At 40.4% G+C, this 144,179-nt stretch overlaps 1 protein-coding gene and 1 pseudogene across 3 annotated transcripts; one reads left to right on the forward strand and one right to left on the reverse strand.

Annotated features, from left to right (window-relative positions):
• The first annotated feature begins 17,618 nt into the window (after positions 1 to 17,618).
• SLC12A2 (solute carrier family 12 member 2) lies at positions 17,619 to 80,124 on the forward strand. Of its 2 annotated transcripts, XM_080919900.1 has the most exons (27): positions 17,619 to 18,743; positions 33,163 to 33,282; positions 34,226 to 34,301; positions 35,278 to 35,373; positions 36,520 to 36,659; positions 37,291 to 37,401; positions 38,576 to 38,684; positions 41,214 to 41,341; positions 41,431 to 41,515; positions 42,189 to 42,340; positions 46,168 to 46,275; positions 47,361 to 47,484; positions 48,229 to 48,330; positions 49,480 to 49,635; positions 50,732 to 50,831; positions 54,983 to 55,094; positions 56,863 to 57,003; positions 62,185 to 62,291; positions 66,222 to 66,301; positions 68,101 to 68,226; positions 70,647 to 70,694; positions 71,982 to 72,104; positions 73,403 to 73,514; positions 75,862 to 75,948; positions 76,655 to 76,790; positions 77,267 to 77,334; positions 79,079 to 80,124. In XM_080919900.1, exons 1-27 carry the CDS (start codon positions 18,021 to 18,023, stop codon positions 79,212 to 79,214), a joined length of 3,606 nt encoding a protein of 1,201 aa, XP_080776026.1. In that variant the 5' UTR covers positions 17,619 to 18,020; the 3' UTR covers positions 79,215 to 80,124. The 2 variants fall into 2 exon arrangements, with proteins under 2 accessions (XP_080776026.1, XP_080776027.1); XM_080919901.1 differs by lacking the exon at positions 70,647 to 70,694.
• Positions 80,125 to 110,911: 30,787 nt separating this feature from the next.
• On the reverse strand, positions 110,912 to 111,381 carry LOC308423143 (glutathione S-transferase 3, mitochondrial-like; annotated as a pseudogene). The gene has a single exon. The product of its transcript is annotated as a glutathione S-transferase 3, mitochondrial-like (transcript).
• Between the last annotated feature and the right edge of the window lie 32,798 nt (positions 111,382 to 144,179).

Genomic DNA, 144,179 nt, shown 5'->3' on the forward strand with positions numbered 1-144,179 from the left:
AAATAATATAGATATATTTCCAAATAGAAAATATAGACATCTTTTTGAAAGTTTATAATTTGTTTGTTTGTTTTATTTTAAAGCTGAACAGATATTGTGCTGTTCAGCTTTTTGTCAACAGGACACTAGCTAGAGGTTATCTGGGAAGAGGGAACTTCACTTGAGAAAACGCCTCAGATTGGCCTGTAGACATGCCTGCAGGGCATCTTCTTGATAATGATTGATGTTGGAGGGCCTAAGCAATTCTGGGCAGTGCCACTCCTGGGCAAGTGGACCTTGGTTTTATAAGAAAGCAAACTGAGGAAGTCATGGGGAGCAAGTCAAACAGCAGCATTGCTCCAGGTAACTGCTTGGGTGCCTGGCCTGGCTCCTCTTCCAGATGGACTGTAAAGTTGTAAAAATGAATAAACCCTTTCCTCCCCAACTCAATTTTGATCATGGTGTTTCTCCCAGCAACAGAAAGCAAAGTAGGACAGATAGCATGAAAATAAAGACCACAAAATGAGAATAATCAAAGGCTAAAAATAATTCCCCCTAGGGTTGTCATATAAGGGAATCCCGCACCATTTCTTAATTTATGCATAAATCAAGACTCAAAAGCAGGCAGGGGAGGGTTCCATGTTAGGAGGCATGATGATGATGATAAAAATAATAAAAGGAACGTTTCTGTATGCTCTAGTTAGAAACTGCTTGAGAAGCTAGGGGCAGTAGGCTAACCAGAAGTGGGACTTCCCTTGTGTAGGGGTGGTTCTATATTTGGCTTTCTCATTTTGGTCCTGAGTTTAAAGACAGCAATCATCGACTGAGCCCTGACATGTCTAGGTCGATGACGAACTCCTTTGGGGCCTCTCACTTACCTTACCAGGCTGGCGGCTACAGAGGCTGTGTCACATTGTATTTGCTTGTGGCATCTGTGCCTTGCCCACCTGTATATCTCAAGATACACCAAAGTGATCTTAATGATCACCGAGGGCCAGGATGGCGTATGATCAGCAAAGGCTAAATTCATTCTTCTTCATTCTTAATGTTTACTTGCATAACTTCGTGAGATCCTGAATGGTATAGCCAGAAAATGGTTGTTGATGTTTCTATGGTCAAGACAGCCATATTCTTTTACAGTTAGAGAAACTAAGGCACCAAGATGGTGACCTTTCCAGACACCACCAATAAACAGCAGGCAGACCTGAGTTCCAAGAATACTTGATCCTAGTCCTTGCTGCTCAGTTGGCTATGGTATGGCCTACAAAAACATACTCGTGCCAACAAGGGAAAGAAGGATGCCATTTGGATTGCACAAAAGGTTGAGCAGAAGTCACACCGGGCTACTAAATATCAATGTCTTCCTGCTGGTAAGGCAGAGTGCAGAACTGGCCGCAGCCCTGGGCAAACTGATTTACTTAGTTACATGGAAGTTCTGCATGAGAGACTGTGAGTCAGAGCTTTTGAATTCCCCACAGGGGAGCTTCGGCTTTTGAAAAGAGAACCTTTCTTCTTTAACTCTCAACTCTCTCTCTCTCTCTCTCTCTCTCTCTCTCTCTCTCTCTCTCTCTCTCTCTCTCTCTCGTGTGTGTGTGTGTGTGTGTGTGTGTGTGTGTGTGTGTGTGTGTGTGTGTATGAAGCTCTGGGACCTTGTGAATGCTAGGGATGCAGTCTATGCAGTCTATCATTGGGCTCTGTCTACCCTGAGTACAAGCCCCGTGGATGTGGCCACAGCTGATTGCAGTGTAAGAGAGTGGGAGACTTCAGTGCATCTTCTAGAGAATTCCTTTCAGGGCATCACCCATGTTGCTGGTGAGATGCTGCTTTCAGATCTGGGAGACACTAAAAAAGCCATTCCCTAGGTATTTGGAGAGGTTATAAACAGGCTGACTCTCTTCGTGCGTTCATGCAAGTAGCCTTACTTATTTACCTCGCAGATTAAGTCTCTGAAAGCACTGCATTTGTCTACAGCTTATGGAGTACAGAACAATAGAATAGGGCTATTCTCTCTTAAAAACAACAACAACGAAAAAAACAACAACTTTAATTGGGAATTAAATGGCAGTGTGGTTGTATTTGTTTGTTCTTGAGACAGGGTCTTCTTTGCTTAGCCCAAGCAGATCTGGAACTCAGAATCCTCTTGAACAGCAGCAATGCTGAGCTGAGGATCACAGGTGTGCATATTTTTGTTACCAATCCATAACAGTCAATTTTGCTACTGTTAAGAATCACAATGTAAATAAATACCTGTGTTTTCTGATAGACCCTTGTGAAAGGGTAGTTTGACAACCCACCCACAAAGGGATCTGGACCTACAAGTCAAGAAACACTGGTCTTAACACATCAATACAATATTGACCCAACATTTATTGTCTGGGAAATTCTGTTCTCACACGCTGTAAGAATCTCACAGATGAAAATATGACCTCTTCCTGGGAGAAGTTTTCCAAGCAAACTCAATGTCAATTATTACTGCAAGGGTTATATTATAGAACAGAATAGCAAAGGCTGCCTGAGGCCCGAGTCAGAGCTGTTTGTCCAGCAGCTAATTGACTCTTTAGGAGACATACCCAGGATACCGTTTTACGGAAGGAAACTCGGGAAGACAAAATGGTTTCTGATCATGATCCAGTTCTTAGGTAAGCAGATGTCTATCTGCACAGGATCCATTGTATCGAGTCTCATTAGAAAATCATGGAGTGGGTGTGGATATGGGAAGGGGACACACTGGGTGTGTCTGAGAGGTGTGGCTACAGGGAGGTGGGGTGGGCGGGGTCAATGTAACAAGGTTTTGTTTTGTTTTTTAAGAAAAAGAGAAGCTGTCGTTGTGCCGTTGTTACTAAAAAAAAAAAAGAGGGGAATATGCTTGGGGGAGACACAGTATGGTGTGGGGGATGGGGGTGGCCATGCTGAGGCATTCCTTCCCTCTCTGAGGTACCAGCCACAGGACAGTATAGAATAGAATAGAGTTTATTGGGGCATGGGGAGGGGAGTAGAGGGAGTAGAGACAGAGAGGGGAAGCGGGAGAAGGGAAGGGGAAGGAGGGGAGGGGAGGAGAGGGGAGGAGGCCAGCCGTGAGCACCGGGAGAGAGGTTAGAGGGGTAAGGAGCAGGAACAAGAGGAGAGATCATGAGCAAAAGAGAAAAAGAGTGCGGAGGTAAGGAGGGGCAAAGAGCCCCTTTATAGTGAGTTAGGAACACCTGGCTGTTGCCAGGTAACTGTTGGGGCGGAGCCTAGACGAAATGCCAACAGCTGTAATGACTCAGAGCTCTGGGGAATGCCCCCCCTCCCCCGCATCTGGCCAGGGATCTACCACGGAGGCCAGTAACCTATAGCCTATGGGCCAAATATTGCCCCCAAACTGCTTTGGTCTAGCCCGCAAACTTAGAATGGCTTTTATATTTTAAAGGGACACCACAGCAAAAATCAAAGATGCTCGCACAAGAAGCCCCATGTTATCTTTCTATCTTTCTACAGAAAGGCGTCATGCCTGCTGCCCACGTCTAATCACAACCAATGAGGGTACTGAAAATTTGTCTTGCAAACTAACAAGTTAGACCACTGCAGTGCCTTGGGGCTGGCAGGAGACGGGAGGATCGGGGACAGAAAATAGACTAGTTTGTAGCGATAGGAACCATCTGCTGCGCTTACCTATGGTTCCCAAGGAGTGGGAGGGAGGGAACCAGGTGACTGTGCTTGCACAGTAGGAAAGAAATCCTGAGCTCAGAACTCTGAAGCCTTCATAAAGGGCCATAAACGCACCTGCTCTGAACCAGCAGGGAGCTCTTACCTCAGTCCTCTGGGCTCTTTGCTATACATTTAACAAAAGGTAGTTTGGCTTACCAGTCAGTGTCTCTGTGAGATGTACAGAACCCCACCAGAATATGATATGTAGTTGTCTTCGTTTCTTTTACTGTTGCTGTGATTAAAATGCCATGGCACAAGCAGCTCAAGGGAGAAAGGGTTTACTTCAGTTCACAATTTAAGAGTTACTCTGGGGAAGTCAAGATAGCAGGTGTTTGAGAGCCAGTCACATCACATCCACTGTCATGCATCCGGAGGAGAGAAAGGTGATGTGCTCAGACCACGTTCTCCGTTTCCTGAAGAATGTGATGAAAGGCACTATAAGAAGAGTTTGGTTTTTGAGACAGAAAAGACTTCTTAATGTCTTAGAAGTAATTACCATTTCTAAGTGGGGGACTGTGATATACATCTTTGATTCCACACTCCAAAGATAGAGGCAGGCAGATCTCTGTGAGTTTGAGGACAGCCTGGTCTACATAGAGAAACCTGTCTCTAAATAAATAAATAAATAAATAAATAAACTCATAAATAAATACATAAATACATAAATAGCAAAAAGAAAAGAAAAGGGGGAAAAAGAAAGAAAAGGAAGGAAGAAAGTAATTATCGAATATCTAGAAGCCGGCCAGGAAGCTTTAAGGAAAAGCTAAGCAGTTTCCTTAAAGTATTATAAATAGAAGAGTGCAAATATTAAGATAGCTCTTAAAATTCTCTACTTTTTCAAGTCTGTTACCAGCATCTGGCTGCATATTTAACAAGTTGTTTTGTTGGAAACAGTAAGCGTTGTAAGAGTAGATCATGTGTAGATATAATACAGGGACCAGTTAGCCGACTTCTCTTATGCTGATATGAAAGGATCTCAGCTGAAAGCTCTTACACTGCTAAAGAAACCCTGGAGAGGACAGGCCACTTGGATGCTGACAACTGAGCAAGCCTGATCTTCACTTTTTAGTCCCCAAGCTGACGAAACAAAGTGGCAGAATTGGTCACTAATTGATCTTACTTGGTCATTTGTAAACAGCTTTATGACGGATAGGAAACCAGAACATATTAAAAAACAAGAAGGATTTGCATGGTTCTCTATGACCTCTCAGTGTTAGGATTTAGATTCACCCAGTGTGCCTTGGTGAGTTTACTTGAAGTCATTTTGCTAAGAACTAAGTGAGGCTCACATGCACCTTTTCACAGAGACTGTTCCTATATACTAAAGTTCCAATCCTAAACACACTTCAGTGCTTTGTTTAGATTACATTTCATGTATCATACAAAAACCAAACAAAACAATAAAGGGTTGTTTTGTTTGTTATTTAAGAGAGTCTCAATAGTCTGGCCTCAAACTTGCTCCAATCCTTCTGCCTCTGTCTTCCAAATGCTGGAATCACAGGTTTGTGCTATCACACTCAACACTGATTACTGGTTAAGACAAGTAAGTTTAGAAAATGTCCAGATAAATCTATTTAATGTCATTAATTGCAAGCCAGTGGCTCGTAGTAAAGTCACCCTGTGGCAAGGTGGCTTCAGTAAGATGAGGGCTGTTGCTGTTGGTTGGAAGGGTGTTGGAGAGACGGTATTTTCACCACATAATGTTCTTTTGTAATAAAACTTTTCTAACTATTGGTTTTTTGGGAGACTAAAGGGAGGAGGCAGAAGTAACTTAAATGTTAAATATATTTTTGTTTTGACAATTCAAATTTACAACACCCGAGCATTTGAAGGCTTCCTTTCTAGGGATGCTCTCACAGACTTTGAAAAAGGTAGGGGCTAATTTATAATTCAATTTACAATTACCCAACACATGACAACTCCTAAAATTGGCTTCCAAGCAATTTGAATTTTATATATAACATGAAAAAACTGAAAAGGAATATTAATATATACAAGAAAGTTACAAAACAGAATGCAAAACCATAATTGTCAAAATTGGAAAAATATTTGTCATAAAACTAATTAAAATTAGTTTCTTTAATCTTCCAGTTTTACCAATTGCTAATAGGGAGAAAATAGAACAACATAATGTTCTGAGAAAAAACAAGAAACCTACAGTATAAATGCATTCATAGAGTGTCCAAGGATCACGATACTAAAACTGAGAAAATGGCTATCTTCTGGAAATAAAGGAGAGATATGATCTTGAGGGTGCAAACTTGGGGGCCTTGGGACATCTGAAAAATATGTTTCAAAACTAGATAGTGACTTAAATGGGTGTTTATAATTTTAATCAAAATGCACAAACATGTTCTAAACACCCCTAAACTGGTACACTGCTGTAACCTACACACCAGGGAGGCAAGACAAGATAAACCAGAGTTCAAGGTTATCCTTGGCTGCTCAGTAAAACCCTGTCGTAAAATATAAACAAAACTAAATATAAATAAAAAATAATAAAAGAGGACAGAGAATATGGTTCTGTGGCTGAGTATGTACCTAGCATGTCCAAGGCCTTGGTTCAGTCCCTAACAATACTAAACAGCTCCCTCCTCCAGATAAATCTAAAACAAAGCCCTTCAAAAATACAAAATAAAGTAAAATTTAAAAAAATGCAAAGCAAAACAAACAAACAGAAGCCAATCTACCCACTCAATGAACATCTTATACCATTCAACACTAAATCAAAAGCTTGTAGACTAATATCCTACAACTCCAAAGCATATCTTGCACTGGTATACAGAGTCATGCATAAGCTTGTAGGAAGAATTCCAAGGTTTACACATTAATAATCTGAAAATAAAGCATAGAGAGGCTAAATATGGAACCGTGTCTAAATCACCATAGAGAAGACACAGTCCAGTCCCAAGAATAAGTGTTATATTTAGATTAGAAGATAGAATTTCTAATTCCTCGTTTGGGACTAGATTTTTTTTTAAAATATTCATTCCTAAATTAGATACAGAGCAATCTTTTTCAAGGATATTACATTTCATGATAAATTTATCTCAAAAATTGCCAGGTTCTCATATCAATCTTACTAATATATTCTACAGTGATAATTATGTTGAATGTGAATGGGGACATGTGTTTATAACTATAAAGTGAAAATAGTCAGGTAACATTTCACCACGTGTTGCCCTCACAGACTGTGGGTATGTGTCTGTCAACTGTCAATCTTTCTTCCTTCTCTTTTCCTACCACCAGTACCATAGAGCTAGCCTGTCTAGAAAAGACCTGAGAGTGGAAACCGATGGATATGCCGCTATAAATCTGTAATCCCAGCTTCTTAGGAGACCCAAATTGGAAAAATTATAAGTTCAAAGTCATCAGTGCTGTATGAGAAGTTCGAGGCCAGCCTTGACCCTATGGAGACCCTATGTGAAACTAAAAAATGGACAAACATAGGACTGGGACTTAGCGAAGTGGCAGAGCCCTTCCTCATTAGCATGTCTGGGGTCATAGGCTCAGCCTGGAGAACATAAGGAAAAAGCAAAGGCACAGAGAGGAGGATTAACAGCTTCAGCCATCCACAAACATATGAGAACACACCTGTAAAACTGTGCTCTCATGCAAAGATATAAAGCACTGTATACAATACTCCTGGTAGTAAAGGAGAGGAACAAGGCCTTTAGAATTCTTACCCCTGAAGCACAGGCATGCATGCATGCTCCCACGCACACACTCGAAGGCAATCACACACACAAGCATTTTCCAAGGCTTGGGGGGAAAACCTTATACAATGTTAGCTGTATGCTCTTGCTTTACAGTTATAAGCGTATTTTCAGTTCCATACTTATCATAATTATCATTTTAATGGTAAACATTTAAATATTAAGCAAATGTCCCCTAACCCATTAGAATAGGTTCATACTTACCGACAGGACCCATCATTATGGGGGAGTTCCAGAAAGCTGTGTGCTTTGCTGCCATGTGATTGCCAGGTAAGAAGCTTTTGCTCACACAAAGACCTCAACAACAAAAATAAACAAACTCCTCCTTCTATATAAAGTGCTAAGAGAGAGGTTGGAGGGGGAGGGGAGGGGAAGGGAAGGGGGCGTGGGAGAGAGAGAAAAGGAGAGGGGGGAGGGGATGGGGGAGTGGGGGGAAAGGGAGGGAGAGAGAGAAAAAGAGAGGGAGAGGGAGGGAGGGAGGGAGAGAGAGAGAGAGAGAGAGAGAGAGAGAGAGAGAGAGAGAGAGAGAAAGAAAGAGAGAGAGAGTTCTTTATTCTCCAGTTCCCCCTTTGCCAGGATTGGAAAACAGCAATAAATGAAGGCTTTCCTTTCTAACTCAAGATTCCAGACTCCTGGTGAAAAGGAGAGGCTTGTGGGAACAAGGTAAACATACACCTTTTCTAGGCAATGAAATCTAAACTGAAACTACTATTAGACCAAAACGTGAAAGTCTGAAAACTCAAAATATGTCCCATGGATTGCTATACCATTGGTATATACTAAAATAAAGATCATTATAATAGGGGAAAAAATGAGAACCAATGCATACACATCAATTTTTATGTATTTAATCTCATTTTATTTATATGACTCATTTTATTTATATGATTTTTGACAGCAAAGGATTCTCTAAGCATTCTATTAAAGAGTCACAGAAAAACACCAAAACACTACTGAACTCACTAACTACAGGAGGCTAACCGCATGTTAGTCAGAAACTAACAATGTAAGTCATGAACTAGAAAAAAACAATTTAGTTTAAAGTTGTAGCCACAGTATGTTAATACATACATGTGTGTGTGTGTGTGTGTGTGTGTGTGTGTGTGTGTGTGTGTATGCCTGTGTGCAATGTGCGTGCACGTGCCTGTGTATGTGTGTGTATGTGTGTGTGTACCAGACGGGGGGGGGGGGAGGATGGATGGATGAAGGGAGGGAGAGAGGGAGGGAGGAAGAGGCATAGATGCTGATTTTTGGTTGCATGCCAGCTCTGCTTAATTCAAAACAGGGTATTGCTCCAGGAACGCTAAAGGGAAAGCCAGGTGAGACAAGGTTGACAAGTACTTCCAGAAGGTCATGTGAGGACAACTGTGCAGTCTTCTGAATGCTGTCACCAGAACCAGATGGGCAGTCCCTGGTTGCAAACTAGATGGAGAGGGAAGGACAGAGGGAGGGAGAGAGGTTTCTGGGACTCAGGAGATGTATCTCAAAAGAGAGAGCCAGGCAGGGTTTGCAGAGGGTCAGTCTACACAAAGAAGGATGTTGAGGCTTCTGCCACTCCTATTGGGTGCTCACTGCTGTATTCTTTCAGAACGGTCCCAGGCAGCCAAGGCCTTTGCATTCTCTCTCAGCCAGCCAGTCGCCCACACTGGACCACCCCAGGCTCAGCAGCTCCCTATGCAGGAGTCGGTGAGTGAGGGCAAGCTAACAGTTACAGTGAATTGACTTATTGTCTTATTTTACATCCTACCACCCAGACTTCAAAACATAACAGAAGCAGGTTGGCACATTTTAGTGATGCGCTCTCCATTTGGTTGGGGCAGGGAAGGTTTTAATTTTTGTCCTTCTAAAGCTACACACAGAGGTAGTCATCCACTCTACCGAATAAGTGAGGAACAAAAGCAAATAAACAAGAATAAGAACTAAAAAAGCATCTATAGGTTTGTATCAAAACAGGACGGAAGCCAGACTTTCAGAACATAGCAAATGTACATTCCAGGCATCAGCACGCAATTCAGAAGATACATAAATAACTGCTAAAGGTTGTTCTCTGTTGGAGACATAGTACCTGAGACCATGACTCCCTCTGTTGTGCTGAATGCCTTTGAACTCCGGGGAATCCCACCTCACTTGAGTATCTGGGACTACAGATGTGCAACACCTAGGGATGGGAGGGAGGCTCATAAAGTTCAGAAAGCATATCCTTAGACCATTAGTTCTAAGATTCGAAAACTAAAATATCTCTTGCTGATCAAGCCATCCCAGGACAAGGAGGGGGTCATCTTCAGAAGCTGGAAGGATGGTGGGATGCAGGAGTCAGGCACAACACCAACAGAATAACTTTTCTGAAAATCAGTTTTGCAATGTATGTCAAGTTTTAAAATACACACATCCTGTCATTTTATTTCTAGGGATTTATTTTTAGGGAAAAAAAAAATCAATCAGGGAGAAAATCAAGAAAGCCCAAAGTGGTGTCTGCCTACAGTCAGGATAGTTAGGAGATCCTTCTGAGGCAGAAGGATCACTTGAGCCCAGGAGTTTGAGACCTGCATGGTCAACAGAGGCAGGCATGAAGAAAGGGTCAGGCAGGACATGCACGCAAGACATTAAAAAGGCAACTTGGATTGTTATTGTTTACAAAGGGAAGAAATGTTCAGATAAGACAGATTTAGTGAATTGTGGCAAATCTAAATGTTGCAATGTTATGAAGCCAATAGAGAGTGTGCAGTTGTAAGATACCTAGTCTTACTTTATGTGGAGAACAATCATATCATTAGGAAGTTTTAAAAGCCACACAACATACAAGAAGTTGTTTTTATATCAAAACCAAAAGGTGTTTTTAGGTGACATCACTGCAAGCATTACCTTTCTTTAGTTTTTCTCTATTGCTATTTTACATCTACATTGTGTGCTAAAGTTCATGGGTAGAGAGTTTTCCTACCATGCATGAATTCTAGGGTTCAATTCCTACTACTGCAAAACACAAACTATCACCCTGTATTACTTTGATAAGCTGATAAGTAATAAGTGCCTAATTACTTGGGGTCTTAAATGGAGTGTTTGGTATATAGCCTATACTTGCACATTTTTAGACATGAGTCTTAATAAAGGTGGATTTTTAAAATGAGGGGTATGAGTCACTGTATGTAGCTCAGTGTCTTAGTCCCTGTCCTATTAGGATGAAGAGTCACCATGACCAAGGCAAATCTTATGGAAGAAATCATTTAACTGGGGGCTTGCTTACAGCTCCAGGGACTCAGTCGGTCATCATCATGACAGGAGCACCGCAGTGTGCACCGAACTGGTTTTACAATCCTTCGCTGTCAGCCTTCTGAAGAACTAGGACTGTGTGTACCAACACTTGACACACGGCTCGAGCTGGTTGTTTTTATTGTTCTCTTTGAAACAGGCTCTCATGCCATAGCCATCTGAGTCTGACCTGGAACTATGTAGTCCAGGCTGGCCCAGTATTTGTGGTAATTCTCCTGTCTTTACTACCCAAATGCTCGAATGATATGTGATTCTTTATGGTGAACTTGCAAAGGTTCGACCAATTGAACGAGTTTGTACTCGGGGACACATCGGAAGTTTGTTCAGTATAATTTGAAATTTGTTTCCTTTATTTTGCCTTTTGTTTTCTTTTTTTTTTCCACATAGAAGATTGAACCCAGGGCCTATATGTGCTGGGCAAGCCCTTTTAAGAGTCTACTAAGAGATTTTTTTTTATGTGTGTGTTTGTATGTGTGTGTATGTGCATGTGCATGTGTGTATGTGTGTGTGTATATGTGTGTGTATGTGGCCAAGCTCCTGTGACCACACATGCTAAAGTGCATGTATGTAGGTCAGAGAACAAATTATAGAAGTCAGTTTTCTGTTTCCACTTTATGCAGTCTAAGACTTGGTCAGGTCATCAGGATGGGTGACAACTGTCCCTATGAACTGTGCCATCTCTTGGTCCAAGATAGCTCAATTTTAAATGAAAACATTACTTGAACTATAAAAGCTTATTTTTACCCTCATAGTCATTAGTGGGGTTTGTTGCCTTTTTTAAAAAACTAATATCAAACCTAATTGGGTAATATCAAACCTAATAGTTTTGCCTTACAATAAATAAAACATTAAATTACTTGGAAGATACAGAAGAAAGTGATTAAAAAAAAGTCATATGCTTAGAAACTGGGTTCCATAATGACGCACTAGGAGAAATCATCCAGAAAATAAAACTGAAAATTACTATACTTTTTTGCCATAATCTTTGGTCATGATAAGAAACAAAATATGAATTGTTCCTTATAATAACTTGAGTTGGCTAAAATACTGAAGTGACTTACATATCCAATATTATGGCTAAAAAAAGATTTAGTGTGTTACTAAAGAAAAAAATGCTATCTTTACAACATGTTAAATAGAATTTTTGTTTTAAGAGCAGGTCTTACTACATAGCTGCCCTGAAACTCACCGTGAAAACCAGGCTGGCCTAGAACTCATAGAGATCTGCTTGTCCTGAGTGCTGGAATTAAAGTATGTACCATTGTGCCCAGCTAAAATCTTTTTAGTTTTATTTCTTTTTGGACATTTTATTTATTGATTATTTTATGTATATGGGTGTTTTGCCTGCATACATGTCTGTGTACCTCATCCATGCAGTGCACAGCAGAAACCAGAAGCCTGGAGAAGCAGACAGCCATGAGTTGCCATGTGGGTGCTGGGGACTGAGCCTTGGCCCAGTGGAAAAGTACTCATGTGCTCTTAACTACTGAGCCATCTCTCCAGTTTACCTTTTTTCTTATTTTCTTATTTATTTATTTATTTATTTATTTATTTATTTATTTATTTATTTATTTATTGTCTCTCTAGGTAGCCCTGGCTGCCTTGCAACTCACTGTGTAGAGAGGGCTGGACCTCCAACCCAACAGTAACCTGTCTGCCTCTTCCTCCCAGCATTGGGATTAAAAGCTGTGCCACCACACCCACCTTTTCTTCTCTTTTATAAAGAGCTTACTCACACCCATTTAAGATGCTTTCCAAGGCCGGGAGGTGTAACTCAGTGGTGGAATGCTTGCCTAGCATGTGTCAGGACCTGTGCTTGAGCCCCAGGTTTAAAAAAAAAAGATACCTTCCACATTCATGGCTTTTTGGATTCCAGGCATCTTAAGACATTTATAAGAATACATCCGAATTGTATTTGTGGCCTTTTTTTGAGGTGAAAAGTGGATTAATCATTAAGGAATGCACTGGAAGATTCAACTGTCAAAGATTTTTTTTTTTTCATTAATGGTGAAGGGCATGTGGGTGTGTAGCTTAGCTTGGGAATGTATTGCATTATTCAGTCTGGAAAGCATGGGGGAGGTGTGAAGTTGTTCTGAAGAGGTGTATGCTTTAGAGAAGTCTGGCCTTCTAGGGGCTTTACCTCTGCTGCTTAGTTTTCACAGTGCTTTTACTCAGCAAGCTACCGATGAGCAATCTAGCTATAAAGACTGTGACCTACAACTGTGAGATCCCCTAGGGCAAGAGCCCCACAGCCATGCAGGAAGTAACCAACCACTTTCTGACTGGATTGAAGGCCCACTCCATGAGTCGGAATCCAGGTTGGACACTGCTAGAGTAGCCAAGAATCTGAGACAGGCTAGGCTGTGGGCCTAGGGAAAAGCCCAAAACTATTCTGCCCAAGGAACATAGTGTGTGATGGAAGGACTCCTAATGACGCTGGCTATCCCCATAGATCAGCGCCTGACTCAGCCATCATCAGAGATGCTTCTTCTAGTGGATGGGAGCTGTGCAGAGACCTGCATCTGACAGTGTGCAGAGTGAGAGAGCTTGGGAGACACCTCCATCAAATCCCTCCCCTCGGAGCTCATGGAATCCCTGGAATGGGGAGGCAGAAGGACTGAAGGAGCCTGTGGTTCTGGACCACATGGAGGAAACAGTGCCTTCCAGACACAGCAGGACCGAAACACATAGATAGCTGAGTATGTAAACAGACAGATAGAAAGACAGACGACAGACAGACAGGTAGGAGGTAGCTTTGGGTTATTTATTTAAAAAGGGATAACTTACAAGCGTGGATGTAAGTATTGTACAGTGAAAAAGGACAATGAGGTTTGGATTAATGTTTAGTATGGATTTGGAAATATTTACAATGATTTCAATGAAAGAAGAGCGTGGATGGGACTGAGGTAAGAGAACAAAATAAGGTTTACAACATGAGCAAGCTTCTCCAGGGCCACTGTTTTCTTTTTCCCATGGTAGGATAATCACTTTATTTCTCAAGGGAAACACTGGTTGACTTCATCTGTGTGCTTAATGCTAGTCAGTGAGAACACAAAGCCACAACCAGATAGACTGTCAGTTTGTCTAACTGAACTCACTGGCTCAGGGTCGGCGCGCGTGTGTGTTAATTTTAAAGGTTCCACATGAAGCCAGTTGGAGACTCATGATTGCAACCCTAGTATCTAGGAGGCAGATGCAGGAGAATGGCCACAACTTTGACGACAACCTGTCCTATACAGTGAGTTCTAGGCCTGGTCTCAAAACCATAGAAACGTTCTATGTGGTTTTGGTTTTTTTTTTATAATTCTATAGATATAAAGATCCTAACCAGCATTTATGCCTCCGTTTAGAGTAGCGCAGGGGCCTCCTAAATGTCACCGAAGGTGAGTCTGTTTTCACAGGGCCTTCAGTTGGCACCTGGCCAAGCAGAGGGCCACATGACTGACAGTTACCTAAAGGAGACCTCCTGACAGCTTTTCTGGGTGTTTCACATGCATATTTTGATTGTTTCTCCTGAAAATACATCGACTCCCATTCCCCTAGCTGATGCTATTACTATATATTTAATAAGTTACTATATATTCAATAAGTTCAATATATTCAACTCGCCTTGTCCTGCTTCCAAATGGCTTCAGCTGGTTTTCTTCTCATCTTTTAGGTTCCTTTGTCCTTCTCCCCTCTCTGTCTTTAGTCACTGAGTTTTGAGTTAATTACTCATTTTCCTAACTTAAGTTTTTCACACGCAACATCGGGTTAATGCTGTCCTATTCTTCACAGTACTGTGCAATTAAGACTGTGATGTAAGGAGCTTAGCTCAGTATCGCAGACATAGATCCTTCTAAAGTGGTCCCTACTAACGTTTCCACCCTGGAGTACACTGATGAAGTCTTGAATCCCATTGTTGACTCTCTTCCAACCTGCCAAATAGGCTGGTCACCGCCCTCCTAGATCCCCAGGAATATAGGAAAGAGAGTCTCACTGTCCACTACTCTTTCCCATCTCTTATGCTTGTAACGAGACTTCAAGGTCACTGGGTCATGTTCACTCCAGGAAGGCTTTAGTCCACACTGTGTCCCTCGCTTGAAATGCTCTGTGAGTTAGTTTATCTCTAGGCGTGTTTCAGATGTCTGCTGAAATGTCGCTTCCTTCCCAGTGTGGTGTCTCTATTTTGTATCCTCTCTTGGAACTTCAGGTTGCAATCGTAACCAGGTGATTATTTACTACTACTATATGTCTATTTTTGACGTCTCTAAGCTCCTGTTGTTTATCTCATTCAAACCTTTCCCTCTCACTTCAGGAACTCCACTATTTTCCAACTGCCAAGGCCAAAACCCTTGGGTTTTCACTTTTTATCAGTCTGAAGATGTTACTCTCTCCCTTACTGTGGCCCATCTATCCACCTACCGCTTTCCACTACTAACCACCATGGCCAAAGCCACGCTGTCCATTGGGGGCCTGTTCTAAGTACACCTTCACACATTGTTTTTCCTTTGTCTCTGATACTTCTTTGCCTACAGAAGTTAATTGATCCTCTATGCTGGTGACAAATGTGCTGTTTGGTGATACTGAGGGATCACTGTAGAACGTAGGTACTCAGACCTGCATGGTTTACACCATACATGGGTTATAACGCTCAGCCTATTTCTCCTAGGCAACGAAAATGCTCCAGGCTTATTAGAATGTTGTGAGTGCATCGGACAGAAAAAAAAAATCACAGTAAAATAGGGATATGCATTTCTTTCAGCTCCATCATGACCTTACATTACAGCTTTCTTGAAATATCACTAAGGTGGGCACACTTTTGTGTTTTGGTTTTAGAGACAGGGTTTTTCTGTGTAGTCATGGCCATCCTGGATCTTCTATAGACCAGTCTGCCCTTGAACTCACAGAGAACTATCTGCCTCTGCCTCTTGAATACAGGGATCAAATGCATGTACCACCAGCCGTCAGCCACTGGGCGTAATTCTACATGGAAGATGCTCTTCCATATAGAAGGATCCTGGAACTCTTCAATGATTTGACAGCTGCTATGGACTGAATTATGTAGCTAAAACACTCATAGTCTAAGTCACCCCCCCCCCATATCATTGAATTAGAAAGAAGGTTTTTCTAGGGTTACTTCAAGGCTAAATGAGCTCATAGGGATAAAGTAGGGGTCAGCTCACCTGTGCCTTTGTGAGGAGCCAAAGCAGCAGAGGGGTGGCTCCCCATGGTAGGCCACACTGGGAAGGCTGTAAGCAGAGCACTCACCTGCTCCTAAGTCCCCTGGATTCAGAGCTCCTGAAATCTAGTCTATACTGTTTTACTGTGGAAGCCTGGACTATCATTCCGCTCAGTTAAAAGCCACAGCAAGAGGCTCAGCACATCTCCCACACCCTCAAACTCGGACTTCATAGACCTTGCTTCTTTCCACCTCTTGAGAAGTTCCAGCCCAAACGCCTTGCGCGCAGTTCTCCTCCAGGCCGGCTCCACTGAGGTGCTTCTGCTTTCTTTTAGAATAGACTGCTTCAACATTTGCTTAATGTACTTTCTCACTCAAAGGTCACCTCACCCATGCCATCTTAAGGAAGATCTACCATTCCCACCTCACACAATCCCACCTGGCCCTTAGCATTTGCTTCGGATAGGCTATGTTTCTCTTTACAGCATCCATTCTTAGGACCCCCAGGAGATGGATTTAGCTACATTCTAAGGTCTCAGGGGAGCTCAGAGCAGGTGTTTCAACATTTGTTAGGTAAATTAACATGGAATCCTAACAGCCTCAGATTAGCTTTAGGCTGAAAGGAACAATACAGAGCTCTTACTAACACAGCAGTTCTGTAGTAGAAAAGCACACAGCTTTAAAGAACACATGCTTTTAATTTTTATTTTTTCTGGCTTCTTCTGGTTTTCCGTTAATATTAGGAAAGTTCAAGGTGAGGGAGGGAGGTGTTAGAAGCCCTGGTTGTATGACCACAGACCTGTTCTTTTCCATCTTCATCTTTAAAATCCAGAAAATACAGCTGATAAAATTATCACGGGTGATCAAGATCACAGGTGACTGGTTGGTTTTTGCCCCCAAGACCTTTTCCTTTCTGCAAATCCAGGCTCTTTGATCTTGCTTACAGTACTCAACAACAACAAAAACGGTGTTTATTCCAAGTATTCTTTAAATACAGAGTAAGCACAGGCATAACAGGCAACGGCCAGAGGAAACTATTGCGGTCACTCACTTTCAAGTACGTCTTTGGAGAGGTTCATAAAGGGGGGGAGGCGGCACTGATGCTAAATTGGAAAACAGGTGTTCCTTTATTTTCAGCAAACACACAAGCTTGCAAGTGCAGGAGTGGCTTTTTGTGTTAAAAGCCTAGGAATTCTTCAGTACCGCAGCGAAATGGGAAACTAGTAATTGTACCGGCTGCTGCTGTCACTGTATTCTGAGAGCTGCGTTTCCTAACACTGAAGTTAAAAATGTCCTCAAACATCGAAATGAGGTTCCCTCCTCACCTTCTAACACCAGCTTTTAAAATAAAGGTGTCACCCCGTGTCTGACACACCCACCGCAGCGCCGCAGGATTTACTCTTTTGGCTATGCAAAAATCTAAAACACGGGCACGCAGCTCTCCCGCTGGGCGCCGGGTCCGGGTGCGCGCCCGCCCCGCCGGGAGCGCGCCTGGCCAGCGCCTCCGGAAGCGCGCGGCGGGCCGCACAGGAAAGCCCCCCGGCATCACCCGCAGCCCGAGCGCCGCGGGCCTGGGTACCACGCGCCCTGAGGGAAACCGCCCACAGGCCCTGCAGCATCTCGCGAGATCTCGCTGGCTCGCCTCAAGTACTGCGAGTTTAGAACTTAAAAAAAAAAAAAAAAAAAAAAAAAAAGCGAGAGGCTTCCACAGAGTCGGTGCAGCCGGGGGAGCATCTGCAGCGGCCGGTGCCAGAGCTGGGGCTGCGGGCGGGCGGGAGGACAGAGGGAGGACGCGGAGCCGGCGGCGGCGGCGGAAGGGGCGGCGGCGCGCAGGTCGGCGCGGAGGCGCGTGCGGCCGCGCCTGCTCGCTGCGGTGCGGAGGCCGGCACTCTCCGGGCTCTGCGCGCCGGGCTCGGGGCGGGCTGAGGGGCGGGCTGAGCGGCCCCGCCTCCCGCGTGCTGCACCGAGCGCCGCGGCCCCGCCGCGCCTTTAAACCGCGGGGCCGGCCGCGCTCGCGGGCACTGGGCGACTGGCGGTGAGCGTGCCGCGGGTGTGTGTGTGTTTGTGTGTGTGTGTGTGTGTGTGTGGCGGCTGCGCTCTGCGACTCACTTCCCCCGGCTACTTAGCGGGAGCGCCGGCCAGGGGACCCGAGCCGCGCTGTACGCAGCGTCCACCCGCCCGCTCCGCAGGTCCCCGAGCGTCGGGCGGCGATGGAGCCCCGGCCCGCGGCGCCCTCGTCTGGTGCCCCGCGGCCCGCCCGGGATGGGGACGTGCCGCTGGTTGCCGCCGGGGTGGACCTGCCCGGCGCGGCCGTGCCCTCCGGTCGAGAGGATGCTACGGCTGGGAGCCAGGCCGGCGCCGGGGTGCGCGGAGAGGGAACCCCGGCCGCGGGCGATGGGCTGGGCAGACCTCTGGGGCCCACCCCCAGCCAGAGCCGCTTCCAGGTGGACCTGGTTTCCGAGAACGCCGGGCGGGCCGCGGCTGCTGCGGCTGCAGCGGCGGCTGCTGCCGGGACGGCGGGCAAGGAGACCCCCGCGGCCGGGAAAGCCGGCAGTGAGAGCGGCGTGGCCAAGGGCAGCGAGGAAGCCAAGGGCCGCTTCCGCGTGAACTTCGTGGACCCGGCTGCCTCCTCGTCGGCCGACGACAGCCTGTCGGATGCGGCTGGGGTCGGTGGCGACGGGCCCAACGTGAGCTTCCAGAACGGCGGGGACACGGTGCTGAGCGAGGGCAGCAGCCTGCACTCGGGTGGTGGCAGTGGACACCACCAACAGTACTACTATGACACCCACACCAACACCTACTACCTGCGCACCTTCGGCCACAACACCATGGACGCGGTGCCCAGGATCGATCACTACCGGCACACGGCCGCGCAGTTGGGCGAGAAGCTGCTCCGGCCCAGCCTGGCAGAGCTCCACGACGAGCTGGAAAAGGTGAGCTCGCCCAGACCTTCCTCCCTCCCCATGCCCTGGCGCGTGCTGGCCCCAGGATGCAGCCGCCGACTCTCCTTTGGTGAGGTGGCAGCGCAAGACCCAAGGAACGACTCGCTGGCATCTCTGGATTCAGCTGTCAAGTGTGGAATTGCAGCGGCATGTAACTTAATCCTTCAAAAGTTTGCAGCGGGTTAGGCTGGTTATGCGATACAGCAGAGGCAGCACTTAGCGGCCTCTCCCAATCAGTTATATACCTTGTGTACACTGTCTTTCACCCAGTTCCATCTCGCTGAGTTACACATGTTAGGGACCAGAGAAGGGAGTATGGAAGAAGTTTAGAAAAAGCTCTCTCTTGATACAGGGTGGAGAGAACCTGCTACCCATCTGGGTCCTTTTTAGATTGTAGCGTATGGTTTATGTATATCCATTAGAGGTCCTGAGTGGAAAGGTTGGTGTTTGAAGGGAAGCCTTAATAGCATGTGTTTGTAGTCTATTAATTATTAAAGCTCAATTTTTGCTGTCTTAAATGTGCAGAGGGCTGTAGAAATCGTTTTCTTTTTTTTCGAAGACAGGGTCTCCCTAGGTAGCCCTGGCTGTTCTAGAGCTTGCTGTGTAGACCAGGACTCACAGAGATCCATCAGCTTCTGCTTCCCAGCATTGGGGTGGAGAGTATAGCAATCCCAAATCTTTTTTTTTTTTTTTTTTTTTTTTTGTTTGTAAACTTTTTGCTAAGAGGGATGTTTGGGGGGCTGGGGGTTGTAGAAAGATGTCTCAGAAGAGCACTTGTTGCTCTTGCAGAGAAGCAGGAGGGTTCTGTTCTGAGTGTTCACAAGAGGCTCACAACCATCTACAGGTTTCAGGGCGATTCAGTGCCTTCTGATCTTGACAGGCACCAAGCATGCATGTGGTATACATCCAGGAGGAATGCAGGCAAAACATTCATACACATAAAATACGTCTTTAAAAAGAGTGCTGCATTAAAAAAAAATGAAACAAAACAAATACCAAGAGCAGTGAGTCTTTGAGTCTAGAGAAAAAAGGAAATACAGGAATTTTATTTCTCCCCCATCAAGGATGTCCAGAGAAAGTCTGGGGTCCTTATAAAAGCCCTTTTACTTTGTAAATAGAAAATCGTTTTCATGTACTCTTATTGACTTTACTAATTCTGTTTTTTAATGGCCTCATAAGACTTTTATTTCCTCCGGGTTCAGATAATTATTTGAAGATAACATTGATGCTTTTGAGATCTGATTAATATTTAACTTTTATGAGTTGAATTACTTGACATCTGCCTCAGCAGGTCCATAATGGAATTCTGTGACTTCAGAGTTGGTAACACAGGTCTAAATGATCATTGTGAAAAAGTTTCTGTGATTGGTTTTGACTGACGGTTTGATCTCATACGTTCATGTGTCACGAGACTGTATTTGTCCTTGTGTTTGAAGTAACTGCACAGGTCCTAGCCCTCACAAGCTTGTGGAGTGTGTAAAAGATTGACACTGTTTAGCTTTAGATAATACCACCATTCTATTCATGTATTTTGTCAGAAGCTAAACACCTTCTGAATCATTTATTTCATTCATATGTAGTTTTTCATATCTATTCATTTCTTTTTAGTCTTAAGTTTTTATAGGCCCATACAGTAATAGAGTTGATAAATGACACTGGAGCATTTTTAATATTCAGAATTTTAATACAATATGTTTCAGATTTATTTTAGTAAAGCCAAATTAGCAGTATACGTATAAGCTTTAGAATTGAAATAGAAAGCTGTTGTGTCAAAAACTTCAGAAAGATTTTGTTCTTTTACATTTTGTTAGTAACAGTACACTTCAAATCTTCCAAGGATTTAAGTTTATTTTGTGTGTGGTTTATGGTTTGGGTTGTGGTGGCTTTGTTCAGTTTTGAACATCTGAAAAATAGACATATTATTAGTTATTCCATAGTTGGAAAAAGTCACCTGAGTCCTCAAACTCAGCTTCCTCAGTTTTCCAGGATTATGTATGGTGAAGATTAAGATTAAAGCAAGTATGCAGAGGGAATAATGGGCCATGGCCATGCTGAGTGTGTGGAATATTATTGCTAAATGTGGTTCTTATTTTGGTTTACTTAACCTTGGCTCCTCAGAGTACAAGCCTAACCTCTTAAGATTTCAGTTTTAGATTCTCTTTATTATATTATTAGATGGATGCAGTTCATAAAATGCTCTGTTCAGAGTTCTGGCTGTGCAGGGAGCAGTATCATGAAGCCTTCACCCTTTCCTCTCATAAGTGCTGTTCCTGTAGGTGGGCACCCAGCCTCTACCCAGATTCCACAAAGCAAACAGAAGGTGTTGGTGTTGGGTTACTCATAAGCAAATATTGAAGATAATTGCAGCAAATGGGTCAAATACCTGTCAGGTTAAGTAGTACAAAACCTGCTCAGTGTTGTAGAAGGATGGGCAGTGATGACCTCAGTCTCTGATTGGCGCGCCAGAAGTTGTTCCTTGTCCGTATAGATTGACAGTTTTCTAATACTTTATCCCTTAGTGAAGAATGATGTTTAGAATGTTTTTGATTGTCATGCCACTGTAGTCCAGTGGCTGAGGGCTTTCATAGTCATGAGCTAAATAACAGGTGCACAGAAGAATGGGAAATCAGAGAAGTAAAAGGCAGATGCTCTACAGACTTGTCAGGAAAAGGACTAGTATTGTCTGTTTGTCACTGGCCTTGTCAAGTCTTCCCCCAACACCTGACTGCAGGGGATAAATCTTTGCTGTGTTATGCAGCCATTCCAGGAGGAAGGCTGGTGGCTTTCCATAGAAGCTGTTGGCTGGGGAAGGGGTGACTTGTAGGAACTGCGGGATGATGGGTGACACAGTGAGTAGCAAGCCAGATACCAGGCCTGCCTACACAGACACACAGCAAATCATAGTTATTAACATAACAAACAAATGCAGTGAAAGGAAGCATCAGGATGTGATGGACCCCAGGCTTTGGGAAGTGATAAATGTGGTGTTGTGGCAGAGACCTGAAAGATAAGTTGCTGGTGAATCAACATTCCAGAACAAAGACTGTATTTATAAAGGTAGTGAGGACAGTGCTCTGTTCAATGGCCAGTTTACCGTACTGTAAATGTAGTGGGAAGCTGTTCAGTGGCTCCGTGTGACAGAGAATGTGATCTATTTTATTTGAGCATCTTTGCTGCTGGCCAGAGAGTGGCTTCTAAGATGTGGCTGGAAATGCAGTCTTAAACTGTTGGTCTGATTTAGACACTATAATGATTTCTGCAAAACGGATTAGATAGATGTGAGAGAGGCTGACTCCCAGGATTTAGACGTGAGTAACCGAATACTGGGATTCTCTTACCTGACTTGGAAAAAGATTGAAAGTGGAATGGATTTGGTAGCTGTAGTCTTTGTAAGACACGTAGGAGTCATGGAGCATGTCAGAAAGTGTGTGTGTGTGTGTGTGTGTGTGTGTGTGTGTGTGTGTGTGTGTGTATGAGAGAGAGAGAGAGGGTGGGGGCCTGAATTGAATGCAGTACCTTAGTCATGAGTGGAAGACTGTTGTTAAAGGAACAGAAAGCGTGGTCCAGGATTTGGGCTGGAGACCATCTAAAGTGCTGGGAACTTCTATAGCCTGGAAAGCAGTGTCCGAGAAGGGCAGAAAAAAAGTCTTAAAGAAGGCAGACACTCTGTGGCACATGCCTGTAGCCCTGGGAGGCTGAAGTAGGAGCACCTTTTGGTACAAAACTAGTCATATAAGTTTAGATGGTTCCAGGCCAGACTGAGTTATATAGTGAAACTCTCTCAAAAGGGTAGAAACTCTTAAAAATTGATGTTTGGAGTTGATTTTTTTTAAAAAAGAAATTGCTATGCCAGCTCTTCCCCTCTCCCCCAATCAAAGTAGCAATTTCTCCTAAAAGAAGAAATAGAGAGTACCAGAAAAGTAAGTATCAAAGACTTTAACACTTGTGGTTGACTGAGCATCACTATCAGATGGAAAGTGGTGGACAGTCTGCTGCTGGACTTGAAGCATCACCATCACCATTGATGACAGTATTTGGTAACTACAGTTAGAACCACTGTGCTGAAAGATTTCCAAGTTTGCAGGTGTGTGTCAACTGTAGGTGTGTTGTTCAGCAGAAACATTTTCCCTTGACTGACCTACAGTTAGGCTCACAGATCAAGCTGTGGGCTGACTGACCACTGAGCCCCAGCTCTGGGATTACACACATGGGATAGCATACCCAGCTTTTTTACTTTACTAAACCATCTCTTCACCCCACCTCTCGAGGTGATATGTCTCATAATATCTCCTTTGCAGTTGTTCTGAGACCATGACTTAGAATCCTTTAGAAGATGTTATGGTACCAAATCATTGAATGCCTCCTCTTTTTGCCTTTCTCATTAACAAAAGGGGAGGGGAGTAAAGGAGGCAACAGTATTGTATCATTGAGGTTTTTTTTTTTCTCATTTAATTTCTAAGAAATCAATTTTTATACACGTTACTAGTACTAAGATGACCTCATAGAAACTAAACTAAAAATGGTTTACTAACCATTTTCATTGAAAACCACAGAACTAGAATTCATACTTGTTTTTCTGTGTGATGCTAGAATATTTTTTCCAGGGTCTTTCTCCTTATCACATATTTCTGGCTATCGCTGAGACCTGTTGTAAGATGCTTGTGCTGCTGAAAGGGAGACTTTGCCACCATCACTTCAGCATGTTGACATCCTGAGGATAATGAGGAGGAGGATACTTGAGATGATGCAATTGTTAATTAATGCCTCACTAGAATCAGCTTTTGTCTCATTAATTTTCATACAGAGATTAGGTACTTAGTACAGATCTGTTCACTGACTCTATCGGGGCTGGCAGTTCCTGTCACTTAACAAGCGCTTTAAGTAAAACACTGCACAATTGCCTCTAACACTGAGCTACTTCTGTGCCCTGCTAATAATTATTTCAAGATATCATTTGGTTCCTTGAAAGTCACTCTGGAAGAACAAGAATAGGTCATGACTTGGGTGGTATCTGGGAATAGTTTCCTGATAGGATTCATGTGGCAAAGTCAAACTGCAGTTTTGCTGGGGTCCCAACCTCCTAAGTCCATGTTACTGGCTACTGTAGTCTGGCTTGTTTGTGGTTTCTACATTAGTTTTCCAAGTATATGTATCATCTGACTACCTGGGTAAAAGGAAGATAAATTTGGGGATCTAAAATGAGACAAAGGAAAAGGTTTGTATATACTAGTCACACTTGATCCATATCTCCATATATTTATGTTCATGTCTGTCCTGTGAAATTAGAACCTGAAAGATGTAAGTTGAATTAGTTCTTACATGGTTAGTATTTTCACTTGCAGTGATTTCCCAATGTTGGGAAGTCTATAATACCAGTTGAATTAGTTCCTTGCTGAGTGAAGTGGGGGTAAATTCAGTTATTCATCAAACTCTTACTGAATATCAACAGCAGCACTGTTCTGAGTGTAGCAGTGTAGCAAATACAGGCAGTTAGCGGAAACAGTCACAGGACTTCTAGTTGTAACAGACAATAGGCAATACTACTGTGAAGAAACTAAAGCAGGATGAGAAAATGGCAGCTAGGTGCCACCTTAGAGTAGTTGTGGACTGTTTCAATAAAAGATAGTAGCAAAGAAAAGGGCTTACCCTATGCAAATACCAGGATGGATACTCTAGATTCAGAAGTAGGTGGAATGTGACTGGTGTGATTTAGAGACCAGGGAGGTCAAGACTGAAGGTCAGGTGGAGGGTTGAAGAGAGGTTCAGATCAAGGTGTTTTTAAAGGAAGAATTATGAGTATTTTGCTATAGTGTGGATGAAGTGTGTCTTAGGGTTTTACTGCTACAAACGGACCCTGTGACCAAGGCAACTCTTAAAAAGACAACATTTAATTGGGGTTGGCTTACAGGTTCAGAAGTTCAGTCCATTATCCCCAAGGCAGGAACATGGTAGCATCCAGGCAGACATGGGGCTGGATGAGCTGAGAAAACGATTCAAGGTAACTAGGAGAGTATTAAAGCCCATGTCCACAGTGACACACCTACTTCAATATAGCCACACCTCCTAGTAGTGTCATTCTTTGGGCCGAGCATATACAAACTGTCACAAAGTGCATGGAAAGAGAAATATGGTTCTTTAGAATGAAATTGCTATTTGTGGAGGTAGGCAGGAACTGGGAAGAATGGGGTTAGGTGGGGTCAATGAGATATAATTTTGTAAATCACTTTTACAGTGAGGCAGACCCTAGAAAATTGCAGCTACTAATTAATTAGAATGTGAACAGTTTCACATTGTAGCAGTTTGTAATATTCCCTTCTATAGAATAGATAATTAAAACAAGATCTTACACAGTAACTAAGGTTCTAAGATTTTTACTATGTATGGGGCTAGTGGTACCTGCTCTACTAGGTACATTGAATTCAGTTAAAATACTGGACTCTTAAAACAGAATACCTCTTTAGTGCCTTTGCTATTGTCATATAATGGTAAACCCAATAGTACATTGATGTACTTTTTGTTTTTAACAGTCACACAGCTTTATTTAAGACTAAGACCAGAAAAACTTCTATTATACCTAATGTTTCCTTTCCTTGAGAACATCTTGCAGTAGAACCAAGGTCCCATGACATATAGTTTTTATTTAGGGTATCTTCATTTCATACTTGGTAGTTTTGCAGAGTATTGCCTTGGTGGGCAGGTTCTCTTTTAGCCCTTTGAGTATGCTGCTGTTCGAGTGTCTCTGACTTCCATTGCTGCTAGAATGGGTAACTCCTCCAGGACTGAAGATTTTCTATTTGCTTTTAACTTTCAGCGGTTTGTAGCTACAGGTACTTTCCTTTGTGTCTTGCCTAGGTGTTTGAGTTTATTGCAATTGTAAATTAGTTATTTTATCTATTGCTTTTCTCTTCCGTCATTTCTACTCAGAACTGAAATCCTTCCAGTGACTTTATCATTCTAAATATTGTGCTTTTTTAAAAAAATCTTGTACCAAAGTCTCAAATATTTGAAGTTTAAGATGCAACTTTAATTTCTTTACCAGGTTCTATGTGCGACCTTGCTAGGCTCAGACATCACTGAATAACTGGAACCTCTGTCTACTTCTGCCTCTGCCAACAACTGTTGGGCTCCTGGTACTCTCCTCTACTGTTATTCATTTGGGGGCCAGATCAGATACTTACCCTTACTCTTAATTTCCTTTTTCTAGAAAATCAAGTGCACTTTCTACTTCTCCTTTTGGGGTATGTTCTGTCATTTCAGGTTGATGTGCGTCTCTTTTAACTATGTATGCCACAGACAGGAGAATCTGAAACAGCAAACGCATGCTCTCACTGGAGTGGTACATGGGTCTGTCTCCCTTCTGTTCTGTGCCTTTTTGTTCACTTTTCCTGGGTTCTTTTCCATGCGCAAATAGTTGGGCTATTAGTTGGCAATTCTTGAGCATTAAATGGTCATTTAAATTCTCAACCATTGCACTTAATACGTCTTCTGAAGAAGGATATGGCATCTGTGATTCTGATGAACTGACAATGGGAAAGATGACAGAAGACAGCATCTGTTGCTCTGAGAATCACATGAAGCACCCAGTCTGACAGCTTATGGGTTTGCATTCATATTGCTTTTCCAGTGCTGACTTAGTTCTGATGCTGCTTTTTAAAAGTTGTTTCCTAACTTTTACCCTTCCTTCTAAACAATTAGAGATAAAAGTTACTCATGCCACTGCTTCTTAACAGAAGGTATATGCTTCTTGGGAATTCTGTTTAAGATGTTTTAAGCACCTAGTTGACATTAGCAAGTTGTGTGGGATTTGAAGTGATGCCTGTGTTGTTATTTGTGAAACATTCTTTTCACTCAGTCTTGAAGTTTTGGTAAAGAACATGCAGAGCTAGTTCCAGTGCTGAACTCTTTGACTTGGATCAGCAGTTCTGACTTGGTTCATTGTGAAGTCACATGGTCACACTGTCCACTTTTATCTGTGGCACTTGAGTTTTGAGCTTTGCATTAATGCCACTGGATATTAATAGAGCATTGTTAACCAAAGCAAATTGGATTTGTGTAAAACAATACTCTGTTTTGAAAGCATAGTCTGTATGGGGAGCATTACACTGAATACACCAATCACCGACAGCACGGACAGGAAGTATTGGTAGCTTTGGGATGATATAATTAGCTAGCTCTTGCTAAAACATAAGAACAGTTATTAGAATAAGTAAGTACCCCCTCTTTGACATCAAAATATGCATGTGTATAATGTATTTTAACTGCTAAGTAAGCTGTTTTAAATATAACATTTTGGCATTTTGGCATAGACTAAAGCAGATGCTGTTAAATTGTGTGAAAAATTCTGATGTTTTAAGGATTTTTATCAGTATTTTAACGCCCAAAATATTTTTAGGATATAAATAGCTTTTTGATAAACCTTCATATTTTTGGTGTATTATTTTGGATTTATTTAAAGTAATAATAACCAGTACTTAGAGGCTGTGGGTTCAGGGATAGCCCAGGCTTTTATTGATGAAATCCTGAAACACAACTTAAAATGCCAGCTTTTCCCTCTTAAAATTCCTTATTAGCTGGTATGAGAAATTTTATGTTGCATAAAACTATCAGTTTTTTAAATTTTGTCTTCTCGAACAGTATGTGATAATATATCATCTAACGGGTATTGAAAGTTAAGCTTTTAGGGGGTTGGATTCTGTAGACACTGAGTATCAGGACTGTGATCTTAGCAGAACTGACTTGGGAGCTGCACTTTTCACCATATTGTATTATTTCAGGGTATTATTAGAAAACAGGTTAATCATAAAGCTCAATGTTAATATACTGTATTTTATAGTACAAGAGGCAGGAAAAGTATTGTTTTAGACGTTCTGTTTTAATTCAGTCTGGAAGAGTTGAGGCAAGTACTTGAACTATAAAGTCTGAGTACTGCCTACAAAGAGGACTACAGCATATGATGTTACAAAGGAACCACAAGAACGTTAGAAAGTTATGTGACTGACCCAGTTACGGAGGCAAGATTGAGTCTAGGATTTGGTTTCAGATGGTGCTAGGTCCCTTTAAGAGCTAGGCAGAAGGAGCTTAAGCTTGGGAGAAAGTGGTTTAAAAACAATTCTTAGGTTGAGACTGTGGCATATGCCTTTAATCTCTGCATTCCAGATAAAGATCATGCAGATCTGAGTTCAAGACCAGCCTGGTCTAGGTAGTGAGACCATTCCTCAATTTTCAAAACAAAATCCAACTTTTCAGCTAAAGTCAAATTGCACCTGTTCAGTACTTAATTTGAACTTGCAGTAATTTCTCAATTTGAAGCATAAGAATTGGAGAGGAGGAGTTTCAAAGAAAATTAGTGATAGTGCTGCCTCTGTTGAAAAAAAAATGACTGGAGCTTTCATGGCTTTATAAGTGTCATATGTGTATCATATTTCATGTACATTCCTGCTTGTCTCATTAGGCAGTAAAACGGAAGACTTTGAAAAAAAATACAAAGTCATGGTTTTGTAGATTTGACTAGAGAAGTCTCAAAGTTAGAATTTTCTTTCATTTCTAAAAAGAAAGTATGCTTAATAAAATGTGAGAATTTCCCTTCTGTTAGCTGTCTGACTAATGTTTATCTTTAAACATGTCAGATACTATTTATTTAAAAAATGATGACAAATTCAAAGAATAATTTATTGGAAAAAAACCTTGTATTTTCCTAGCCTTCTTGAAACAGCATGCACACTGGGCCTGGGAACAGGCTTCCATGGGAGAGTTAAGGTGGTATGAAAGCTGTGTCTGACTGGGAGCATTGATGAAAAGGAGACCCAAGCGTGAGGGGTTCATTACAACACAGATACTGAATGACTAGCCAGTTAGACTGAGGTCTACCTATCAAACGTGTGCCATGTTACACATTTTATGTGCCCTCTTGGATGGACTATGTCTGTGTAGATAACAGTTTCTTCTCTGAAAGTGGTCTGGTGCGATCTGTAGTTCTTGTGCCTTATTTTCTATTGGTAAAAGCTTGTGTCTTGCTGTGTTAGCACAGAAGAATCTGGTGTCTACCACAGTAAACTTGGGTTGATTTGGATTGGAGTCTCTGCCAAGGTCCCCTCCCAAAGTTTTGAAGAGCCAGGTTATTATTCCCCAGCCTAGAGACCAGTTCTTGCTACCATTAACTTTGTAGCAGCAATGGGGAGAATAGCCCTCTCCTGCTGCATTTTCAAAGGACTTAATAGTTGGAGGCAGTTGTGGACCTCAGCAGCGGTGGGTGGGATCAGCTGGGAAGGCAGCTCACTTCACTACCTTGGCTTTTCCATCTTGTTTTTCTTCAGCGTACACATTGTAATTTGTGATATCAATTAAAACTCAACGGGGGCTGGAGAGGTAGCTCAGTGGTTAAGAGCACTCACTGCTCTTCCAGAGGGCCTGAGTTCAATTCCCAGCAACCACATGGTGGCTCACAACCATCTGTAATGGGATCTGGTGCTGCCCTCTTCTGGTGTGTCTGAGCACAGCTACAGTGTACTCAACATACATGAAATAAACACCACCAACAATAAACAACTCAGAAAAGGGTCGTTTTGTTTTATGTACGTGTATTCCTCTTTGCTCTTAGATTTTTGTCTCCTTTGGTGACTTATAGTTGCCTGAAGTGAAAGGATATGGTTGCCATTTATGCCCAGAAACTGCAGAGGGTGGACAAATGTCAGCATTGCTTTGAACTCTTGTTGCATGTTGGCACCATTAAGTGGTTGGCCCATTTCCTACTTAAAAGGTATTGATATTTAGATGGCCATAAATTATGCTAAAGACTCTCTTAGTAGGTTCCTGAGCCTTAAAGAGATTTTAGTACAGCGTTCTCTCACTGTTCTTTAAAATGAAAGAAAACCCAAGCATCTTCCTTTCTCCCAGTTTGAAAAAGGTGTATATTCATTATGCCTAAAGATACTTTTTACAAAAAGTAGGATGAAGTTTGCACTAAAGATCAATTTACATTCATAAGCATTGCTCGAGGTCTACTTTAAAGTGTTCCCCTGTTCCTGGGAGCTGTACTCCTCAGTCTTAATGCCTTCCCTGGTGGGTGATAGGGACATATGACAAAAGTCGTTTTGGTAGGTAAGTATGGTGACTCATTTCTATAATCCAGCCTGTAGAGGCTATAGTAGAAAGATGATTGAATGTGAGGCTAGCCTGGACCATATGGCCAGACCCTATCTCAAGAAACCAAAACCATCCCGGTGGCTACACGGTCATCATTCTTTGGTATTAATATTTTTGTCCAGAGTTGACAAAGATTGTCTTATTCTTTTGTGCACTTGAGGAGAAAAATTTTGGACTTTATAACTGGGAAGTCCACAGAAGAGCTTGAAGCATTTAAGAAGAATTCGTCTAAGCATGGTGGTATAGGCCTGTGACTCCTGCCCAGGGGGCTGCAGAGAAGGCCCATTACCCTGTGGGACTTCACTCAAAGTACAATAGAGGTTTTGTGGCATGTCGATTAGTATGCATGCATTAAAGACAGTCCTCCCTATATTGTGTGGTACAGTTCTAATTAAAGTGGTGTTTTTAATTGTAATTAAGGGCAAAAAAAAAAAAACCCCTTGGGCAAATATTTGTCCTTAGGTACAGTTTTATTCATGATTAAAAAGTCTAGTTTCATTGTAGACTGTGTCTAAAATATATAATGATAGTTTAGTGTTAGGAAGAATTAGCTCAATTTGTAGGAACTTTTTGCTATATATTTTGTGAATGCTATGTGGTAAATCTTATACTGTAGATTGTTGTGGTAAATCTTATACTGTAGATTGGGGCATTTTCCGTTATATGTTGGGGAAAAAAAATCTCTAAGTCAAGTTGGTGCCTTAATAAGGAATATTTTCTTTCAGAGCCAGTAGAATCGAAATATACATTGGTAAAACAAAAGACAAGTTGGCATTAGTAGCGGTTTTCTTTCTAAGATGTGTGCATCCAAGAATAAGTCTAAATGTATTTATATCTAAGACATTTTTTAATTCAATTTTGGGGCTAAGAAGATTGCTCCGTGGGTAGCTTTCCATTTGACCTTGAAGACCCGAGTCCCCATACAAACCAGGCATGTTAACAAGTGTCTGGTAACAGTGTTCCTTCCCTGAGATGAGAAGCAGAGACAGAATCCCTGGAGGCTTGTGAGCCAGCTGGTCTGTCCTGTGAAGCAGCAAACATAGAGAGCTTGCGTATGCACCATTGTACTAGCTTTAGTTGTATTTTGGAGATCAGTAACTAAAACTTTTAAAAGGTGTTGGAGGATGATTTGGAAGGTAATTTCTGTTGTTTATGATCACATCATTAGTTTTCTAAAAGTAGTATTTCATACAAGCTAGAAAATACTTGTTTCTTGAATAGTCAATTACAGTATTCACACTATAGAGAGACCAGCATAATTGCTGGACCTTCAGCTTTGATGTGAAATTCTGATAAGCTCCCACAGCAAACATTTTAGGATGCCTGCATATTTACACATTGTTCAAGACACCCACATTGCTGTTTAGCTTTGGGAAAAGTAGCTGTTAGGGATACACATATTCAGTTTTCATATGACAGAGATGGAAAGAGATGCCCTTTTTGTGTATGTTATTGACTTTATATTCTAGAGTGAAAACTGGAAGGAAAAAGAAAGGTTAATAAATTGCCAGGTAGGCCTAGTTTTTGTAGTTTTATTTGAATAATTGAACAGCTGAGGAGGGGGTTGGTGACATTGAGAGTTTTTTTTTTTTCTGTTTGGAGCCAACATTGACTCTCTGCTGTCTGGGAAGCAATGTAAAGCCCAACTGGGATTGTGATTATGCTGAACTATGAATTAAGAGCCACAGTGATGTTGTGATGGTTTAACTTTAGACTGAGTGCCTATGTTCCAAGCTGTTTCCTGAACACTGAGAGGGGAGGTAGAGAATAAGAAACTAAGAGCTACAGAATTAGATATAGAACTCTACCCAAGAAGGAAAAGTGAGGCTGTTCTGTGATTTGTGAGAAGTGTGGGAACTGAAGATGACTTAGAGTAGGTAGGGTCAGTGTGGACAGAGTTCTGAATGGATCTGGGAATCTTGCCAATCTTCTGTATTGGTTGCTGTGGAAGAATTTTATACAGGGCGGTGGATGCACATCCCATTAATTCCATTGCTCAAGGGGACACAGGCAGACAAATCTCTCAGTTTAAGGCCAGCTTGCTCTAGAGCAAGTTCCAGGACAGCCAGGGATACACAGAACAAACAAGCACATACACACAAAAACAAAACAGAAAAACCCCAAACAAGCAAAAAAGGATTTTACATTGTTAATGTTGATATTTCAGATGTGGGAAAGGGTATGACAGCTAGATGATAGAAGTTTGTGGGAAAGAGCCAAGGCCTGACTCTGTTTATCATCCATCCATCTATGCATCTGTCCGAATGTCCGTCTCTCTATCATCTTGGAGTTCTTACTGTATAGCCCAAGATTACTTAGAACTGGGACGGGGTGTCCTTGGAGTATTGGAATTTCAGGACAACCCTGCCATAACCCTTAGCAGCAAGCAGGCAGCAGCCACTGTGTATTCCCAATACCACTAGAATGTAAAAACATTCATTTTGTTATTTTCATTATTAATTCAGACTGGATCATGCTGTGTTGCCTAGGGTGGTATCCAGATTTTGAGTTCAATCATCCAGTCTCTGCTTTCTGAGTGCTAGGATACCACTAGGCCTATTTTAAAACTGGAATCATTAAAGTGGGCTAACTTCATAGAAACACTTAGGTTTCCTTTTACTTTGTTGCTTTGGTCTTTCTTACATTGAAAGCATTGTCTTTATTATATTGAAATGCTTGAGCCAGGCGATTTAGGAAGGGAAGTTTATTTGGCTCACAGTTGTGATTGCTGAAAGCCCAGACAGCATATTATAGGTTTGGCAAGAGCTTCCCCTCGACTGTGTCACCTTATACAGCAGAAGGAGCATGTGCAAATGTGAGCATTACATCATCCACATCCAGGACACATGGTTACAGGGTGGTTCCCTGGTGATGTAGGGACCTTGAACGAGGTCTGTCTATGGTTCCACATCTGTAGGATCACTACCGTGGGCACTGTCAGTCAGTTTGTGGACTGTATGGGAACATAAGGGTTACAAACAACACCAGTTATCGTCATCACTCTTGCTTGGTCATGTTATATATGTTCTTATCAAGTGGTTCAAAATTGCATCTGGTTCTCTTTTAAAATTGTTTATTTTATGTGCACTGGTGTGAGGGTGTCTGATCCCTTGGAACCGGAGTTATAGACATTGTGAGCTGCCATTTGGGTGCTGGGAATTGAACCAGGTCCTTTGGAAGAGCAGACAGTGCTCTAAACCACTGAGCCATTTCTCCAGTTCCCCATTTCTAATTCTTATTCTGCATTCATATTTCTTTCTGTCACCAGGAACCTTTTGAGGATGGCTTTGCGAATGGAGAAGAAAGTACCCCAACCAGAGATGCTGTGGTCACATACACTGCCGAAAGTAAAGGAGTTATAAAGTTTGGCTGGATCAAGGGTGTATTAGTATGTATGCATAGATTTCATTTGATTATTATAGTTCTTCTGTTGATTAGAAAACTTAATTGATACTCTCAAGGATTATTGTTTTCCTGCTTTAACAATTGGCTTGTGAGTACTATGGAAGGCCCAGTTAATACCCGTGTGTTTCTTTTGTTTTTAGGGGAGAATATGTTAATTAATTTTATACATCGTCTGGATAAAAATTGTAAAGACACAAATTTTATTTTTGGTAGAATGGGTCTTATCTATAGCCTGGTTGGTCTAGAATATGCAAAGTACACTGGGCAGGCCTCGAACTTTGAGGTCTGTGTTTTATCTCTGCTTCTTAAGTGCTGAATCAGTTGTAGCAGTACACAAACAGGAACTCAGAATAAAAAATTAGCATATGCCCAAGTTGTGAGAGTATCACACTTAGTTTAAAATTTTCAAGAATGATGTGACCCATTAACATTTGTGTTGGTGTGTATGCACTACTTAACTCTGCCTTAACCGTTTATGACAGCTGCTATGAATACATACACAGAACTTACACATTAAAGGAAGATTGTTGAAGTGCCTGATAGCGTAGGCCATGATCCCAGCAGTTGGAAGCAGAGGCGCGAATATCTAAGTTCAGGCTAATCTGGTCTCTGTAGTGAATTTCAGGACAACCAGGTTACACAGAAAAATCCTGTCTGGAAAATGAAAATCAAAACAAAGAAAGTGTTGAAATCTTAAACAGTTGTGTTTCTGAGACTTCTGTTGAGCACATTTATTTGTAAACATACTTATATTGCACTTATATCAGCTAACAAACAGCTTTAGTAAGCCTCTTTGACAAACTTAATGATATTAGATTTCAAAACTCGAGAGGTTTCAAGTGCATTTTACTTTTTGGCTTGCTTACTATGTATTGCTGTGTCATGTTTAATTGCATTATCTGTGGTGTAACCTCTTTCCCTCCCAGGTACGCTGTATGTTAAACATTTGGGGTGTGATGCTCTTTATCAGATTGTCATGGATCGTGGGTCAAGCTGGCATAGGTGAGTGAAGCTGTACTCCATGGGTCTCTGGTAAAATAACCATGTGCCTTTCCACAGTTGCTGACGAGCTGTGCTGCCCTTAGGTAGTGTCTTAGAGTTTCTATTCCTGCGCAAATATCATGAACAGGAAACAAATTGGGAGGAAGGGTTTATTCAGCTTACACTTCCATATCGCTGTTCATCACCAAAGGAAGTCAGGACTGGAACTCAAGCAGGTCAGGAAGCAGGAGCTGATGCAGAGGCCATGGAGGGATGTTACTTACTGGCTTGCTTCCCCTGGCTTGCTCAGGCTGCTTTCTTATAGAACCCAGGTCTACCAGCCCAGGGATGGCACCACCCACAATGGGCTGGGCCCTCCTCCTTGATCAGTAGTTGGGAAAATGCCTTACAGCTGGATCTCATGGGGGCATTTCCTCAACTGAGGCTCCTTTCTCTGTGATAACTCCAGCTTCTATCAAGTTGACACAAAACCAGCCAGTACAGGTAGATTGCTACCATAACTGATTTCAGTAATTTTGATTTTCTCAAAGTTGAAATTAAAATTAGGTAATTTAAGGCCTGTGCCTTAGTTACTTTCCTATTTCTGTGAAAAAATATCATGACCAAGGCAGCTAATAAAAGAAAGCATTTAGTTGAGGGCTTGCTTAAACTTTCATAGGGTGAGCCTGTGAGTGTGGTGGTGAGGAGCATGGCAGTAGGCATGACACTGGAGCAGTAGCTGCGGTTACATTACATTTTCGCATGCAGAACATAGAGTGAGACTGGTTCCTTCAACAAGCCCACGCCTGCTGACCCTTCTCATACAGTCCAACAGCTAGAAATCAAACATTCAGATACACGAGCCTTTGGGGGCCTTTCTCATTCAAAACGCCAGTCCATAATGTTATTTCAGTATTCAGCCCACTCAGTTCTAGGTAATGACAAATTTAGGAGTATACGGTTTTAATAGTTTTTGTTTTTCTTTTCTCCTTTAAAGGTCTCTCCGTCGTTGTAATAGCAATGGCCACTGTTGTGACGACTATCACAGGATTGTCTACTTCAGCAATAGCCACCAATGGGTTTGTGAGAGGAGGTGAGCCCAGCTGTCACAGGCTTTGCCTGAAAGACATGTTTCTGATCTTCCTTAGTGCCCAGAACCCTTTCCTGTTCTGTAAATCCCATCTGTGTTCTTGAGAGCTTGTTGAGAGCTTGTTCTTTGCAGACTTTGCTGGAGTCCTGTGGGTTCTGCCCTTCAGTACTGTGTCTCAGTCCCATCACTCAGACCTGCATTGGTACATTGCACAGACTAGCCTTTTTCTGTCTTCAGCTGGATACAGACTACAAAAGTAGATGACCACTGTGTAAATTCTTGTTTTTGAACTTATATCTGAATAATATGAATGTTGCTGTTCTGTGGGGATGTGAAGTATATTTTCTTTGTACTTCAGTCAGTCAGAAAATGGTTGAGCTGGGTTTTGGCACATGCTGGATTTGTAAATGGCTCAGGGAAGGTCCAGTTTTGTTAGGACTTAAGATAATATAATAATAGTAACCAGTGTTTGAGATCTGAAGGCTGGGACTGATACCATGGTTTTGACATACATCATCTTGATGAACGCTTCATTGCTGTTTACTTTCATCATTTATATGACTAATGGACCAGAAAGGAAGCAATTATATTCATACTTCAGCAAAATTTAATGTGGAAGATTGAGCTACTTGGTCGAAAATGTCTAAAAGAAAAAAATAATTTTTTTCTGAAATAATTGGAAGCCTCTTCATTTGGGTATTGGTAAAGCCAAAACACTGAAATCGAGGAAAACTTAACATTTTGCTACATGTGACAAAAAGCACTAAATTAGTAAAATCAGTTGATCATTGGTGGTCAGGTTTGTTAATTTTTGTCTTTCAATCCATTGTTTAACTGTGGATCACTGTTATTACCAAGCAAAACATGCCATAGTTGTTTTCTATGAGAGGGAAATTTCTTCTAATTATAGCTTTCCGGTCAATGAAAGCTTTATGTAAGTTAGAGAAGGCAGGTCTATAAGTTCCTTTTTATTAAGGCAGTTTTCACTGAATGCTTCCTGTAAACATAGCATCTTAGATACCAGTCTTCTGTGTATTGCTTTCTGAAATACATTTACCCACTTGGCTGAATCTGCTTTGTGAGTTCCTTGGTATAATTAAAAGAATTATTGACATTAAAACCCTAACTGGTTTTCAATCGTTTTCTTAGGAGGCGCATACTATTTAATCTCCAGAAGTCTAGGGCCAGAATTTGGTGGTGCAATTGGCTTGATCTTTGCTTTTGCCAATGCAGTGGCTGTTGCTATGTACGTTGTTGGATTTGCAGAGACTGTGGTGGAGCTGCTTAAGGTAATTGGACCTGGTCATTCATTTGCCAAATCTTCACAGAGATGATACACACATGCACACATCTAAACCTATGTGAGCTTTAAAAAATGCTGTCTACGTTATTAACTCTTACAAGGAATTTTGCTTATGGAGTAGGAACTGTGGGGTTTTGACCATAGCATGAGGGTTTATTGTTTATCCTTCTTGTATCATAAAAGACAAAGCATGAGTTCATTAATTATATCAAACAAATACATTTCTGTTAGTGCCATTTTATAAAACCTAACAGTACCAGTCGGATTATACTTTTTTTGGCTAGTAATTCCTTTTTTGATCTATTGGTTCCATCTCAGATATACCAGTAATAGTAATTTAATAAGACATTAGATATTAGTTGAACGACAACTAATAATAATTTTTTCCTTTTTTTATTTTATTTCTCTTGATTTTGAGACAGGGTCTTACAATGTGGCTAGCTAGGAACTTGTAGTATGAACCAGGCTAGCCTTGAAATTTCTGTAGCCCTGCCTCTGATTTCCAAGTACTGAGAACACAAACATGCACCATTTTACCTACCTCTGTCCATCACTTTAACAAGCACTGATGCTGTGCTTACATGTAAAGAGCTGTTTGTTGTATTTCTCCTTTGTAGGAACATTCCATTCTTATGATAGATGAAATCAATGATATCCGAATTATTGGAGCCATTACAGTAGTGATTCTCCTGGGCATCTCAGTTGCTGGAATGGAGTGGGAAGCAAAGGTGAGCTATGACAGATATCTGTCAGCATTTAGTTCACACAGCAGTGTTCTAGGAAACCCAAACTGATGTGTTCAGACTAGTGGAAAATTGGCCATTTTATATAGAAGTTTATGATATATAAGTATTGGCATTTAAATTATGTTTGAAGATGACAAATTTTAAATCCTGTTAAGCAATGCTTTCCTCTTTGTATTCTTGTTTTTGAATTGAGCCCAAGCCCCCTTGTGTGATAGGTGTTACACTTTCCAGTCTCCCATTTATCTACAACTGTAAAAATTGACTTTATTGAAAAAGGTTATAATTCCATCCTTCTTGGGCCACAATAAATGTGTAAGAAGTTCTTGCTGGACAAGCAAGACATACCAGCAGATCAAGGTGCTGGCTATGGAAGGAAGCCCTGTGGTCTGAGCTGGATTCCAGGTGGAAGGTGGAGATCTAACTTCCTCCAGTGTCCTCTGAGCTCCTCACATGCTGTGGCACATGTGCTTCCCTTTTCATAATCATCATATTTTAAGTACTGTTTAAAAAATGTTATTTGCTCAGATGACAATATTTACCCAGACTTTGTAAGACACCAAAGTTGGAGAAAAGTTGATGATAGCTTTCAGGCTGTCTCTTTCTGTGCCTTTGTCCCTGAGGTCCCCCCATTGTTATTTCTTTCTGCTTTTTCTTCTATCTTAGAACAGTTGCCAGACAGATACAACATTATGTTTGGACCTGATACGAAACTTGTATTGGCAGCAAACTTATTCTTTACTATCCCAAGATGGTAGTCTGGGCAGGGAGGTAGAGAGGGTTGTATAGAATGAAAGGCCAATGGCTTGAGGGGGGATTTACCCATCTTTAGGACTTGTTTTAGAAATGGGTGGCATAATTCTATCCATAATTGAATATTCTCAGTTTTGCCTGAGGCAGGGTCTCACTAATCTCAGAGCTCGTGATCCTTTGGTCTGCTTATTATCTGACAAGTGGAAGCTTCAGGCCCATGATACTGCATCTAGCTTTACTTCAGTTCTTTAGGAACTGTTATTCATGTAACAGCTTTTATTGAGCACCTACTGAATACTTTTTGTTCTTTAAGACATTTGGCAGAGAGACGAAATGAGACAAATTATCAGGTTAATGGAAGTGAGTGCAGGAGACAAGGTTGTGACTTTGAATGTTTAAACCACAGGCTCAGATCGTCCTTCTGGTGATTCTTCTTCTCGCCATCGCTGACTTTGTCATAGGAACATTTATCTCACTGGAGAGCAAGAAGCCCAAGGGTTTCTTTGGCTATAAATGTAAGTAAAAAGATGGAATACTTTCTTAAGTGCAAATTACAGCATTCTGCTGTTAACTAAATTTAATACATTTTAGGCAATTAACAGTAATTATGTTTGGTCTGGTGATTCACACTAATTAATAATTCAGGTTTTGCCCTCTTTATATAGGCTGTATACAATTAGAGTAAAATCACTTTCATTTTTATGTGTCCTGTTTGAATATTAGCAGCAGCAGCAGGTGGTAGAATGTGAGAAGCCAGGTTTACTAAGGAGCAGGTGCCAGCATGGCTCTGCTGTCATTGTGTGTCCAGTTTTGTTTCTTGTAATGGGAATGTGAAACATGTACCTTTAGGTGATTTTATTGTTGCACACACATCCTAGGGTCGACTTACACTAAAATATCTCTGATGTCATCAGACTGGATAAAGTTATAGAACCTGTGATTTATATATCTGTCATTAACTAAAGTTCTACTTGGCATGTGACTTTTTAAACATGACAGTTTAAAAGCTCTGGGTTGTGAGAGCAAAAGTGGTAAAAATCATGATTTTAATCCCTGAATTCTAAAGCTCCTATCTATTAAGAAAAATGGCAATTAGGAAATGTACCTTTGATCGGATGCACAAATGCACATATGTTTTCCAGTCTTCTCCTAAAAGCTGTTTTTTCAGTCCAGGATCAGTTGCATTAAGTTATTTGCTTTTTTCTTTCCCGTTTAAAACCAAACCAAACCATGACTCATTACGTAGTCTTCAGTCTCATTAAGTTTTTTTTTTTTTTTTGTCTCCTGTAATGATTTAAGTTTTCAAGATTATAGATACTTACTTGTTTATATGTGTGGCGTCATTTCTCCAGATGTTTTATATTAGCTTGGTAAGTGATCTGTTCCCAGCACCCAGAAAAAGGTCCTGGTCTGATCTTCCCCACTGTTGTGTTAATTTTTATCTTTTTGTTAATGTGATGACTAGGAAGCTTTCCTCTTGGGAAGTTGCCATCTAATAAGTGATACATTGAGACAGTGTATTGCCTTGCCTTCATCTGACTTTAACCAACTGGTTTTATTAGTAATCCTTGAGCAGGCTTCTATCAAGCCGCACTGACATTGAACAGCACAGATTGTTTCCTCTCCTTCCTTAGCCACATTCTCCTTTTTGAAAGGCTTTTCTTGTTAGCCATGAGACTGATGCTCTGCTTCAATTCAGTGATTGCTGTATCTATTACTTCTCTTATCCCTCTGTCTGCTGTATGATTACTTCTCTTACCCCTCTGTAAGTTAGTTAGGGTTACTGTTGCTACAGTGAAACACTGTGACCACAAAGCAAGTTGGAGAGGAAAGGGTTTTTGGCTTGACCTTCTATAAGCTGTAAGTGGTGACGGACGCCATGTGGTACTGTGATAGAAGGAAAGATGAAAGTTTCATTTCAGTAGTAGGGTGAGTCTGGATTGAGAGATGGGAGATGGATGGTCAGCAGAGGTGTCGGGAGCTCTGTTACAGGCACATCCAAGATGATCTTCCGGAAACCAGAAAACCATTATGTGATTAGGTCTTAGGGTTACAGTGGCTATAATGAAGCACTATGACCAAATGTAGCTTGGGAGAAAAGGGTTTATTTGGCTCTATATTACTGTTCATCATCCTAGGAGGTCAGAACAGAAACTTAAACAAGGTAGGAACCTGGGGACAGGAGCTGATTCAGAGGCCATAAAGTGATGCTGCTTACTGGCTTGATCAGCCTGCCTTCTTATACAACCCAGATGGCACCACCTACAATGCTCTGGGGCCTCCCCAATCAATCAACAATTAAGAAAATGTCCTGTAAGCTTGAATACGGCTGGACCTTGTGGAGGAGGCAATTTATTAATTAAGGTTCCCTTCTCTCACATAACTGTAATTTTTGTCAAGGTAACACAATAATTATCTACCACACTCTCTCTCATTCCTTTCAGTGCACAGCTGTATTTATCATGGTCCTGGCCTGCCAACTGTATTTTTATTTTGGTGTCTCATAGTTGAAACTAACTTCAGGAGATTGTCATATTTTAATTTTTAATTGTTCTAGTAGACTCCCCCCCCCCCCCCCCCCCCCAGTTTTTAGCTAAAAATATCTGGTTCAGGAAATAGGGAAGGCTGTGTTAAAAATAGGAGGGAGTGGGAGGATAATGGAGAGCAGGACAGGCTGGCTCCAGGTGTCCCCACCTCCCTTCTTGGGAGATGTTTGTGGTTTTGGTTTCTTTGTTTTGTTTGGAGGGGTCATTGGGGTAGTAATCTATACTTGTGATTTTTGTTTGAGTCAGTGACAGCAAGTTTAGAGGTTCTTTAAAATTACTGGTTAGAGGTACCAAAAAAGTAGGATATAGCAAAGATTAGATGACCATTTGATTACCAACTATTCCTTCACACCAGAAAATGGGAGCACTGATAACTGAATTATCATTAAATAAGAACGAGCCATTGTGTGTAGACCATATATACTGATTACTCTTAACCTAAATTATTTTGGTCTTATTTGCTATCTAGTAATTGCCAAAATATTTTATCTTCTGTAGCTGAAATATTTAGTGAGAACTTTGGACCGGATTTTCGAGAAGAAGAGACTTTTTTTTCTGTATTTGCCATCTTTTTTCCTGCTGCAACTGGTATTCTAGCTGGAGCGAATATCTCAGGTGATCTTGCAGTAAGTATTATGAAGTACTGTATTATTACTAAATGCTATGCGTGCATTTATTTTTAGAGATAGAATAAAAATGTCTTCTTGTCTTTTAGGATCCTCAGTCAGCCATACCCAAAGGAACACTCTTAGCCATTTTGATTACTACAGTGGTTTACATAGGAATTGCAGTGTCTGTAGGTAAATAGCCTTTGTTTCTTTATGTGTCTCAGAAATTTTGTCAAGTTTATAGTATAGCATAAGTATTATTGCAGCATTTTCTGCCTTTACTATTCCAGTATTTTTTGTCAAAAAGCCGGAGTTAGTTAATGTTATTACTCTTTCATATTCAATAAAGTTTAAAGAATTAGGAGTCCAGGCAGTCACTTGAATCCTATTCTGCATACATTTATTCATTCTCAAACACAATTATGAGCTCTGAATTTATTAATTTCATGATAAGAGGGTCCTATGTATACTTAGTAAGAAAACTGATTTTACCACCTTTAAAAATTATTTTGTTCAGAAGTAGTGACAGAACTTTATTTTCAAATTTTATAGTACTTTTGCTAACATGGTTGAAAGGTAGAGGGAAACAAGCAGCCAAGTGCTCTGTATTGCATCTAGACATTGAAATGTTTGTACAAGGTTTTCCTGCATTTGTGGAAACACACTTTTTTAAAATAGAAGGTTCAGTTTATTACTTAAATTTTAGTCACTCCAAAACTTCTCTTCATTCATTCAGAGTAAAGATGTATAAATGCAGCGTGTGCTATTATGAATGTGTACCTAGACGTCACTGATTCCTTCATGATTGGATGTATAATTTTCAGAGGAATGAAGATATGACTTATTCTTGTTACTTGTGCTTCAGGTTCTTGTGTTGTCCGGGATGCCACTGGGAATGTTAATGATACCATTACAACAGAGCTCACTAACTGTACTTCTGCAGCCTGCAAGTTAAACTTTGACTTTTCTTATTGTGAAAGCAATCCTTGTTCATATGGGCTAATGAACAACTTTCAGGTGAGCGTTGAGTTAATATTATAAAAACATTCTGTATTTACCTAGGGATTAGACCACCTGGAATCTGGCCATTCAGAATGTCCCTATGCATTAGGGAAGGCAGTTGTTAATTTCTGCCTCTCCTACTAAACCCTGTTGTCATTAACTAGGCAAAAGGGAAAATCACAAAAGAGTAATAATAGTGTATAGTGTGTATACATGTAGCATATGGGCATGCTGTTTCACACTGTTTTAGAAGGCCATGAAACAAGCATCTTTGATAAAAGTCGTTTTGTCTCGTCTGTTTCTGGGTTCTGTCTGCTCTGTTCCCTTGAGCTTTGGGTCTGTTTGTTCATTGGTGTCGTCCTGATTCACATATGCAGTAAGTCTTGAAGTCAGATTAACTTCTTCCCAAATAGTTGTAGCCATTTTAGCTTCTTAGTGATTACTAGTGCCTTTGTTGTTTACGTATAAATGAACTATTAAGACACACTGGTCAGTAGAGCTGGTGTGTGGCTTGTTGGTAGGTGCTTGCCCAGCATCCACAAAGCCCTGGTCTCCGTCCTTAGCACCACACTGCCTGGATGAAGTAGCACATGCCTGTGATCCCAGCGTTGGGAAGTAGAATGAGAGGATCATCAGCTTCATCTCCTTCCTAACTATGTAGCAAGTTTTGAGATCATACCTTTTCCCATAACATACATACATATGTGTACGTATATGTTCACACACAGGTATTAATGCTAATTAATTAGGTATGGTCTATGTAGGCTCATGCTGTACCAAACCACCATTTAACAAGAATATTTAACTGTGAGTAGATGCATAAAAGTTAGTGTTTAAAACATGGGAAGTGTATAAAGATCAGATATTAAATTTGTAGATTGTGCAGATTCTTTGTTTATCATTATTTACCTCTGTTAAGATGTGAGATATAAGGGCTGAGGTAATATCTTACTTGGAGCGCATGGACATAAGTTTGCTTCTCAGAAGCCATGTATGAACTGAGCATAGCTGTACTCCTGTAGTCTCAGAGCCAGGGAATCAGAGACAACCAAGAGCTTGGGGCTGACTGGCAGAAAGCCCAGTTCTTCTGATGTAAATTTAAGGCCAGTTTTGAGATTGTCTCAAGAAAACTGGGCAGTACCTGAGGAAAGACACCCTTTTCCTTTTTCATGAACATACACATACACATAGAAAAAAGATAGTACAAGGGAGTGAAATTTTAGTATGTCAGATTTATGAGTTTTAGAACTTAGCTAGGTAAATAATGTTCTAAGGAGATCAAAACAAACATATACATATATAGATTTAAGAGGGTAATACAAAATAGTAATTGTATAGAATATGGATTTCTATAGATCCTAAGTAAAAAAATAAAAATTTTGTTACCAAAACAACAGATTAGTGTGACTGAATATTTGGAGCTTATATTACTTTTTACAATATGTAAATATTTCATAATAAAACTTTATAAATAAAGTTTCTAAATAAAGTACAGTTTGATGACATTGTATATTCTGTTATATAGTTTCAAGCAATTTTATTTTGTGTTTGATTCAGGTATGTGATACAAATTTGTATTTTTTAGTCATAAAATTTAGAAAAATTATAAAAATAAAAATATTCATGCTAATTTAATGGTTCCCTCCAATTCTGACATTGCTACCATGTATAAAAGATACAAACATTGCCCTCCACCCAGTTACTTAAATGCTAGTCATGTTTCTCTGTGTTTTCTGGAAATAATGATCTCATTACAGACTCATTTGAGTCAAGCTCTGTTTTAATTTAAATAAGTGAAACTTAATAATAATATTGTGGGAAAAACACAAAAGGGTGCTGATGGGGTAATCCTGTATAGATCACGTGTAACTTAGAAAGTGAGCATCGTCAACAGAATATAACTATATAACATACATAACTTACATAACAACATGTATGTAAGTTACATGTTGCCTTAGTGTTCTGGTGCTTTGAAGAGAATTGGTGACCAAGACAACATTTATAAAGGAAAGCATTTAATCAGGGCTTATGTTATCATGTGGTGATACAGGCATACAGACAGGCATGACAGTAGCAAAGGGAGTAGCTGAGAGATTTAATTTCTGATCTTCAGACAGCAGGCAGAGAGAGACAGACACTGGGCCTGGTGTAGGCTTTTGAAACCTCAAAGCCCACACCAGCAAAAACACACTTCCTAATCCTTCCAGACATTTCATCAACTAGGAACTTAGCATGGAAATATGTGAGCCTGTGGGGACCATTCTCACTAAGACCAGCACAGGTAACTGTTAGGAAATCCACACAAGCCCATGTTAAGTTGCTGATTTTCTTATATAAGTGACTAATGCTCAAGGAAGTAGAGGCTTTTAGGGTATCTTGCTGGTTTTAAAATTTGAATTTCATATATTTTATCTTGTTATATTTATTTGATTCCTGTGAAATGTTTGCCGTATGCATTGTGTGATGAACAGAGTGTGAGGTGCTGTCTTTTTTGTTTTTGTTTTTGTTTCTTTTGGTCAGTCAAAGCGCCTCATACCTGATCTCTCACAACCTTCTGTTTATCCTGGATGTGCCATTGTGTTTGTGCAAGCTTGTGCACTCATGCAACCATTCCTTACCTCCATTCAGAGCTTCACTTGGAGAGCCATCTTCTTGCCTGTCATTGTTGCTTTGTTGTTGACAACAGTGATATAGCCACTCTTTTCACTCAGTGTCACTGTCCTTTCTACTCCTTTTCACCATTAAATTTTAGGACATACTGAGGGAAAATGTAACACTGGAAAGCCAGAAGTCTAGTTGCTTTTCCTGTACTACTTCCTGACACTAAGCATAGAGCACTGTGATTGCAAAAGACAATGCTTCTGAGAATTGAGCCTGAAGTTTTCATGCCTAACTGAGTCTGTGAGAAGTGCACACACATGTGTGGACATGTTTGTACATATTGCACAGGGAAAGCAATGTAATGAACTTAATGTGCATATTATCTACCTTCATTTATCAGTCTGTGATTGTGTTTTATTATAACTTCTTATATCCCAAGTTATTTAGAAGCAGAATAGAATTTGTATCATAACTTTTTGGCTTGACATTTTTACATTTAACTTAAAGAAAAACTTATTACCTACAGTAGTTTTACAGCCCATACAAATAAACCATCATGATGTAGTACACTTTGATAAGAGCTTAACCTCAGTTTGACTTACTGGCTAGATCTGACCATCAGTTTCTAGAACCTGGGATGAGAGAAGTGGGTTGTATAAGGCAAAGATAGAAAGGGTCTGCACATCACAGGATAATAGGATAGGAGCTCCAGAGTATGACAGAAAAAAATTAGAAAAATTAAAGTATGAAATCATACATTACAAATATTGAAAAAACACATCAACCAAATAATAGCAGGCATTTTTGAGAGCTGGTTTAAAAACAAATCTGTCTTAAAATGACCAAGCAATTGGGGGCAGTTGAGGCAGTTTGATTGCTGATAACATAGGGATGCTGTGAAGGAGAGGACAGATAATTAATTAAGCTGGACTAATGGCTGTATTTAATAGTTTTCAAAAGTCTTTGTCTCTTAAGAGATACATACTAAACCATTATGCATGTCTGTAGTTGAAACCTGGTGATGTGCAGTTGGTGGTTCATTAGCCTTATTTTCTGCCAGATGTACTTTTGAAAATTTACAAGAAAAAGGCTTTTTTAGTAGTAGACCTATTTTAATCATTTGTAATTTACTTCTCATTGCTATTACCAGGGTACTATCAGATTATTTCTGGTACTAGTTTTCTTTATTAGAAACCTTGAATTGTGACTTCTTACTCTGTTCTGTCATTTATTCATTTAAGGTGATGAGCATGGTGTCAGGATTTGCACCCTTGATCTCTGCAGGCATCTTCTCAGCCACACTCTCCTCAGCACTAGCATCTCTTGTGAGTGCTCCCAAAATATTTCAGGTAAATATCTTTATGCTGTTTTTATTGGAGGAGATGTTAAAATAATATTCAAAGTTTAGATTATTGTTTTATTTAGATAAATTGCCTTTATCAATCTCATGTGTTTGTTTGCATATACATATATCAAGTTTGGTATAAATTTTATTTATATAAATGCTATGTTGGTCCATACAAACATTTATGCATTTTCCTACTGTCAAGGTACAAGCCTTGAAATGTCTTTTAGAAAGGATGATTGGAGGGTCTGGAGAGATGGCTCAGCAGCACAATTTCATATGGAAGGTCTAAATTCAGTTTCCAATATGTACATTATTAGCTGTAAATCCAGACACACATATATAATTGAAAGTGATAAAAATAAACATTTTTAGGGATAAAAAAAGTAGGGTTTGTTTTTTGGCATATTTAACATAAACGTTTAGAATTATTATTAGGAATTCGCAATGGAGTGTAAGATTGTAAATCAGAACTGGTAAGTAATGGTTTCATTTAACAGGATGCCTACTTAAATATTTCATGTGGTTCATATTACGGTAGTTGTAGTAGGTGCAGTGATAGCCAGGATGTGTATTGCTTCCTGTAGGGTCATTCAGCATTGAACACTGATAAACATTGAGTCTTCTAGCCTTGTTCTTATAATGGTGTCTAATAGGATTTTTAAGGCAATATCTATTAAGATTTGAAGAAAAGTAGTTAAACTTTATACTTAGGGTTTTTAATCTTTTAAGTTTCAAATTTGGAGTTGGTTTTCTTAATGTCATAGGTATACTGTATCGTATGATAACTTATTCTTTTTTTATTGTACTTTATTTGACTGCTTCTCTGATTCTTCATAAATAGAGTTTTGACATAGGAGGGGGGCAAGACAAACAAAATCTTTAGCAGTTTTATAAACCAACTTCAGCTGTCTGAACTATTTCCATGTCTGTTAGAGTCTGTAGGTGAAGCCTTCGAGACAGGAAACAAATAGTGAAACGAGAGACGTGGGCTTCCTTCTTGATTAACCTACTTTAACTGTTTGTAAATTTGCACATCTTAATTTTTATGTGTTTCATTTTAATGTTTGTGTTTTTTCCTTGGGTTAGGCTCTATGTAAGGACAATATCTACCCAGCCTTCCAGATGTTTGCTAAAGGTTACGGGAAAAATAATGAACCTCTTCGTGGTTACATCTTAACATTCTTAATTGCACTTGGATTCATCCTCATTGGTTAGTTCTATGAATGGTATATTATGTAGGTTTTGCTGTGTTTATAGTGTTATCTGTAATCATGAATACTATTAACAAAATGTGTCTTGCTTTAGTGTACTAAATTACTTTCTAATCAAAGTAAAATACTGCAAACAGTAATGTCTGATATTATTTATTAAACTTATTGCCATTGTATAAAACCAGGGCTAGAAGAAATTCATTTTCTCTTTCTTTCTTTCTTTCTTTCTTTCTTTCTTTCTTTCTTTCTTTCTTTCTTTCTTTCGCTCTCTATTCTTTCTTTTTCTTTTTTTAAGATTCATGTAGTCAAGTCTGGTGTCTAGTTATTCACTATTGTAGCCATAGATAATCTTGAATCCCTGATGGTCTTGCATCTATTTCATAAGGACCAGGGTTATGGACATGCACTACTCCCATCCCTTTTCCTAAAATCCGTGTGATAATAGGGTAAGAAAGAGGAGGATGGTGGTGTAGCCAAGACTGATAATGCCTCTGGCTGACATAGGTAGAGCTATGCCTTGTCACTGCTGAGATAGCTTGAGACTTTCTAAAGAGTTTGTGTAGCCACTCAGATTAGTTGACTGTGAGAGTCCAATTATGCCATCAGTTGTGATACATGAACTAATTATCAATCTGTGGTAGATTTAAGTGTGTTTATGATGCTATTTAAAAATTAGAAGTGTTTCAAAATTTTAAGTTTTAAATACCATTGAATCTGTCTTTTTTTTTCTCTTTTTTTCCCAGCTGAATTGAATGTTATTGCTCCAATTATCTCTAATTTCTTCCTTGCATCCTACGCCTTAATCAACTTCTCGGTATTCCATGCATCGCTTGCAAAATCTCCGGGTAATTTTACATTTTAAAAATTTGTATATATTAATAACTTTTATTTTAGAGGAAACAAAATCTTCACAATGCTAAAATTTGGTTTGCATGAGTTTAGTTCATTAAAGTGTTTTCTTTTTGTCATGTCAAATTCACGGTCTCCACCCTGAAGTGCACAGATGACAAGCTCTTCCTCCTTCACTGTTAATTCCTTCAGAACATTGAGCGGCGTTTGTCATACTAAAGAATTATTCCTACTTTAAAATGTCTTTACTATTTGCCTACCTGATTCAGTTCTCAGAGCACTGTCCTTATTTAATGACCTTCCAAAATGTTTTCTTTTTGGTGCTAAGCACTGAGCCTGGTGCTTCATACCTGGTAAGCACACTGTTTACCACTGAGCCTAAGTCCCAGCCCCCAACATGTTTTTTAACAATAAGTTCTGAGGAATTCTAACATAGGGGGCTTCATTAACTTAAAAAGGACCATGGGGGTCTTTGTTATAAACAGTCAAGTGTTGAAAATCAGTAAATGTATGGAAAGTACAGAAGCATATAAGTTTGTTACAACAGGGTAAATTCACATGGGGTTCTCAGAAGAAGGAAGTATGAGCATACATGCTTGATCCTCAGTTTAACTTTCAAAATAAAAATGTATTGAGGTAATTAAAATATTTTTAGCTATTAGTGACAAGTTTAGAATATCATCTTTTAACATTTTATAAGGAGTTTTAAGTTCATAAACGCCCATGGGAAGGTATGAGTGAGTTCACACCTAGTTTCTTGAAATGTTTTTATATGTCCCTCAGAACATGAGTGTACCTCGAGCTGAAGACCAGAGAGTAGCCCTGTTAAGGGTCAGGATGAGACCTTTCCTTTGTATGCCGCTTTCCTAGTTTTCATTGTGGTTGATTTAAATTTTTAAAAGATTGTATTGACTAATGGTATGAGAAGATGTAGTAAAGGGAAAATAATTGTCTTCAGTCATTAAGAATTATCAAAACCAGTTGTGATCAATAACAGTCATTAACTTTACTGTTTTAGGGATTACTTTTGCATTTAAAACTTAGTCATCTGAGTGTGGCAGCCATAAAGAACACTATTGTATACATAGTTACACTGTATAAAGCAGATGGAAATATGAGAGATGTTTTCTTTCTGTCATTGTTAGGATGGCGTCCTGCATTCAAATACTACAACATGTGGATCTCCCTTATTGGAGCCATTCTTTGTTGCATCGTGATGTTTGTCATTAACTGGTGGGCTGCATTGCTCACATATGTGATAGTTCTTGGACTGTACATTTATGTTACTTACAAAAAACCAGGTCAGTAGACTTTTGTTTTTAGTATTTTAAGCTAGAAAATGTTGACAAGTTTTTATATAATTTTTCTTATTCAGGCATCTTTTGTATATTTGAAAAAGTGTCACATGTAAAATTTAAAATACCCCCTTTCCAAACAAGTTTTTTCTTGTTCTTTTTGAACTACATTTAGTACCAATGAACTATTTTAAGATGTTTTATTCTTGTATAATTCAATTCTGACCCATGAATTAGTTATGACTAACCTTATTTTAAGAAAAATAATAACTAACATTCTGTTGCATTTAATATGTTTTAAAATTATTTGAAAGTTCCAGATTTGCAGCACTTTAGTAGCTACTACCACTTATGTATATAGATGCCTCTTTTTGTTTGAAACTGCCATGTAGCATGGAATTCAAGTGTTGGAAAGATACATATTTTCTAAAACATGTAAATAAAATTGTTCTGAAACTGAGAGTTTCATGTCTAGGCTATGAGGGTAAGTGCTTTTAGGATTGGTTCAGAATGCAGAAAAAGATCAGTCAAAAAAAGTTAGGACAGTTGGGTCCACTGGTTAAAGCAGGAGATGACTAGTTAAAATACAACAGTTTTAAACAGTCGTGGAACACTTTTAACTGAAACGGCTTAATCTGAAATGGAACGAGCTTTGGGGTTCAGATAGAGGCTCCAGAAATGAATGGACAAAGGTGCTGTTTTTAACTCTTAGAATCAATTACTACCCTGAAATACCTAGTAAGCATACTTTCCTGTGTTTGAAATCACTTAAGCCCAACCTTTTTATTCAACAGGAAGGGACGTTCTCTTGTAGCTTGAGCACATTTACTGTACTTAGAATCCGCGCCCTCCTGCAGTCCTCGGCTACTGTTGTGCAGAGATTGTTTGAGTTCTGTGCATGTTTGCAGTGCCGTCGTCAAGCCTTCATTAAGTTATGCCTTTCTTCAAGTGCAGCAGCAGACATGATAGTCTACTGTACTATATCCTGGAACTGTGTAGGTTATAGAAGAGCAGTTTATTCTATAATCTTAACATGACAAGTCTGCTCAATTTGCTGTCATTCTCATGGGTGGTATTACCTGACATGACACTTTTCCCACAGATGTGAACTGGGGATCCTCCACACAAGCGCTGACTTACCTCAGTGCACTGCAACATTCAATTCGTCTCTCTGGGGTGGAGGACCATGTGAAAAACTTCAGGTAGGCGATGGCACCGTTCTCTGCTCTCATTCTTAAACCCATCATTCTCCATTATGTTTGATGGTCTTGAGCAGTTAATTAATTATTCAAACCAAATCATATAAAAGTTACCTGCTTTCGAAAAAGGTTTTGTAAATTTTGGAACTGTCACTTGAAGACAAATTATTTTTTTTCTCTTTGTAATCATTCATGTTGTATAGCTGTTTATAAGTTTCTGTAAAATTTTATGTATAGAAGTTTGCCTGAATGTATCTGTGCAACATTGGCATGCCTGGTGCCTGCAGGGGCCAGAGGAAGACATCGGATTCCTGGAACTGGAGTTAGGGACAGTTATAAACTGTAATGTGGGTGCTGAGAATTGACCCCATAAGAAGTTTGTTTCTTTGTGACAGGGTTTCACTCTATAGCTCTGGCTGGCTGGGAACTCCCTGTATAGACCAGCCCAACCTTGAATTCAGGTCTGTCTGCCTCTGCTACCTGAATTCTGGGATTAAAAGTAACCACACCATGCTGGCTAGGGTAGGACTGGTTTGGTATGTATTTCTGTAATTTTATGAAGACTAAAGATTAAATGTTCCTTGTGTTGCTATTTGGGTACCTGTGCCATTTTTCTAGAGTGAAGAGTCCTCAGAGATCACAGCTTTGCATGTGAGAGGGGGTCAGGGATAGGAAGAGATGCAAGCCCTGTAGACAGTCTTTAATGTTAGCATATTCCGGGCAGTTGATGTCAAGTATGACAAAAAATAGAAATTATTCCCTTGTAAATTGTGTAACAAATGGAGATATGAACAAAAGTCACAATTTTAAACTAGCAAAAACTCACATGCACTCACAATTGGATTTTTTGAAGTTCTTTTTTTTTTTTTTTTCCAGCTTGGTTTTTTTGCTGTTTACTTATCTATGTAGCCCAACTGTCCCATAACTCAAGGATTCTGGCTGTACCCAGTACCAAGCCCTGAGATTATAGGCATGGGAGTTAGCTTTTATGGAAGTTGTATTAACATAGCACAGAGAGGAGAGTGGGTAAAATTGTGCTGTGAGAACCAACCCAGGCTTTGTTCTCCATGTCCTTTTCCCCACCCACAGGCGGCAGCCTGGGCGGTCAGCGGTCAGCAGCTTTGGTCCCTTTGTCGTGTATTGAGTTTATAAGCTGCTTGTCCTGCCATGCAGTCTCCTTCTTGCTCAGCTGTCATTGTCTCTCTTTCTGGTCATAGCACATAGGTGTACACTTTTATAATTCCAATATATTTTATGGTGTTGCTTTGATTAATTTATATTTAACATTTACATTTTTATGACTTTAAACAAGGTGGACATGGTGTAAATTTCTTTGGGGGAGCTTTTTTGTTTTATTAGAACTAATTTTCCTTTTTTTTGTTTTTGTTTTTGTATTTTGTATCTATCTCTGCCTTTATCAATGTTCCCCAACATAGATTTACTTGGAGTTTCTTTCTCACTATTTCTTTTTTCTCTAGTTTGGGTTCTTGGATTCATCTGAAGTACAGCACTGTGCTTCCTGGCAAGAAAGCTCTCTGGGTATTGGTGCTGAGGCCTGCCAGTCAAGTCTTTAATGTAGATTAATGTGGCTTTGCTCATTCCTTAGGGAATTTAAGGCATCTTAAAGGCTTTCTTATCTGATTAAATTTCTTAGCAATGAATATTTTAAGCTGTTTGTGTGTCCCTGTTACCAGAGTTCTGAGAGCCAGGTAGGGAAAGGAGGTGCAGGTTTCAGAGTTTTACCCACGAACAACTTTCTGAGTCCTCTTCTTTTAGACTGGGGACCCTGCCCTTGCTACTTCAGTGTCTAGACCACAGAGGCCTCTTTAGCTGAGGAGCTGCAGGCAGTTGCCCCCCACAGTGATGGAAATGACTTGGCACTGCCTACTTGCTTCTTATGTACACAGGAGACCAGGGCTCTTGATTTTGGTTTCTCTGTCACTGCTGTTTGTAGAGACACTTGGAGATGCCTGGCCACTGACAACTTGATGCTGCTGCCTTTGAGATTTAGAATACTTAGTTTCACAGTGATACTTTCTCCTTCAGTATCTCCTGTGTTTGCTCCTGCACTAGTCTGCTTGCTTTACAGCTCTCAGTATTTTGGTGCTTTACTCTCAGGTGCTTTTTCATGGGGTTTGTGATTTTATTACTTTAACAGAATTAATTATATTGTTAAGAGGAGACTCTATAAATTACCCTAACAGGAAGCTTTTAAAAAAGCAACAATTGAACAAGAAAGGCATTGGTAGATGTCCAGGCATGGATAGTTCGTGGCAGGTAGGCAGATTTGATCATTTGGCTCCCCTCATCCTTATGTATTGGCCTTCTGCTGGTCCCTAAAAGATAAAGCTTTTTTTTTGTTGTTGTGATCAAAGTGATCACTGCATACATGTCTATCTTACAAGAAAGAATACGGGAAGAACAACTCACTTTTAAGTAGTGAGGCCTGGAAAAGAAACACCTTTCAGGTTGTAAGTTACTTATAGTTATTTTATTCTGGGAAGGTGGAGGTGGAGAATGTTCTGTAACTAAAAAATCATGCCACCTGCAGAAGCTGAAAAGCTAAACAGATAGTTAGAAGAGGGCACTGAGTAGTCGGGGCCATGATGGACTCAGTTACTCCAAAGCAACCCTCTCAGACTGAATTGATATGTGACCTACTTTACTAAAATTCCAAATAAGCCAGTATTTTAAAAAGTTTTTGTTAATGTTTTTGTTATTAGGACTACCGTAAAAGTTAGTTTGTAAGTTAGAATTAATTAAAAAAAGATTTATTTAGTTTTATTTTATGTATATGTATATTCTTACCTATATGTATGTGTGTGAATCAGAAGAGGGCATCAAATCCTCTGAAATGACAGGCTGTTTTTAGTCACCAACATTAAACTTACAACCTTTTCCAGGCCTTGCTACGGGAAACCCTATGTGGTCCTTTGTAAGAAAAGGAAGTGCTCCTAACGGCTAAGCATTTCAACAGCTCTTGTCTCAGGAGCTCTATTCAGTTCTTTGCTTTTGTCTAATTATAGATGTGGCAAATTTAAGGAACTTTACTAATCATTTTTGGTGGATAAAGTGGTTACTATTATATAAACAAGATTGATTTTCTCTAGTTAGTAAAAATAAATTTTTTTTCAAGTCAGGGTTTCCTTCTCTAGTCTTGTCATGGAAATATATATATATATATATATATATATATATATATATATATATATATATATATATACACACACACACACACACATACATACATACATACATACATACATATATATATACATATATATGTATATATATGTAGGTAGGTAGGTAGGTAGGTAGATAGATAGATAGATAGATAGATAGATAGATAGATAGATAGATAGATATAGCCAAGGTTGCCCAACTCAGAGATCTGCCTGTCTCTGCTTTCTGTGTGTTGGGATGGAAGGCATACACTACCATTCCCAACCAAAACATCTAAACATTTTGTCAACTTTTCTTGTTTATATAGATAATCGAGTGTAGTTTTGGCATTTGTCACTAACTAGACTTAAAAGATTTTAGCCCAGTACAACTATAACTGGACTAGACGGATCAATCACAATCAATTTGATTTCATGTATCCAACAGTTTTAAGAGAAAGCTTAATTGGATGATTGATTTTTTTTTAAGTCTATGTAATTATGGAATGTATCTGTTAATATTATGGGTTAGTTGTGTTCAGTAAGTTTTGTAGGATCTGTGCTGTGACTGGGACAGTTACTGCCCTTGGAGGGAGAAGTTGTTATGCCATTTAAACACCGAGGTCATTTCTGTAGTATCCCAGAAACGTAGAAGAGCTTGTTATTGTAGAGGTGCATCTGGCACAGTATTTGTTAATAAGGCTTTGTTGTTATTTATTTTTATGTTGAGGCATCGTCTTAGCAGAAATATTTGGGTGGTTTGCATTCTTTTAAACATTTGCTTACATTTTTGTGTATTTGTGCATGCTCTGTCTGGGGCCGTTATGGCCAGCTGCAATTATAAGCAGGTGTAGCCCCTGACTGGGCTCCCAAGAAGTGAACTTGGGCTCTTTGGAAGGATTCTAAAGTTCTGTGTAGCTTTGTTCTTAGAGAAACTACATACAAATTTCAAACTGTTCTAATTTTTTTTTTTTTTTTTTAATTTTAAATTAGGCCACAGTGCCTTGTAATGACAGGTTCTCCAAACTCACGGCCTGCTTTACTTCATCTTGTTCATGACTTCACGAAAAACGTTGGTTTAATGATCTGTGGCCATGTGCATATGGTATGTATTGGTCTTGTTTTCTATAGTAAGATGTTTTTTGATTCATCAAATGGACCTTCTAGATTAGAAATCACTAGACAGATCTGTAGGATTTTTTTTTAAAGATTTGGATATTTTGAACTATAGTTATTTTAACCAGGAGTAAGTAAAATATCTAAAATAATGTTTTCACCCCAAAGCGTAGTGCATTTTTTCTCTTAAATCATTTTTATATTGGAAATAATTGTGAATTTATGTCTCACCTATTCTGCATAAGAAATTAAGGTGACTTTTTGTGGCACCTCCTGGTCAGTTGTGTTGGGATGAAGCTAAATACCTCCTTCCTAATTGGCTGTTGGAAATTTGTTGATGTGAGCTACAAACTTGGTACTGTGTGTGACGATCACATGGTATTAGAAGTAGCTGCTGATGCTGAGGTAGGGATTTGTGGTCCAAGTCATTGGCAGGAATGACAGTCTTTCTGTGAAGTGAGGTGTCTTGATGCACAGCAGCTCGTGCCCGCTGGAGTGAGCAGCCTTTCTGGTGTAGACCCAGGATGACTACTCAGAACCCGAAAACATTGGGTTTCTTAAGATGACAAACATCTGCCAGTGTGGTAGCAGAAAGCCATCAATAAAGATGGCAGGAGGTGCAGGCCAACACACTGAGGACTTAACATGCTACTGCACGCATCCAGTGAACAGGTGCCCACATGCTGCTCTGAAGAAAATGAAGAGGCTGCAGAATTGGTTAAATAACCATTTGGCCAAGAGAACGAAGGGAAGGCAAAGACAAATGTGAAGAACAGATTGCCAAGAAATGTAGGCTGTCTTCACGGAGAGCTGTTTCTAAATCCGAGTTCAGTTAAAAATATGCCTTTAAGAGTAACAAATAAGTGACGGCCATGGGGCGGGGGTAAGAGAAGGAAAAGAAAAACTAGAGTTCCATTCTCCCTCAGACTCTGCTCCTTATTGGTGCTAGGAATGTGTGTGTGCATTGTTTTGCAACACCGGGGACAGTTGCTCTTAGTGAAAGCCCAGGCCACAAGCATCGGTGCCCACACAGGAGCTTGTGTAGAGGGCCTGTTGTCAGCACTGTCCTCAGTCAGGGTATGTGGACTTTCCCAACCTGTCTCTAGCTCAGCCATTGAAGCCAGTTCCTTGAGCCCAAGATGTTACAAAAAAGGCAACATACTTAGGAAAGATTGTATTTTTGTCTATATAGTTACTTTTAGGACAAATACTTTTAAATACTTTGAAAATTTTGATTTATATATTTGTGCCTAACAAATTTTGTATGTAGCATAAAAAGATAAAAATCAAATTTTGAGTTAGCAAAGCTCATTTGCTTTAGCTAGAAACAGAAGAATATGTTTTCCTTTGACTTTGAAAGATATTCTCAAGTTACTGTGATTTAATAACTCAGACACTGAGACCAAACAAAAGCAAACTAGTAAATTTTCTGTAGAGAAAGACTTTTTATTTTGCCTTGTGTAATCTCTTTTCCATTTTTGTAATTGCAAATTTCTCTCATTAATTTAGGATTGAAATAATTTTGTTTGAAATCTTTCTTCCAATCTCCCTTCTTCAGGCAGCAGCTGAGCTCCCGTTTTGTGTAATCTCACGTATTAGAATTCCTTCCCGGGAGAGCCTGAGGCTCTTACTACGCTTTCCTCATCTCAACACTTGAGCACAGTCTTTCACACTAGTATAGTACGATGGCTTTTGTATGTGGATTTGTGTAAAATGGATTGTGTTTTAAATAAAAATCTTGGTTATTTAATTTAAAGGGTCCCCGAAGACAAGCTATGAAAGAGATGTCCATTGATCAAGCCAAATATCAGCGATGGCTCATTAAAAACAAAATGAAGGCTTTTTATGCTCCGGTTCACGCAGATGACTTGCGAGAAGGTGCACAGTACCTGATGCAGGTGATGAGCCTTTCACGTGGTGCATGTGACTAAAGCTCCTATGTTCTCTTTAGTTCTTTTTTCATGGTAATATAAATGTATATTGTTTTAAAGTATCTTAATCACTATTTTTGTTTTATAATTTAGAAATGTTGTGTTGTAGGGTGACACAAAAGGCCTATTTGAGAGTCACCTTAGCTTGTTATTCTCTCTGTTAGCTGCTTCTCACTCCTACCCACGAGGTCTGTTTTTACTGTGTTGAGTCATAGTTATCTTTATTTGAATTTTCAAAGAAGTCTTGTTCTTCGCATTTTTGTTTATTTGCTAGCTCTAAGTTTAGACTCCTCTCTCAGTTTATGCATTTTATAGGCACCACAATAGGACATTTAGAGTAAATCCCAGGTTTAAGTGTTAGTGCTCTTGCTTTCTCATTATGGACTTTGGACCAAACTATTTACCTAATTTCTGAACTCTAGGTCCTGAAGGCAATATGGAGATTAAGACAGTGTTTACCACTTTAATCTTAAAAACCAACCAACCAAACATTAAAAGTAGAAGCAACTGTGACCATGGAGCTGTGTTAAAGGTGAAGTGAGGTTCCTGGTCCTGTTCTTTTCCCGTCCTGTCGCATCTTAGAATTTTGTTTAGATTGATCAATAGTTCTTTAAAGATAGACACCGAGTAGGGTTGGTAAGTAGTTCTCACATTGCTATATGGAACTTGCTGTAACTCAATAACGGCAAAAGCATAGAAAGGAGTAAATTCTCTTACACAGGACGTTTCACTGTGTGGGACAAGTGGTTGGGAAGGGTAAGGGTTATCTGTAATAATTGCTGGTCTATGATAAAGGTCTGAAACGAATCCATACAAAGACTATTCAAAAGCCATATTGACCCAAGGGTTGGTGTGTGCCTTTATAATCCCAGAGGTTAGTCAGACCAGCCTGCAGTATATGGTAAAAACAAGGTTTCCACGGCTGCAAACCAGAAAGGAGTGAGAAAGGAATCAGGAAAGCTAGAAACAGAACTAACAGCATCTCTGTGCCCATATCCATAAGGATCACTGCTGCCATGTTAAAGAAGTTGGACATTTTTGAACTGTATGGTAATCCACATTACAGTCACTATTGTACAGGAGCCTGGCAATTTAAAGATTTTTCTCTTTTTTTTTTCTTTTCCTTTTCTTTTTTCTCTTCCTTCATCCCTCCCTCCCTCCCTTCCTTCCCTCCCTCCCTCCCTCCCTCCCTCCCTCCTTTCCTTCCTTTCTTCCTGTCCTCTTTCCTTTCTGTCTTTCTTTTTGTGACACTAGAGAACAAAACTAGGTTTCATGTACACATCTCTTTACATGTAAAGAAAACTATGAAATTTATGATCTAGGCACAAGAAACTTCCTTAGCATCATTGGTCAGGGTTGTCTATGTATGTATATATAATAATTTTTATGAAAAATTTCTTCCTTAAAGAAAACTCATTAGTGCACAGATTTCTGTTTCTCTGTCAGGGTTTGTGGTATGGTCCAAGGCAGAGGCAGGTGGATCTATCTGTAAGGTCAAGAGCATCCTGGTCTACAGATTTCCAGGATAGCTAGGGCTACAGAGAAATTCTGCCTCAAAAATAAATAAATAAAAATAAAAAAAATAAAACAAAACAAAAAACCAAAAAACTGAAGAACAGCAACAAAAAAGACAAACAAACCCCTAAACATATAGTCATATATTTACTTTCTCTGTGATTTTGAATCTAATGAATTTTTCTTACTATTCAATTTATGTAACTAGCCATAATATTTGGAAATACTTTTACTTAATAGTTGAAGGAAAAATTGAAAAGCCCTATAGTCTGTTGTTCCGTTTGTTATGATTGCGATGAAATTGACACAGAAAACATACATTTTGGTCACTGAGTTTTGGTACAAGGTGCAGAGAGAACTGTGCTAAAGATCTGAAGATAACACTGAGAAAGGAAGGCTTCGCTTTAGGAATGTAGGTGTGTGTAAATAGCTGAGGGTGACAACATTGATGTGACACACAGCTTCAGTGGAGAAGGCTTCATGGGAACTGAGATAATATCCCCTCCGTAGTAGCTACACGGAGTAAAGGACTGACTGACAGACATACATGTGGAAGTGACAACTGAGTAATCCTAGGGGGAGCTACTGTGCTAATGCCTGTGAAAGCCTCAAGGACTTAAGAGTATCTTCTAAGACGTTTATTCCTAATTTTATAAAGTCATAGCTTCGAGGGACTACAGCTCAGTGTAGCATGCATTTCTGGTTCATGTGACACTCAATTTAAATCCCTAGCACCAAAAACAGACAAGCCATTTTAATTATAGTAGCATTATGACATTATGATAGCTTTCCTTTTTTTGCAAGAACATGACCTTGATAGTACTTAGTGGCATCGGTAAGTTACAGCCATCCTGTGGCTTGGCTTTGTTAAACAGCTACCATACTTGAGAGTGACACTTGGCTGTGTTCAGCACTCTTGACTCTACCACCACTCTAGGGTAAAAAGTATTTGGTTTCATGATTAAGCCATCCAGCAGATAGTTTTGCCTTTAGAAGAAGGCGGCGTAGTCCTTATCCCTTTAAGGGAAGGATGTTTTAAATACTGAGCAAAGTCTAAAGAAAGGTATTTGTACATGAGAACAAATTTAAGATGAACATAAGCTTGCAAGATACTTCCTTTCTTACTTTATAGCTTTACTTCCTGTTCCTTAATTATCCCAAATGCTTAGGGCAGTGGCACATGGCTGGGCCTTTGGTAAATATTTGAATTCATCTAATGCTTTGCAAAACCAATCAAACAAACAAAAAAACAAAACACAAAAGCCCAAAACTGATTTAAAGATGTCGCTTAAACCATAGACACGACAACTCAGAATGTATCTCCAACAGAAATGTGAGCTAAAATCATAAAACTTAAAACAGCTTAAGTCTTCGTGACCTTGGACCTGGCAGTGGACTCAGTTATGACATCAAAAGGATGAAGCTTAAAACAGAAATAAATTGGACATTTCCAGAATGAAGATGTTTTCTGCAGAAAAAAAAAAGTGAGGTCAACTTACTGAAAAGGAGAATAGTTGAGTTTGATAGTTTTGTCTTAGTATCAAAGTAATTGATAACTGTTGAGACAACCATGACCAAGGTGACTTACAGAAGAAGCAGTGTATTGTGGGTTCTGCTGCTGAGTCCATGACTACCATGGCAGTGAGCCTGGAAGCAGGCAGGCATGGAGATGTAGCCGTAGCGGAGAGTTTATCTGAATTTAGAAGCACTAAGCAGAGAAAGAGCTAACTGTGCCTGATGTGGCCTTTGAAACCTACCTCAACAAAGCCATCACTTTAAATCCTTTCCAAACAGTTCACCAGCTGAGGACAAAGCATTTATACATATGAGCTTATATGGAGATCATTCTGATTCAAGCCACAGGTTTTGATATCTATAATACATTAAAAAAAACTTCTAAAAATAGCAAAAACTACAGAATTTGAAATTTGTTGAGTTAGGTAAATACAGTATATATTATCAGTGCACATACAAGAAGATGTTCAGCACTATGAGTTGTAAAGACAATGAGATACTAGGATAGCTATTTAAAAATCAAGTGTTAGTGGGATTGTAGAAAAGTGAGATGCTGCGCTTCTTTATTGTGAATATAAAATGATATAAGCAGTGCAAAAGTTAGGTTGGTTGTTCCTCAAAAAGGTGAACTTAAAGTGACTTAGTGCTACCTCCCTCAGCATTCACAAAGCTGAAGGCAGATTTTTTTTTAAATTCAAATATTTCACTGCGGCATCATGCATGGTAGCCAAAAGGTACAAACTAGAAAGAATTGAAATGCCCATCATCAAATAAACCAAAATGTGACATGTATATGTGTGTGTGTGTGTGTGTGTGTGTGTGTGTGTGTGTGTGATAGTATTTATAGAAAGGAATTAAATTATTATAATTTTTACATTAACCCAGAAGCCAGCCTTCTAAATGCAGAAAGCTAAGCACTGGAGTTGTGTGATTCCATTCATGAAGTGACCAGAGGGAATTATAGTAACTGTCCAAAGGGGCCTCAAGAGAAAACCTGAGGAGCAACTGTAGAATATCTGACTAGGGCGATGGAAAGGCTTTGGAAATAGCAGTAGATTACGCGGCAGTATTGCGGACATGAAAACTGCTGTAAGTGTTAAGCTTGTTGACTTCCCACAGCTCGCTTATGTGTGTGGACTTGTAGGTAGGCCGGTCACGTCTCCATTTGTGGATGTTATCCCCTCGTGTTTGTTGCTGTTAATTGTTTGGAGACGGGTCTTTCACTCTTTACCTGGAACTTGCCATTTGTGTGGCTTGGCTGGTCTGTGAGCCCAGAGAAACCTGTCTTTACTTCTCTTCATGGCCATTTTTACATGGGTTCTGAGGGTTGGAATAAGGTCTTCATGCTTAGTCTACCATCACCTTCTGACCAAACTATCTCTTCAGCCCTTATTGCAATTTTTAAATTGCTGTAACTTCTTCCCCAAATCCAAGTGTTACTGCAATCCCAGAATACAATTTCTCATTTTACTTAAAGCAAAAGGAAATGCATAGGAATAGCTGTTAATCATATTGAATTATAGCTATTTAATATATGCACGTGTCTACATTAATGTGGTTTATTTTTAGGACAGGATCTTCCTATATGTCTCTGATAATATATAGCCACAACACTCACTATATGTATATCAGGCTGGCTTCAAACTCATGGATGGCAGTCTGTCTTTGCCTCCTGAGTGTTGGGGTTGCAAATAGGCACCACCATGCTTGGCTTGCATTGCAGCTTTTGGTGAGATTGAAAAATTCTTCTATGGGAGGGAGCCATAGAAATTTCAGAGGGAATATTTGCATGATTAAAAGAACTCAAAGTTTCCTACTAATAGAATTCAGAGCTCCAGACATTAGACTTACATCTAGGCCTTAATGGCTGTTATTAAAATACATTGTGGAGGTGACCACTGGTTTTTAAGCATGTTATTTTGGTTAGCAAAAGTACAATATTTTATGTCATCAAGGTATAAAATAAATTTTTAAGCGTTTCATTGTAAACTTTATTTTTATTGTGTTTATTATGAGTAATATTGGTTAATTTTATAGAAAAACTGTCAACATAAAAATACTTTCTCTTGTAAAAATTGTTAAATAGTCTGTATTTAAAGTTGTGTTTATGTATTTTAGGCTGCTGGACTTGGTCGTATGAAACCAAACACACTTGTCCTCGGATTTAAGAAAGATTGGTTACAAGCAGATATGAGGGATGTGGATATGTACATAAACTTATTTCAGTAAGTATGTTCTAAATTGTTATGGACTTGGCAGGAAAATGCTAATTCTGAACACATTCACTCATTTCTTTTTAAACTGCTTTTTATGTAGTCTTTTCTTAATAGGTGCAGAAAAATGAAATTGTCTGGGTTTTAAAATGATGATCTATTAACAAAATACACATCTCTCTTTTACATAAAGCATAGACAAATATGTTCAAATACTTACATAAATGTACAGGTACAAATAAGTCTATAAAACAGCTTCCGTATGTATAAAATAGTTTATCATCCTTTACCTTTTCATTATATTTTTATTAGTAATTCTTTGATAATTTCAATGTATTTGGAACATATTCATCTCCTTCAACTCTTTTTTTTCTACCAGCCTATCCCAGCTAATTTTGAGATTACTTCTTTTTTCCCCCATTTTCCTAGAGTCTAATTTTGGTTGCCCAGCTAGTGTATTCAGTCTACCAGAGGCATTAAAAAAAAAAAACCAAAAACTTGACGTGCTCTCCCAGCCACTACCAGATCTCCTGTTTAGGGATTTTGTCTGGCTGGAGCTTGTGCGTATTGTCACAATCATTGTGAATTCATAGTCATCTGCCCCATTGTGTCTTGAAAAAGTGTTTCCTTGAAGTTATCTACCACCTTTAGCCCTTTCAATCCTTTGCTCTCTGTTTGGCAAAGATTGAGCCTTGGGGTGAAGGGTGTGATATGTCTAATTTAGGGCTAAGCATTCCAGTCTTTTGGGTTTTTTGCACATTCATTGGCATCTATTGCAAGGAGAGGATTCTGATGTAGGATAAAAGATGCTCTAGTCTATGGGTGCAGCAGTAAGACATTAGAATAGTTTTAGTACTCAATACTCTTTCCAATAAACAGACTAGTATGGATCCTCTCCTGGAGCCTATGTCATATTGAGCCTTAGGTTCCTTGGTCTTTTTAACAGTGTTAGTTATGGGTTCTTTCTCATGAACAAGATCTTAAGGGTTTTAAGTTTTAAGATTTAAGTCTTGATTTAAGTCGCATTAGAAAGTGGTTGGTTACTCTCATAGGATTTTGCTACTCTTGCACAAGCGGCCATTATCTTGTTGGGCCAGTCATTGTTGGAGCTTGCAAGTTTCATGGCTGGGTGAGATTGAGGCTTATGTTTCTCCTTTAGCACTGTGCATAGAACCTTCCAGCACCATGAGCACTGGCAAGTAATGATGAAAAGCTTGCAGGTGAATACCAGCTTGATGTCTCCATGACCTGTGATGCAAGAGGCTTTTAGCATCAAGTGCTGAAGTTAGCCTGTAATACTTGGAGGCTAACATTGGCCTCCGATTGGCTAAGAACTCAAAAGATGCTAACCCATTCTTAGGACCAGGATTATTTGTTAGAATGAGGTATCTAGTTGGGATATCCCCTCACACTGTAGGGTATCCATTATACTTCTTTATATATGTTTATCTATTTTATGAAGCTTGTATAGCAGTAGGTTGCCAAATGATTTTTTCTAAGACTCCTTTAACTGTGGTTATTCCTCCCCATATTCCCCCCTCTACCTTGCCTCCCATCTTTCATCCCAGTTTAACCCATTTTATTTTGTTGTTCCCTTTTATTTTTTTTTTTTTTTTTTTTTACTATTATGTTGTTTCCCCACTCCTGAAGGCCTCTCCTCCCCAGTGCCCTATTACTAAATTCCTGACGTGTAGGATATTACAAATAGAACACATATATCTGAATATTTAAAGGTGGCATTCAGAAGTGAGAGAAGATGTACCATGTTTATCTTCATGGATTTAGTTGTCTTATTCAGGATGAGTGTTTCCAGCTCCATCAGTTTACTTGTGAATTTTATAATTTTATTTTTTGTAACAGTTGAATAATATTTCATAGATATATTAGATGAGACTATACAACAGTGGTGTGTAGACTCTGCTTTCTCTGTCACCACGAGTACTTCTTCATATGCTGTAAATGTAACTGGGCAGAGTTAGATGTCAGAAGGTTGCTACACTGAGAAGCTGCAAAGATTTGGTTTTGTTTCTACTTAGACTTTTTCTGCTACTGGTCTCTGGTTCATCCCATGAGTTATATTCATCGTTCGCAGTTACACATACGTGTTTGTCTTTTCCACTTCAGTTTTGCTTGAGCGGTAGGTGTTTATCATGCGGCTTAGCTTGTTCACATAACTCAGCTTCCTTCTTACAGCTTGTCTAGTGTGTTCTTTCTGTTCTCTGCTTACTTTGTCTCTCTGGTTCATAGACTTTTGTGAATACCTTTAATCTTAACAATGCTTTTGTAAAACTGAATTCTTTAATAAGAGTTTCTTTGGTTTTGCCAGATAGAGTTGTTAAAACTTGAAAAGTACTTCCATTTCCTAGTAGTCTAGTATTTGCTCAGTACATTTTTAAATTGAGAATTCTCAATGTGCCATTATCCTCAGACAATATTATTTGTTTTAAAAACCAGGGAGGAAAACATCTTGTTTTTAGCAGAGTGGTTTTAACATGGAATTCAGATGGCAGTTCTACATGTACCTCACTGGCGTTCCCTCTAATGGAATCCATGCCATGTCTGTGGGATTTCTTAAAAACTTATTTGAAGAGTCTTTCAAGAAATGATCAGAAGTCATGCAATAGGTGACAATTCAAGAATCCTTGAATTGTTAGGTGGTTTATTTATTTATTTTTGTGGACTTTGTGCCCTCTGGTTGTTTGGTGAGAATTTCCTTGTAGCTACTTAGTTCTGTACTCTGTGTGTTGTATATAAGTTAACTCAGAACAAAGATAGTAGAAATAAAGATTAAATCACGAGCTATCCAGGTGTGTCAGCTGTGCTGTGCCGTGCCATTTTCCGCAAGGCTCATGGGCAGTGAGATGGACTAATCATCCTAGAACACAGGAAGGCTGTGTTATGGAAAATGGCTTACATACACCGACTGCATTAGTGATTGTTGGAGTTGATCATGGTAGCACTGGAGGGGTCTGTCTGAATGCTCTGGAAGTTAGCACACAGCATGACTACAGAATCCCAGCTTCAGAGGCATGGAGATTGGAGAGTCCTTGGAGTGTGTGGGCAGCCACTCTAGCAGAGTTGACAAGCTCCAGCTTCACCCTGACTCAAACAATTGTAGTGATTAAGGAAGACACTTGGTATGGCCTTCTAGATCTACAAACATGACACAATTACCTGTATACCCATCGTCACACTCATAGTGATGATCCTTTCAGAAATGTTTGCATATGTGAAAGCCTGTTCTCATCCTCAGTAGAACCCATTTCTTCATCTTCAAATCTTTTTCATCCTTATTTTAAATTCAAGGAGAATATGCCTAAGTGTAATTATTGTAATAGCTGTTTTCTGTTGTATTTTGTTGCAAGATAAAAGTACTGTTGGAGGGCGCTAGTTGGTGCAGTGGTTAAGACCTTGGCTCTTCCAGAGGGCCCAAGTTTGGTTGGTTCCCAGCACATATACTTGAGGTGGCTTATAAATGCATTCCTTCTGGCTTCTGTGCTCACACACTCAAATTCATATGCCTACAGATATGTAATGAAAAACAACAAACAACCTATTTCCATGGTAAGAAGCTGCTACATGAGTCAGTCACCGTAGTTTATGGTGGTATACATTATGGGAAGTAAGTTGTGAGTTGGTTTTGTCGAGAGTAGGTATAAAAAAACAAGACCACACCTAGGCTATATGACATGTGAGACCATGTATATATAGGTTCCTGACCAGAGCATTGTGTGGCACGTCGCTCTAATGCGCACTTCCGTAGTTTTCAGGGGTACTACAGAAGAAAGGTGCTGGATTAGGACCTAATGTGATTCCTCTCACTGACTAGTTTTCAGAGCATATCAAAGAAACAGACATTTAGAGCTGAAAGTCATTTTAGAGATCTGAGTTCCTTCCTTTTGTACAAAGCATAACCAATACTGATTCTTTCCTCCATTATAGTGATGCGTTTGACATACAGTATGGGGTTGTGGTTATCCGCCTACAGGAAGGACTGGACATATCACACCTCCAAGGACAAGGTGTGTACTCACTGTGTTGGAAAGTTGTGCCTGTGTTCTTACCCACTTCAGATACCATCCTCTTCCTGTCACTTGCTCACCATCTTAAGATCAGATGTGCTCAGAAGCCAGCCATGTCTGTGTCTTCTCTTTGTATAGCTCATATGATAGCTTTATTCTCCATTAATTATTATTGATGGAGAGTGTAAAATTTAGTATAAATCATAGCCTTGGGAGAGACAGACATTAGTTATGATTGTAGATTAGCCAAATTTGTTTATTAAAAAATAGGATGAGAAAAATATTTAAATCACTATCAAAATATTTAAATTACTACTTAGACTATAAAAGTATTAAAATCACAGTGCATAAAGCATTTTAAAATGAAGGTTAACACCTAATTTAAGACATACTTTTCTTGCCAACTTTGTGAAAATGGGACTTTCCCTATCTTTCAAAGAATTTTACTAATTTAAAAAAAATTGAATACCTACCATTTTTTTTCAGTTAATTAATGAAATCATCAGATTAGCTGCATTTAGATAGACAAGAAACATATAAAGTTTCATAATTTGTTCATGGATTTAAGCTCTTTAACCTTATACTTTCCTTTAAGAGTAGTCTGCCACTTTGAAGAAATGCATTGGGGTTTCTATAAAACAAACAAGCTTGGTTTGCTGTAAATGTGTTTTCTTTTTCTGGCATGAACCTGGCAAATACTCATTTCAAGTCTTAGAACAGTGACTAAGTTCAGAGAGTGGGACTCATACCCATTATCACTGCAAAATTGGAGGTGGGACTCCCTTACCCTCAAAAGAATAACATATGATTCAGTTCTGTCATTTACTGGGAATTGAATGTGACCGAAATGGTCTTCTACCAGGTTTGGTGGCATATTCCATTAATCCCAGGACTTGGGAGGCAGGCAGATCTCTGTCTGGGCTACAAATCGAGTTCAGGACAGCCAGGGCTATTACACAGAAAAAACACTTCTCAAAGGAAAAGGAAAAAAAAAAAACTTTATACATTTATAATCAGTTCATTTTTGAAAGCCTTGTCCATTGCTAAGAGCTGGTATTGGGCCCATATAGATGTTTTCTAAAACTTCCAGCCCTTTTCCAGAACTTTATATCCTGGGCAACTTTGTGGACTTTTATGCCTATTTTAGGACTATTAATGCCTAGCGACCTCCCTCATAGGCTTGTCGTGAAAGTAAAGAGGTAACTCCTCTTAACCCTTAGTTCAGTGCTGACTTCTGGTCCCCTAGCTTCTGTTTCTCTCCTTCCACACACGTCAGTGATGGGAGTTATAGACAGATTATCAGTTTTGTATCGTAGTTTTCTTTATACATGTTTTACAGTAGAAGTTAAATATTTGTTTACCTATTTACCAAAATCTGAAAATGCTTTAGAAGAATGGCTCCCCCACTGCGACTATTAGAGAAGGCCATACCTCGGACATTGACTGTGTAGCTGTAGAACAATTCCCTAGGGCGGTGTCCTCTATGTGCATGTGGACCTTTGCTGCATCTACATGTTTTTGTATTGTAATGTTTTTGAGAGTAGAGGTTATTTTGAAAGCCTACATATTATCTTTTTGCCTGCCATATTCTATTTTTGTCATTCATTACTTAACTCTCCAGAATCTGACTTAGTCACTTATGGTTAACATATTTAAATGGATAGTCATTTTAAACATAGGTGAATCTTAGGAAATCTGTCATCACAAGGAATATTGGTTACCTTTTAATTATTAAACCATGATGCTTTGAATAATTAAAATATGTTTTGATACTGTCTTAAATACTTTCATATTTATAGAAGAATTATTATCTTCACAAGAAAAGTCACCTGGTACCAAGGATGTGGTAGTAAATGTGGACTACAGTAAAAAGTCAGATCAAGATTCTTGCAAATCATCTGGTGAAAAACCTATTACACAGAAAGGTAAGTTTCATTCAAACTAGATTTTAACAGTTATATTTTAATATGGAGGCGATTGGCTTTCATGTGTAATATGTATGACAAAGTCCCTTTTCTTAAGCTAGTGTTATTTGTTTCTAATAGGCCAGGTAAAATTTGCACCTCAAAACTGACTACAAAATGAGTAGCAGCAATTTTAAAGTATTTGCTTGCCTTAAACAAGTAAAAAAGAATTCATGCCAATTGATTAGTTACTAATATGATCTTTAGTTGTTTGCTTTAAATATTTTTGTTTTAAAGTATGAAGAACACATTCTTTTTTATGAGGCTTATAGATAACTCCATCTCAAGCTGTGTATCATGTTGTAAGAAGGAAGAGGGATGACTTCCAAATCTTACTCTCCCACCCTCACTCTCCAACCTCTGTTGAGACTCGTATCTCCATCTGTCCTGTTCCAACTGATACGCAACAAGAAAGAAATCTGCACTGTAAATCATCAAGCCATAGTGTACTTTTGATTTCTCTAAGATGACTGCTATCCTCTTCATGAGATTGATAGCCTTGGACAGACCATGTCTCTGTGCACTTTATCTTTTAGATTATTTGAAAGCATTAATGTTGCTTTTTATTCTTTTCTTTCCTGTGTAACTTGCCTAGTGTAGTAGTAGGAAGTATAGCCTGCACACATTGCTTCTCTCAGCCCTTCGCAGCTTTCGTATTCTTTTCTGTAATGTCTCTACTTCATAAGCTTTGTCTGTTCATTTTTTGCATTTATTTTAATTTATATATACATTCTTTTGCCCTTCTTCATTTTCTTGCCTGAGACAGACCCTTCTGTGTAGTCTATGAGGAATCAATGTGTACAGTCATATTGATCATTTCCTAAAGCTGCTCTGCATCACATCTAGGTAGAAGTTAGCACGTACATCAGCTTATGAATGTGTGTTACAGCTTCATGTTTTTAAACAACAGGAAGCTAGGTTAGTACATTCCTACTCTGTTGTAAACATTTAGATGCATTACCCCAATTTAAAGAGTCATTTTGGGAGTGGGTAAGAAGGCCCACTTGGAAAAATGCCACTAAATATAATGACTTGAATTTGCTTCCTGGGGCCTTCAGAGTGAAAGGAGAGAATTGCCCCTTTTACAGGTTGTCCCTCTGACTTTCACCCACCCACCCACATAAATAAGTAATATAAATAATTTCCAATGCCACTGTGTCTTTGTCATTTAAACTCCTCTAAATGACTATAAACTACTTATCACTCTATTTTTAAAAGCAGATATTAAGTATTACTTTATAATAGTAATATTTGTAGCTTAACCAGTTATTTTTCTATAACATACATAGAATTGTTACATAGCTTGATTTTTTTTGTCTTCTATTTTACAAATTCTCAAAATCATATATAAGAAGGGTGGATACTATTATGTAAAACCTTCAGTATTTGGAACATTATACTATAGGTATATAGGCAAAGTATTTAGTTTTATCTGTGTTGCTTACTGAGGCCTATAATATACAAGGGGACACACACACACACACACACACACACACACACACACCCTCTGTGAGTGCTTGGCTTGTGCCAGTCCTAATCTCTTTTAATCAATGCCTGAAATTTTACAGCCTTAGGAGGCAGGTATGTTTTCTACCAATGAGAAAGCAAGGCATTAACTAACCAGCTCTGGCTCATACTAGGAAAGTGCTAATGATACCATTGGAAGCCAGGGAGTCTTACTCAGGATCCTACCTCAGAATGTTCTGTATTTTGTAAGTCTTGAGTTATGCTTGCCTGAAACAAACAAAATTACATTCAGGGGGAAAAGAAGTTAGGAAAATGGCTTATCCCAGAAAACAAATTGGTGACTATTTAAACATAAACTGGTAAATGTATGCATACATGCATATGTACATGAACTTAATTTGAAGAAAATGGCTTCTTTATAAACTGACATTTATATATAAGACTTCTATCTCTGATTAAATTCTTTAATATTTCAAGTACAGATCGACTGGTATTGACTTGTACAAATACCAGGTGCTTTTAGTCCTGTGTAGAGATGGAGACGTAGCGACATGTTTGAGGCTACGTATTTGCAAAGATAATAGCTCAAAGTCATGCTTCCATTCTATACACTAGAGTTTGACATTGCCAACTAATTCCAAGTATGAAAGCTTAAAGTTTACAAAATCTGCTGGATTTTTTGGCAGAAATAAAATTTCAGGGTGGGTGTTAATCATTCACTCTGTATGGTATATAGAAAATGTTTTTTAAAATATTGAACACTCAGTATAAAAAATTAATTTTCAGTCTTAGTCATTTTTCATGGGCTGTTACTTCACACTGTCTTGTTTATAATGTGCTCTATTTACATTTCCAAACTTTATGATTATACAGGCAATTAACTTCATATTTTGTGTTTTTTAAACATAATCTAGATGAGGAAGAGGATGGCAAGACTCCAACTCAGCCACTGTTGAAAAAAGGCAGGCATTGTTCATCATTTTATTTTATTCCCTTTCATATTGTTAACTCTTTAATTCCAACCCTATTATTTTCCTTTTATTTTAATTTAGTTTTAATTTCCATGGTGAGGTGATATTACAGTTATCTATTAAATGCAGATTAGCAAAATTAATATTGTTCCAACTAAAGCCTTAAATCTCATTGGGACAAGCTGTTAATCACAGTCTTTTGAACCGTCACTGTGTTTCTGAAATACTCAAACCTGAAATGGCAGGGTTCCTGTTTTGTTTTTTCTTAATCGCACTGCATGGTTGAGAGGATGTGTAGACACTGAGGTCTGTGCATGGTGTCACACTCCTCACCATCAGCTACACCCGCCAGAGTCTCGATTTTGATACTAATATATTTTTTGTTTCAAAAATTGCGATATTTCTCACAGTCATGCTGCGTTTGGGAGATACAGTCATGTCAGCGTACATGAATTTTATGAGAAGGAGAGAGAGGTGAGAGTTATGGAGCAGTGTGGTTTGGTAGCCATATTTCATCATGCAAAATCATTTGTCATGTTTGCTTACATCATGGCAGCATGAAAAGTGAATGATGGACCTTCTGGAAAATAACCAGAGGTCCTTCTGTGAATTTCTGTTTTTAAAATTGTGGTCCTGGAGTTTCATAATAGTCATTTGCTTGCTCACAGAGTCAATGCTGATTTTTTTTTTTTTTTTAATTCCTAGAAATGTAACTGGGAACTTCTTTCAGACATGCAGCAAGTTTGTATCCTTTCCAAGGAGTTCCCAGTATCTTTCTGTTACACAGAGAAAGATGTAGTTATATGGCTTTAAAATTGGGCATCCGAGATTGAGGGGACGGATTATAAATGAACATATGTCCCTGATAATTGTAAGAGTGATTGGTTTTCTCCAATCACCTTGCAAATATAGCTTTTATTTAACACTTTTGACCTCATTGAGATACAGAAAATAAAAGACATATCAGGAACCAGTGTAAAGTCTGACTGGTAGCCTAGAGTTCCAAACAAAAACAACAAGGCTTTGTTAATGATCATCTGGTATTTAGGATTTCTGCAGATTCACCAAAATATTAGACATTAGGATAATTTTGATGAGTTTGCCTATTGTAAAACAAATTATCTATTATGAGCTCCGTCAGGCTTATGATGGAAGCCATATACAGCTATCTGCATATAAATATCTGATCTTACAAATGCTAGGAAGTTCTAGGAATATGGTAAAAAGAGATTTGACATTTAATTCCCTTATGTCCTAACTTTTTGCTTAATCCTTCAGAATCCAAGGGCCCCGATGTACCTTTAAATGTAGCTGACCAAAAACTTCTTGAAGCTAGCACCCAGTTTCAGAAAAAACAAGGCAAGAATACTATAGATGTCTGGTGGCTTTTTGATGATGGAGGTAAGGATATTAGTGTATTTATTTTATAAAGAATTACTGAAGATGTAAAAATAGTGTTAAGAAATGACATATATTTTTTTATGTGCTTACCCCATTAAGTTTTGTTAGCATTCTCAAACTGTAAGAATCAGTGTGAGAATTATGTCTCATCAGGGTCCTTCATGTAGCAGATCTTTAGCTGTTCCTTGAATTTCATGAGTATGCCATTTTATTAACTATTATAGACCAGTTTATGGAATGTCACTCAATTTGGAATGCAGTTAGATTGGTCACAGTCAGTTTCAGGTTGTGAATCTGTAGCAGAAATAGCAGAGAAGTGGTACTGTGCTTTTCTGTCTCACCAAGAGTGTCATGTTGAGTAAAGTGTATTTTTTCAGGCATATCCACTGAAAAGTTGCTTTGCCCTCTTCATGATTACAGATGTGGTGGTAGGACTTCTCAGAGGTTCTGCAGATAAACCATTCTTCCTCGCTCCTGGTTCTGAATTGACCCTTGTGGCTCTGGGTGATCTATTTTCACTCCCATCATCCTTCCTCATCAACTGGCTGGCATTCATTGTGATGAAGAGCTTGTCTCTTCGTTTTCAGTCATTGATTCTTTATCCAGAAGGATCTAATGTGTTGTAATTTGTTTGGTTTTCAGATGGTTCACATCTAGCCAGCAGGATCTTCCCTTGCTTTCCTAGGCTGACTTAATGTGTTCATTTGTCAAAAGGCATACATTTTGGGAGTTCTTTTCTGAAATAAGATGGCATACCATGCTTGTCACTTCCTTGTCATGGAAAGAATCTTTTATCCAAGAACTCTTGATTTTTTTTTTTTTTTTAGTCAAGAGTAGTATTTAGAAGAAGCTATATGCTTATGGCATCTTGGATACTTTGTTATCAGGATTCTTTAGTGGACAAAGCTGGGAAAAATATGTAATACATATGTATTATATAGAGCTTTAAAGTCAATTCCAATCTACCTTTTCTCTTTTTCTCTTTCTCATTTCATTGTGAAACTTGCTCCTACTGGGATATATTCATTTCCTTCTCCTTTCTATATGCATCTGATTTTCAGGCTTCCTAGGCCACCCTCTGACTGCCTAGACCACCCTCTGATTTGATTGCTTACATATAGAACTGTAGTTCTTGGATGGGACCTCGACTCTTGGATCCCCTTCCCTAACAAAATTGTCAAGGGAAGATATAAAAAGATTTTACTTTGAATTGTAGTTTTTGAGGCCAAGTTGAAACTAATTCTTTTGTTTGTAATATTAGCATTTTAAAAAGGACTTACTATATTTTTATAATTCAGGTTTGACCTTGTTGATACCCTATCTTCTGACTACCAAGAAAAAATGGAAAGATTGTAAGATCCGAGTATTCATTGGTGGAAAAATAAACAGAATAGACCATGACCGGAGAGCGTAAGTTTGTTTTAAGTTGGAGAACATTAATCAAATAGTCCTATCATGATAGAAATTTGATAAAATAAAAACTATACGGGTCCTGAAGTACTAACCACACTGAAGTCTCATCAAATAGAACCTTCTCCTTAATTTGACCTCCATGTTTACGTTGTAAATACATGTTTCCTTACCTGTTATATTTTAACACACAGCATTTTAGAAAGTCTTTACTAATACCTACTCTGTCAGATGTTAGAAGTAGATCTTTAATCTTTTGAGAGAGTGCATGAAAAATTGCCTTTGTATATATGGAGACATTGTATAGACTTGAGATGCCAGGAGTTCAGCATACTGTTTCATCCACATGTCAGTCTACACTGCCACGAGTCTGGTTTCCGGTGCTTCTCTCCTGACCTTGTTCCCATAGAGCATTGCCCACATTGCTCCCAGTCATGTACAAAGTCTGAGAGTTTTGACTGATCTTCCCACAATCCTGTAACCACTTCTAGACAGTGTCAGTGCTGCCGTGTGGCAGTGGGGGTTTCTGATGGTCTGTTTCCTTTTCCATCTTGTTCCCCACGTGAAATACGTCCTTTATGCTGTTCTCATTTTGGGGGTTTCAGGCATTTTGGTCTATCTGTTTTATCTCTTGTGTACATATCTCTTCATTTGCCATCATTCATCTATGCAAATGTATTGTGCAGCAAGACTTTTCCTGGGGAGCTGCAACATACACATCTAATTACTCCAGATAGGGAGCACATTATATAACCGTGCAGACACCACCACAGTGCAACTTGGTGAACCAGTGAGTTTTATTGGGGTTACTTACAGGAGTATAGGTGAGGGGTTACTTGGAGAAGCAGAATGATTCAAAGATAGCTACATTGCCAAAGCCCACCCCAGCATGGGCGACAGCTCACGGAAGCTGTGAGACCTAGAACACACTGCACAGCCTGCAGGCAGCTCGGCAGGTTGAAGAGTGGCTTTGTGCCTTTTGCAAGAAACTCAGGTCTAAACCTCATCCTGGCTGCTTGCCTGGTTCTGCTTCCAAACAATTGGTGCCCTGGTCTCAGGGTCTTCTTTGCAGCTTGGCTTGTCTGAGAGTGACTTGCAGCAACTTTATTGTTGTATCTGGGAGGGAGGAACCCAGTGAATATGGTCAGTTTCAGGAACTTCCGTAGACTATTTTTGGTTACCTCTCTGCAAGATAGTTTATCAAGCTGAGAGGAAACTGTTAAACAACAAAGTGCTTCCTTGTTTGGAACAACTCAGCTCTCAGCACTGGGCTTGGCTGTATTTTCCCCTTTCCTCTCTCTAGCACATTTCTTTCCTGAATTAACTAATAGTTGGACACTTATATCATTTTTCTTAAATTTTAGTCTTGTAGGCTCTATCACACTTGGTGGACTGTAGTTAAGTATACTAGAATTCAGTTAGGTCTTTTCATTTCAACAATGAATTGTGTAGGAAATACTTGTCATACCTTCCTTTTAAAAGTGTTTTATTAAACATAGAGTTTCGTTTTGTTGATTGCTTTTCTTGGGTGCTTCAGCTTTCTGTTGTTACTCCTAGTGCTTCATGATTCCCGACCCAGACCTTGTACATGGTCTTTATTTACCAAATATCAGGCTTGGTGCACTTTCCCAAAGACAGCACCATCCATGAGCTTTTTGTTCTCTTTGATGAACTGAGTCTTGAACATGGCTTTGAAAGTTTTATTTATGCTTAAACTGTTTTAAGATAAATCTAGAAAGCAACAACTCCAAAAAAACCACTTAAAAGAGGTGTTCTTGTTATTAAATGTATGTTTCCAGTATGCTTTGACTAAAATTCATTTTTATCAAGCTACCTGTCCCATTTCATTATGGATAGCCTTCTTTGCTCACCCACGATTAGGTGCTGTATTAGTTACCTTCTCAATGTCACGAGGTGCTTCAATGACACCTTGAGAAAAGGGAGGGCTTGTGATGCTCACAGTTCGAGGGTATAGTCCATCATCGTAGGAAGGTATGCTGGCTGCAGTGTGCAGCAATTGGACAGATTGCAGCCAGGAGACAGAGGCATCAGTGCTCAGTTTTTCTGGAAACATTCTTAGTGGTATAGCTAAAAGTATGTCTCGTAAGTGATTCCAAATGCAGTGAAGATTGACCACCATATACATCAGCAGGGAGATAGACAGACTGTAGACATCTCTACTTGGGCAATTTCAGTGTTTTCTTTTTTAATAGAGAGTAGGAGCTAATTCAGGAAATCTGTGCAACAGCTGATAGGCTTTCACTCTAAGTCATCTTCCCACATATGCAGGGAGTGAGGATGCGTGTGAACATTCTTTCCATGTCTGATGCTGTTTTTCTTGTCACAGGATGGCTACTTTACTCAGTAAATTCCGAATAGACTTCTCTGATATCATGGTTCTTGGAGATATCAACACCAAACCCAAAAAAGAAAAGTAAGTTGCTGGATATATTGTTCTATATAAGTTTACAATTCCTGTGACCTGTGCAGACATAGATAATTTGACTTGAAATGAGTACCTGTGCTTTTTCTCTGCCCTGAGTTAGGTGGAAACCATGTGGTAATTGGTTTACTTGTGGTACTGGAGTAACCTTTTAGGAATTCTTAGATAGGTTTACATTTCAGACATTTCCTGCCCACAGTCACTGAAAGCATCTGATCACAGCTTCTCATATGATTGCTTCCATTGCTTACTTTGGTTGTGAAGATCTGAGTTTCCCCATAACCATTGTTATCAAGTCTTTTATTCAAACTTTCTACTTCTAGGATTATCTTCCTTAAAAATGGCACAGAGAGGCCGTTACTCTCTGTGTGTATTTTATGAGATATACTTGTAATTATTTTAGGCATATGTTGAATAAATTACGGAGCTTGGATAAAAATTATGTTTTCCATTAATTTGGAAATGATTTGCTATATGAGCAAAGTTGTACTTGGTGTGTTAGTCAGAGGGCTTGTTTTGGGTAATATGACATGTTTAGGTTGAGGGGCTGACACAGGCAAGAGCTAAATCTGCTCAGTGTGAGAGACTGGAAATTATAGGTTTTTGCCTAAATTATAAAGATTGTATTGTTGACTGTTTAAGATGTTCTTGATATAACTCAAAGTAAGATTGTTGCTATTCTCTCTGCTCTTTAAAGTATTGTTGCTTTTGATGACATGATTGAGCCATACAGACTTCACGAAGATGACAAAGAACAGGACATTGCAGACAAAATGAAGGAAGATGAGCCTTGGCGTGTCACAGACAACGAGCTTGAGCTTTACAAGACAAAGGTATCCTCCCTCACCACCCCCCCCCCACCCCCCCCCCGCCGCCGTCCTCACAGTGCTTCAGACAGCTAATAGCTATGGACACCAAACCTCCATTAAGGCCATTTCATATATTAATGGTGGGAAGCAGCATCCAATACATTTCTAAATGTTAGTTTATTACACAAAATTTATTTTGCTTTTGTAAACCATGGTAGCTGCTGCTGCTGCTTCTCTTTCTTATCCTCCCCCCCCTTCGTCTTCGTCTTGTTTTTGTTCTCTGTCTTCTCTGTCTTCTTAGTTGTCATCTTCCATCATCATTATCTTTTGTCTTCTTCCTCTTCCTCTTCTCCTCCTGTTTTTCTTCTTTTTGTCTCCCTCTTCTTTGGTAGTGCTAAAGATCTTGCCCATAGCTGCAGTGTACACAAAGTTGTAATCTGCCTTATACTGTTCACAAGTCTAATTGTATTTAGGAATGAGTCTGTCATTTTTTATTTCAGACATATCGGCAGATCAGGTTAAATGAATTATTAAAGGAGCATTCAAGCACAGCTAACATTATTGTCATGTAAGTATTGTGGAATAAGACTTAGGCTATTTATGAACGTGCATTTGTGTGCCTCTGTGTCTGTTTTTGCTATAATTAAATACTATTATAATACTTAGTGGTTCTTAAAAGAGTCTTTTTAGATTTTCACATTGAGTATTGTATTTATACCATTCTCTTCTCTCTCCTCCCTCCTAACTCTCACACATTCAGCCTGCTTCCTCTAAAATCTATGGCATTTTCTTTAATTATTATTGTTAGCATGAATTAAACAACAATTGTTATAATAAATTGTCTCATACACTGCTGAGTCTATTTAGTGTCACTTATGTTTTAAGGCTGACCACTTGTAATTAGCTAAGTAGAAACTTTATTTTTCATGAGTGAGGTGCATAAGAATACGTTTTTAGGATGTAATTAGAAATTAGCTGGTTTATAAAAATAGTGGCAGTAAATTCTCTTCTAGGCTTTATGAGGTGTGAGCTTTTCAAATAAGACACTGAGTCCAATTACTGCTACTCTTAAGTGTATGAGTGTGGGACAACTCACTGGAGTGGGACAGCCTCTTAATGAACAAACCTGCAAAGACTGTCTAAAGCAGCCCTTAATTACCGGTGAGTCCCTCCACAGTCCAGGCTAGAGCTTTGACTGTACAAATGACGATAGCAGCATGAGTTCATGTGTACAGTGGCATTGTTATTTCCAGAAGGTAACATTTTACAGCATTCCTCTCTGTTCTCTGGCTCTTACCATCTTTCTGCCTTATCTTCCTCCATGCTCTCTGAGTCCTGGGTGGAGAGTGGAGGGCACACGTGTGATAAGAGATGCCATTTATGCCCAAGAACTGTCACTCACTAGGTACTTTGATAAATTGTGAGTCTGCATTAACCACTGCTCTCTGCAATGACCCCTGACCAAAGCTGAGGGCAGCACCAACTATAGGTGTAAACATACTTAGAAGACAGTTTGAGTACGTGATTATTTTGGAAAACAGTAGAAGCATGTTACCCTCTAGCCTTGAGCTTCTAACCCTGTTCACTGTACCAGGCATGATTTCTCACCTGTAGAGCAGGCCTCAGATCCATGGTTTCCTTAATATGATCACACCACTGTTGGTTTGTGTATTTTCTGTATAAACTTCCATGTCTACTTGAGCCTGTTTCCTCTAGTCAACACTGTTAAGTAGAGATGACTTAAACCTGGGTTTCTTCAGCTCTGGATCCTGTGCTCCTTAATAGAAAAGAGAAACTCAGGCACCTAGAAACCAAGACAAATGATAAATACTATGACACTAAAGAAATGTTAGGGTAGCCAAGCACATTTTCAATTTGTACTGTTGATAGGTAGGTTTCTATAATGAAAGACAATAAACCATAGAAATTTAGAATGAATTCTCATAGGTCAAAAAGATAGAAATTAAAATTCACAAAGTAAAGTTAATAGAGGTATTATAGTTCATTTTTCATCTATAACTTCCATTTTCTGAGTTATATAGTTCTCTTCTAAAGAATCCTTAGTGAAGGCAAAGTTTGAAATTAATATTAAATATGAATTATAGGTATTGAAATTCAAACAATTCTTACTCTTATGGACAAATGTTTGAAAATCTTTTGAAACCTAGAAACCTGGGGACAGTGAAATGAGAGTATGTAAGAAGTCAGTGCTATATTTATACAGAATTCCCTCCATGCAGAAATACCTTATCACAGGACTGGGACCTAATTAATACTTGTGTTCTTCAGTATCTTTCTCATTCTGATCCTAGGAGTCTTCCAGTTGCACGGAAGGGTGCTGTGTCCAGTGCTCTGTACATGGCTTGGTTAGAAGCTCTGTCTAAGGACCTGCCGCCAATCCTCCTAGTTCGTGGGAATCATCAGAGCGTCCTCACCTTCTACTCTTAACTGTCCTGCCCCATGGACTTCCCTCTAAGAATGGTACTTCAGTGCCTAGTCAGAGTGACTGAATCATCAGTAACACTGCAGCATCACAGTGGCGAGCTGGGACTTTGTCTCACTACTTCATGATTTGAAAGCACATGGAAACGTTGCTCCATTGATAGGTATATGGAGACTTCGGTTTTAGTCTACTCCAGATGTCAATCTCAATGACTGCTAATTCTTTCTTGTTGGACTGAAGTTCATGAGAGTAAAGTTTTCCTTTGCTACTTGAAAGCAATAAGAGTGTGTTATTTTTTGATTGCTGAAAGGAGTACAAATAGCCTTTAGCCTTGAGGTGCCTTCTGAAATTAACCAAATTTCATCCATAGATCTTTTGTACATTTATAGAATGTTAAATTCTGCCTTCAGATATTGTTTTTACTTCTAATCTCTGTCATCCTAAGTGAACATTGCTTGTCTCCTCATCGACCAGTTAGTGTGAAAAACTGTGTGTTTGTATTACTTTTGTAAAAGTATCTGTTAGATACTGAAGAGGATTAGGACATAAATAATATGTGGGGAAAGTATCCAAAAAAATGGAGCCCAAGGTTAGGTTTATATGAATATATATACATTTAGATCTAGGGAAAAGAGGCCCAGAACACCATTTCTAACTCTCAATTAGAATTATGTATTTTTCTTTTAGATCATAGAGATGACTGACTTCATGTATAATGCTAAAAAAAAATCACTTTTTTTAAAAAAAAGCAAAACCTTGAGATCATTTGTATTATTTTTAAAAGATCTCTTTTAATTTAGAATTTCCTCTCAAAGTGTGGGACTTTTAAGGCATGCTAACAGGTATTTTTAGAGGAAATTTAGACAATGCAATGGCATTTAATAGAACATTTCAATAAATACTATGGAGATTTTATGATTCTACTCCATCCTTTATTTTAAAAGAAAGATGAAAATTTTATGGTTAAATGGACCACTGTTTTCTTAGTGAAATGGTATTAGGCTTAGTTTATTCAAGTATCAAGTACATTTAGTCTTAATACACTCAGGTTTGAACAGATTATTCTGAACATTGAAATTTAATCCATTCTTAATACTTTAAAACTTGTGTTAAAGAAAACTGCCAGTTTGTGTGTCTGACCTTGTTGTCTGCATGTGCACTGGACAGTGTACTGTCCTGAAAGCTTTATATACGGTTGTTAATGTGAAGTTTCTCAGTTTTCAAGGAAGGATTTTCTAAAAGCATTTCAAGGGATTCGTGTCTGCACGTCTGTATGTGTGTGTGTGTGTGGTGCATACACAGGTGCATATGTGTATATGTAATGAAATTTAGGTTGACAGTGTTTCAGATTTTAAAGTGATCATGATTTGGTAAGTTACACATTTTTTGTTTTTGTTTTAGTTTTCTTTTTTGTTTTCAGTAAATGTTCAAGTCAGATCAAGACATTGCAGATTTCATGGACGACAAAGACAGTTTGAAGACCATAGTGTAACTCCATACAATTATCCAGTTAGGTAAAGAGCTGACAAGTACATGATCTGTAAGTTTCAGTGGAGAATGTGCAGAGGCTTTAATCATCTTAAGGGAAATGTCAGAAAGCATTTTCAGTAGTTCAGGATTTGTGCTCCGTGAATGCAGACTGAGTTAACACTATAGCTGGCTATGTTCTCCTTTCCATTCAGAATAGTAAGAAAACAGGTTAAGTGATCATTTTTAAAAGTTCTTACATGATAATAAAATATGGTCCCATTTATTGTAAGTTGTGCAGAGTTTAGGGTAGTATAGAAGAGTCATTAGCAAACCATGTGACTCGTGGGTTTTCTGAGTGGTTACCAGGGCTCCGGCTGAATGCTGCTACCATGGAGTGTACACAGCTGTACTTGCTGGTTCTCTTTAAAGGTCCCCCACCCCCATTCAGGAAACTTCATTGTGATCTGTACCACACAAACTAAATGTCATACATCACACACATGTGTTTAAAGTACATAAAATGGATCTCAGCGCACCTTACGGAGGGTGAGACTGTTGTGAAGTAATGCCAGCAGCTCTTCACTTTCACAAACTTCCTTATGTTGGCTAACACTAGCTGCCCGGGGCACACACCAAGGTTACAGTCGTACTCTAAAATGAAGCTTCTCAACCATTAATTCTTAGAGATGCTAGTTAGTACTAAAGCCATTTTTATTTTATGCCGAGTTTTGATTATTTTAATGCCAAATTATTTTTTAGTCCTAATCATTTGATAATGACTTAAAAGTAATTATGTGGTGGCATTTGAGCTCATTATTGTGATAGGTAAAATTCAGTGGGTTCAAAAAGAATGTGGTGTTGATTATTAACAGTTATTTGTTGTATCTTTTCCTTAGTGCTGTATGTTTTCCTTTACACTCTTCATATTGCTATCTGACCTCTATGTGTGTGTGTTTGTGTGTGTGTGTATGTGTGTGTGTTTTTTTTTTTTTAAGACTATGGAAATAATTTAAAGAGTTGAGCTCTGGTGATTATCTGCTAAGTTTGAAAATGTACTATTTTGATAATACTGTAATGTACCTGTCCCAAATGCCTTTGTAATGTTTTAACCCCAAGTATTGCAGTTGCTGCTTTGTACAGAAGTTGCTGCAATAAAGGAAGTTGAGTCATTAAAACTTTAATATCTACTGTTGCTTCACCTGTCTTTGCCAGCCCTGTGATGTCATGTCAATCAAGTAACTAACACTCCCTTTCGTCTATGTCTGAAGTGGCCTGGGGGGAGTGCAGAGAATTGTTTTCTACCTCTAATCTTATGACTTCCTGAACTCTTCATAGCACAGCACAGCATAGCAAGGTAGCTTTTAAACTGCTGTAGTTTTTCTCTCTTTTTATTGGATATATTTTATTTACATTTCAAATAACCTTTTCCTCGTTTCCCCTCTATAAACCTCGTATAACATCCTCCTTCCCCCTGCTTCTGTGAGGGTACATCTCCATCCTCCCAAACCCTCCCGCCTCCTCGCCCTGACATTCCCGTACACTGGGGCATTGAGCCTTGGCAGGACCAAGAGCTTCTGTTCCCACTGATGCCCAACTGGGCCATCCTCTGCTACATGTGCAGCTGGAGTCATGGGTCCGTCCACTTAAACACTTTGGATAGTGGTTTAGTCCCAGGGAGCTCTGGTTGGTTGGTATTGTTGTTCTTATGGGGTTGCAAATACTTTCAGCTTCCTCAATCCTTTCTCTAAGTCGTTCATTGGGGACCCTGTTCTCAGTTCTATGGTTGACTGTGAGAATCCACCTCTGTATTTGTCATGGTCTGGTAGAGCCTCTCAGAAAGCAGCTATATCAGGTTCCTGTCAGCATGCAATTCTTGGTATCAGCAATATTGTCTGAGTTTGGTGGCTGTATATGGGCTTGATCTTCAGGTAGGGCAGTCTCTGGATGGACTTTGCTTCAGTCTCTGCTTCAAACTTTGTTTCTGTATTTCCTCCTGAGAATATTTTTGTTCCCACATCTGAGAAGGACTGAAGCATCTGCACTATGGTCTTCCTTCTTGAGTTTCATGTGTTCTGTGAATTATATCATGGGTAATCCAAGTTTTTGGGCTATTATCCATTTATGAGTGAGTGCATACCATGTTTTTTGTTTTTTTGTTTTTGTTGTTGTTGTTTTTTTTTTTTTTTTTTGTTTTTGTTTTTTGTTTTTGTGATTGGGTTACCTCACTCTGGATGTGGAATGTGTGATGGTTTGCATATGCTTGGCCCAGGGAGTGGCACTATTAAAAGGTGTGGCCTTGTTAGATGAAGTGTGTCACTCAGGGTCTGGGCTTGGAGACACTCCTCCTAGCTGTTTGAGGATGCTTAGTCTGTTCCTGACTTCCTTTGGATGAAGATGTAGAACTCTCAGCTCCTCCTGCACCATGCCTGCCTAGATGCTGCAATGTTCCTGCCTTGATACTGGACTGAACCTCAACCTGTAAGCCTGCCCCAATTAAATGTTGTTATTTATAAGACTTGCCTTGGTCATGGTGTCCTTTCACAGCAATAAAACCCCTACTAAGATAGAAGTTGGTACCAGAGTGGGGTATTGTTGTGATTTTTTTTTTTTTTGGTTGGGTCTTTGTGTGGTTTAGGTGTAAACATAATTGTGGCTTCATAGAAGGAATTGGGTAGTGTTTCTATTTAATTGAAACGTTTGGAGAGTATTGGTATTAGGTCTTCTGTGAAGGTGGTCCTGGGACTTTTTTGGTTGAGGGACTTTTGATAACTGCTTCTATTTTTTTTAGGGATTATGGGACTGTTAAATGGTTTATCTGATCCTGATTTAACTTTGATACCTGGTATATGTCTAGAAAATTTTCCATTTCGTTCAGATTTTCCCATTTTGTTGAGTATAGTCTTTTGTAGTAGGATCAGGTAATTTTTGAATTTCTTCAGTTTCTGTTATGTCTCCCTTTTCATTTCTGATTTTGTTAAATTGAATACTGTCTGTCCTCTGGTAAGTATAGCTAAGGGTTTATCTATCTTGTTTATTTTTGCAAAGATCCATTTTCTGGTTTTATTGATTCTTTGTATAGTTCCTTTTGTGTCTATTTGGTTGATTTCAGCCCTGAGTTTGATTCTTTCCTGCCATCTACTTCTCTTAAGTGTATTTGCTTCTTTTTTGTTTTAGGTGTGCTGTTAAGCTGCTAGTGTATGATCTCTCCAGTTTGTTTTTGGAGACTCTCAGAGCTATAAGTTATCCCCTTAGTACTGCTTTCACTGTGTCCCATAAGTTTGCGTATGTTTTTCCTTCATTTTCATTAATTTCGAAAGTCTTTAATTTCTTTGTTTCTTTCTTGACCAAGTAATCATTGAGTCGAGCATTGTTCAGCTTCCATGTGTATGTGGGTTTTCTGTCATTTTTGTTGTTATTAAAGACCAGCCTTAGTCCATGGTGATCTGATAGTATTGATGGAATTATTTCAATCTTCTTCTATGCTGAGACCTGTTTGGTGATCAATGATATGTTCAATTTTGGAGTAGGTACCATGAGCTGCTGAGAAGAAGGTTTTTTTGTTTGTTTGTTTGTTTGTTTTGTTTTAGGATGAAATGTTCTATAGGTATCTGTTAAATCCATTTGGTTCATAACTTCTGTTAGTTTCACTGTGTCTCTGTTTAGTTTCTGTTTCCATCATCTGTCAGTTGATGAGAGTGGGGTGTTGAAGTCTCCCACTATTATGGTGTGAGGTGCAATGTGTGCTTTGAGCTTTTGTAAGGTTTCTTTTATGAACGTAGGTGCCCTTGCATTTGGAGCATAGATATTTAGAATTGAGATTTCATTTTGGTGGATTTTTTCCTTTGACAAGTAAGTGTCCTTCCTTAATGTTTTTGATAACTTTTGATTGAAAGTTGATTTTATTCGAAATTAGGTTGGCTACTTCAGCTTGTTTCTTGGGACTATTTCCTTGGAAAAATTGTTTTCCAGCCTTTTACTCTGAGGCAGTGGCTATCTTTGTCACTGAGGTGTGTTTCTTGTATGCAGTAAAATGTTGGTTCCTCTTTACATGTGCAGTCTGTTAATCTATGTCTTTTTGTTGGGGGAATTAAGTCCCTTGATGTTGACAGATATTAAGAACTAATGATTGTTGTTTCCTGTTATTTTTGTTGTTAGTAGTGGAATTATGTTTGTGTGGCTGTCTTCTTTTGGGTTAGTTGTAAGATTCCTTGCTTTTTTTAGGATGTAGTTTTCCTTCTTGTGTTGGAGTTTTCCATCTATTATCCTATGTAGGGCTGGATTTGTGGAAAGATATTGTGTAAATTTGATTTTGTCATGGAATATCTTGGTTTCTTCATCTATGTGAATTGAGAGTTTTTCTAGGTATAGTAGCCTGGGCTGGCATTTTTGTTCTCTTAGGATCTATCTGCCCAGGATCTTCTAGCTTTCATAGTCTCTAGTGAGAAGTCTCTTGTGATTCTGATAGGTTTACCTTTGTATGTTACTTGACCTTTTTCCCTTACTGCTTTTAATATTCTTTGTTTTATACATTTGGTGTTTTGACTATTATGTGATGGGAGAAATTTCTTTTCTGGTCCAATCTTTTCAGAGTTCTGTAGGTTTCTTATATGGTTATGGGCATCTCTTTTGTTAGGTTAGGGAAGTTTCTTCTATAATTTTGTTGTAGATATTTAATGGCCCCCTAAGTTGGGAACCTTCACTCTCTTCTATATCTATTATCCTTAGGTTTAGTCTTATTGTGTCCTGGATTTCCTGGATGTTTTGGGCTAGGAGCTTTTTATGTTTTGCATTTTCTTTGACTGTTGTGTCAATGTTTTCTATGTTATCTTCTGCCTGAGATTCTCTCTTTCATCTCTTGTATTCTCTTTTCTAGGTTTTCTATCTCCAGGGTTATCTCTCTTTGTGATTTCTACTTCCATTTTTAGATTTTGGAAGGTTTTCTTTAATTCTTTTACCTGTTTGTGTGTGTTTTCTTGTAATTCTGTACGGAGTTTCGTGTTTCCTCTTTAAGGGCTTCTATCTGTTTACCTGCAGTGTTCTGTATTTCTTTAAGGGAGTTATTTATGACCTTCTTAAAGTACTCTTACATAATCATGAGTTGTGATTTTAAATCAGAATCTTGCTTTTCCAGTGTGTTGGCATATCCAGGACCTGGTGTGATAGAGGAGCTGGGTTCTGGTGATGCCAACTGGCCTTGGTTTCTGTAGCTTAGGTTCTTGCCACCTGGTCATCTCCGGTGTTAGATCTTGCTGATTATGACAGTGGCTTGACCCTCCTTTAAGCCTGTGTGTCAGTACTGCTGGTGAACCAGCTCTCTCCCAGCATGGTTTGGGTACACAGAGCTGTGGCACAGGGTTGGCACAGGGCACAGACAGAAACCAGAAAGATTGTGTCTCAAACTGCTTCTTGATTCCTGTGTCCTGAGGGCTCCAAGCAGGTCCCTCAGCAAAAGTGGTGGTCTTACCTGTGCTCTCGGGTGTGACAGCACTTCAGTGGGACCAGCTCTCTCACAGAGGGGTCTGAGTATAGAGAGCTGTAGCACAAGGTCCTGCTATAGCTTTTCTAATTCTATATTGGGGCCAGACTTCTCAGCGGAAGCTAAGTGATTAAAGGGAATCATGTTTCTTAAGTTAAAGTTGATTTTTTTTTTCCTCCTGGGATGTTTTTGTTGTTGTTTATTTTGGTAAGCAGTTTTACAAAGCATTTTATCTTGCTCATTTAGATCCTTTAGTGTGTTGCACATGCTTTTACTCTTAAGGAAGCAACTCAGAGCAGTTACAAAGTTTGCTAAAGATTATGGAAGTTGCTAAGGACAATTGACCAAAGCTCAGGATTTGTGTCTTCACTGCTGTTCAGTGAGACATCTGAGACCGAGCAGGACTTGATAACTCCCCAACCACTCTGTCCTTCAAGGCGGCCTAACATTCATATTACAGCTGCAGCCAGATACTTGTTCCAGGTTCCATCAAAATCTGTGAGCAAGTATAAACATCCACTTACAATCTTCGTTCATTTTCAAGTATGCTCCCATTTGTGTCCCTTTATACTAAGATCTTTGGGAACTTAATACATTGCAAAAGTCACTATGACATTTTTATTTTAAACAGAAACTAGTAGGGTTACTCATTTCTGCTGAGGGGAAGTTACAGTTGTTATGCACTTGTTAACATTCACCAAGAGTTAGGTGAAGGCAGTGCTGTCCTCAGATGCACCAATTCTGTCTTGTTCAGGTAGTTCAGACAGTAAATAGACAAGGTGTGTTACCAGCTAAGCTGTGTGACGTGTGGCACGTGGATCAGTCTAATTGTTTTTATAAATCTGGTGGCAAAATAAGACTTAAGAATCATTCTAGAGAAGATGTGGGTTCATCACCTCTTTGGTGTTGGTTTACCTCAGGCTGCTGTCCTTCCTGACCAGGGACATATTTCCCAGCTGTTGGTATGTAAGGACAAATGTCCAATATGCTCTGCCCACAATTAAGAGCTAAACTGTTTTTCATCTACAAAATAGGGTGGGTGATCCTTGGATTAAAAGCCAGATTCATTTCTCAGTAAAATCATATCAAAATATTGTTGAAGTTTTGTCAGAAAATTAAGATTCTTTGCTCCAGAAGATGTAATTTAGTCTAAAGAAGAACATTTCATAGGCTGTCTTTAGATTCAACTTTCTTATCTCTAATAACAGACATAGACAAAGGTAATATTAAAGTTAAAAAGGCAATGTTTCATATTTACCAAGCTGAATGGGAGAAGGTAGAAGGCGTGCTTGCCCTTTTACATGTTAAGTCCAGTGAAGCCAATTGTAAAAGCAGTAATCCAGTTGAAAATGAGCAGTGTTTAGGGCAGCAAAACAAATGACAAATAAATTGAAACAAAAAGTATAAACACACACACACACACACACACACACACACACGTTTGTTTTTTGTTGGCCAGCTATTGGGCATGGGGCCTGCTCTGGAGTGTGATTGTTATATTGTGTTCTGTTGGAGAAAACGGTTCTTCCCTTTGCCCATGAGTCAGTTGCAGATAACTTCTTTGTTAGGGATGGGGCCTCATGTCTACTTTTCCTTCTCAGTCTTGGGCTCCCATCTGGCTTGAACCTACGCAGAGCTTGTGTGTGCCACAATAGTCTCTATAAATTCATACGAGCATTTGGGAGACAATGTGTCTTTGGACTCAGCTATTACCTCTGGATCTTAGATTTTTTTCTGCTCCATCTTAGGCATAGGTTACTGAGCTCTGAAAGGTGGGGTTTGATAAAGGCATCTCATAAGGCTGACAGTTCCAAAGTCTCTCACTCTCTGCACTTTGTCCAAGCAGTGGATCTCTGTTACTTAGCATTCACTGCAGGAAGCTTCTCTGCGTTATTTCCCATCTACTGCAAGAAGACACTTCACTGATGAGGGTGGAGGGAGACACTGACCCATTAGGAGTGTCAAGGTATAGATTTCATCTCACTGAGTGGGCCTTGAATCCAATCAAAAGTAATCGATGACCCCCATAACACTTTGGCCATTCTTACACCAGTATATCTTGCAGGCAGGTTGCTGATGTAGGTCTCTGTTTGCTAACTGGGTGATACTAATCAGCATTCTCCAGTAGTGACAAGAGGACTTTCCAGCACCATCAGTGCTAGTCAGTTGGGGTGAAGTTACTTGTTCTGTACCAGCTCTTTTGATAACACAGATAAATATTGCTTTCAGTGATAGGGCCTTACCATCAGGTTCTGGAGAACGATTAATACCTTTGAGAATAGTATGTTATGTTTGGAGGTTCCTTTGGCTACCCACTTAACAAGATATAACTCATTCCTTACACTGTAGATGTTACTTCATGGCATAAAAATACCTCCAACAATTCTTTAGTGGGAAAGTGGACCGTGAAAGATATCCTGGTCCTCAGTTGAGCCAAGGCTAGAAGCCTGGAGACCCTGAAGGGAGCTTTACCTGCTCCCAGGCACCAGGCCCCTGTCACTTGGGCCACAGCCCCTCATGGATTTGAAGCCATCAGTGTTTCTAGCCTCAGCAGCAGTAGTGAGGGCAAGTGGGGATCTAGCTTTTTGGCCCTGAGGGGTCTGTGGGTTGGGCTTGGGCTGGCAGGTATGGGAAGCAGAGAGCTCAGGGCAGGCACTGCTTCTGAAAGGCAGCTCTGTTTACTAGTAGCCCTCGCTGTGGCACTGAGGGAGGGGCAGAGAGTGGAGGCTAGCTGCCATGATAGTAGAGGAAGTGAAGTCTAAAATAAGATTTGGAGAGTGTAGCTAAGAGTCGAAAGGGGGTTGGGGAAGCTGGCCAGGAGCACATGGAGGGGGGAGTGTGCGGGGAAATGAAGAAAGCCTGTCTTGAACTAGGTCAAGGGTTGGTTACTCATGGTCCTTGAGTAATGTGGAGTTCCAATGTGTGTGGGTCACCAGCTGAGGTTACTTTCATTTATTATTCAAGATTGTTTTAGCTATTCTGTATGTATTATCATACAAAAATTAAGATTTTTTTAAAATTGTAAAGAATTTTGTCATAATTTTAATGATAGTTGCATTGAATCTGTAGATTGCTTTTGCATGAATGGAAATGAATGGCTGTTTTTATGCTATTAAGCCTACCAACCTCACAATAACCGTGGAAGATCTTACTATCTTCTGATATCTTTGACTTCTTCCTTTAACATCCTAAATTTTTATTATGCAAATATTTCCTTTGCTCAGAGTTATCCCAAGATGGTTGTATTTTTTGAGGCTACTTTTGAGGTACTGTTTTCCTGATTTCTTTCCAGTAATTTGTGTATAGGAAGGCTACTGTTTGTCGTGGGTTAATTTTGTATCTCACTACTTTGCTGGAAATATTTATTAGCTGTAAAGGTTCCTGGTGGTTTTTTAGGATCTTTTATGTATAAAATCATATCATCTGTAAATAAAGATAATTATTTTTTTCCTGTTTTTAGCCCCTTGATCTTCAGTACTTCAAGTACTATATTGAATAGGTACAGAAAAAGCAGACAGCCTTGACTTGTTTTTAACTTTAGTGGGATTACTGAACTTCTTTTCTGTTTTTGGTTGATACTGGTTGTAGGCTTGCTAAAAATTACTTTTATTATATTGAGGTATGTACTTTGTATCCTTAGTTTCTCTGGGACTTTTATCATGTAGGTATGTTGTATGATTTTGTCAAATGTCTTTTATGTAATTAATAAGATGATTGTATAATTTATTTCTTTCAAATAATTTATGTGGTTGATAATATTTATTGATTTATGTATATTGAGACATACCTACATCTCTGGGATGAAGCCAACTTGATCATGGTAGATAATTATTTCGTGTATTCTTGGATTTAATTTTTCATGTATTTGAGAATTTTTGCATCTCTGTCTATAAGGAAAACTGGTCTTTAATTTTTCTTTTTCTTGGGCTTTTGTATGGTTTTGGCATCATGATCATAGTGGTTTTATAAGAAGAATTAGGAAATATCCTGCCAGTTATTTTTTTAGAGTAATTAAAGGTGTATTGCCATTAATGCTTCTTTGAATGTCTGTTGAATCCACCTGGCCCTGGGCTCCTTTTTCCTCTTTTATAGTTGAGAGATTTTTAATCACTGCTTCTATTTCATTATGGGATTTTAAATAGCCTATTTCATCATGATTTAACTTGGGTAGGTCAGATATATTAAAAAATCATTTTTTAAAAAGGTTTTCTAGTTTAGAATACAGAATTTTAAAGGTTGCCCTTATGATTCTCTGAATTTCATTGTTTGTTGTAATGTTGCTCTATTCATTCCAAATGTTGCTTATTTAGATCTTCTCTCTATGTTTGGTTAGTTTCCGTGAGTTTCTATACTTTGCATAGCTTGATTGGTATTGATATCCAGGTTTAATCCATAGTGGTCAAATAGGTTTCTGGGTGTTATGTTCTCTTACATCTGTTGAGAGTTGCTTTATGTCCAAATAAGTGTTCAATTCCATGAGTTGCTAAGGAGAAAGTATATTCTTTAGTGTTTGGTAGAATTTTCTGTAGATAACTTTAGGTTCATTTGATTTATAGGTTTACTTAATTCCATCATTTCTGTTTAGTTCTTGTCTGGATGACCTATCTATTGATAAGCGTGGGGTATTGAATCCATCCACTATTATTACATGAGGGCCAATTAGTGGTTTTAGCTGTAGTAGTCTTTCTTTTATGAACTTTGGTGCCGTCATGTTTGGTGCATAAATGCTTAGAGTTGTAATGTCCTCTTAGTGGACTTTTCTTTTTCTGGTATAGCATCCTTCTTGGTCTCTTCTGATAAGATTTAGTTTAAAGTCTTTTGTCACATTTTTAAATAGCCACACCTGCTTGCTTTTTGGGTCCATTTGTTGGGAATACCTCTTTCATGGTTATCCTGAGGTGATGTGTATCCTTGTTGGTGAGGTGTGTTTCTTGCATGTGTTTCTTCTAGAAGAGAGATGGATCCTGTTTTCTAAGAAAACCTATTAGTGTATATTTTCCTTAGAAAATTGAAGCAATTAATATTGAAAGCCACTAATGAAGAGTATTTATCTGTTTATTTTTTATAAAGCTCCAGTGTTTAACTGAGTACAGAATAATGATTGTATTGCCCATCCCTCTTTGTAGTTATGTGATCATATTTTTTTCAGTTCAGTACCAAAGCCATACTTGCTAAGGTTTTGGTAAGATTCCTGCTATTTTATTGTTGGGGTATGGGTGTTTTTCCCCCTCTCAATTTTCTGTTTTTAGGTTATTTACTCCTTTTGTCTTTTGGGGTGTAGCCAATCTCTACAGACTGCAGTTTTCCTTCTAGTGCCTTCTGTAGAGCCAAGTTAATACTGTGTAAATTTGGTTTTATTATAGGATAGTTTTCTTTCCCATTGATTATGACAGATAGCTTTGCTGAGTATAGTTTGAGCTGCCATCTGTGTTCCATTAGCTCACAGAATATCCACTCCCTTCCGGCTTTCAAAGTGTCCTATGAGAAGCCAGGTACTGTCTGATGGACCTGCTTTTACGTTACTTGGTCTCCTCTCCCTCCTCCCCCCCCCCCCCCCGCAGCTGTTAAATATCCTTTTGATGTTGTTCTGTACGTTCTGTATTTGGGTTATAAATCTTACGTCTCATAGGGAATTTATTTCTAGTTCCGTTCTTTATGCTTCTTGTAACACACCAAATCATTCTTTAAACTGTAGACATTTTCCTCTATGATTTTGTTAAAATATTTTCTGTGCCTTTTTGTGTACGGGTTTCTTCTTCCTCTGTACCTGTTATTTGTGAGTTTGATCTTTGCATTGTGTTCTAGGTTTCCTGGATATTATTGTGACTGGGTTTCTTTTTTTCTTTAGGCTTAACATTTTCTTTGAATAAGCTATCCATTTCTTCAAGTCTTCAAGACCAGAATTTCTTTTTTTCATGCCTTTTTATATGTTGGTTAGACCTACCTCAGAGGCTTGACAACCTAAGTTTTTCATTTCTAGTTTATTTCGGTGTTGGTTTACTTCTGTAATTATATTTCCTTGTTAAAGTACACTTTCATGTCTTGAATTGTTTTCATTATTTCACTCAGCTTTGTTTCCGTGGTTTTCATTAAGGCGTTTATTCACATCCTCTTTTAGGTTCTTGACCATACTAATAATTAACTGTTTCAAAGTCACTGTCTTGTGCTGCAGCTGAGTTACTTTTCTCTGGGCCTTTTATTACAATAAAGTTTCTGGCTTCTGGATGATGCACATGTTTTGGCTGTTTTTGTTTGTGTTTTGCACTGGGATCTAGGCAACTGGACTTGTGGTCTTTGGATTACTTCTCAGTGTGGCTACTGGGGCTTCTCATTAATATGGGCAAATCTCCTGTTGGGTTGCTGTTGCCCACTCTGGATTCTAGGCAAGTGTTGTGGCTGTTAAGTCCATGGCAGAAAGTGTGTTTGTATGGAGGTCAGAAGGTAACTTTCAGGAACTGGTTCTCCTCTTTACCCTCTGTATTCCTGGGACTCAACGCAGGTCACCAGGGTCACACAGCAAGCACTCGTACCCACTGGGCTAGTTATCTTGCTGACTCTAGAATCCATAATTCTAGTTAGTGAGTTTTAGTCTTTTAGCTAGGGAAGTGTAACAATTTCACAAAATGCCTTTTATGACTTTGTAATAAAGGGGGGGGGGAGTGTGTTTGCAAGTCCGCAGGTGACACAGACAATAGAGACACACTTGGAGGAATGGTTGAGAGGGGCAGGGGGGGTTGATAGGGAGACCTTAGGACTGCACCAAGAGGCAAAGCTCCCAGGGAATAAAGGTGAGGTGAGAGAAGCTCCTGCAGAGCAGTGTTTTCTGTGTGGGTAGACCAGAGTGGAGGTCAGGAAGGATAATGTAAATCATCACTCCCTCCCCAGACAAGTACATGCACTAGGGAGGTCCCTGGTAGGAAGTGCTCCTGAAGGTTAGTGGGTGAGCCAGAGCAGTGGGGAAGGCTGAGAGAGGCAGCTAGAAAGAGCCCCTGGACCCTGAACCCGGGTGGGATCACATGCAGCAGGAACTGCAGCTGATGACTTTTCAGTCTACAGTTGTTCTGAGTTCCTGAAATGCTCTTCCTAGATATTTAGAAGTCGACGTTGAGAACAGGGAAGGGCACTGATGGCAGTTGGACGGACGGGAAGTCACACTCCAAGAAGTTCTTAGAGTCAGAGAATTGCCTTTTCTTTTAAATCTAAGCTTTCACAATTACAAATTCCCCTGTGGGAAATAAGAGAATTGTACAGAATGGAGTTCGTTTCATTCCCCGATTTTGTTTTGTTTTTTCATTTTTTTAAAGAGCGACTGATCTGCTCAGCACCTCCTGTTAGCTCTGTGACCCCAGGCTCAGCATGACAGCCTACATTATGCCCACGACTTGCTACCTGGGATTTTCGTATTATTGACATAAACTTCGCAGTTGATCCCTGCCTAGCCCAGGAAACAAACACACAGCACAGGTGTGTTATGTGGAACACACACAAATGACCTCAGGCTGCCACCTTCTAGTTTGCCCCAGAATCGACCAGTAAAGCTAACTTAAGCTGCTTGCCTGGCATGGGCAAAGTTGATAACCCAGCACCACACAGAATCATCTGTGGCTGGATCAGAATCTAAAAGTTACTGATAGTGAAGGAAGTTAGGCATACCTGCAACGAGAGGGGCTTTGTCTTTGTTGTCTCTAGAGAAGAGATGAAGGAAGAAATTATCAGTGAGCTCTGCTCAGCAAATGTGGTCCCTCTGATTTGGTCATGGCATTGGTTAGGCGTAAGTCATTTGCTTGCCTGACCTGCAGGGGGCGCTCTATAAAAGTGAGGAGGAAGAGACACTGGAAGGAAGAAAGGTATGGGGCTGTTTTAAATAAGAGTGGTCCTTGTTCAGCCAAATGTGAGAGAGAAGCTGAGTCGCCTACTGCTTTGGAATCTAGTTACCAGGCTTACCTAAATGCAGAGTATTTAGGATGTTCACTTTTGAGTGTGGCTCTCTAGAAGCAAGCAAATTAGGAATGACCAAATTATATTTCCCCCTATTATACATTGTAGTGACTGATGTAAATGTCTCTATTAAATGTTTTGTCTCATCTAGCCTTTTAACAGGTAGGATCTAGATTCTGAGTCCTGGTCATGGTTCAAAGCTAGGCTCCAGATAAAGGTCGTGTGGCTGAACCCTGTACTTTCTAAAACACCCAGCTATTCTCATCTAACACATTGAAACAACTCATAAACAAGAGGAAAATGCGCTGTTCAAGTGAGTCCATGGTTGTCTGTGCCAGTCTGTTTCGCCCTCTCATTATTCTTTCATATCTGTGCAAACCTGGGTTCCCCCTTGGCTACTCCTGTGAGCCTAAGGTCAGAGGAGTGCTTGCTCTAAGGAAGTCCTAGACTCTCAGTCACAGGCTGGTGTTTTTCTGGTAAGCAATGCTCTCAAAATTTTCAGATACTGGCCTTTGGAAATTCCAGACCAGTTCTATTAACTGAAGCCAGATACCATCTCCCCTCCTTTTTAAAGTATTATTTTTAATTGTGTGTGTATGAGGCACAAGGTTGTGTGGGAATGGGTGGGTGTCATGAGCATGTACATGTGTGTGCAGTGCCTGTGGATCAGAAGAGTTGGATCCCGTGGAGCTGGAGTTACAGGTGGTTGTGAGCCACCTGATATTGATTCTGGGACTCGAACTCTGGTCTTCTGGAGCTCTTAACTGTTGAGCCATGTGTCTAGTCCCAGAAGTCAGGTTCTTGATTTAACATTTCTCTAACATCTCACGGAGTCAGAATCCAGTTTAGATGTGTATTAACCTTTGAGCCAGCCACAAAAATGGGAGAACAAAGGACATCATTTAACAACTATGCCTCGAAAGGACAACAGTGGCAATGCTGGCCACTAACAGTAAAGCAGTTGGCAGCTAACAGTAAAGGCAGAGATGGGCAGGTGAGCAAGGCTGTGACAGCAAGCACACCATCAGCTCCATGGATGATCCAGAAGAGCCCGCACAGACTCTAGTCAGCATACATCCGGGATAAGCCCAGTCCCAATAGAAATTACCTAAGTATTTGACCAGCTTTTACTTTAAGTTTTATTTTTTATTTTTTTTAAAGCCCTATGTACATGCAACTTAGGTCCTTCCTCTTAGATTTTGTTGTTTTTGTTGTTCCTTAGTTTCTCACTTTCCCTTTGAATGCTTTTCTTTCACTGGCATTTTCCCTTAGGTCCATGTGTTTAATCGTCATTGGCATGGGACAGCAGATGCCAGAGACACACAGACACCCAGAGTCTTTCAACAGGGTTTAACAATGTTTGTCCCAGCCTGCTACTCACCTTATATACTAATCACAGTGAGAAAGTGTACATGTCATAGTAAGAACGGTAGTCAGTCCTTAACCTCAGAAGATGCCCTGTATTTATATAGGTACCATCTTCTTGCCTATAGATAAAAATTATCTTAGAGCCTCTAGATTATATATATATATATAATATATATAATTTATATATATTTATATATAATAAATTATATATATATAAATTACACATATAATTTATATATATAATATATATATATAATTTATATGTATATAAATTATACATATAATTTTTATATATATAATATATATAATTTATATATATATAAATATATATATATAATATAGTTTAAATAAGGCTTAAATTCTGTAGACTGTAACTCTAACAGAAGCTTAAAATTCCTTATAATGTTTTTAAAGTATGTAACAGCTGCTAATTAATGTTTCCATGTATATCAATCAGTTCTTTTCTTTCTAATTCTTAAAGATTAGAAACAATCCATGGGCTTAGGAACCTAAAACTTGGCATCACCCCCAAATAAAAACATGGTATCACATAACCCTGCATCCTCACTGCCTAAGACCCTCCCTCCATCAAATATATTTCTGTCTTTACTCTGATGCCAGTCTAACCCTTAGTCAGGTTGGGAAATCATTATTTCTAACTGACAGTGACTAGCTATCCAAACTCACTCTAACTCTGTTCCAAGCTAGATTAGTTTTCAGTAATGCCTATACCCATTGTTCTTTCTTCGCTGTGATTCATCTTAGTTTTATGTGGTACATACACTTCAAGTATTGATCAAACATTGAATATTTATATTTGTTATCTCTATACTGATCCTACTCACCGTTGACAAACTACTTCAACTTTTTTTTTCCACATAAAAAGTATCAATTGGTTGCCAATGTGGCCTCACTCATGGCAAAAAGATGCTTTTATAGCAATTTAGGTATTCACATTTATAGACACTGATGAGGTCACAGACCAAGTGGGAAACATGCCACCTCTACTTTTCAGAACTGTATAATCTGTAAGTGCATCCTAAAGTGCGTCCCAAACACCCATTTACCCACGGATACACGTAGCCTCACTCTTCAAAAAATCTTCTTTTTGGGTTTTGTGCAGCAGACAGAGACCATTACAGAATTCCACAATAGGTCAAAATTCACAAAACGACTGACCATGGGGTACGCTACTCCAACTGATAAATGTACACCCAAGCTAAGTTATATCGTGGAGAAGGGGAGTGAAAGACTAACAACCAGAGAACCTGGATGTTTGCTGCGTGGTAGTGTCTGACAGGGAACCTGTTGCCATGAAGTCTCAAAACTGTGGTCGCCTAAAGCAGACCAACAGGACTCCAGTTGACTGACTGGAGGCACCATTTCTACTTTTCATTCTTGGCTTCCTGCTTGAGGTTCAAGATGTGAGCTCTCCACTTGTTGTTATAGCTGCCACATCTAGGGCCTTCTACCTTGATAATCATTCCTCTAGAAACAGAAGCCCAAGTAAGCTCTTCTATAAGTTGCCTTGGTTATAGTGTTTTTATCACAGTGATAGAAAAGTAATTAATAGACCCCCAAGTTTAGTAATATTAATACTTGAGTATTATTTTTATTTTTCTATTTATTTATTTATTTATTTATTTATTTATTTATTTATTTATTCACTTACTTTATATCTCTGTCACTATCTCCTCTTGTGATCTCCTTGCTCACACAGTCCTTCCTTCCATATTTCTCTCCCCTTCTTTCTGAGAAGGTAGGGGCCTGCCCTAGGTATCCCCCCACCCTGGCACGTCAAGTCTGCAGGGCTAGGCACATCCTCTCCCACTGAGGCCAAACAAGGTAGCCCAGCCAGGGGAACATACTCCACAGACAGGTAACAGCTTTAGGGACATCCTCCTTTCCAGTTGCTGAGGGACCCACATATATGCAGGGGCCTAGGTCCAGCCCATGTATGCTTTCTAGTTGGTAGTTTAGTTTCTGAGAGCCCCCAAGAGTCCAGGTTAGTTGATCTGTTGGTCTTCTTGTAGAGTTCCTATCCCCTTAAGGGCCCTCATTCCTTTCCACAACTCTTCCCTGAGAGTCCCCCAGCTCTGTCTGATGTTTGGCTGTAGGTCTTTGAATCTGTTTTAGTCAGTTGCTGGGTGGAGCCTCTTAGAGGACAGTTATGCCAGGCTCCCATCTGCAAGCATAACAGAGTATCTTTAATAGTGTCAGGGATTAGCGCTTACCCGTGGGATGGGTCTCAAGTTGGGCTGAGTATTGGTTGTCCATTGCCTCAGTCTCTGCTCCATCTTTGTCCCCATATTTCTTGCAGACAGGACAAACTTTGGATCAAAAGTTTTATAGGTGAGTTTTATCTTTATTTCGCTACTGGGGGTCTTGCCTGCCTGCCTACAGGAGGTGGTCAGTTCAGGTTCAGTATCTTCACTGCTAAGAGTCTCAGCTAAAGTCAGGTCCAAAGACTCTGGGAGCCTCCACCACCTCAGGTTTCTAGCATGTCCTAGAGATGTCCACCTATCCCCCCAACACCATCAGTCATAGATCTCCATTCTCTCTATTGACCCTCCAGCCTTCTCTCCCTTCCCTCCCTTCCCCATACCTGATCCCATCCCACCATGCCCTACCCCATGTCCTCTCCCACCTAGTTCCCTCTCTCCATCTACTTCCTGTGACTATGTTATTCCCGTTTCTGAGATTTGAGCATCCTCTTGGGCCTTCCTTCTTGTTGAGCTTCTTTGGGTCTGTGGAGAATAGGGGGGGGGTATTCTGTATTTTTTGACTAATATCCACTTATAAGTGATACATACCATATATCCTTTTGGGTCTAGGTTACCTCACTTAGAATGATATTTTCCAGTTCCATCCATTTGCCTGCAAAATTCATGATGTCCTTGTTTTTAACAACTGAATAGTATTCTGTTGTATAAATGGAAATTGTTTAAGTGGATAATTTTCTGTATCCATTCTTTGGTTGAGGGGCATCTGTGTTGTTTCCAGTTTCTGGCTCTAATGAATAAAGCTGCTATGAACATAGTGGACCAAGTGTCTTGGTAAGTGTGGTGGAGCATCTTTCAAGTGCATACTCAAGAGTGTATGGCTGGGTCTTCAGGTAGAACTATTTCTAATTTTCTGAGGAACTGCCAGACTGATTTCCACAGTGGCTGTACAAGTCTGCACTCCCAGCAGCCATGGAGGAATGTTCTTGCTCTACATCCTTGCCAGCAAGTGCTGTCATTTGAGTTTTTTATCTTAGCCATTCTGATGGGTATAAAATGGAATAGCAGGGCTGGAAAAAGGTTTTCCAAGCAAGTGAACCTAAGAAACAAGCTGGAGTAGCCATTCTAATATCTAATAAAATAGACTTTTAACCAAGAGTAATCATAAGAGATGGGGAAGGACAGACACTTCACACTCATCAAAGGAAAAATCCACCAAAATGACACCTCAGCTCTGAACATCAATTCCTCAAATGCAAGGACATCACATTCTTAAAAGAAACATGGCAAAAGCTTAAATCACACATTGACCCCACACATTCATATTGGGGGGCCTCAACAATACACTTTCACCAATGGGCAGGTCATCAAAACAGAAACTAAACAGTGAAATAATGAAACTAACATGTTACGAACCAAATGGATCTAACATATATCTACAGACCTTTTCACCCAAACACAAAAGGATACACCTTTTTCTCAGCACCTCATGAAAAAACCTTCTCCAAAAGTGACCATATAGTCAGAAACAAATCAACCCTTAAGGATACAAGAAGATTGAAATAACCCCTTGCATCTTATCAGATCACCATGGATTAAAGCTGGACTTCAACAACAATAGAACAGCAGAAAGCCTGCATACTAATGGAAGCTTAACAACTCTCTACACCATAGCCACTGGGTCAAAGAAGAATTAAAGAAACTAAAGACTTTCTAGAATTCAATGAAAACAAAGGCTTAGCATACCCAAACTTATGGGGCACTACAAAAGCAGTGCTAAGAGGAAAATTCATAGGACTAAGTGCCTTCATGAAGAAACTGGAGAGTTCTCATACTAACCATTTACAAGTACAGCTGGAAACTCTTGAACAAAAAGGAGCAAACACTTGGGTGTTATTAAGCAAAGTGGAAAAATAACTTCTGTAGGTCAGCCAAGGAGGAAGCCCACTACCTCTCCAAAACAGGAACACATCTTAGCTATTCGCTGGGTCTTCTTGAAGCACATGTGTTGTTTTCAAGTTCTATAGACGTATCACTACAATATAATTTAAATATCAACACACTCTAGAAATGTCTCCCCATCTTGCACCTTACCTCATGCATAGTGTATGTATGCAATAATGATACATTCGTGTTTAAGTAATCTATTAGTGTTTAATTGAATTTTGGGTCCATCCCCTGTAGAGAGAATATCTGGTGTATTGTATGGATGCATCACCTGTCGATTAAAAAGCCTAGGGCCCATGACTTAGGCAGGAAATAGAAGGTGGACCATCTGGGAGAAGAGAGAATTCTTGGATAGAGCCAGGAGGGAGATCAGCCTGGAATATGTGAGAAGATGGGTGCATGGTACCTGAGCACAGGTGAGCAGCCACGTGGAGGGATGGAGGCTGAAATAGATGCATTAGCTTTAGTTGTGATCTAGTCAGAGCAGAGCCTAGGTATATGGCCAAGGTATTTGTAAATATATTTTGAGTTTGAGTCTTATTTGTGGGATCAGGGATTGAGCGGTAGAAATGAACCTAACAGCTACAATTTCCTATTAAAATAAGCATGTTCATAATCCTGTAGAAAGTAGATATAGTCCATAAATTAGTTAATCGTGTCTCACTTTTTGGGAGAATATACTGCCTTTTATTTTTGCTTTTGTTTTTATTTTTGATCTTTTGAGGCAGGGTCTCTCTTTGTATTCTAGGCTAGCCTGGAACTCACTATGTGGCCCTCCAAATTTGTGGATGATTCTCTCGTCTCAGCCTCCAAAAAGTTGAGATGAAGGCAGAAGCCACTATGGCCAGTTTAATTTACAGTCTTACATAGCATATAATATTATTACTTCTACACAATAAATCGATTACATTTTTGTCCTCCTACTTAAGAGTCAGCTATTCTCTACAGAGTCAGCAGCCTGCTGTGAAAGTACTTTTCTCATGCAGAGCCATAACAACTGGTCATTTTAACATAGGGTCATTACCTACTCACTGGCCCTGATTGAGACATCTCAGCAGACAGATGACTGATCAAGCCATTATCACAAGTATATGTGCTACTGTGCACTTGGCAGTTTTTAGCTTGGGGGGCTGCTAGGATCCAGCACAGTTACCAAGGCTTTAATGCTGTCAATTACCCTGAAGCTGAACTTCGTTGAATGGTCAGAAAATTACATATAAATCATAACGTGCTATTTCAACCATGCTTGAGAGACAACACAGTTTTATGATGCACATCTTCACAATATTACATACATGTTGAATGCACACAAATGCACATCTTTATACCCAGATTCATTTGTGTTACAAACCATCTCTTTACATCCTCACATTTCTTCAAATCTCTAAAAGTATCACTAAGTTCACATATTATTTTAACACCTAGGTGTTTATTCTTGCCAACACCCCTAAAGCCAGAAAACACTATATATTCGTTATTTGAGGATAATTTTATAAATATGAAATTGATTTAGAGCCCCAGTCAGCAACAGATTTTAGCCTAACTCTTAATGAAACCAACTCTGAAAACTCAGAAGCTTTATATACTTCCAAGCTTATCAGCTTTTTTATTTTTCTCTGTGGAGTTACTGAAAAGATCTCCCAGTACTAATGGGATACTTAAAAAGCATCTTTTATTTTTCCTCCAAGGGATTTTGTTTTTAGATTTAATTTTCTAAACTTTAATGACTATTTCAACTAGAAGTAGATTTTAGCCCAATTCCCACAAAGTATATTTAACTTTCCCCACATCGTTAACATTGCTTAGTAAATAAAACTAGACACAGAAAAGGCCACAGTGTTTTTTTAAAAAATAATTCTGTCAGCATAGAGATTTGTTCCTGGCCATTTGACTAATTTCTAATACTTTTATCCATACAAGCTAACACATGCCAGCAAGACTGCCTCCAAGTTTGGTAAGGACAGAAAGAAGAAGCCTGCATCAGACAGCTCAACCCTTCACCAGTAGCGACAAGAAAAAAGGCAGTAAGGAGAAGCATTCTTAGTGTATGCCACTGTTGAGATGTGTAAATAGAATTAGCCCATGTCAGTAAAACCCAGGGGAAAGTGTCTTTAAGAATGTGGGCAGGCACATGTCTTTAGTCCCAGCACTCAGGAAGCAGAGACAGGCAGTTCTACGTGAGTTCAAGGCCTGTTCTACAGAGAAAATTGTGGGGCAGCAGGAGCTATATAGTGAGATTCTATCTCAAAAAACCCAAGCCAGACAAACGAAACAAAGCCCACCAAATGCTGAAAAGAAGCTGTACAGGTTTACAGATAATGCAGAAACAAATTACCAAAGTAATTTGAATATATTCGACAAAACAATACCTAAACGCAAACATCTACACCTAGCTCCAAAGTAAATGTCTAACAGAAATTTCTCGGTTAAAGGCTCACAGCAGTGGTTCAGACTTCAGAGGACTTAGCTGTGTTCCCTGACCCCTCAAGGGACCGGTTCTGCAATACCTATCCTTTGAGACTTTGAACTGTAGTCCTAGTGACTAATGTCATACAATATCATGGGAAATTTGGCAACATTAGATTTCTGAGCATGCAGCCAGAGATGTGCTCCTCCAGCACACTGCTTCCAAGCTCTCAGTTGTGTTGTACCTCACTGCCCCATGCAGCCTTGCTCTTGAGCACACGGCATACATTTTGTACTGCGTGTGTCTTGCATTCTACATAGCACCAAGAGATGCTGCCCGAAGCCCTGCAGTTCAGACGGTTGAATCTTATAAAGCTGGCATTTTTAGTTTACGTACAAAGTCTGTTCTGGTAGAAACATGGTGGTTGTATCATGGGAAAAGAGGCGTTTTAATGTTTTCTGATTATCATAATCATGCACAGACACACAGAAGCACGTATGATTTAAAAATTTTTTAAAAAAATTGTATGTGGGTGGGTAGGTGTGTGTGCATAAGAGTGTGGCTATCTATAGTGTGGGTGGGTAGGTGACTGTGTGTGCATGAGAGTGTGGGTATCTATAGTGTGGGTGGGTAGGTGATTATGTGTGCATGAGAGTGTGGCTATCTATAGTGTGGGTGGGTAGGTGATTGTGTGTGCATGAGAGTGGGTATCTATAGTGTGGGTGGGTAGGTGATTGTGTGTGCATGAGAGTGTGGGTATCTATAGTGTAGGTGGGTAGGTGATTGTGTGTGCATGACAGTGTGGGTATCTATAGTGTGGGTGGGTAGGTGATTGTGTGTGCATGAGAGTGTGGGTATCTATAGTGTGGGTGGGTAGGTGATTGTGTGTGCATGAGAGTGTGGGTATCTATAGTGTGGGTGGGTAGGTGATTGTGTGTGCATGAGAGTGTGGGTATCTATAGTGTGGGTGGGTAGGTGATTGTGTGTGCATGAGAGTGTGGGTATCTATAGTGTGGGGTGGGTAGGTGATTGTGTGTGCATGAGAGTGTGGGTATCTATAGTGTGGGTGGGTAGGTGATTGTGTGTGCATGAGAGTGTGGCTACCCACAGAGGTCAGAGGAAGGTGTGATATCCCCTGGATCCCTTGCCTGGCTGCTGAGAACAGAATTAATGTCCAGCCCTGGCCATTCATATTTGGCTCTAGAATTAACCATCTGCTATTCCTCTTGAGATGGGAGCGGTGTTTTTGCCTGGATGCTCATCCTATTGTTCAAATGATACATAAACTCCAAGTTTCCACAGTGAGGAATCCCACACCTCTGGTGGAACCGAAGTCTTGGTGCCTTTCATCTTTTTCTTCAGGTCAATAGGATCTCCAGAGACATCACCCACACCACCATTGCCTTCCAGAAGAACACCTAAGCTCCCATGCAGTTCCTACCAGTTACAACCAGATTGTTCTGCTTTGGTTAGAGGGATTTGTAGGGCAGGCTATCCAGAGGAAGAAATGGTCAGAAGTCCCAGGTCTCAGGTACTTTCTGATTTTACCCATGTTTTGAGTTTCTACTCTTTGCTTCTTTCAATCACAACTCACCACTGGGATTTTGAGTACTGAGAAACGTTTGTTTGATATCATCCAGTTGTGTTTGCTCAGTGAGGAGCTCTTGGCCAATCCACCCCCTATCCTTTGTACTTCACAAAACCCAACTGTCACCTGTGCTTACACAAAACTGGTAGGATCTCCAGAGCATCCAAAAGTAGGCTGTTACCATGGAAAGTAAGTTTTACCCACCACACAGTGGAGGCCACATGCTCAAGCTGCTTCAGTGGACATAGCTTCCTTATTAAGTGCAGGTCATTGAAGGAAGTCTAGTTCAAGCAGGGCCATCTCTCCCAAGCTGAATCCAATGTAGCTTATTGTGTAGGACAGGGGTGATTGTAGCCTGCTTTGCATTTCTTCATGGGCAGAGTTTTGTGGCCAAATGGTGCATCTCAGCCAAGGACCACTCTTGACACTGGAGAGTTATTCTCCTGCAGTTCTTGATATAACATGTGAGTCTCTCTCTCCTCTCTCTCTCTCTCTCTCTCTCTCTCTCCCTCCCCCCCCCCCACACACACGACTGGGGCATTGGGCCAGAGATCCTCATGTTCTCATGTTGATAACCAAACGTTTGATAATGAAAGAAAACAGGATTAGGAGACTGGTGGGGTGGGGAGAAGTGGCAGGAGAAGAAAGAGAAAATATCTGGTTTTTGTAGATCGTGGAAGACAATGTCTGGTTGGGTTCGGGGTCTGAAAGGAGCAGGAGAGCTGGTTTCAATACTTATCTACAGTGTCAAAATGAAACGTCACCAAGAGTTAAAACAACTGGGTAGAGTATGCAGCCACAAACTGATCCCAGTGAAAGTCTGTGACTACACATGACAATGGGACTCTGGAGATAACCATTGCTTTCCCAGAATCCCCACTGTCTTGCATGTCATGTAAGAGTCAACCGTACATCTTGAACAGGCTTAGCTATTTCAGAACATCAAAGCAAGTCTATTTCTATGAAGATGGCACAAGTTAGCTGCTTGACAGCACTCTGTGAATCAGGCGATCATGCTGAGACCGCCCATGTTCTGTTGGATGCCCTTGACCCAGAGAAGCTATTTGTAATAGTCTGCTCCTACATTTTTAAGACTGTGGGGATAAAATGCACCAGCTTACATATGTGTAAGAATGCAGTGTTGTTTTCTATTGTAATCTAAGGTCATCTATTCTTCCTCTGAAGGCAGGAAGAGGTGGGGCATTAGAATACCCCAGAACCCATCTGGGAGAGAAGGTAGAGTCTGGGCTAGCTTTGCAGGAAGCTGGTCTCAGACCCATACTGCCCTCACTAGTCCCTAATGACGAGGGCATGCTCCCTGGCCTCTGTGCACTTTGCTGTTGAATTCTATCATAAGGACACTGTCTCCCCTTCAGAGGGCTCTTACGGGGTATCAATCGGTTGAAATAGGCCAATGCAGCTGATATAGTCAGTGGTAATTGCTGTTAGCTTCCATTTCTCTTCTTCCCCATTCCCATGTCTCTGGAATTACAGGAAATGTGGAGTTCTTGACCTCAGTGGGCATTTTGTGGACTCTGGCTTCTAGTTTACAGCCAGGTGCAGGGCCACACCCAATCCTGCCATTTTATCCTCCTTCCTTAATCCATCCCTTGAGCCTCACCTTCATATCAGGTATCAAGCCCGAAGACTGGCTAGGCTAGTGGGAACCTTTATCTGCCCTGTCTTCCCAGACCCTTCCAACTACCTGTCTTGTGCACTGAAGTGTGCCCACAGGACTCCAGAGCTTTGTTATACCAAGGCTCCTCCACACTGTCCCTTTGCTAGTTATTCAGCACTCTCAAGCACGGGCCTAAGAAACTAAGCATAAATCATTTTAGCTCCCCAATTCTGGAGGGGGTTTTGTAGGTTGACCACTTTCAGAGTATAAGCAGTTTTTAATGAATCTGTTGTTTTCTTTTCCCTCCCATTTTGAACTCTTTCGACACTGAAAGCAGGCCGAGGCTTCCAAACAAATGAGGTTGAGTAGTTCCCCTTGGTTTTTGTTTGTTTGTTTTTTCCTGAATGGAAGCTAGGTACCTGCATGGACCACTGAGTTCAAGCTCTGGGTCTCCCTTGTTTTGAGTGAAGGTTCATTTGTTTATTCTGATCTGGTTAATTAAAGATCCTAATGTAGAAAACACCTTTATTGGTCTGCTTTCAAAGTATTTGCTTTAAGGTATTTAGGACAGCATGGGCCACTTACCTTAACCTTAGATAGGACACTGCTGTTTCACGAAGGGGTTATCTAATAAACCATGATCTGATGAATACTCACTGGTTTTGTTTCCCTAACACTCACTGGGATAGTATCTGGCATATAGTCGGCACTCTGTAAACGTGTTTTTAGAGTAATGAACAAAAATCAACTCATTTAAAAAATTGGGATCTGGAGAGATGACTCAGCAGGAAAGAACACTGGCTGCTCTTGCAGAGGACCTGGGTTCAATACCCAGCACCCGCATGGCAGCTCACAATTGTCTGCTGCTCCAGGAGTATTGACACCTTCACACAGACACACAGACAGCCCAAATGCCAATGCACATAAAATAAAGCTGTTTTCCTACTCTGTTCCTCATGAGTCTGAACGAGAGCTATGAAATACCAGGGCCAGAAGCGTCCCATGTATGCCATTTCCCACTAGTTGTCAGCTTTTGGACAAGGAGCTCAAGAGGTGGAGTGTCATGCCGGGGACTGGCTGTCTGTCTATCAGGGTTCATCGTGCCCCATTTGCAGCTTTGAATTCTGCTTATAGGGTAATTGATTATGTCTATGACCTCTGCAAACAATCAGTTCAATTAACATTGCAAAGATCTACAGAACTGCCACAGCACAAATGCCATGTCACTTGTCAAAGCCCGGAAGGGAACACTGTCCTATCTCTGAGAAAGTCACAACCTCCCGTTATAAATAGCTGCAAGTGATGTCAACATCCAGGCACAGCCCAGCAAGGTTCTGGTTGAAAAACACTTGTTGGAGGAAAAGGTCAGAACTCTTGGCTCCGAGAAGCACAGAAGGGCCTCAGGAATTCAGATTAACTTTTCTGTTTACCAGGTTCACAAGCCAGGGACAGAAAGCCCCATGGACTGCAAGACATGAACACGGGGACTCAGAAACGTCCAGCTACTGTTCTTATGTATTATTTCCTGGAAGCCCCCGACCTCCAAGTTACTATCACTACCTGGTTTCACATAGAGAAAGCAGAGCTCCCAGAATTGATGATGCCCCTTATTTCTATCTCAGGAAAAAAATGAGAATAAGATGTTGCTAGGTGCCCCCAGGTTCTGGTGCCCTGGGCTTGGGAACACCTCCTGCATGAAAGTGCTTGAAGATTTAGGTTTGAAGCAGACAGGCTGGGCTGTCTGAGCCTGAGACAAGCTTGGCTGAGGCAAGTTCTTAAATTTGAATTTAAGAGATAGGGATAGAGTTATTTGTGATGATGGGTGCCTTTAATCCCAACACTCAGGAGGCAGACACAGAATCTCTGTGAGGTCAAGGCTGGCTCTGTCTATATAGCAGGTGTGGGAGGATAGCCAGCCAGGGCTACATAGTGAGACCTTACACACACACACACACACACACACACACGCACACGCACACGCACACGCACGCACACACACATCATAAAAATCAAAACAAACAGAAAGATAAGAGTGGTCTTGAACCCCTTTTCCTGTATGGTCCAGGTCCCAAAGACTAGAGGACGGCTAGGGCAGAGACATGGAGAGATGAGAAGAGTGGGGGAGAACAGGAAAGGAGATATTAGGTAGGAGAAAGGGGATGGGGCATGAGGGAGGGGAGCTGGTGAATGGAACACGGGGGAGGGGGCAGCGGCCAGAGGAACTGGGCAGAACAGAAAAGAGGATAAGAGAATTGGGAAGAGAGGGCTGGGTCGGGGGAATCTAGGACAGATCCAGGCCGCAGCTTCTGTAAAGCCAATGTTTGTGGAGTTATGTGTTCCCAAGTGTTCCCAGGACTTCGAGGACTCCATGAAGTAAAGGTGCAGGTGTAACCACTCACAGAGGAGTAGATATTATAAAGAGACTCTCAAGTCCCTCCTCAGCCACCAGGCTATTGAAACAATGAACCCTGGATGACTAAACATTCCCCAGAAGTCTCCTCTCAGTGGATAGGCAGCCTGAAGGCTCCAGCCAGAAGCAGAATTGTCCCCAGGGAAAGGTTTAACACAGTCCTGACATTAGGCCATTTTGCAGGAGAGCCTGGGACTGAGACAGTGGCTGCTTAGTGACCCGTAGCATGGCTACTGAGACGTGCATTCCTCCTGCCTCCAAGTTAAACATACATTTCATGCTGACACCCCAAAACAGACTGAAGGGGACCTCCTTGTTTCCCTTCCCAGTGTGTGTCCTCCGTGAGCGTGTCTCCTTCCTATGCTGTTCAATATTTCTTGTCTCTTTAGTTGCTGTCTTTAGGAACTGCTACATGGACCTCACCTCACTTGTTGGGTTGTCTGGACAGAGCTTTGACTCCCTCCAAACCCCAGGAACACGGGGACCTGATTTGAAATGCCTAAGTCAAGAAGGAAGGGAGGTAGTATTTAGTTAGGCACCTGAGTGTTTGCTTAAGGAATTAGCTACCTGCTTGTCCAAGTTTGGGCACCTTCAAAGGCTTCTTGGTGGCTTTTGTTCTTTGAGGATTATTGGATAATCCAGCCCTAAAAGTCCCTACTGTTTTGAGAAAACTTTGTGTTAAACGGGCAAACAAGCAAAGGAATGGAAGCAAATCCTCAGTTACTGTTCAACCTGGCCTCTTTTCCTTTCTGACTGAAAGTAGATTTGTCTCTTATACAATACATCCAGACTACAGGTCCCTCGCCCTCTGTTTCTTCTCAAGCCCCCTCTCCATCAGATTCACTCCTCTAACTCATCTTCAGAAAAGAGCAAGCTGCCGAGAGACCACAGCCAAACAGAACAAAACAAGATGCAGTCAGACCAGGCAGCTGACGCTGAGGTTTGACACAGTCCCAGGGTTCAAAACAGAACTGGGACATTTTTGCTAAATTTGTGGTGGCCCCTAACTCAGGTTCACATCAGCAAAATGCACCTTTCCCTTCCTCCCTTCTTTTTCTTCTCCCCTCCTTCCCTCCCTCCCTCCTTCCCTCCCTCCCTCTTTCCTTCTCTTCCTTTCTGTTTTCTTGATCTTTCCCTTTTCATGCCTCTTCACATTGCTATTTTCAGGTTACTATAGATGCAATTCGAAATTATCCCCTCTGTCTTTTCTGTGATATTTCTTAAGTTTCATGGTTTGGGGCACACTATTTTGGGGAATGTGCATGACTTGAAAATGTTTTCAATTTTATTTTTAATTACTTTAAAAATTTAACATACTTTATTTTGGACATAAGTGTGTTTGTGTGAGACTATGGACACGGTGGGGCAGGGGAGTTGCCGATGCCTGTGGAGTCCAGGAAGGAATGTCCGATTCCTTGGAGCAGGAGTTAGAGGCAGTTTTGACCGACAGATGTGGGCTCTGAACTTTATTCCAGTCCTCTAGAAGGTTAATTATTCACTATTAACCACAGACACATCTCTTCATCCATTTGGTTTTACATTTTAAAAGCATATTTCTTTCTTATTTTGTTTTTAGTTTGACTAAAGGGAGCTTGCAGGGTGCTGACTTAAACAGCAGGTCTCTCAGACTCCCTGGGATGCCAGTCTCCTGCACATCAGCTTGGAGAACCAAGAGCTCAGAATCGCTGCCAGGGGCGCCCCCGTGTGGCGCCAGAGGATATTAACTCTGAATCTTGAAAGCTGACCAGAGGACCAAGATATTTACCTCAGTGCAAACAAAAGACTTTCTGGTTCAATTTCTCCCCTTTATGTCCCTCCCTTCCTTCGTCCCTCCCTTCCTCCATCTCTCTGTTCGTTCGTCAGTCCTTCTGTCCGTCCCTCCTTCCTTTCCTCCCTCCATCCATTCCTCCCTCCATCCCTCCTTCCATCCATCCCTCCCTCCAATTTCTATCTTCTTCCCTCTGTTCCTGTGTCTCTCCAGCCTGCCTCTCTAATACTTCTTCTCTTCTCCTCTCCCTCTTTCTTTTCCTTCCTCTCACTTCTTTCTCTTTTTCCATTTATCTCTTTCTTCTCTTCTTTCTCTCCTCTTCATTCCTCTCTTTAGCCCTCCCTCCTTCACCCCTCCACCTTTCTGTTCCCCATCTCTGGCTACTACCTCTTCTTTTCCCTCTCCCTCTTCCTTCCCCCTTTCCCTGTTTGTTTGTTTGTTTATCTATCTATTCATCTATCTATCTATCTATCTATTCATTATACATCCAGATTGCTGCCCTCTCTGCCTCCTAGTCCTTCTTTACACAGTCCCTACCCCATCCTTCTCCCTTTCTCCTATGAGAGGATTGACACCCCCAGTGTCCCCCTTCCCCAACTTGACACATCAAGTCTTTGCAGATTTTGGCATATCCTCCCTCAACTGAGGCCAGGCAAGGCATCTAAGTTGGGGGAACAAATTCCACAGACAACAGCTTCAGGGACAGCCCTTGCTCCAGTTGTTGGGGCACATGTTGACAGAGCTGCACATCTGCTACATATCTGCTGGGGTGGGGTGTTGTGGGGTGGAGCTCAGTCCAGCCCATGTATGTTCTTTGGTGGCTCAGTCTGAGAGGGTCCCGGAGAGTCTAGCTTAGTTGGTCTTCCTATGGAGTTCCTATCCCCCTAGAGCCCTCAATCCTCCCAACTCTTCCATAAGAGTCCTCAGCTCTGTGCAGTGTTTGGCTATGGGTCTCCATGCCTGTTTCACTCAGCTGCTTTTCAGTTTCATGAGGTCCCATTTATTAATTGTTTATCTTAGAACCTGAACCACTGGTGTTCTGCTCAGGAAGTTGTCTCCTGAACCAATGTGTTCAAGGCTATCCCCTACTTTCTCTTCTATGACACTTAGTGTATCCAGTTTTACATTGACATCTTTGATCCATTTGGACTTGGGTTTTGTGCAGAATGATAAATGTGGATTTATTTGTATTCTTCTATATGTAGACCTCTAGTTAGACCAGCACCATTTATTGAAGATGCTTTCTTTTTTCCATTTTATGTTTTTGGCTTCTTTGTCAAAGATCAAATATCTATAGGTGTGTGGATACTTTATTTCTGGGTCTTTGATTCGATTCCTTGATCAGCCTGTCTCTCTCTTTTTTTTTTTTTTTTTTTTTTTTTTTAGGTAAGAGGCTGATGCCATGTAAGTTTTTATTATATTTTATAAAACAGTGGAACTAGAAGTAAGGGTAAGTCGTTCGAGGGGAATGAGAATTGAAAGGCCTCCCATTCCTCAGTGGCAGGATCTGGACCCGTAGCCTAGGCCAGGCTTAATCCAGACCAGATGCTGGAAGGTGGAGCACACAGTTGTGCCCATCAAGGCAAAGAGTCCAAGAAAGCTCACAGCTCCTCGATACCGCTTGTTAGGGTCTCCTGTGTAGTAGCCAATGTGTAGTAGCTATATGCATATAGAACTCGCTCAATAATCCAGGCCAGGCCTAGGCCAGAAGCTATGCGCGGATGGTAAACACCTCCCATGGTTAGGAAAAATAGGAAGGGAGGGTACACCTCCAACGTGTTCTGGTGGGCACGCTGAATGCAGTTGAACATATGCCCATTCTCAGGAGCTGTGCTGTACATGACAGGGTACTCTACCTTGTACTTCTTCCAGGCTTTACCCACATTGATGGCCAGGTGGAGCACCATCTGGCAGCACCAGTGAGAAGCACAGAGCCATACTCCTTAGAGAAGACAGCCATCTTGGCTCTGGCTCACGCTGACCTGAGAGGCGCAGTGCTGACTGGGTGTGGCTCTAGCTGTCAGTCTGTCTGTTTCTATACTAATACTGTGCAGTGTTTATTATTATTGCTCTGTAGTGCAGCTTGAGATCAGGGATGGAGATTTCTCCAGAGGTTCTTTAATTGTTCAGGATTGTTTTAGCTATCTTGGGACTTTTGTTTTTCCATATGAAGTTGGGAGTTGTTCTTTCAAGGCCTATAAAAATTGTGTTGTCATTTTGATGGGAATTTCATTAAATGTGTATATTGTTTTTGGTAAGATGGGCATTTTTACTGCATTAATCCTATGATTCCATGTGCAGGGAAGAACTTTGCATCTTTGGATATCTTTCTCAACTCTTTCTTCAGAGATTTGAAGTTTTTGACATATAGTTCTTTCCCTTGCTTGATTAGAATTACACCAAAATATTTTATATTATTTGTGGCTATTGTGAAGGGTGTTTCCCTAATTTCTTTCTCAGCTCATTTAACATTTGTACAAAGGAGAGCTACTAATTTCTCCGAGTTAATTTTGTATCCAGCCTTTTTGCTGAAGATGTTTGTAAGCTGTAGGAGTTTTCTGATATAATTTTGGGGGTCGCTTATGTATACTGACATATCATTTATAAATACTAATATTTTGACTTCTTCTTTTCCAGTTTGTATCCCTTTGACCTCCTTTTGTTATCTAATTTTTCTGGCTAGGACTTTGATTACTATATTGAATAGGTAGGGAGAGAGTGGGCATCCTTGTTTAGTCCCTGATTTTAGTGGGATTGCTACAAGTTTATCTCCACTTAATTTGATGCTGGCTATTGGATTGTTGTATACTCCTTTTATTATGTTTAGATATGTGCCCTGTACCCCTTATCTCTCTAGCAGTTTTAAGATAAAGAGGTGTTGGATTTTTGTGGAAGGCTTTTTTAGCGTTTATTGAGATAACCATGTGATTTTGTTCTTTCAGTTTGTTTATATGGTGGATTATGTTGAATGGATTTTCATATATTTAACGATCCTTGCACCTAAGGGATAAAACATACTTGATCAAGATGGATGATGTTTTTAATATGTTCTTGGATTCAGTTTGTATTTTATTATTTTTGTATTGATGTTCATAAGAGAAATTGGTTTGAAATTCTCTTTGTTCAATCTTTGTGTGATTTAGATATCAGGGTGACTGTGGCCTCATAGAATGAGTTTGGCAGTGTTCCTTTGGCTTTATTTTGTGGAATAGTTTGAAAAGTATTGGTATTAGCTCTTCTATAAAAGTCTGGTAGAATTCTGTGCTAAAACCATCTGGCCCTGGGCTTTTGTTGTTGTTGTTGGAAGACGTTTAATAACTGTTTCTATTTCTCTAAGGGTTATAGGAATGCTTAGATAGTTTACCAGATCTTGATTAACTTTAGTAAGTGTTAACTGTCTAGAAAATCACCCATTTCATTTAGATTTTCTAATTTTGTGGCGTACAGGCTTTTGAAGTAAGACCAAATGAGTTGTTAAGTTTCCTCGGTTTCTGTTGTCATGTCTCCTTTTTAATTCCTGATTTTGTTAATTTGGCTACTGCCCTTTAGTTAGTTTGGCTAACAGTTTATCTATCTTGTTGGTTTTCTCAAAGAACCAGCCCTTGATTTTGTTGATTTTTTTTGTATTGTTCTATTTGTTTCTAATTGATTTCAATACTGAGTTTGCGTATTTCCTGCCCTCTACTCTTCTTAGGTGTGCTTGATTCTTTTTGTTCTAGTGCTTTCAGGTATGCTGTTAAAGTTGTTAGTATGACGTCTCTCTAATTTATTTTTGAAGGAACTTAGTATTATGAACTTTTCTTTTAGCACTGCTTTCACAGAGTCTCATAAGCATGGGTATGCTGTGCTTTCATTTTCATTGAATTGCAGAAAATGTTTAATTACTTTCTTTATTCTTTGATCCAGTAATCATTGAGTAGAGAGTTGTTCAGTTTCCATGAGATTGTAGGCTTTATGTTGTTGTTGCAGTCCAAATTTAATCCATGGAGATCTAATAAGATGCAAGGAGTTATTTCAATCTTCTGGTGTCTCTTGAAGGTTGTTTTGTGGCTGATTATATAGTCAATTTTGAAGAAGGTTTCATGAGGTGCTGAGAAGAAGGTATATTCTTTTGTGTTTGGGTGAAAGGCTCTATAAATATCTGTTAGGTCCATTTGGTTCATAACATCTGTTAGTATATTTCTCTGTTTAATTTTGTTTCATTGACCCGTCCATTTGGCGAGAGTGGGGTGTTGAAATCCTCACTATTGATGGATGGGGTTCAATGTGTGGTTTAAGCTTTATTACTGTTTCTTTTATGAATGTAGATGCCCTTACATTTGGGGTTAGATGCTCAAAATTGAGATCTAATCTTGGTGGATTTTTCTATTGATGGGTACGAGTGTCCTTCCCCCATTTCTTTTGGTTACTTTTGGTTGTAAGTTTATTTTATTAGCTATTAGAATGGCTACTCCATCTTCTTTCTTAGGTCTGTTTGCTTGGAAAACCTTTTTCCAGTTCTTTATTCTGAGGTACGGTCTATCTTTGTTTCTGAGATGTGTTTCTTGTATACAGCAGAATGATGGCTCCTGTTTACCTATCCAGTCTGTTAGCCTGTGTCTTTTTATTGGTTAAATCATGTTGAGAGCTATTAATGACCAATGATTGTTAGTTTCTGTTATTTTGATGTTTGATGTTAGTGGCTGTACACTCTCTCTCTCTCTCTCTCTCTCTCTCTCTCTCTCTCTCTCTCTCTGTGTGTGTGTGTGTGTGTGTGTTTCTCTTTTGATTTTGCTGCTATAAAATTATTTAGTTATGTTTTCTTGGATGTAGTTTTCCTTCTTGTGTTGCAGTTTTCCTTCTAGTATCTGCTGGATAAATAAAAAGATATTGTTTAAATTTGGTTTTGTCACAGAATATCTTGGTTTCTCCATCTATGGTGAGAGTTTTGCTTAATATAGTAGTCTGGCTTAACATCTGTGGTCTCTTAGAGTCTGTAAAACATCTGTCCAGGACCTTCAGGCTTTTAGCATTTTTATTGAGATGTAAGGTGTAAACATTTTGGACTTTTTCCCTTGCAGCTTTTAATATTGTTTCTTTGTTCTGTACACTGCACTTTGATTATTATGTGGTGGATGGATTCTTATATATTTATAGCTATCTCTTTCTTTAGGTTAGGGAAATTTTTTATACGATTTTGTTGAAGATATTTTCTGCGTCTTTGACCTAGGAATCTTCTCCCTCTTCTGTTTCTATCATTCTTTTTTTTTTAAACGACTTTATTTTACAAAACAAAGATAAATGTACAGATTTTAAACATTTTTTGCTTAAAATTATACTTTTTTGTCAGTACTGTTTTTTCAGACATTAAAATAATTTTTCACATAAAACCATGTGGATATATTTTTTTTAGTCAGTACTTGATTTTTTTCAAGGGCCCGACAGTACACATTGAAAACCCAATAGTTACAATAAGCGTAAAGTACATGCAAAACAAAACGAAACATGGAAACAGTCAAAGTCTTCTTGTTTGTAAATATATGTATATTTTTTTGTTTTCTTTATTTCTTGGACTTCATACAGTCTGTGAGTTGTTTCTGGGGGAGTGCAAGCCTCTGGGGTTAGCATCCCACTATCAGTGACTGCATATTATGTCTGTTCTTTTGTGACTGGGTTATCTCACTCAGGATGATATTCTCTAGATGCAGCCATTTTCTTAAGAATTTGGTTAAGTCATTGTTTCTGGTGGCTGAGTAGTATTCCATTGTGTATATGTACCACAATTTTTGTATCCATTCATCTTCTGAAGGACATCTGGGTTCCTTCCAGCTTCTGGCTATTATAAATAGAGCCGCTATGAACATTGTGGTGCATATATCTTTGTTGTGTATTAAAGTGTCTCTGGGGTATATGCCCAGAAGTGGAATAGCTGGGTCTTCAGGTAGTACTATATCCAATTTTCTGAGGTATCGCCAGACATTTCCAGAGTGGTTGTATTAGCTTGCAACCCCACCAACAGTGGAGAAGTGTTCCTCTTTCTCCGCAGCCTCGCCAGCATCTGCTGTCATCTGAGTTTTGGATCTTGGCCAATCTGACTGGTGTGAGGTGGTATCTCAGGGTTGTTTTGATTTGCATTTCCCTGATGGCTAAAAATGTCGAGCACTTCCTCAGGTGTTTCTCGGCCATTCGGTGTTCCTCAACTGAAAACGTTTTGTTTAGCTCTGTACCCCATTTTTTAATAGGGTTATTTGATTCTCTGGTGTCTAGCTTTTTGAGTTCATTGTACACCTTAGATATTAGGCCTCTATCTGATGTGGTGTTGGTAAAGATCTTTTCCCATTCTGTTGGTTGCCGTTTTGTTTTCTTGATGATGTCTTTAGCCTTACAGAAACTTTGCAATCTCATTAAGTCCCATTTGTTAATCTTTGACCTTAGAGCTTGAGCCATTGGTGTTTTGTTCAGGAAATTTTCTCCTGTACCTATGTGTTCTAAGGTTTTCCCTACTTTCTCATCTAATAGTTTCAGTGTATCTGGTTTAATGTGGAGATCTTTGATCCACTTACACTTGAGCTTTGTACAAGGAGATAAGAACGGGTCTATTTTCATTCTTTTGCATGCTGAGTGCCAGTTGGACCAGCACCATTTGTTGAATAGGCTGTCCTTTTTCCATTGAATGTTTATTGCTCCTTTGTCAAAAATCAGGTGACCATATACATGAGGGCTCATTTCTGGATCTTCTATTCTATTCCATTGATCCACATGCCTATTTCTGTACCAGTACCATGCACTTTTCAGCACAATTGCCTTGTAATATAGTTTGAGGTCAGGGATAGTGATTCCCGCAGATGTTTTTTTGTTGTTGAGGATGGATTTCGCTATTCTAGGTCTTTTGTTATTCCATATGAAATTGCACATTGATCTTTCCAATTCCATGAAGAACTGGGTTGGAATTTTGATGGGGATTGCATTGAATCTGTAGATTGCTTTTGGTAGGATGGCCATTTTTAAGATGTTGATTTTTCCAATCCATGAGCATGGGAGATCTTTCCATTTTCTGAGATCCTCCTCAATTTCTTTCTTTAGAGGTTTGAAGTTCTTGTCATACAGGTCCTTCACTTGCTTAGTTAGAGTCACACCAAGGTATTTCATAGTTTTTGTAACGATTGTGAAGGGTACGTTTTCTCTAATTTCTTTCTCCACATGTTTGTCCTTTGAGTACAGGAAGGCTACTGATTTGTTTGAGTTAATTTTGTATCCAGCCACTTTGCTGAACTTGTTTATCAGCTGTAGGAGTTCTCTGGTGGAATTTTTGGGGTCACTCGAGTACACTATCATGTCATCGGCAAAGAGTGATGTTTTTATCTCTTCCTTTCCGATTTGGATCCCCTTGATCTCCTTTTGCTGTCTAATTGCTCCAGCCAGGACTTCCAGTACTATGTTGAATAGGTAGGGGGAGAGTGGGCAGCCTTGTCGAGTCCCTGATTTTAGTGGGATTGCTTCAAGTTTCTCGCCATTAAGTTTGATGTTGGCTGTTGGTTTGCTGTATATTGCTTTTATTATGTTTAAGTATGGGCCTTGGATTCTTGTTCTTTCCAGGACTTTTAACATGAAGGGGTGTTGGATTTTGTCGAATGCTTTCTCAGCATCTAGTGAGATGACCATGTGATTTTGGTCTTTGAGTTTGTTTATATGGTGTATTACGTTGATGGATTTCCTTATGTTAAACCATCCCTGCATCCCAGGGATGAAGCCTACTTGGTCATGATGAATGATCGTTTTGATGTGTTCTTGGATTCGGTTTGCGAGGATTTTGTTGAGTATTTTTGCATCAATGTTCATAAGTGAGATTGGTCTGAAGTTCTCTTTCCTTGTAGGGTCTTTGTGTGGTTTAGGTACGAGGGTTATTGTAGCCTCAAAAAATGAGTTGGGTAATATTCCATCTGATTCTATCTTTTGGAATAGTTTGGCGAGTATTGGTGTTACATCCTCAATAAAAGTCTGATAAAATTCTGCACTGAACCCGTCTGGACCTGGGCTTTTTTTGGTTGGGAGGCTTTTGATGACTTCTTCTATTTCTTTAGGTGTTATAGGGTTATTTAGATGGTTTACTTGGTCCTGGTTTAACTTTGGGACCTTGTATCTGTCTAGGAATTCATCCATTTCCTCCAGATTTTTCAATTTTGTGGAGTATAAGTTTTTGTAGTAGGATCTGATGATTTCTTGAATTTCCTCAGTTTCAGTTGTTATGTCCCCACTTTCCTTTCTGATTTTGTTAATTTGGATACTCTCTCTTTGCCCTCTAGTTAGTCTGGCTAGGGGTTTATCAATCTTGTTGATTTTCTCAAAGAACCAACTCTTGGTTTTGTTGATTTTTTCAATGGTTCTTTTTGTTTCTATTTGGTCTATTTCTGCCCTAATTTTGATTATTTCTTGCCGTCTACTCTTTTTGGGTATATCTGCTTCCTTTTGTTCTAGGGCTTTTAGCTGTGCTGTCAGGTTGCTGATGTAAGCTCTCTCCAGTTTCTTTGTGGAAGCACTTAGGGCTATGAGTTTTCCTCTCAATACTGCTTTCATTGCATCCCATAGGTTTGGGTATGTTGTGTTTTCGTTTTCGTTGAATTCTAGAAAATCCTTAATTTCTTTCTTTATTTCTTCTTTGACCCTGCTATCCTTTAACAGAGCATTGTTTAGTTTCCATGTATATGTGGGCTTTTTGTTGTCTTTGATGTTGTTAAAGACCAGCCTTAGACCATGATGATCTGAGAGGATGCATGGGAGTATTTCAATCTTCTTATATTGATGGAGGCTCGTTCTGTGTCCAATTATGTGGTCAATTTTCGAGAAGGTGCCATGGGGTGGTGAGAAGAAGGTGTATTCTTTTACTTTGGGATAGTATGTTCTGTATATATCTATTAATTCTAGTTGGTTCAAAGTCTCTGCTAGTTTTGCAGTGTCCTTGTTCAGTTTCTGTTTTCCTGATCTGTCCATTGGTGAGAGTGGGGTATTAAAGTCTCCCACTATTATTGTGTGGGGTGAAATGTATTTTTTGAGCTTTAGTAGGGTTTCTTTTATGAATGTGGGTGATTTTTTATTTGGAGCATATATGTTAAGGATTGAGAGTTCCTCCTGACTGATTTCCCCGGTAATGAGTAAAAAGTGTCCTTCCTTGTCTTTTTTGATAACTTTTGGTTGGAAATTTACTTCGTTCGATATTAGAATAGCCACTCCAGCTTGCTTCTTGGAGCTGTTTGCTTGGAAGCCTTTTTCCCACCCCTTTACTCTGAGATAGTGTCTGTCTTTGTCTCTGAGATGAGTTTCCTGTATGCAGCAAAAGGCCGGACCTTGTTTATGTATCTAGTCTGATAGTCTATGTCTCTTTATTGGGGAGTTGAGACCATTTATGTTAATAGATATCAAGGAATAGTTGTTTCTGTTTCCTGCTATTATTGCTTTTATGGGTTGAGTTGTGTCTGTGTTTTTTTTCTTCTTTTAGTTTTCTTGTTTAGGAGTTTTCTTGTTCTTACTAGGCTGTATTTTCCCTCATTGTATTGGGTTTTCCTTCTATAATCCGTTGCAGCGCTGGGTTTGTGGTCAGATACTGTGTGAATTTTGATTTGTCTTGAAATATCTTCGTCTCTCCATCGATGGTGATTGATAGTTTTGCTGGGTATAGCAGCTTGGGCTGGCACTTGTGCTCTCTTAAGGAGTGTATGATGTCTGTCCAGACTCTTCTAGCTTTCATAGTCTCTGTTGAGAAATCGGGTGTGAGTCTGATTGGTCTGCCTTTATATGTTACCTGACCTTTTTCCCTTACTGCTTTTAGTATTCTTTCTTTATTTTGGGCGCTTGATGTTTTTACTATTATGTGTCGGGAGGTATTTCTTTTCTGGTCCAACCTATTTGGAGTTCTGAAGGCTTCTTTTATGCTCATGGTCATCTCATTCTTGAGGGTAGGGAAGTTTTCTTCTTCTATGATTTTGTTGAAGATATTTACTGTGCCCCTTAGTTGATACTCTTCTCCCTCTTCTATTCCTATTATCCTTAGGTTCAGTCTTCTCATTGTGTCTTGGATTTCCTGGACATTTTGGGTTAGGAGCTTTTTGTTTTTTGCATCTTCTCTGGCTGTTTTGTCTATGTTTGCAATGTTGTCTTCTGCCCCCGAGATTCTCTCTTCCATCTCTTGTAATCTATTTGTTCCTATCATTCTTAATTTGGTCTTTTCATAATGTCCCAAATTTCCTGGGTGTTTTGTGTTAGAAATTTTTTTAGATTTGGCATTTTCTTTAACTAATGTATCAATTTATTTTATTGTATCTTCTATACCTGAGAGTATCTTTTCCATATCTTGTACTCTGTTGATAATGCTAGTTTGTTTTATCTCCAAGATTTTCCATCTCTAAGGTTGCCTCCATTTACATTTTATTGGTTCTATTTCTATTTTTTAGATATTGAATAGTTTTATTAATTTCTTTTATATGTTTGCACTTTCTTGCATTTCTTTAAAAGATTTACTTATTTACTCTTTAAAGGCCTGTATCATCCCCATAAGATGAGCTTTAGGGTCACAGTCTTGTTCTTCAGGTATGTTAGGATATCTAGGGCTTACTGTAATAGGAAAACTGGGCTCTGATGGTGCCATATTGCACTGACTTCTGTTGATTATGTTTTTGCAATTGCCTTTAACCTTCTGTTTGTTTCTGGTGTTCGCTGACCTGGTAGTCCCTGGGAGTATCAGGCCTCTGGGGAGTAGTTACTCCCTCCTCACCATACCTTCCCATGATCATAAGCCTCCCAGTTGGTGGGCAAAACTGTAGCCCAGGGAGTGTAATATAGATAATTGCAGGTAGAGGTTTGGATTGGAAGATGAAACACAGAAAGGATCGGGCAGACTTCACAGCCACTGTAGGCTGGCTATTGAGGTGTGGGTATCTCCCCTGGTTGCCCCAGGTGAGAGCAAGCTTCCCAGGAAGCAGACAGAACTGTGGGTTGTGGAGTGGGGTGCAGATCTGTGATTGCAGGCAGAGTGTAGACTGGAAGAGCTTCCTTCCCTTCTTGTCCTTCTTATTGTCACCCTCATTCTTTCCTGTCCTAACCCATCCGTCTTCTATCTGTCTTCCTTGGAGTAGAAACATTTTCTAGTTTCCCTGGACTTCAGTGTCATCCAACTTCAAGAGATAACTTCTCACTTAAAAGACCACTTGGGGTAAAATTACCATAGGATGCGTGGCTACTTCCCACGGTTCTAGTAAATGGAGAGGAGAAGATATGGATGAGTCAATGCTCACGAGGTGCTAAGCTTTACTGGCATCATAGTCTCACAATCTAACCCAACCCAAGGAATTAACATTTTTACAGAAGTTGAAACATTCTGAGAAGCCAGGGTTCAGATTGCCACCTGCTGCCTCCAGACACCATGAGTCTAGGATTCTGCAGACAGAAGTCTCTCCCACCATCCCCTTCTCTCCCTGTGGTGGTCTCAAAACCTCAAGCGTGGGTGGCACTTCTGAGTTAAGCCAGTGTGGCCCTCTAATCTCTGCTACATTTTCACATTTATCTAAGTGACAGTCCTATGAGGTTATATCTCATTGACAATTTCCTCATAAAACAAGGCTGAGGGAGATGACATCATATGCTAAAAACTGTGGAACTGACAAATGGGTCTTTCCAGGCCCATTCGTGAGCAAACCATTCTTCCTTTCATCTCAAGTTGTTTTGTATACATCTTTAAAAAACACTTTTTAGAAACTTGTCAAATGATCAAGGTGATCCACTCCACCTCCACCTCCCCTCCTACCACCACCTTCTAAATACCAAAGTCTAAGTAAATCTTGGTTCTGGACAGTGTTTCTACTTACACTCCATCTTGTATTCTCAACACGCTGTCCCAGGACGCCAGAGCTACATGGTGATAAACTTTGGAAGCTTTTCCCTTTCACACACACTTTGTGAGTGTGCTTGTGAGTGTGCTTACTTGGCTTGTTCTTTGAAAGACCTCGCTACCATGTTTAAGTGACATGCTGTGACTTGGGGGGTAAAGTCTTGGAATCTTGTGATTGTTAAAATTTGTTTGTAAGTATCTGTTCATGTTGAATAAAATGCTCTGCTCAATTAATTTCTTGTACACCGCACACACACACACACACACACACACACACACACACATACACACACACACACACATTCTTGTAGAACCATCCTATATTCTTCTCCATTAATTCTGCTGGATTCATGGTTTGGAAGTTGAAGAAATGCTAAATATAGTAGCCTGTGTCATAAATGGCTCCACCCAATGTTAGAGTAGGATACACTTCTGCTAGTGTTTACAAAGAGCTCTCACATTGCTCACACTGGGAGATGTGCATGCTGAATCTTTTATGTCCTTTCATTTATTTATTTGTGGGGGTGGAGAATGTGTACCATGGCTGCAGGGTGGACCCTCGAAGGAGTAGACTCTCTCCTCCCAACACGTGGACCTCAAGGACCAAACTCAGATTGTCAGGCTTGGCAGCAAAGTCATCTCCAGGGATGTTTTATTTTTCTTTAAGTTTTAACATGTGCATTTTAAATATGAAGAAACAATGACTCTGCCCAGAGGCTGTGATGGTGGATTAGAAGCTTCCTCCTTGTCTTTCTGTGAATAAGAAGAGTCAGCGGAGCTGGGAACTGTGCTCTCAGGAAAGAACCTAGAAGAAGCCTGAGAATCAAGAAGTGTTAGGACAACTGAAAGCAAGCAGAAAGGAAATATACAGAAAATCTTAAGTAGTCCGTAGCCCCAGTTATAATCTTATGATCCTCAGGGGAAAGTGAATTGGTAGTCACAACCACAAGGTGAGCAGCAGCCCCAGTGATGAGAGACTGGCAGCCCCAGTCCAGCTACGACACAAAGTTTGGTTTGCATTTTAAATATAACTATGATGAAAGCTGAGTTAACGGGAATCGAGCACGGTGTGTGCTGTCCTTGGCAGACTCCCAGTGCAGCAGTTAGGGCCCATGAGGAAGGTCTAATGGGCCTTTGCTTGGTTTGTTTGTTTGTTTGTTTGTTTGTCTCGGAGTATTGGAAATTTTCCTTGTGATTGTTCTCTGCTGTAGGTCATTATTTCTTTGGACCTAAATACTGTCTCAGACACATTTCACAGGTCAGTTGAGCGTAGGAAGCACCCGCTTGACTTGGAAGGAAGAAGGGTTTTAGATAGTGTCTCAATCCTGTGGCCGGACGAAAAGAATTCAGCCCTACTTCAGAGTGGAAAGCAAATGCCTGATGTTCCTTTTAGTCTTCCTCGCATGCCTGTGGTGGGTGGTGATGGACCGTCAGTAAGCAGAATTGGACAGTCCAAGGAGTTGGACTCTCAGATTGTAAACGGCTGGGCTCGAAAGGAACCTACATAGTGGTAGAGATAAGGACAGATGCTATTTAGCTATTTATAATAATTTATGGGGTTAGGAAACTCCATTTTATTAGAGGTATCACATGATGATGACCCAGCTGACAACGTTTTGTAATGTTTGTCTGAGAAGCAGAAACCCATTCCTGTATACGGGTTGTGGCTCTTATAGATTAAAAGAGGGAAACATGATCACATTCTGTGTAAGCCACGTATGGTGAAGGCAGAGAGGAGAGAGGGCAGAGAAAACAGAGTTAAGTTCCTGGTAAAAGCCAGATTGCTGTCCAGAGCACAAGAACCCGTGGTCTTCAGAGAACTGCCTACTAAGCAAGGAGGTCCAGAGTTCGGAGCAGGAGGGCGTTCGGAACGACACTCACGCTAAGTCCGAAGGCCGGCAAGAATTTCCTACCACTGTGTAGTATCACAGTGACAACCAACTAGGTTAACAGCTTTCTGCAAGGCCAGGCCCCTCTGCTCACCCTTGGAGGGCAGCTCTGTGGCATGGAGCCACTGCTGAGTTAGGTCCAAGAACAACCGATAGCTACAGGACAGTAGCCTTTGCCACTCCAAGAGGAGGGGGCTAGCTTGCTGTGAATGAAAAGTTAGTGTGTGTGTGTGTGTGTGTGTGTGTGTGTGTGTGTGTGTGTGTATGAGTCACACCATTTTTCCTATCATTTGTCCCCTGGGCCTGGGACACACCAGAAAGACTGTTCTCAGGGAGGTAATACTCCATTCTTCTGGGCTCCTCGCTTCCTGCACCGCTCCCAGACAGTTCCCTGTACACTGTTCTCAGTTAATTTTGCTGCAGTGGATTAACCCTCAAATCATGTTGGCACACACTTGGTTCTGTTTAGTGGTAGACAAGGCAGGTCTCTGGTGCCCTTCACTTAACCCTTCACAATCCCCTTTTGCTTCTGAAACAGGGAAGGTCATTCCCTGCCTTCCGTAGTCCAGTCCCTGAGTATCTGCTAGGAGTTCATTTGGCTATTGTGAAATGGTCATTGCATACAAGAATGGTGATCTTTCTTGGGAAATCACCAAACATTGAGTCGGTTTGGAGAGAGTGTAAGGAATGTGAATGCTCATTCCCGACAGTAAACAAAACCACAAAAGGTTTGTTTGGGAAAAAAATTCATTGCCTGGCATACATTCAAAGAAAAACAAGTCAAATAAAGGTGTTATTCTCAAGTGAATTAGAAAACATTTCAACCTGAAAATACTATATGCTGATGCTCTCCTACTGAGTCTGGTTTGTTGGCATAGCTAGCTTGACAGCCACAGGGCAAACCTAACAGGGCCTACCAGAGGGTGTAGGCAAGTTCTAATCACTGGCTCTGTGGAGGAACAAAAGTGAGGATCTTACAGTCTGTTTCAGGGATTTGTCTTTTCTGGAGACAATATGCAAAAGAAGTTAAAAGCTGTAACTAAAGATGCTGAGGGCTATCTTCTACTACATATGTGCTAGAGCCATGGGTCCCTACGTGTGTGCTGTTTGGTTGGTGGTTTAGTCCCTGGGAGCTCTGGGGGCTCTGGTTGGTTGATACCATTGTTGGGTGGGTGGGGAAGCACCCTCATAAAAGTAGGGGGAGGGAGAATGGGATAGGAAGTTTCCAGAGGGGAAACAAGGAAGTGGGATAATATTTGAAATGTGAATAAATAAAATATTCAATAAAAAATTCTGAGAGCTTCAGCTTCTGGCAATAGTGCAACCTTGTTCACCTGAAAACTTACCATTACAAACACCTCAAACTACTGGTCTGCTAAAGGAACATAGCAACAACATGAACCCCAATAACACTCTGCTATACTCAGAAATCAGTCTCTCACTCAGCATCCCCCTGCAGTAGATAGGAACTGACAGAGAAATCCACAAATGGACAGTGTGCAGAGAGAGACCTTGGGACACTTGGTCTAAAATGGATTGTCTCCATGGAATTTCTCCCATCACCTCAGGGAATCCTGTGGAAGAAGAGTCAGAACGTTTGTAAGAGCCAGAGGGGATGGTGGATTCCAGGAAATCAAGTCCTAGGTATAGCAGGACTGATTCGCAGAACTCACAGAAATGGAGGTATCATGCACAGGGCTTGCACAGGCCTAAGTCAGATGGGATCTCAGTGCTGAGAGGGAAAGTGGTCATAAGCACCCATCTCTAACTCAGAAACTATCAACAGCTGAAGTACTCACAAATGACAACTGTCTTCTCCAACATGGCCTCACCGGTATACAAATCACTGTAAGGCCAAGCCACATGCCCAGCAGTATTGCCAACCCATATGAATGCTATAGTATTTTTTTGGAGACTTTTGAGGGAGAGGAGGCTCTCATATTTTTTTCTTACCCCACAGGTATTGTGCTTTTACATTATGGTTTCCAATTTTGTGTTTTCTTTCTGTGCATGCTCATGTTTCTGTGTCTCTATGTGGTATGTGTGTGTATGTGTGTGTGTGTATGTGTGTGCTTTTTCTTAGGCTCTTTTTTGTTTGTTTGTTTGTTTTGTCCTATTCCGGTTTGTCTGTTTTCATTTTATCTTCTTTTATTGTTACACACTTGTTTGTTTTCTAATGAGAGAGACAAAGCAAAGACATGGATTTGGGTGGGTGAGGAGGAGGGGAAGATCTGGGAGGAATCAGGGGAAGAGAACCACAGTCAGAGTGTATTTATTTTAAAAACCCTATTTTTAATTTTTAAAATTATAAAATGAAACCAAACACCTCAGAAAGGACAAACTGGGATGCAGATTATAACAAGAGCACTGGCTCTTCGCACACAGCACAGCTAAGATTATAAGGTCAGGACACTAGAACACGCTACATACCGAGGCCATTGAAGGACTAAGTGGCAGTGCCTGTGGTTGTACTTGGTCGTCTGTAGAAAAGGCACAGTTTCAGCTAGAGCCCCAGCTTTCAGGACCACACGGAACATGGGGTGGCAGATGCAGCTCACATCCTACCCGGGACAAGAGTCTGGCAGAAAGGCTGCCTAGACCTCAGAAAGCCACACTGTGCAAGCCGGAAGTTTACCCAGCTGCCAACCTTGGGCAGTGAATGGCGCATGATAACTTGTACGGAGTGAACGGGCAACAAGACCCAGATTACAGGCCAGAAAATCATCTTTACATGGATATGCAATCCAAACGTACAATCTCCATGTGGTTTAAAAAAATCTAGATCTGTGGACTTAGATCACCACTATGTCAGAATATCGATACCAGGAGTGGTGGAAAAGGCGCCTAGCCAGTCCTGTCCCTCCATGGATTGCTGATAATTGGCTCTTTCAAGAACACTAAATACACCCTGGCTCACAAGCAAGAGATTCAAGAAGCCAAAGTACGTGGAACTGCATTGAAGCCTCCTGAGGGAGTTTTCAGACTTAGAATAGGAAAACATTTTACTGCTTTTTTTTGAACAACAGCAAAAAAAAGTGATCCAAAACAACTTCCAGGGAAAGAAGTTCAGAAAGAACCAAACTTCTTAAATTACCAAAGTGCTTTATACTTTTAAGTAGGGTTGTAGATGCAGCCGAAGATTCAACAAAGATGGGGGTGGTGGTGGTTACTCGCCTGGAGGGCAAGTCCAAAAATATTGATGCAGAGCCCAGGGCAGAGACAAGAGATAGGAACAATCACAAAGACTGGCAGAGGGGACAATGGGGAAGTCCGACACATTTGTTAGGAGTGCTGAAATAGCAGGAAACGGGGCTGGAGAAGAGCGGACTGGCTGAGAGGTCAGCAAAGACTCTTGCATTTGCAAAGCAGAATATGAAATGATTTTTAAAAGGTTTTTTAATTGAGGAAGAAGAAAGGAGATGGGGCGAAAGGGGAGACAAAGAGGAACGGGAGAAGGAAGCCGCGTGGGGAGCCGGGAGGAGGAGAGATGGCCCGGAATGGAACGATAGTTTCACAGCTATCTTTTCAACAGCTGCCACAAAAGCAGATAATTGACTGCATTTAATGTGCTGAGAAAAAAATCTAAGTGCTGACCTAGAATCTCTGCATAGCACAAACACCTTTTAAGGGCGGGATGAAGTGCAGGCTCTAAAAGACAAAAAGAAAAGACCCACACCAACAGTCTTCACAAAAGAACATTCTGGAGTGTTTTCAAGATAGAAGAAAGAACACAGGAAGAACAGCTCAGATCTGAATAAAGAGGGAAGACGTGGTTACCACGGATAGATCTCAGTGAGCACAGATTCTATAAACAGTAATGTGCTGTTTGTGATTAATGTTATGAAGCAGTTTTTGTTTGGTTTCTGCTTTTTCTTAAGGGAATACAGAGTTTACTTAAACCTTTAAAATAAAATATAGCTTCTGAATTAGAAAAGAAAAAAAAAAACCCAAATAGAATATGAAAAGTATTCAAGCAAGCTTTAAAGTAAAAGGACAAAAAGCGACATTGGGAACAGATAGGAAGTACAGGACTGCATTTACACAAAGCCTCGGTGGGTAGAATCGGAAAGGAAACAATGAACCAACCAAGAGAAAGAGGTTCTAATCATTACAGTTGGTGATTCTCAAGATTAAGAGGGTGGGAGAGTGCAGCTCAGAGCCTAAAGAAGGGGGCTTCCACAGCCTGGATGCTCTCAGGTACCAAAGCTTGCAGGCACTAAGCATGACTGAATAATTAAGCAGCTTGATATTCATAGAAGTTTCTATTTCTACAACATCTAGCAATCCCAAACTTTCCACGCACTCAATAGCATGCATTTCCAAAGCAAACGGTATCTTCAAAAGATATCTGTATTCCAGCTAAAAGAAGAGTGTGTGCAGGTTGGGATAAATGCACACTCAGCTGTCTGCCGTATAATGAGAGACAGTTCAAAGTAATGACAAATGCAGCTTTGCTCACGGTGGCCAGGGTGAGGACGCATTCTGGGAGTTTGTTGAACGGACAACGGAGCTGTGGAATACACAATGAAATATTCAGACATTTAAAGAGAAAGTCCTCTGTGACAACACGTGTAGAAGTTAGGGATGTTATGCTAACTGAAATAAATCAGACAGCAAAAGACCAATACTGTATTATCTAACTTACCCGTGGGATTTAAAAGTAAGCAAAACTCACAGAAACATCAAAAATGGTGAATCTCATAACGCAAAAGTCAGGGGGATAGAGAAGAGTTTGTCAAAGGGTATGAACACAGAGGTATCTGCTGAGTGGGTTCTGGGGCTGTACATGGCGTGCGAGTATGTTAACTGTACTGCACTGTGGTGTGATGTCTGCTGAGACCACACATGTTCCCACCACGGACACCCACAGATGCTAACTAACATGGGCGATGGACATTCTCCCTAACGTTTTGTGCAGATATGTCTACACTATGTGGATCTTGCAGTTTTATGTGTCTGTTATGCCCCTTTGAAGCTGCAAAATAAGTATGTCCGTGAGATAAACAGCGGCACAAATAAGGACATAACTGGAATTTATGTGCATTAAATAATATAGTTTCAAAACGAAGTAAAAAGTAAAAGCCGCTGGACCTAACTACTGGGCATAGACAGGCACAAAAATCAAAGAAATGGTTTACATTTTCTTAATATTTGGTTGACACATGGAATTATAATTTGTTTTGTTATGAATTTTAATACATGTATTGTTGCATATTTCTCATCTTTGCTCCCATTCCACCATGCCACGTCCCTCCTGCTCCCTTTTCCAGTTCTTTCCGATCTCCAATAGTGCCCCTGTACTCTCACGTCTTATATGTAAATGAATACACACCTCCCCACATATATAATTAAATCCACGTGTCACCTATGAGAGGAAACGTGATAGTTTGTCTTTCTTCCTCAACGACCTTCTCTTGTCCACTTCTCAGTCTTTCTACTCCTCATTGTCCCCATCAACTTTTATGTTGTGTGTGTGTGTGTGTGTGTGTGTGTGTGTGTGTTTAAAATCCAAATTTCACAACTGAGAGAAAACATCTTTGAGCCTGCTTAATTTGCATACCATTCTTCTTCCTGTTCTTCACCCATTTCCTTACAAATAACATTTTTTCTTCTCTCCAGAGGAATAAGATCTCACTTGTGTAGGCAATTTATGTCTTCATCCCCAACCCCTCCATATACTGATGGTCATCTAGGTTGACATCTAGGTTGGGTCACTTGGCTACTGTTAATTGTGCAGTAAAAACCAGGATGTGTGTGTGTGTGTGTGTGTGTGTGTGTGTGTGTGTGTGTCTGTCTGTCTGTCTGTCTGTCTGTGTGTGTGTGTTCCTCTTTCCTCATATCTTGAACAGCATTTGTTTTTCATTTATTTTTCTGATGTTAGCCATTCTGATTGGAATGGGATGGAATCTCATTTTGTTGTTTTTTAAACAAGAAAGTGGTTTTGTTTTAATTGATTAATTTCATTAATTAATTTAAATGTCTATGTTCTTTCTGCATGCAAAAGTCTGTGACCCACATGTGTGTGGTGCCAGCGGAGGTTAGAAGGCATTCGATCCCCTGGAATGAAGATTACAGAGAATTAGTTGTAAGCTACCATGTGGGTGCTGGTAATCAAACCCACTATTGGCCCTTAAAAGTAGCTGAGACTATTTAGCCCCCACCCCCAAATTGTATTTCTTCCTTTGAAAACTATTTATTTATTGAGTGGATGAGTTTAGGTGTTTAACTTTTGGAGTTCTTTATATATTTTAAATATTGATTCCCTGACTTTTGGATAGTTGGCAAAGATTATCTGTGGTGGAGACAGAATGGAACACAAGCCCCTTTCCAGCACTCTAAGCTCTGTCTACAACTCCGCAACCTGAGATTTTAACAGACTTTCTTTTGTTATCAGTAGAAAGAGCAGAAAATTTTTTAAAAAGTCAGAGTAAAAAATACTGGTAAGATTGCGTTTGACTTCAGTTTTTAAATTATTTCCCAAGATTTAAAAATGTGATTCCCACCACACTGGAAGCAGGGTCTGGATGAAGCTTCTGTGGTTTCTGTTCCCGGACTTGTGTGAGTCGAGGCGGCCCCTCGGTTCCCACACGGTCTACGTCTGGGAGTGATTATGAACAGGATAAGAGAAGGAAGGAATGTGTGGATCAGGTGTTAGCAGCATTTCCCCCTAACGTTTTCCTCCCTGCTTTCCCTCATAATTCTTGTTTGGAAAGTCTCCTGTGTGGGTCTAAAGTAAACGATGCCACCTCTCCAGAGACTGTGCCACAGCCTGGCCCTGTACCCTGACCACTTTGATCCTGATTCCTGAAGGGAAATGACCCCAAAAGGAGCTGGAACCTCCAAGGGCTGCCATCTGGTCCTGTGGTGGAGACAAACACAGTTTCAGAGATGTGAGAAGTCCCACTCTGAGTAAGCCACCTCGCTTCAAGCCTGTGGTATGAAAGGGAACCTTGTTCTCGGTGAGAGGGGTGTGTAGTTCATTCCAGGATGAGGTAAAGGCACTTTATATTATTTTATTGTCTGTGCAAAATGAGCCGACGCCTCCAAGATTATCTAGGATTCCTATAGTTTTGCTTAGCAGATGAGGAACACAGCCCACGGCCAGAACAGTCCACCAAGGACCCATCTAGCACTGGAGCATGGAAGAGAGCCATACCAAGATGAAAGATACTTTCCCAGGCTGCATGAGGTGATGGAAAAATAGCACGCTGGACAAGTATGTACACAGGCCAACGCAGGATGGAGCCTCCTCTCTCACTACAGCGCTTGACTTTGCAGAAGTGCCTTTCAGGAAAAATGCTTCCAAAACCACTTTACAGTTAATAAAAAGCTCGGCTTGGGGCTGGGAATGGAGCGAAGTTGGATGACTGCTTGTCCCGACTGCACAAAGCCCTGAGTTCAGTCCTTAGCACCATATAAAATGGGTGTGTGGGAGCACACCTGTAATCCCGAGTCCTTGGGAGACGGACAAGGGAGGATTAGAAGTTCGAAGTCACCCTAGGCCAGTCCGAGACTGGAATCCTGCTTCAACAAAATCAAAGCCCAGCGCCTGCCGGTTGTTAGTGTGCATTAGTAAATCACCTCAAAGGCAGAAGAAAGCATTCTAGTTGATGGTATTCCTGTCATCCAAATGTGCCAGGGAGCCCACCAGGCTGAGCCAGGGGACCGAGTCCATGTTTGCAGGCTCTTATTTCTATCCAACAATGACAAATTCCTTTTGAGCTAAGGTCACCAATGTTTCCTTCTCAGTGTCTCTCACTCCACCTCTGTGAAGTCCCACGACTCTCTAGCTTGCAGACTGGAGGCAGCAAAGTCATACAAATGGCCACTCGTTACAAAAGCACACCTAAGTTAAGGGCCGGTATTTGACATTAGATATGCTTTAGACAATTTGGCCAAATGGAACCAGGGTCTATACTTTATGTGGAGCCAATTGAGGGGCTTCCCGAGAAGTTTTAAACACTGAAATTCTGTATAGAAGAACTTATTCTGAGAGACAAATAGAGTAGGAATCAATGGTTTTATAGGGGGAACCTCCCCCCCTCCCGAAATCTTTCCAATGTCTCTGCTTTAAAAGCAGTTTCTGCTCATCTACTGTGAATCTGACCAGTAGATGGCAGTGTTGCTCCTGTCTTTGGGGAAACAGCCGCTGGAGCCGTTGTGTAAGCACAGCGTCAGGAGAAATGTCCGTTCCACTGGGTTGGAAAAACTCATACTGGATCCCACCGAAGGCAGAGGAATCAGCCTGCACTGCTCACGAGCCTCCCCACCCCGCTTTTCTGCAGTGTTGAGGCTGTTGAGGAACTGCGTGCTAACCAACGTCATTTGCTTTATCTAAGGAACTCAAACGGAGGAGGCAGGAAAGAGCTAAAGTCTGTGAAACACTTCTTTTGACACACTACTCCAGATTTTGCACTGGGGGTGGGGAGAGAGGGGAGAGACAAAAACCAAAACCAAACCAAAAAAACCAAAAGAGTTGCTACCATTTCAAGAGTAGCAAATTAATAATCAAAGCAGTGTGAGAACTTATTTTGACTCATCCTTCACTCACTGTGTTTATGGTGGGCCACGCTTTGAGCCCAATGCCTGACATCATGTAGTAGGAACCATTATACCCATTTTACAGATAAGGACACTGACTTTCAGAGTGTACAGGCACGTCTTCTGGGACTGACAGTTTACTGCCCTCAGATTGCAAAGATCACTCATTATGTTTTGCTAAAGACAGTCAGAGTGAAGGCAGCTCAACATTTCAGAAGGAATCTAAAAGTCTAGTTACATGCAGCACACAAGTTTCACAAACAGGGGAGAAGGAAACCTTCTATACCCTACCCAAAATAATATATCAAATGTACATGTATATGTGAGTGCATGCGTGTGTGTATATTTTGTACAATTTACAATGATGGTGCATACATTTTACATTCTGTCTATCTTTTAAAGATATTACTGTAAATTTAAAGCATATTTGCAGTATGAAAATTAGTTCTTAGAAACTTCTACCACATGAGAATCAATAGTCACTTTTAAATCATTCTCCAAGCTGCTCTTAAACCCATTTAAACCCATGAGGCCAACAGGTTCTCCTACCTCAGCCTCCCACGTGTCTAGAATTATAGGTATGCACCACCAACCTTGGCTTAATACACTTTCCTGAAGTGTAAATTCATGTCAGAGAAACACCTTATTTTTGTAGCACCATCTTCTCACTGGCAAATGCCTTTTGATTTTGAGTCCATAGTGATGCGTGCCGGTAGAAACCAGCGGGCCTCGCTTCCGTGGGAAGGGGAAGGGCAGCAAGACAAGGAAGCCCGTCCATGTTTCTTTGGAAACCAAAAGAACACGGTACAGCCACCACCCTGCTCATTGTCAGCAGACTAGGGATTCTTCAAGCACATACTTGAGAAGTTGGTTGCCCTTCAGAGAAGAGCAGTGAGCAAAAGATTGAAGAAGCCCTTGCAAAGCTTTTGAGTTTTGTTGGCTTTGAGAACTTGAGTTTGATGGATGCAGGAAAAGTCTGCAAACATCTGGACAACATAGGTTTGAAGAACCGTAGAAGAGAAACAAAAGCCGCAGGACTACAGTTCCACAAGGCTGGCCTCCACTTCTGACTCTCAAGTCCAAGCCAGTGAAAGCACTCACACCTTTCTAAGTTTACCATTGAGGGCTTCATGAGTCTATAAGACAAATCTAGGTGAATAAAACCCCCAAGTGTGGTCCTCAACCTCAGCTGATGCCCCTGAATGCAAAGCTTTGGGCAGTAGTTACAAATAAAGACTGTCCTCAATGCTTCCTTATTTTAACATTATAAACTGAGATAAAAGTTGAATGGATACTGAATGATACATGCTCTCTTTTCTGACACCAACAAATATATTTACCTTTCCTTTAAAAAAAAACATTTATTTATTATGTACATAGCGTTATGCTGGCATGTAAACTTCAGGCCAGAAGTGGGCAACAGATCTCATAATAGATGGTTATAGGTCTCATTATAAGCCATCATGTGGTTGCTGGGAATTGAACTCAGGACCTCTAGAAGAGCTTCTTAACCTCTGAGCCATCTCTCCAGCCCCAAATATACTTTCTTAAAGGCTCAGAATGAACCTGGATTTCTGGAGCCTTCAGGTTTCCACTGTAGAGCACTGACATACAGAAATCATCAGCTCCTGGTTGCTCTAGAAGCCATATGAGCATCTGTGGAGTTGTCTGATCCATAGGTCTGTGTTCCGCTCCCCCAATACCAGAACCTGTGGTTGACACAATAGCATTGTTGCCATGTGATGAGCAAGGGTGGGCCCTGGAAGCTTCCTGCAACGCTGTCAGAGGGCGGAACAACATGGTCATATTTCAATGGAAAGGGGGCAAAGGCTCTTCAGGGTCACGTGCTTTTTGTCCCATAGAATTTCCATTCTACACAGAGAGAGACAGGTGAGGCTGGCCAGAACACAGGCTTGGCTTAGGTCCTCTTTGGAGGCTCAAATGTCTATAAAGTTTCAAAGTGTCTTTAAAACTTGGCTTCTCTGTAAAAGAGGAGGTCACAACAGAAGATACATAGAAGAGCAGGATAAGAAGGCTGAGAGAAGAGCCGAGAAAAAATTCCCCAGGAGAGGTGAGAGACAGGGTGATAGGCTCAGGCCCAGGCAAACAGAACTGTGGGTCCAGTATTTTAGGAGAAAACTGTACGACCATTTAGAAAGACTGACATTACCATAAGGCAAAGCTCTGGTGCCACGGACATTAATATTTGGGTTATTGGAAACACAGGTGACAGTCACACTGCAATTTTGATGTTGGGATAGCAAGATTCAGTAGGGATGGGGATGTATCTTAGGCACATGTATCGGGAAGAAAAGAACTCCACCTAAGAGTGGGGGTGCACCCCTGGAATGCTAGTGCTCAGGATGCAAAGGTGAGAAGGTCATACATTTGAGGCCATCTTGAATTATTGTCTCCTTTTAAAGGAAATGTCAGGCAGCCTACACAGTGGCCTATTAAACTCTGCTGCTCAATGGAACCCAGGATGCTTCTGGAATTGTTTATTCTCATAATCTGATGGCCATGGCCCCTCCAGTTTAAGGTTTCACTGTCTGTCTTCCATTCCACTAAACTTCCTCCCTTGGTGGCTTATAGAAAAGCCTCTCAGAACAGATGACCTTACCCAGCGTGAAACATGCTTTTGGGTCATAAAATGCTTTCTGGTTCCCCAAAATACCCTGGTGCAGAGGGTGGTTAGTAGTTGGTACCCTTAAATTCACCATACCACAGAAGACTGTCCACTTGCCTCTCCTTAAACTGCTTCAAGGATCTAGCTCCCTTCTTAAGCATGCCTGAGCAAGATAACCATGGCTAATCCAGGCCTCAGAGCAGTAAACCATGAGGTCTGAGGTTTGCTGGCTTTCTTTTCCTTTCCTTTCCTTTCCCTTCCCTTCCTTTCCTTTCCTTTCCTTCCCTTCGCTTCCCTTCCTTTCCTTTCCTTTCCTTCCCCTTCCTTTCCTTTCCTTTCCTTTCCTTTCCTTTCCTTTCCTTTCCTCTCCTCTCCTCTCCTCTCCTCTCCTCTCCTCTCCTCTCCTCTCCTCTCCTCTCCTCTTCTTTCCTTTCCTTTCCTTTCCTTTCCTTTCCTTTCTTTTCCTCTCCTTTCCTTTCCTTTCCTTTCCTTTTTTTCTTTCCTTTTCTGTTTCTTTTCTCAAGTCTAAACCTTTATGTTTTTAATTTAACCTTTATGTTTATTTGTGTTTTGCCTAAATGCATGTCTGTGCACCTTTTGTATGAAGTGACCTTGAAGCTCAGAAGAGAGAACTGGAACTCTCGAAACTGCAGTTAGAGATAGTTATGAGCCATCATGTGGGTGCTGGGAATCAAAACCAGATCCTCTGGAAGAGCAACAAGTGCTCCTAACTACTGAGCCGTCTCTCCAGTCCCTAGATTAAAAAAAAAAGAAAGTTATTAAAGGCGACACCAGAACCTGTGGTTGATCCAATAGCATTGTGGCCTGACAGACTCAGGAAGACCAGTGAAGCAGCAAGGGTGGGCCCTGGAAGCTTCCTGCAAGGCCGTCAGACAGAGGGGCAGTGTGGTTGTATTTCAATGGAGCAGAGGTGAAGGCTCCTCAGGGTCAAGTGCTTTTTACCCTGTGTGTCTGTGTATACATCTGCACCTATGGATGCAGGAGCCAGTAGAAGCCAGAAATGGCAGCAGATCCCCCACCCCCGAGTTGGAGTTACAGGTGAGCCTCCCGATAACCAAACTCCGCCCTCTGCAGAAGCATAATCTACACTTACCTCTGAGGCTGTCTCTCCCACTCTCTCCCTTTATTCATTCAGCCAGAAGAAATATTTATCATAGAATGGATCAATTAACTGTAAACTCAAACTATTGTGATAAGAAATATATGAAAATCAATTTGCGTCATCTGTGCAAGATTCTATATCTGTATTTCGGTCAGGTCGGATAGACCTAGGACATTATTTATGTCGGTTTTCTTTTTCTTTAAAAAAAAAAACAGATTTATTTATTTATCATATTTAAGTACACTGTAGCTGTCACCAGTCACACCAGAAGAGGGCATCAGATGTCATTACAGATGGTTGTGAGCCACCATGTGGTTGCTGGGATTTGAACTCAGGACCTCTGGAAGAGCAGTCAGTGCTCTTAACCATTGAACCATCTCTCCAGCCCCTTATTTTGTTTTTCTGAGCTTAGGTAAATCCTGCTCACGGTGTCTTTTCTAGTTTAAAAGAAAGTAAAATGCACAGCAGAAATGTTGAGCAGAAAGCAGGCATTACCAAGGCAGCACTCTACTGGCCTTCCTGCCTGTGGGGCGAAAAGTTTCATTTGATAGTCGGCAGGTCCTTTAGAGACCTTCCGGAGCGGGCATTCTCAGGCCTCATTCCACATCACTGGCTATTGAGTGTGGAGGTAGATGCTCAGATGTGTGAGTTATCACAGAACCTTCCCAGGAGCGATGGGCAACTCTGCTTGCCTAACCCCCCTAATAGAAAGGCATTCAGTTCCCCATCCCTTTGCCCGTAAGAACTTCAGCTGTGTGCCAGGCCCCAGGAGATCAGTTTTTAAACCCACACCTCAGAAAAAGTACAAGCCTCTTGGTGACCATAGCGGAGGGAACTCAGCAGGGATCTTTGCCAGGGGCCACAGTGTTGATCCTGGCAGGGATTCCATCCTGATGTGGACAGGCTGTGGGGAGACCAACCTCCCTCTTGGCTCTTGCTCTCCATCCTCGCTCCCCTGCTGCGCAGGAAGGCTTGGGTTTCTGGGACTCTGGGGGAGCTAAGTAGTCTGCCTAAGGCAAGGGGTGTGTGGCCTGTGCCTGTTGCTTCAGAACCACCTTTAATGTGCTCCAGGAGCTTGTGCCCATGACACCGCGGCTGGAAGATGACTCAGGGCCAGATGTAATCAGACTGTAAGGCGGGCAAGTTTTAATGGCAACTGGAACATTGTAGGTCACACCTAGGGTGTATGTCATATAAAACTAACATAAGAGAGGGACATATGAAGTATTGAGAGGGCTTTCCCACCTCCCTCCCCTCCTATGTCACTCACTGCCAGCTGGGCTGAGACCAGAGCCAGACATTGTCTGGAAAAAAGGGATGTCCAGAAGGAACTGAGTAACAGAGACAGTCTACTCTGCCTTTAGAGCTCAGCCCTGTGATTTTTCAGCTACAGTTGGGTATCTTAAAAGAGAGGGCAACCAGCCCCAACTCACCTCATCCCCTCTCTACAAGATAAATGGACCCTTACCTAATTTGCATTTGAGGTAGGAGGAAGGGTTTAAAAAAGAGAGAAAAAAAGAGTTAGGAATGTGTATTTATAAAGAGGAAGACGATCTAAACCCCGATGCTGTTATAAACAATATATTCTGGGCCAGAAGAACTTAGGAGTATGCCCATAAGGTGGCACACATGGAGAAGGGTTCTCTCCCCACCACCAATAATAGTAATCTACATGATGGATTTTTGTGGTGCTAAAACAAAGTGATCTTGTGGCTTAGTTCCTTGGGCAGGAACTGAATGTGCACTGGGTACTACACACGGCGGACCTGGAAGTCCTTGGAAGCTCTCGCAAGTCCAGACTGGCCCAGCAAAGAGCTGGGGTAGGCACGGCTCATAGTGAACTCTAGTAGTTATATGGCCAATATCAAAAGAGGAAAGCCTACAGTTTCAGACTCCTGGCTGCTAGGTAGGAAGCCCAGAGCAGGACTTGGAGGGATCTTCTCATGAGGCCAGAAGGACAAGAGTGTCATCAGGGACAAACACACACAAGCAGTGACAGACCAGGTGCAGGCAGGTCATGTTCCATTTGTGCTCCCACAGGGGCCACTCTCACAAACTCTCCTTCTCTCTTAAATCTTCAGGGGATGGGAGATAAGTTTCCAAGGGTAAGTGTGTCTATGATTGCATATAATCTTGTAATTGACAAAATCTGTACCTGCACTCATAAAAGTGGCTGTTTCTAGAAATGACTATGTGGAGCTTTTAACATCTCATACAACAACGCCTTGAAAAAGAAATATTTAAATAAGTAAATAAAGTGTAATAACGAGCAGCCTGTGTGCATATGGTATGTGTTACATGTGTGCGGTGATGTTCATGTATTTGTGTATGCACATTTGGAAGACGAAGCGGACTTCAACTGCCTTCCTTGATTGCTCTCCACAGCCTCTCACTGAACACTGCCCCCCACAGTCTCTCACTGAACACAGAGCCCATTCCACTGTCCCTGTTAAACTGCCAGTGAGTTTCCAGGTTCTATCAGTCCTCACCTCCTGCTGCCGGCGTGACAGGCATGCGCATGCCTGGCTTTTACACAGGGATTTGAACTCAAGTCCTCACGCTCTCATAGCCACTGCTTTTACACGCTGAGACATCCTCCAGGCCCAATAAATGCTTTAGTTATGGTTCCAGGCCACTTTAGCTGTATTCTTAACCCTAGGACCCTTCTTGGCCTTGAACTCACAAAGATCTGTCTCTGACTCCCAAGTGTTGAAAACTTTCTACTGGTGACAATGTATTAACCTTAGAAGAACAAAATTTAAATAGCAAATTTCCTAATCATCTTATCAATGCTGAAGAGTGAACTACTTATATTTGTATGTTTTTCTTTTACATGTATGTCTGGTGTGCATGAGCACATGTATGTTCATATGTGTGCATGTACACATATGTGTGTGCATGCGTATATGTGGAGGCTTAAGGTCCTTGTTAGGAATATTCATTACTCCTCACTGCATGACCTCTTAGTAAACCACAGAGCTCACCTCTATGGTTAACTTCACTGGTCTGCCTTTGCCTTCTAAGACTGGAATTACCCTTGAGCCAGGGCATTTGTGTGGGTTCTAGAAATACAAACTCTAGTTCTTTCGATTCTTTTTTTTTTCACCATTTTTGCATAAAAGTATATGAATACATTTTTTAAGGTTGTAATTAAGTATTTGTGGGTATATATACATACACATATGTATATATGTAACAACAATATAGGAAAAGAGGCTATTAATTCTATGAGAAATGTTTTCTCCCAGAGCCTAGGTATTCACTTCCCTTATACAGCCTTTAAGATGCATGTTAAAATTGATATAACCCCAACATTATCACAATTTTCTTTGAAATGTTTCATCATTATTTAAAAGTTTGGTAGGTGGCAGGCAGTTTCAAACACATCAGGGACACTGGCATTTGAAAAGAAGATCCATACATCACTCACAATATTCTACACCAAGACTCAAGTATGAGTGTTGGAACTTCCTACATCAACTAAAGACTCCATGTTCCTACCAATTCTGTTGCTATAATTAGCTGTCCCTCTGAAAGCATTTGAAACTTGACCCATGGGCTGTTCTTTACAGAAGACCCAACTCAAAATTATCAAAGACCACTGTAGGGTGGTTCCCTAGGCAGACTGTGTGGGTTTGTATCTCTAGAACCCACACAGTTAGGAAAGAGAGCAAAGACACACAGGTTCACACACCTGCCTCTTTGAGTTCATCCCTCTCAACTACCCATTCCTGTTTTCCTTTCCTCTACTGATCTATCCACCCCTAGACTTTTTTCTCTGGAGACAGGTTGGTCCGTTTTCCTACTTTGTTTACAAGGTCACTGCCAACATCTTCTCTTCCCACCCATGCTGTTTAGAATATCTCTGTTGTATGTAGCATATGAGGGTTTTATTTTTATGGTCCTATTATGATATGGCTCCTGAGCAACCTACTGAACCCAAAGCATCCTACTTGTGGGTTTTTTTGATTGTTTTCTAAATCATTTTTGAGATGGGGGTCTCTCTAGATAGCCCTGGTTATCCTGGAACTCACTGTGTAGACTTAGCTGGCCTCAAACTCACAGAGATCTACCTGCCTTTGCCCCAATTATCTGTGGTTAAAGGAATGTGCCACCCCATGCCTGGCATCTCTTGTGTTCTTACCTCTTCAACTCCCTTTATAATTGAAGCCCATTCAGAATTTGCTACATAAACTTCTCATTTTTGTATCTGGCTGTGTAGTAGATGTCTGGGGTGTGGTGGCGGGGTAGCAGTTGAATTATCAGAGAGATAGATGGAAGAAAATTATCATCCTTTTAAGTCTCCAAGAATTGTCTTAACATACAGTAGGAAGAGGCAGAGGGAACTTAACACTTACTCAAACACCAAGGTTTATAGGTGCCCACGTGCCCATGACTTTTTCCCTTTCCTTTTTAAAAATTAAAATATAATCAGAACCTTCGCCCCACCTCACCCACCAGCCCCCTCAAATCCATGGCTCCTTCTCTAATTAGTTTTGTTATATGTGACATTTTTATACTCCAGTGGGGAGGACATAATATATGTGGACCTTGTCAGTTGTGTCCACAGTGTCCAGCTGGGAAGGGACCGTGTCCCCCCCATCTCTCCACACAGGGTGGGCTCTAGACATAAAGAACAGTGAGTTAGGAGGGCCTTCCTTCGGCTGCTTTGTTACTCTTGGCACTTGGCTTACCCATAGTGAAGGTTCTACTGAAACCCACTCTTTGAACAGAGCGTCCTTTCATGCTTGCCATGACATCACTGGCTTTGAAGTCTCAGCTTATGAGAGAGAGAAGAAAAACAATGCGCCATTATGAGGTGCCAATCTCACTTCACCTGAGTGCGGCACTTAATTGTGTGCTCGTTAACTGGATGCTCTTTGCAGCAGACAAGAACGTCCCAGGACGATGGGGAAGGAAGGGACCAGAGAGCTGTAGATTTGAACAACAGCTTCAAGCCACACGGGAACCTAAATGCTGCAAATCAAGTTTAGGAACCCGGGAAAGCTAGAAAAATCTCCAAAGGAGGGAATAAGAAATCAGTTAGTTGTCAGGCGTGTGTCACCAAGCACAACGTCTGTGTCCGGGTCCAAGAGACACCCTTGGGTCAGCAGCTTTGCTTCCTAAGAGGATGGCTGGTACCCTTACAAGATTTCTCTTTTCATTATTAAAGAGACCTAGGCCCCCAACATATTTGTAGTAGGCCTGCAGCTTGGTCTTCATGTGGGTTCGCCAATAATTAGAACAAGGTCTGTTTCTGACTCTGTTCCCTGCCTTTGGATCTCCTTCCCCGAGCTGAACTGCCTTGTTGGGCCTCGGTAGGAAAGCATGTGCTAAGTCCTGCTGTGACTTGATATTTGAAGACAGGTTGGTACTCAAGTAGGGGGATGGTAGGGGGAGGGCTTCCTCTTGTCTGAGATGAAGGGGTATTTGGGGGAAGGGCTTGTGATGGTGGAGCCTGGATGAGAGGAGGGAGAGGCCTTCTATCAAGACTCAGAGTAAATAAATTAATTAATAAAGAGATTAAAAATAAACATACAAGCCAAAAAATAAATAAACCCACCAAATCTTTCCTCAGTTCTACATCCCCATGAATTTTTAAAATTGCATATCACCGAGTCTTACAGCCCCGGGGCTTGCTGGCAAGGTGAATAAAGAAACCCTGATAGTGGTCCACAGGCCTAGGAACTAGTTACTGCCCATTGGCACTCTGACCCTCCATCTTGCCTTGGCAGAGTGTACAAAATACACTTAAAGATCTTGGTGCATCGTAATGCAAAGAGTGTGGATGGGCAAGTTCCCAGAGAGAAGCTTCTTGGCTTCATAATGCAAAGAAGACAACTGACTCCCATGTGCAGAATTAAGGGAAAGCAAGAGGAAGCTCACCCAGAAGAGTGAGTGAGTGATCAAGAGTGAGAGGAATGAGCTGGAGGGATGGCTCAGTGGTTAAGACAACTGACACCTTCTGCAGAGGATGTAAGTTCAGTTCCCAGCACCCACATTTTCTGGCTTACAACCACAATAACTCTAGTTTTGGGGAATCTAAAACATTCTCCGAGTCTCTGTGGGCATTGCATTCACACGCACCCTCCCCAACCACATAGATAAATTAAAAATAAAAGCAAAATCTTGAAAAATAAAACAAATGTATTTCCTTTTAACGAGTGAGAATAACTTCCCTGCTCAGGGATGGTGCCACCCATAGTGGGCTAGGCCCTCTTGCATCAATTAATAGTCAAGGCAATCCCTCGCAGACATGCCTACAGGCACTCCAGACTTCTCCTTTCAGATGACTCCAGGCCATGTTGAATTGACAATTAAGACTAACCAGGTCAGGAGAAGAAGGCTTAAAAGAGCAAGATGAGTAAGAAGTAGACGTGGGCCCAGTCCAAGCTAGTTCACAGCAGTGTGAACTGAGTGGATGGGGTAACTGTACCAGCTCAAGTAGAGAAGTGTGTTTGTTAACTTTAAAGTAAAAATAAAAGGAAATAGAATGAACCTGGTTATAGGTCTTTATTTTTATAAATGAAGAGAACAAAACAAAATGTCAATAGGTAGTTTTGTGTTTGGGCCACATGGTTAATATGGTTAAAAAAAAAAAGACAAAAAAAAAAAAAAAAAAAAAAAAAAAAAAAAAAAAAAAAAACCCTCCAAAAAACAAAAATACAAAATACAAAACCAAAACAAACCAGGAGAATCAAGCTCAAGTTCTAAACATTTTTCTTTACCAAAGTATTTTATCACTTGAGTTTCTCCCCCATTTCTGTTTCTCTCTTCCCCCCCTCCACACTTCCCCACCTCTCTCTCTCTGTGTGAGATGTACTCAGGATGGAGGTATATACCTTCAGACTCTCAACACACCCACAAACATACTTCTAAGTTGACTGCTATGTTCCCTGACTCACAATGCACCCATATCCCCACAGAAGTAATGGTGACTGAACATAGCTACACCCACACTTTTGGTTACACTGGTGACGGCAACCTTCACAAGCTAATAACTAGATTAAGGAACACTTCACTAGACTAGAATCCTTTACTGACCGAGTAGGGCTCTACAGGTTTAGTGGGAAGGACCCACCAGCCTTGCTCCTGCTTCATGCCTATGAGATACATAATCTTCTGGGTGGTAACAGTGCAATCCACACTGACTGGATTGTCTATCTGCTTCTCTTAGTCCTTTAATTACAGTAATGAATCAAATTCATTACACTAATGAGTCTTTCCTGCTACCATTCTTAGGTACTTAATGTCTTTGAGACAGACATGGGATGGACGTGAAACCAAATTAGATGATAGTAATTACCCGTGTTCCTTAAATGTACAATTAAAAATATCTTCTGAATATTTATTAGTGATAGTAATAGAAGCCTGGGGACAATTAACCTCACCGAACCATTTTAATTGTTCTTCATTTTCACCAAGGAATTGGTGTTTGGTTCTCTCCAAGCTGTGCTATTGGCTGAATTTACTGGATTAGGTCATTACAGCCCAGTGGGTCTTACCCAGGTTCTCTGTGGACGCTATGCAGAGTTGTCCTATCCCACGCTGCTAAAGCATCTGCTGTACGTGGCCTTGTTCCAATCCCTCTTAATAAACAAATTATAGTTTCCTGGGACTATGTAACAATCTATAAAATTTCTGAGACTGCCCTGGTGTCCCTTGAGCGCAGTCACAAAAGCAGCCCGACACAGGATGATTAATACCACCAAATAGGTGGCTCTCAATCCTGCATGGTGGTCTCTGGTTTGCACCGAGGGCAGCATCCCACACACCACAAAGAATGTGCTGTAGCAGTAGGGATATGAACACGGTACAAAAAGGCCAATTTGTGGTGCACTTGCAGGTAATGGAAAAACCACTTAGAAATGCTAACTATTCAAACCCCATGTAGTCTCATTATAGCAAGAGCACCTCACGGAGTACTTTCTATATTCTCCTAAGAACATTTAGCCACAACCTGTTTATATAATGCGCTTAAAAATGTTAATTTCACATGAGGTTTCTCCCTAAGTTGATGCATTTTATTTTTATCAAGGGTGAGGTTCTCCCTCTCATTTAAATCAAGTTCACATGTAAACAGCATGATCCTTTTCCTTGGCTGGCTTCATTTAATGACACTCACTCACCAATATCTTATTTTGGCTTTGCATAGATCATTTGGTTTTCTATACCAAGAATTTCACGAGGAAAAATAACTCATATTTTTATTATCCTTCTAGAAGAAATCCCAAGCTCACTTGGATTTGGGAAGAGCCCTTCCTGTTCTCCAGAGCCATACGTGGGGTTTTGGCTCAAGGAATAATTTTGGGTGTGTCCTTCAGAACATTTGTGCCTTCAAAGAGCTCGCAGAAGGGAAGTCTGGTATGACGAGAAAGGGGAACTGATATTTTGGGGCTGGCAGACTTAAGTGATGTTTGGCCGCTACCCGATGACTGAGGTATAGAAACCAAGTCAGACAGCTCACCGAGTCCATTCCTTTTGCCACATAACACGGAGACAGTTGAAGGCCACATTGAACCTGTTCCTCATCCTTTCATCTGGGTAATCTGGAGGGAAGCGAGGCACAGTTATCCTCATGTCTAGAGCATGGGAGAGTGTCCAGTGCAGGGGAGCAGTGGAGAGAAAGCAGGGGCTAGACCTGTGCCAGCTTCCTTACGACCTTGTTCCACCCAGCTGAACAGCGGATGAGGGAAGTAGATAGTGGGAATCTGCTATGTCA

This window comes from Micromys minutus (assembly GCF_963924665.1).
Source record: "Micromys minutus genome assembly, chromosome: 8".
Taxonomy (NCBI): Eukaryota; Metazoa; Chordata; class Mammalia; order Rodentia; family Muridae; genus Micromys; species Micromys minutus.

Coding starts and splice junctions, on each gene's coding strand:
- SLC12A2 (XM_080919900.1), top strand. CDS start 18,021: ATGGAGCCCCGGCCCGCGGCGCCCTCGTCTGGTGCCCCGCGGCCCGCC. Junction 35,374..36,519: donor CAATGGGTTTGTGAGAGGAG/GTGAGCCCAGCT, acceptor TCGTTTTCTTAG/GAGGCGCATACTATTTAATC. Junction 77,335..79,078: donor ACAGCTAACATTATTGTCAT/GTAAGTATTGTG, acceptor TTCTGATCCTAG/GAGTCTTCCAGTTGCACGGA.